The sequence below is a fragment of the Spinacia oleracea genome, chromosome 3 (genome assembly GCF_020520425.1).
Source record: "Spinacia oleracea cultivar Varoflay chromosome 3, BTI_SOV_V1, whole genome shotgun sequence".
NCBI classification, from domain to species: domain Eukaryota; kingdom Viridiplantae; phylum Streptophyta; class Magnoliopsida; order Caryophyllales; family Amaranthaceae; genus Spinacia; species Spinacia oleracea.
In genome coordinates, this window is record NC_079489.1 from 89,131,526 (window position 1) to 89,275,704 (window position 144,179).

Sequence of the window (144,179 nt, forward strand, 5' to 3'; positions counted from 1 at the left end):
AGCCAAATCTTGACAGAGTTCAACATAGGAATGTCATTTCCGATAAGCAATATGTCGTCGACATATAATACTAGGAAAGCAATTTTGCTCCCACTGACCTTCTTGTATACACAAGATTCGTCCGCGTTCTTGATGAAACCAAAGTCACTGACTGCTTCATCAAAACGTATATTCCAGCTCCTGGATGCCTGCTTCAATCTGTAGATTGACTTCTTTAGCTTGCATACCTTTTTAGCATTCTTTGGATCCTCAAAACCTTCAGGCTGTGTCATAAACACAGTTTCTGTTAAAACGCCGTTTAAGAAAGCAGTTTTGACATCCATCTGCCATATTTCGTAATCGTAATATGCAGCGATTGCTAACATTATTCGAATAGACTTTAGCATTGCAACTGGTGAAAAGGTTTCATCGTAATCCACACCGTGGACTTGCCTGTAACCTTTCGCAACCAATCTAGCTTTGAAAACTTCAAGTTTCCCATCCTTGTCCTTTTTCAGTTTGAAAACCCATTTGCTTCCAATGGCTTGGTAGCCATCTGGCAAATCGACCAAATCCCATACTTGGTTTTCAGACATGGAGTCTAATTCAGATTGCATGGCTTCTTGCCATTGCTTGGAGCTAGGGCTCGTCATAGCTTGCTTGTAGGTCGCAGGTTCATCACTTTCAAGTAATAGAACGTCATAGCTCTCGTTCGTCAAAATACCTAAGTACCTTTCCGGTTGAGATCTATATCTTTGCGATCTACGCGGGGTAACATTTCTAGATTGACCATGATTCTCACCAGATTCTTCTAAAGGTCTCTGAGTTTCATCCTGAATGTCATCTTGAGCATTCTCTAGAGTTTGTTGTTCGACTCGAATTTCTTCGAGGTCTACTTTTCTCCCACTTGTCATTTTGGAAATGTGATCCTTCTCCAAAAAGACACCATCTCGAGCAACAAACACTTTGTTCTCAGATGTATTGTAGAAGTAATACCCCTTTGTTTCCTTTGGATAGCCCACAAGGATACATTTGTCAGATTTTGGATGAAGTTTGTCTGAAATTAATCGTTTGACGTAAACTTCACATCCCCAAATCTTAAGAAAAGACACATTTGGAGGCTTTCCAAACCATAATTCGTATGGAGTCTTTTCGACAGCTTTAGACGGAGCTCTATTTATAGTGAGTGCAGCTGTATTTAGTGCATGTCCCCAAAATTCTAATGGAAGTTCGGCCTGACCCATCATTGACCTGACCATGTCTAGCAAGGTTCTGTTCCTCCGTTCTGACACACCGTTCCATTGTGGTGTTCCAGGAGGAGTCAATTCTGATAGAATTCCACATTCTTTCAGATGGTCATCAAATTCATAGCTCAGATATTCACCGCCTCTATCAGACCGCAGTGCCTTGATCTTCTTGCCTAATTGATTCTCTACTTCACTCTGAAATTCCTTGAATTTGTCAAAGGATTCAGACTTATGCTTCATTAGGTAGACATAACCATACCTACTGAAGTCATCAGTGAAAGTGATAAAGTAGCTGAAACCACCTCTAGCATTTGTACTCATTGGTCCACATACATCTGTATGGATTAAACCCAATAGTTCATTTGCTCTTTCTCCAACTTTAGAGAAAGGTTGCTTTGTCATTTTGCCAAGTAAACATGATTCGCATTTACCATAATCCTCTAAGTCAAATGGTTCTAGAATTCCTTCCCTTTGAAGTCTTTCTAAGCGTTTCAAGTTTATATGGCCTAATCGACAATGCCACAGATAGGTGAGATCTGAATCATCCTTTTTGGCCCTTTTGGTATTTATGTTATATACTTGTTTGTCGTGATCTAATAAATAAAGTCCATTGACTAATCTAGCAGATCCATAAAACATCTCTTTAAAATAAAACGAACAACTATTGTCTTTTATTATAAAGGAAAATCCCTTAGCATCTAAGCAAGAAACTGAAATGATGTTTTTAGTAAGACTTGGAACATGGAAACATTCTTCCAGTTCCAAAACTAGCCCGGAGGGCAACGACAAATAGTATGTTCCTACAGCTAATGCAGCAATCCGTGCTCCATTTCCCACTCGTAGGTCGACTTCACCCTTGCTTAACTTTCTACTTCTTCTTAGTCCCTGTGGATTGGAACATAAGTGTGAGCCACAACCTGTATCTAATACCCAAGAAGTTGAATTAGCAAGTATACAGTCTATAACGAAAATACCTGAAGATGGAACGACTGTTCCGTTCTTCTGATCTTCCTTTAGCTTTGGACATTCTCTTTTGTAATGGCCTATTCCATCACAATAAAGACAGCTTGATGTGGACTTGTCCTGCTTTGATTTAGCATTGCCCTTGGACTTTCCACCTTTCTTGAATGGTCTCTTTCTAGCCTTGAGTAAATCCTTGGCTTCACAGTCCAGTACTATTTCAGCCTTTCTGACAAGGTGAATAAATTCTGCAACTGTTTCTTCTCTTGGTTCACTTAGGTATTGTTGCTTGAAGCGACCAAACCCACTGTGTAGTGAATTGAGCAAGACAGAGACTGCCATCCTTTCGCTTATTGGTGTTCCTAGTAGACTTAGGCGATCAAAATATGAACACATAAGATCCACATGGAACCTCAGTGGGACGCCTACCCTCTGTTTAGTGCGAAGGAGCTGAACATGTGTTTCTTGGACCTCCATCCTATAACACCTGTTGGGAGAACTAACCTTTAGTCCAGACATTGATTCAATCAACTCATGGACGTTCAGGTCCCTGTCCTCCGTACTTCCACGACAGATATCCCTCAGATTCTTGATGAGCGTAAAAGGTTCATAGGCTACAAACCTTCTAGCCCAATCATCAGGGATATTGTTCAGCATGAGACTCATAACCTTTTTGAGATCCGCATCCCAGGCGTAAAATCTCTCAGGGGTCATGTCTCTGGCATAGTAGCTTGGCATGGGATGTGATAGTACATACTCAAGTCCATTGAGTTTGACTATTTCAACTAGCTTAGCTTCCCATTCAAGAAAATTTGTCAGGTTCAGCTTGACCATAAGCTCAGAACCCATGATGATGTTTTGATTGTTGTTTGCCATATTAAAACTACAATTGAAAAGAATAAACAAATAAATAACCATTCACAGTTTCTCTTAATAAACTTAAATTCTAGCATACATGCATAATTCAATGTTTATTAAGCATTTTATTCAAGTTATGTGTTCCGGCAGGTGTGAATAAAATGATTCCAAGATCCTAAAATCATTGAAGAACTAAGCACAGTTTGTCGACTTAATCCTAGAACATCTTAGGTAAGCAAAAGCCTTTTGCTAATAGTCTAGAAACTATTCTTGGTTGATAGGTACGTCTAAGAACTTATTAGGTAAACCTATCGAATTTGCCACGACATAAAAGGACTCCTTACTTATATCGTTGAGTTTCACCAAAACTAACATGTACTCACAATTATTTGTGTACCTTGCCCCTTTAGGACCAATAAGTAACACCTCGCTGAGCGAAAACTATTACTAGATTGATGTAAAGGATATCCAAGCAAGTGTATATTTTGGCATGGCACCTTTTAACTCAATTTTTAAGTTTGGAACTTAAGGCTCTTACTATGTTGGTTAGATTTTAAGTGAACTAAAATCCTTAATCATGCAACATAATCAAGCTTTTGATCTCATGCATTTTAAGACATATTTAAAGCAATAAATAACTTAAAACATGCATAAGATATTTGTGATCTAGTATGGCCCGACTTCATCTTGAAGCTTTGACTTCAAAGTCCGTCTTGAAAATCTCCGTGGGAGGCACCATTTTCTTCAAATAGGATAAGTTATAACTAATTACAACTATTTGATGGTACGCAGACCATATTTGAATTAAAAAACAACTTTGGTACTTTAGACCAATTACATTCAAATTAATGGTACGCAGACCATATTTTCTATCCTATTTGGGCCATACTAGTCACTTCATAACCTGCAAAACAGTACATATACAATATATACCATTCACCCATTCATTATCATGAATGGCCCACATAGCTGGTTAGTAAAACACATTATGCATCACGTAAACATTTGCAGCAATTAATCAAGGTCACCAATAATCTACCAATTATTCAGTCCTTATTAATTCTAATCGAGTTGTTTTAACCTTAAGGATTTGTAGACCTAATCAAGAGTTTATGACTAAAAGCACTCCCACTCAAACCAATAAATTCATATGCTTTAATAATTTTAAACATAAAATTGTATTTCTAGTCTAACCGGAAACATACAAATTTAATTAAAATTTAAAGCTCATATAAATTTATAATTGAATCCAAAAATTTAATTTTAATTTCAGTCACATTTAAATTAATTTATGATTTTAATTTTAGTAAAATAATTAGAATAAATGCCATTTATTATAATTATAATATTCAAAATTAAAATCCAAGAAATTAATTCAAATTATTAATTTTAAAATCAATTAAAAATTACGTGAACTGAAATTTTCAAATTAAACATTCAAAACGATCTAATCGTAACGCAAACACCCTACGCGTTGCACGCCCATGGGCTGTACGCACACAGCCATTGCTGGCCATGTGCGCGCAGCCCATGCGCTCGTTGCATAGCTGTTGCTGTCCCATACGCAAGCCTCCGCACAGCGCCCACCGCACGCGAGCTATCGCTCGCAGCGCGCGCGCGTTACCGCGCTCGCTGGTGCGCGAGATCGCTCGCTGGTGCGCGCGAGCCATCGCTCGCTGGGGCGCTGCATCGCTCGCTGGCGCGCGAGATCGCGCGCTGGCGCGCGAGATCGCTCGCTGGTGCGCGCGAGCCATCGCTCGCTGGTGCGCGCGAGCCATCGCTCGCTGGGGCGTTGCATCGCTCGCTGGCGCGCGAGATTGCTCGCTGGTGCGCGCGAGTGATGCTGGGCGCAGCGCTCGTGGCACGCGAGCTTGCGCTCGCTGCGCACGAGGCTGCGCGCTGTTGTGCGAGGCAGCGCGCGCTGTGGCGCAGCTCGCTTGCTGCCCACACGCGACTGCCTTGGCTCGCCCCTCGCCCATGCCCATACGTTCATTGCTCGTGGCACACGACACAAGGCAGGGCTGCTGCCTTGCGCTCGTGCACTACGCCCTTGCTCATTGCATTCGTGCCGCACGGGCGACGAGCTCCCTTGCTCGTCGTCGCATGCCCGCATTATACAACACCCCTTAAGGGTAACACGAAGCGTCCATTGCTTCGTGCGTGCAAGTTATTTGAACGAATCGCATAAAAATTTAAAATTTATATTTAAAATTAATGACAAATTAATAAATATTATTAATTTCATAATTTTTAGGGCGAAAAATCGAAAATTTATTATCCAATTGATTTCCGATTTATATGGATTCAAGTCTAGGTCATAAAAATTTAAAATTTATCGTAAATTTACAATTTTTATGGTGGTTTTTAATCATAGGTTTCTAATTAAATTACAATTAATTATGAAAATCAAATTAATTCTAAATTATTCTAATTTTCAACAAATTAATCATAATTACAAATTAGATTGCATAATTAACAAGACTAGGCATTCAAACTTGTTAAACATATGCAATAGGTCAATCAAAAATTCAAGATTTATCAACAAGAATCGCAAATATTTAATTTAACATCTTAAATTTACGAAATTTTGCATTCGAAAAACTAAAACCTTCGAAAAGTCATAGTTAGGCTTCGAATTTGAGAATTCTGGGTTCGGCATAAAAATACTATTTTTGTCAAAATTTTAGAATGCCTTTTACATGCGGAATTGACACAAAAATCACTCAATTCGGATGAGTAATGAAGAAACTGCCGAAAAACTGCGTACGTATAATTAAATAAACGCAATTTGCAACTAATTAACAATTACGAAAATTAATCACCCCTTTTAATTCTTGCAAATTTGTAATATTTAACCATGTTCATGCAATTTAGATTATGAAAATAATAAGGGGCTCGTGATACCACTGTTAGGTTATGATACATATGACATTACATGGATCATGCGGAAACAACCATTAACCCAGGAAACATATTATTTACACATAATCATTTAGCATAGTTTAGATGCATACTCTTTGTTGCGTGCCTTCCCTAGCTGCGCCCGAACCGAACAAGAACAAGTCTTTTAGGACTCCAAGTGTCGTCCCTCCGTAGAAAGTCCACAGCACGTCCGGATCCTCCTTAAGATTGACCAACTAGAATCGCCCTTAAGGTACTCAGAAAATTCGGCACTTTTGGGGCAAGATGGGTGTTTGAATTTTCTCTCAAAAAACTCACTTTTGAATACTTTGAAACTTATGTATAAATTATGACCCCTAGGCCTTTATTTATAGAGTTATGGAAAAGGAATCGTAATCCTAGTAGGATGCGAATTAATTGGAATTAGAATTCTACATGAATTCTACTTAATCAATTTATCCAATAGGAATAGACATTTAATCATACACTGACTCTTGCAGATTCAGGAATCTCGCATGAGCTCAAACTCACACACACACGGCAGCCACAAGGGCTGCCCACGCATGCGAGCAGCAGCCCACGCAGCGCGGCCCACGCATGCGTGGCCTTGTGCGCGCTGGGCTGTGGCGTGCGTGCTTGCTGGGCGATGGCCTGGCTTCGTGCTGGGCCTTCGTCCGGCAGGCCTCGTCCGATGCTAATTCGTACGATACGCTTCCGATTAAATTTCCATTTCCGGAATCTATTTCCGATACGAACAATATTCAATATTTCCGATTCCGGAATTAATTTCCGTTTCGAACAAATATTTAATATTTCCGTTTCCGGAATTATTTTCCGATTCCGGTAATATTTCCGATTCTGACAATATTTCCGTTTCCGGCAATATTTCCGATTCTGGTAATATTTCCATTTCCAATAATATTTTCCGATACGTACCATGTTTCCGTTTCCGGCAACATCTACGACTTGGATAATATTCATATTTCCGATATGATCCATATTTCCGTTTCCGGCAATATCATCGTTTCCGGAGTATTCATTTCTTGCCTGTGACGATCTTAGCTCCCACTGAAACCAAGATCCGTCGGTTCCGAATATTCATAGATGGAGTATTTAATGCCATTAAATACTTGATCCGTTTACGTACTATTTGTGTGACCCTACGGGTTCAGTCAAGAGTAAGCTGTGGATTAATATCATTAATTCCACTTGAACTGAAGCGGCCTCTAGCTAGGCATTCAGCTCACTTGATCTCACTGAATTATTAACTTGTTAATTAATACTGAACCGCATTTATTAGACTTAACATAGAATGCATACTTGGACCAAGGGCATTATTTCCTTCACCTAGTAGACTTAGGCGATCAAAATATGAACACATAAGATCCACATGGAACCTCAGTGGGACGCCTACCCTCTGTTTAGTGCGAAGGAGCTGAACATGTGTTTCTTGGACCTCCATCCTATAACACCTGTTGGGAGAACTAACCTTTAGACCAGACATTGATTCAATCAACTCATGGACGTTCAGGTCCCTGTCCTCCGTACTTCCACGACAGATATCCCTCAAATTCTTGATGAGCGTAAAAGGTTCATAGGCTACAAACCTTTTAGCCCAATCATCAGGGATATTGTTCAGCATGAGACTCATAACCTTTTTGAGATCCGCATCCCAGGCGTAAAATCTCTCAGGGGTCATGTCTCTGGCATAGTAGCTTGGCATGGGATGTGACAGTACATACTCAAGTCCATTGAGTTTGACTATTTCAACTAGCTTAGCTTCCCATTCAAGAAAATTTGTCAGGTTTAGCTTGACCATAAGCTCAGAACCCATGATGATGTTTTGATTGTTGTTTGCCATATTAAAACTACAATTGAAAAGAATAAACAAATAAATAACCATTCACAGTTTCTCTTAATAAACTTAAATTCTAGCATACATGCATAATTCAATGTTTATTAAGCATTTTATTCAAGTTATGTGTTCCGGCAGGTGTGAATAAAATGATTCCAAGATCCTAAAATCATTGAAGAACTAAGCACAGTTTGTCGACTTAATCCTAGAACATCTTAGGTAAGCAAAAGCCTTTTGCTAATAGTCTAGAAACTATTCTTGGTTGATAGGTACGTCTAAGAACTTATTAGGTAAACCTATCGATTTTGCCACGACATAAAAGGACTCCTTACTTATATCGTTGAGTTTCACCAAAACTAACATGTACTCACAATTATTTGTGTACCTTGCCCCTTTAGGACCAATAAGTAACACCTCGCTGAGCGAAAACTATTACTAGATTGATGTAAAGGATATCCAAGCAAGTGTATATTTTGGCATGGCACCTTTTAACTCAATTTTTAAGTTTGGAACTTAAAGCTCTTACTATGTTGGTTAGATTTTAAGTGAACTAAAATCCTTAATCATGCAACATAATCAAGCTTTTGATCTCATGCATTTTAAGACATATTTAAAAGCAATAAATAACTTAAAACATGCATAAGATATTTGTGATCTAGTATGGCCCGACTTCATCTTGAAGCTTTAACTTCAAAGTCCGTCTTGAAAATCTCCGTGGGAGGCACCATTTTCTTCAAATAGGATAAGCTATAACTAATTACAACTATTTGATGGTACGCAGACCATATTTGAATTGAAAAATAACTTTGGTACTTCAGACCAATTACATTCAAATTAATGGCACGCAGACCATATTTTCTATCCTATTTGGGCCATACTAGTCACTTCATAACCTGCAAAACAGTACATATACAATATATACCATTCACCCATTCATTATCATGAATGGCCCACATAGCTGGTTAGTAAAACACATTATGCATCACGTAAACATTTGCAGCAATTAATCAAGGGCACCAATAATCTACCAATTATTCAGTCCTTATTAATTCTAATCAAGTTGTTTTAACCTTAAGGATTTGTAGACCTAATCAAGAGTTTATGACTAAAAAGCGCTCCCACTTAAACCAATAAATTCATATGCTTTACCAATTTTAAACATAAAAATGTATTTCTAGTCTAACCGGAAACATACAAATTTAATTAAAATTTAAAGCTCATATAAATTTATAATTGAATCCAAAAAGTTTAATTTAATTTCAGTCGTTATTTAAATTAATTCATGATTTTAATTTTAGTAAAATAATTAGAATAAATAACATTTATTATAATTACAATATTCAAAATTAAAATCCAAGAAAATAATTTAAATTATTAATTTTAAAATTAATTAAAATTACGTGAACTGAAATTTTCAAATTAAACATTCAAAACGATCTAATCGTAACGCAAACACCCTACGCATTGCACGCCCATGGGCCGCTCGCACACAGCCATCGCTGGCCATGTGCGCGCAGCCCATGCGCTCGTCGCATAGCTGCTGCATTTCCATCGCAAGCCATCGCACGCTGCGCGCGCGCCAGCGCTCGTCGCACGCGAGCCATCGCTCGCAGTGCGCGCGAGCCATCGCTCGCTGTGCGCGCGACATCGCTCGCTGTGCGTGCGAGCCATCGCTCGCTGGGCGCGCGACATCGCTCGCTGGGCGCGCGACATCGCTCGCTGTGCGTGCGAGCCATCGCTCGCTGGGCGCGCGACATAGCTCGCTGGGCGCGCGACATAGCTCGCTGGGCGCGCGACATCGCTCGCTGTGCGCGCGAGCAATGCTGGGCGCAGCGCTCGTGGCACGCGAGCTTGCGCTCGCTGCGCGCGAGGCTGCGCGCTCTTGCGCGAGGCAGTGCGCGTTGTGGCGCAGCTCGCTTGCTGCCCACACGCGACTGCCTTGGCTCGCCCTTCGCCCATGCCCATTCGTCCATTGCTCGTGGCCCACGACATAAGGCAGGGCTGCTGCCTTGTGCACGTGCACCATGCCTTGCTCATTGCATTCGTGCCGCACGGGCGACGAGCTCCCTTGCTCGTCGTCGCATGCCCGCACTATACAACACCCCTTAAGGGTAACACGAAGCGTCCATTGCTTTGTGCGTGCAAGTTATATGAACGAATCGCATAAAAAATTTAAAATTTATAAAATTAATGACAAATTAATAAATATTATTAATTTCATAATTTTAGGGCGAAAAATCGAAAATTTATTATCCAATTGATTTCCGATTGTTATGGATTCAAGTCTAGGTCATAAAAATTTAAAATTTATCATAAATTTACAATTTTTATGGTGGTTTTTAATCATAGGTTTCTAATTAAATTATAATTAATTATGAAAATCAAATTAATTCTAAATTATTCTAATTTTCAACAAATTAATCATAATTACAAATTAGATTGCATAATTAACAAGGCTAGGCATTCAAACTTGTTAAACATATACAGTAGGTCAATCAAAAATTCAAGATTTATCAACAAGAATCGCAAATATTTAATTAAACATCTTAAATTTACGAAATTTTGCATTCGAAAAACTAAAACCTTCGAAAAGTCATAGTTAGGCTTCGAATTTGAGAATTCTGGGTTCGGCAGAAAAATACTGTTTTTGTCAAAATTTTAGAATGCCTTTTACATGCGAAATTGACACAAAAATCACTCGATTTGGATGAGTAACGAAGAAACTGCCGAAAAACTGCGTACGTATAATTAAATAAACGCAATTTGCAATTAATTAACAATTACGAAAATTAATCACCCCTTTTAATTCTTGCAAATTTGTAATATTTAACCATGTTCATGCAATTTTAGATTATGAAAATAATAAGGGGCTCGTGATACCACTGTTAGGTTATGATACATATGATATTACATAAATCATGCGGAAACAACCATTAACCCAGGATTACATATTATTTACACATAATCATATAGCATAATTTAGATGCATACTCTTTGTTGCGTGCCCTCCCTAGCTGCGCCCGAACCGAGCAAGAACAAGTCTTTAGGACTCCAAGTGTCGTCCCTCCGTAGATAGTCCACAGCACGTCCGGATCCGCCTTAAGATTGACCAACTAGAATCGCCCTTAAGGTACTAGAATTTTCGGCACTTTTGAGCAAGATGTGTGGCTGAATTTTTCTCTCAAAAACTCACTTTGAATACTTAAAAACTCGTTATAAATTGTGAACCCAGGCCACATATTTATAGGGGTATGGAAAGGGAATTGGAATCCTATTCAGATACAAATTAATTAAACCTAGAATCCTACAAGAACTCTAATTTAATTAATTTATCAAATAGAATTAGGAATTTAATCATTAACCGAACTCTGCACGTTTTAGGAAACGTGCACGAACACAAACACTTACGCACACACACACGGCAGCCTCGATGGGCCGCCCATGCGTGCGTGCGAGCAGCAGCCCACGCAGCGAGGCCTGCGCGAGCCACAAGCCCACGCAAGCACCCGCGCGCGCTGCGCGCGCTGTGCGCGCTGCCACGGCCTGCTGGGCCTGGCGTGGCTGTTTGTGTGGCGCGCTTGGCTTGCTGGGCGATGGCCTGGCTTCGTGCTGGGCCCTCGTCCGGCAGGCCTCGTCCGATGCTTATTCGTACGATACGCTTCCGATTAAATTTCCGATTCCGGAATTCATTTCCGATACGAACAATATTTAACATTTCCGATTCCGGAATTAATTTCCGTTTCGAACAAATATTTAATATTTCCGTTTCCGGAATTATTTTCCGATTCCGGTAATATTTCCGATTCTGACAATATTTCCGTTTCCGGCAATATTTCCGATTCTGGTAATATTTCCATTTCCGATAATATTTTCCGATACGTACCATGTTTCTGTTTCCGGCAACATCTACGACTTGGATAATATTTATATTTCCGATACGATCCATATTTCCGTTTCCGGCAATATCATCGTTTCCGGAGTATTCATTTCTTGCCTGTGACGATCTCAGCTCCCACTGAAACCAAGATCCGTCGATTCCGAATATCCATAGATAGAGTATTTAATGCCATTAAATACTTGATCCGTTTACGTACTATTTGTGTGACCCTACGGGTTCAGTCAAGAGTAAGCTGTGGATTAATATCATTAATTCCACTTGAACTGAAGCGGCCTCTAGCTAGGCATTCAGCTCACTTGATCTCACTGAATTATTAACTTGTTAATTAATACTGAACCGCATTTATTAGACTTATCATAGAATGCATACTTGGACCAAGGGCATTATTTCCTTCACAAAGGACATGTGTTGGAAGCCAACCACACAACAAAGTAATAACCAATTGTCGGGCCATACTGACGAATTTCCAGCGCGTAAAAAGAATGAAACAACGTCTTGTATCATTCATAGGAGTACAAGTTTTCCGGCAAGACTCCCCCCATGTTCATACTCGAGGTATATACGCTCCAAGAGATTTGAAACTTGTTCGGGTTGCACTTTACGTTTATTAATATTTTGTTCACAAAGCCGACTCAAGACATAGTCAAGCAAGGCATTTAATGAACGGACAACCAAACAAGACTCCCTTTTTAATTCATTAGGACTTGTGATCAATCATTCAAGACGCAAGTGAATTTACTCCCATTGTTCCTTCTCAACACTTGTTGAGTATCCACGGCACTAGTAGAAAAAACCCTTATTGCAGCGGGCTTTTAGACCCCTGTTGCAGCGTACATCGTATGCTGCAACTGGGGGGCCTGCAACAAGTCTGAACTTGTTGCAGCGTACAAGTTCGCTGCAAAAAGTGATTTGTTGCAGCGGGCTTTTATATGTACGCTGCAACAAGTGCCAAAAAATTGGCAAAATTTTGGACTTGTTGCAGCGTACATATAAAAGCCCGCTGCAACAGACTCAACTTTTTGCAGCGTACATTTATTTGTACGCTGCAACAAGTCTGAATTTTTGCGAAATTTTTTTCCCTTGTTGCAGCGTACAACATATATGTACGCTGCAAAAAAGCACTTTTGGGGGGAAAATTCTAATTTTGTTTAGGGATACGTAGAGTGCCTTGCACCAAATATAGAAACCTGTCAAAACAATAATAGAATAACGCAACCTGTAAAACAAATATAAAAACAACAACTGGAGTTTTGTATACTATATATCCCAAAACCAAAGTGCACATATTACATTTAAATATATGTTCCAATTTCAACATAAACATACATTTTAATATAAAATTTATTCTATAACAACTAAACCAACTCGATCAAGCGCGCTAAAGCCAATAATAAATACTTGTTGGTAAAAAACTTAGCCCATTGCTCACGAACCACATCAAATTCCTCGCATAAGGCGCAATCCTCGGAGTGTAGACCTTTACAAAAACAGAAATTTAAATTAAACATTAGATTAAATACAAATTAAATATCACATTTTAACATTCAAGAAACTAATGACAATGTCCTAATAGTCTAAAATGAGTCCTTAGGTTCTTTAGTTCAAAGTTAGGAGCGAAAATGTCATTTTAGCCTAAATATGACCTATAACGACCCAATGAGCCTATAGGTGCATAAATAGATTGGAACGAGTCTTAGATCGTTAAAATTATGCATATTAAACATGTAATAAGTTTTAAATGAGTCCTTAGGTTCTTTATTTTAAAGTTGGGAGCGAAAATGCCTTATTTTAGCCTAGATATGACCTATAACGATCAAACAAGCATTAAATGGGTATAAGTAGATTAGAATAAGTCCTAGAAACTCAAAACTAAGCTTATTAATCATATAATAATTTAAAAATGAGTCCTTAGGTTCTTAAGTTCAAAGTTGGGAGCGAAAATGTCATTTTAGCCTAAATATGACCTAAAACGACACAATAAGCCTTAAATATGCATAAATGGATTGGAACTTGTCGTATAAAGTTAAAATTATGCATATTAAACATGTATTAAGTTTAAAATGCGTGCTTAGGTTCTTTATTTTAAAGTTAGGAGCGAAAATGCCTCATTTTAGCCTAAATATGACCTATAACTATCAAACAAGCATTAAATGTGCATAAACAGATTAGAATAAGTCTTAGAAACTTAAACTAAGCATATTTATCATATAATAAGTTTAAAATGAGTCATTAGGTTCTTAAGTTCAAAGTTGGGAGCGAAAATGTCATTTTAGCCTAAATATGACCTATAACGACACAATGAGCCTTAAATGTGCATAAATGGATTGGAATAAGTCCTAGAAAGTTAAAACTAGAATATAAAACATTTAGTAGGTTTAAAATGAGTCCTTAGGTTCTTTAGTTCATAGTTGGGAGCGAAAATGTCATTTTAGCCTAAATATGACCTACAACGACCTAATGAGCCTTAAAGGTGCATAAATAGATTGGAACGAGTCTTATAAAGTTAAAATTATGCATATTAAACATGTATTAAGTTTAAAATGAGTGCTTAGGTTCTTTATTTTAAAGTTAGGAGCGAAAATGCCTCATTTTAGCCTAAATATGACCTATAACTATCAAACAAGCATTAAATGGGTATAAGTAGATTAGAATAAGTCTTAGAAACTTAAAACTAAGCATATTTATCATATAATAAGTTTAAAATGAGTCATTAGGTTCTTAAGTTCAAAGTTGGGAGCGAAAATGTCATTTTAGCCTAAATATGACCTATAACGACACAATGAGCCTTAAATGTGCATAAATGGATTGGAATGAGTCCTAGAAAGTTAAAAATAAGCATATAAAACATTTAGTAAGTTTAAAATGAGTCCTTAGGTTCTTTGGTTCATAGTTGGGAGCGAAAATGTCATTTTAGCCTAAATATGACCTATAACGACACAATGAGCCTTAAATGTGCATAAATGGATTGGAATGAGTCCTAGAAAGTTAAAAATAAGCATATAAAACATTTAGTAAGTTTAAAATGAGTCCTTAGGTTCTTTGGTTCATAGTTGGGAGCGAAAATGTCATTTTAGCCTAAATATGTCCTATAACGACCAAACAAGCCTTAAATGTGTATAAGTAGTTAGATTAAGTCTTAGAAACTTAAAACTAAGCATATTAATCATGTAATATGTTTAAAATAAGTCCTTAGGTTCTTTATTTTAAAGTTGGGATCGAAAATGCCTTATTTTATCCTAAATATGACCTATAACGATAAAACAAGCATTAAATGTGCATAAATAGATTATAATAAGTCTTAGAAACTTAAAACTAAGCATATTTATCATATAATAAGTTTAAAATGAGTCATTAGGTTCTTAAGTTCAAAGTTGGGAGCGAAAATGTCATTTTAGCCTAAATATGACCTATAACGACACAATGAGCCTTAAATGTGCATAAATGGATTGGAATGAGTCCTAGAAAGTTAAAAATAATCATATGAATCATGTAATAAGTTTGAAATTAGTTTTTAAGTTCGTTAGATCAAAGTTGGGAGCGAAAATGTCATTTTAGCCTAAATATGACCTATAACGGCCAAAGAAGTCATGAATGTGCATAAATAGATTGGATTAAGTCTTGTAAAGTTAAAACTAATCATATAAAACATTTAATATGTTTAAAATGAGTCCTAAGGTTCTTTATTTTATATTTGGGAGCAAAAAAGCCTCATTTTAGCCTAATATGACCTATAACGACCAAACAAGCCTTAAATTTGCATAAGTAGATTGGAATGAGTGTTAGAAAGTTAAAACTATTCATATTAAACATGTAATAAGTATAAAATGAGTCCTTAGGTTCTTTAGTTCAAAGTTGGGAGGGAAAATGCTTCATTTTAGCCTTAATATGACCTATAACGACCCAATAAGCCTTAAATGTGAATAAATAGATTGAAATGAGTATAAAGATGTCCAGTTTGTCGTTCCTGCAGTACCCAAAAGTAAACAAAATCACAAGTGTATCAGAAATGTATATCCAGTATCCAGCTTTCAAATGATACACTCAACAACAGCCAAAGGTGAAAGATTAGAACATTATTAAGTAGTTTTCGACAAGCAGAATCCAAATTTATTTCTAGGATACACGCATATAGAGATAATATGAATTACCAATATGAAAATTGTTAAATGAGAATAGGAGTGATTCTCTTTCTTTAATTTCTGAACAGCAATTAAATGTTGCACATGGATATACCAAAGTGATAATCTGCTGATTAGTATAACAAAAACTACTTACACATTCACAGATGCAATGAGATCATCATTAGTAAAGCTCAGCCCAGCATTGCATTTGGTGAAGTTTCCAGAAGCAGTGTCAAATGAGAGGTCAGTACCCAAAGCAAGAGTACTGTTTCCAAAAACACCAGAAAAGTTGACAATGGGGTTTGCTGTCAAACCAAGGCTTGTGCTGATGCCAGCATACTCATGCAAATACTGAAGCTCAACCTGTTAACATAATTTATACTCCACAAATTAGAACCATTATCCCGTAGTATTTTGAACCATGCCTCTTTAGGTAAGAAAATACTAGAAAGATAATTGTATGGTACCTTGCCAGATCTCTGATCAGGAACACGGAAACTAAAAATAGCCTTCAAGCCAGGGGCAGGTTCATCAACGTAATGGTGGTGAAAAGCTAGGAGCGGAAGACGGAAACAGCAAAGAAGTTGGAATCAGATTACAATAGATTCCAATTATGTAAAACAAGATGTTCATAGAAAGCAATGCTATCTGTCACCAAATTTTACACAATTACCAATTATAAAAACCTATAAACCAATGAAACCGTAATGTATCATAGAATCAATTCGTAGTAATACAAATAAACAAACTCACATTGGAGTTGGTATCAACTTTCACATCGGTGGTAATATTCTTGTTTGTCAACTTAGTGCTGACATCAGCCAAAAACAACTCGCCCTTCTTTGTCCCAGTAGAAGTGATAGCCTGCAAGAAAACAAGTTTACATTAACTTTAGAAAATTAATCATGCCATACATGTCTGATTGACTTATTCTCTACATATAAATTAAGAAGTCAACAACAACCTTTAATGCAAACATACATCTTAACTTAATTTCTTTAATCGTGACTCACAACCCTAAATCTTCAGGACACAATGCAGTTGCTAATCAAATTACATTGTTATCTCGACTAAACCCACGGAATACAGGGTATTAATTATTTCAGGCTCGATTGTGTTACAAAAATAATTGTCAGCACATCAACCAGGGTACTCATAATTGGATATCCCATAATAACCAAAGTAGAAAATAACTGAGGAAGAAGAGGATTGAGGGAGACGAGTAATACCTGATTAAGCTTAGAATAGCAACAAGAAACATTGTAACTAGCCACTGAAGCTTCATTTGGAGTAGGCCTAGAACCTAGAACAGATTCAAACTTTTCTCGTGCTTCCTCGTATTTTCCGCTCCTTTGATGTTATAAAAAACAAGAAAATTAAAGAAGATGAAATAACATAATTAAACAGCTGAGTAACAGCAAACAGAAGAATGGATTGATAAATACTTGTAAAGTTGGAGGCCTTCCCGGAGGTCCTTTTCCCTACTTTCTTTAGTCTCCATCTTTCTCTGGTAATTTTGGCGCTGCAAAGAAATAAAAACTGTAATATAAGTTTACAGATGAATAGATGATATAGGTACTAAGTAGTGTGGTGAGAGGTTGGGTTGGCTTACTTGAATCTCTCTGACACGGTCACTGATAAAACCAGAATTCCTTTCAGCGCGAATAATATCCTTCTCAGACAACTCACCAGCATAATCAAGGTTTCCAAAGCGCTTCTGCATTTTCATGAAGAGAGGACCAATCCTCTGACGGATGGTATACATGGTTCTACCATACTCAGCAGCCGGCCAGATTTCTGTGCCAAACACTGCACTGGTTGCTATGACTTTATCCCCATAAACATCATTTGAACAAACCCTAAGAAACCCATAAATCATCGAACTCAAAACTATGTGATTTTGTCAATCATAAACCTAAAATTGAACCCTAATCTGAAAACGAAAATCAAAAACTAAAATTGAACCCTAATCTGAAAACGAAAATAAAAAACGAAAATAGAAATTGAACACACCATACAGAAACCACCGGAACCACGACGCCGAGCAACCACCGGAACCACGACGCGACGGGGAGATGCTGAAACCCCGGCCGACCAAGAATATATCTTTCAGTGACAGGCTGCGCGAGAATTGAACGGGATGGGGGAGATGAGGCGAGAACACCACACACCGGCGAAGACAGCGACGCAGGGCTGAGCAACGCTTGGGTTCGACGGCGACGCAGGGCTGAGTTCGACGGCGACGCAGGGCTGAGTTCGACGGCTTCTTGGATATTTGTTTAAGGGAAAAAGCTTGGAGCTATAAGAGAAGGAACAACGTACGTTTGAGCCCGCTCGTTTGAGCGCGGTTTGTTGCAACCTAGGAAAGTAAAAAATTTTGAAACGCGGACTTGTTGCAGCGGGCAATAACATGTACGCTGCAATAAAGTCGGGTTGTTGCTGCGGGCTTTTATTTTGTACGCTGCAACAAACACATTTGCTGCGAACAACTAAAATGTACGCTGCGATAACCCTTTAAAGGGTTTGACCCGCGTTGACCGACTGGTTGTTGAAGCGTATTTATACATGTACGCTGCAACAAGGGGGCTGCAACAGGGGTTTTTTCTACTAGTGCGGCATGCACATTAACATGCTGGTTGTGCACTAGGCACGAAAGAACCCTAATACAATTGACTCGAAAGTCTACCCTACATATGCGGTGGCTAACGAGAGATTACCCTTTATATGTGGTAAATAACAATAGTGCAACTAGGCATGAAAACTTGGCTCAAAACATACTAGACATTACGTACAATAGCATAAACCATTCCTTGCATGTGAATAAATCATACATGCATAATCATACTTGGATAACATGATTGTTATGTAAATTCAACAAACATAACCAATCATAACATGCTTGTTTACTTCAATTCAACAAACATAAACAATCATAACATGCTTGTTTACTTCAATTCAACAAACATAAACCATATCCATAACATGCTTGTTCACACAATCAAACATGAATCCATACATAGTCCAAATACATGAATCTTCATGGAAACAAGTTGGTCACCCTAGACGTGCACGTACCTTGAAGTTCTAAGAACGGGGGCCACTTTGTGATTCAAGCTACTACTCTAGAAATCTCCTCATATCATTAAAATAATGAAATTTAGTTATTATCCATGTTCATCAAACTTCCAGCAACTTTATTAGGTTTAAAATGCTTGAATTAATTAGAAATTAATCTTTAATCGGTAAAATAATAGTTCCAATTAATCCCTTGAAACCTTAAGCATGAAATTTGACTAATTTCATGCTCAAACCCATTAAAAATCCACACTTTATGTCTCAACACGAATCTGAAAATTATAATTGATTACTTCAATTAAAATTGTCATCTAATTATGCTAATCAATTATCCATAAGATTTAGGGTAAAACCCTAACTTTAACTCATCATTCAAAATCATTAACATCCATAAAGATTGAAACTTTATCTCATAAACAAATCTGAAAATTACTACTCTTCAATCAAAAATAATCCTCAACATTCTAATCATCAAAATCTTCAACTTTGGTGTTCATAACCAATCCCAAACACAATAATAATAATAATCAATATCCATCATCAAAACATAATAAAAATCTAAGCTTTAAATAGAAATGGTTAGGAAGAAGAGAAATATACCAAACCGGCCTATAGCATGGCACGATTACTAATTTGAGGTAATCGAGCGCAAATGGGAAAGCGAAACGGAAGCTTGGACGCACGAGCACGGGCAGCGACGAGCTGTGTGCTTGCGAAAACAGCTGGGCACGAGGAGAGGGACTTGTGCGCGCAGCGCTGGGAGAGTGAGATAGAGGTCCGTGCGCGGGGACGAGAAACAACGCCCACAGCGTGCGCGGGGAAGCGAGGCAGCAACCACAAGCTGGAGAGCTCGACTGGGCACACACGCACAAAGGGAGAGAGGAGAAGGAATGAGAAGAATGAAAGAAAGAAGAAAAAGAGAAAGCTTGGAGAGGAAGAAAATAATTTTAGGAAAGAGAAATTGAGCTCTCAAAAGTTGTGGGAAAATGTGGGGAAAGCAAGGGTATTTATAGAGTGAGAACCCTTGAGGATTGGGGTTAAGGATCTTCCTAGAAGTTTCATTTAACCAAGTTGGGTTTCCTTAATCTAGGGTGAGGTGTCCTTGGAATTTCCTACACTTTGAGTTGGGTTTTTGGATTGGGCTTTGAGTTGAGTTTTAATACGCTACTTGAATTCTTGAAATATTTGAATTTCAAAACCCAAATAAATACTCAACTTGAAAACTAAATTCTCTTTATAATTAATTAAAATAATAATACGTTTAATTAATTAAATACATTTAAATAACTTATTTAAATTCTCAAAATCCCAAAATGCTTTATAAATATAATAAAATATATTTATAATTACTTCAAAAATACGAGGTATTACAGCAACGCTCCAACTAGCTATTCCAATCACTTGATCTTACTGGATTAATTATTCGTCATTAATCTGAACCTTGGTATTAAACTAATGCACATTGGGTGAATGACACATTTCCTTCAGGCACTTCCTTTTTTGGGTAAGTCTTTTGTATTAAAGATTATTGCATGTTCTTCTATGTTACCGGTTACCTGGTTCACCAAGGAATCTGGTGAGATGTCTGTGGGAACCGAAATGTGATCCAGGGAGCGAATTAGCTTTCCGAGATACACTTTCGATGTACACATCAAGTCCCAAATGGTGATTTCTTCTTTGGTCCTTTTGAGTTGCTTCAAGAGCGGGTTTTCTATAGCTTTGGCCACGGTGGTGGACCGTGCGTTTTCAGAAGTTTGCCGAACAAGGACACCATTTGCGGGAGGCAGATGGATGTCCGATTGGTATACTCTTCTGGACCGAGTTAAGTTAGCAACTTCAGTTTCTTCCGGGGTAGGATCGAAAGGAGATGTCGTGAGCCAGGTCTCAGTGAAGTAGTCTTGGCCGTGGTTTGAGACAAGTAAACTTCTTCGGCATCGTCATCCCATATACCGCATATTTCACCGGTAGAGCCTAATGTGGGTAACTTGGTGAGAGGCTCACCTTGAGGCGTTATGTAGATCGTAGGATCAAATGTGGCATTCTCAGAGTGGTCTAAAGAAATGTGAGAAGAGCCTAGTGGACTTTTGTTGTTGCTAGGTTTGATAACGTTAGGTAGAGAGATTATTTCATCCTCTATGATATCTTGGATGGTGTTCTTTAAATGCCAACAATCTTCGGTATCTTGACCATTTCCCCTGTGATATTTGCAGTAGGTGACGTCAACCCAGAATGTGTTTTTGACCGCGGGGTCACATGTTGGTCCGATTGGAGCCAATTTACCTTGAAACACTAGTCTTTCATAGGCTTGAGTAAGAGTTGGCCCGAGTGGGGTGAACTTTCTATCTTTGGTCCATCTTTTGACCTTTTGAGGAGGATTTTTGTAACACCCTAATAATTCCTTGCTTTTATAAAACTATTTTCCAACTTAAAATAAGAATTACCAAAGTATTACCGCCACCGTAATAACGGCTAAGGCTAGTACCAAAATTACGCAGCGGAATCGACTAACTTTAAAACATTAATTAATAGTTAATGGTCTTCATACAAGTTGGAACCATAACGGCCCAAACCAAAATACTTTAAAACATAATCCATTAACTAATTGAAAACATTATATTCTAGACTAAATAGTATAAATAGAGTTTAAAACAATGCAAGTGAAAATTAACTCGCTCAACCAATCCCATTGCTAGATAACTTCACTTGCAAGTCATCTCTACAAACCTGTTATTAAGATTCTACTCCCCAACAATGCAAGTGCAAATGATGGATCATCATATTAAGGCAAAGGCCATGTCCAAAACACAAAGCACGTAATCAACGAAAGTTAAGTACATAAAAGCTAGAATGAAATCCTAAAACTAACATGCTTCATTCCAATAATAATAATAAATTCAAACCACATGCAAAAGCCAACTAATAAACATTTACTCATGAAGATAAGACTCGACTCAATACACGACTTTTAACTCATAGATTAGTTAGAATAAGCATTCGAACGGGTCCAAAAGAAAATATCCATTACGGAAGGTTGTTGGGAGCCAACCAAACACCAAAAGAATAAAAGTAACCATGTCGGACCATACCGACGGATTTCCAGCGCATTAAGAAGTGAAACAACGTAACGTCTTGTATCATACATAGGAGTACAAGCCCCTTGGAAAGGCACTCCCCCCATAGTTCATACTCAAAGTATATACGTTCAAAGAGTTTTGAAGCTTTTTCATATTGCACTTTACGTTTATTAATATTTTATTCACAAAGTTGACTCAAGACACAACCAAGTAAGGCATTTAATGAACGTACAATAAACACTGATTCTTTTAAAATCATTAGGACTTGTGATCAATACAATACTCAAATGAAATTACCCCAGGGTTCCCTCTCAACAAAATGTTGAGTCCCCGACATGCCAATTACCATGCGGGTTGTGCACTAGGCACAAAAATTTCTAATGCAATTCACCTTGACTCTTTCTACATATGCGGTGGCTAACGTGAGCGTACCCTTAATATGTGACTTACTAAACACGACTCAAAAGTATACCCTACATATACGATGGCTAACGTGAGAAGACCCTTCATATGTGGTTACTGAAATAGTGCAACATGGCACGAAATAAACTTGGCTCATAATATGCTAGACATTACGTACAATAGGATAAATATTTCTTGCATGCGAATAAACCATACATGCATCAACATACTTGGACAACATGCTTGTTATTTAAATTCAACAAACATAAAACAACAACCATAACATGCTTGTTCACATATTCAAACATGAATCCATAATAATCTAAGTAACATGAATCACAACATTTAGACATACATGTATTCACATGAATTTAAGTTGGTCACCCTAGACTTGTACGTACCGTGAATACCTAAGTACGGGGGCCACTTTGTGATTCACTCCACTAATTAGAAATCTCCTCCTATCATTAAATAATGAAACTTAATTATTATCCATGTTCATTAAATTTCCAAAAACTTTATTTAGTTTTAAAACGCTTGAATTAATTAAACATTAATCGTTCATCATTAATAATAATTCTTATTAATTGTTTAAAACCCTAGCATGAAATTTAATTAAAACCATTAAAAATTGGCACTTTAAGACTTTAAATGAATCTGTAAATTATTATTGATTACCATAATTAAAATTGACATCTAATTTTGTTAATAAATCAATCATATGAGTTTAATCAAAATCCCTACCCTAATTCAACATTAAAATCATTTAAACCCATAAAAATTGAAGCTTTATTCAATAAACCAAATCTAAAAATTCATGTCCTTCAAATAAAAAATTTCCTCAACAATCTAATTATCAAAACCCTCAACTTTGGTGTTCATAACCAATTCCAGCATAATAATTAATCAAAATCCAATAATAATCATAATTTAAAAACATAATTTAAAATAGAGAAGATTAAAAAGAAGAAGAATTATACCAAGCCGGCCTATAGCAACACACGATCACGAATGAGTATGACCGGGCACAAAAGAGCAAGGAAACGGAGGGGGTGCATTCACAGCAGCGTTGACGCGGCTGTTGATGTGTTGTGCGGTGCGTGTTGCGTGCGGGCACATGAAGGCAGCAGGGCAGCGCTGTGTGGGACATAGGAGGAGGCAGCAGCAGGACAGACGAGCACGATGTGCTGCGAGGCAAGGCAACGGAGGAGCGCACACAATGTGGTTGTGCTGCTATGTGCTGCTCGACGAGGAGAAGAAAAGAGAGAGGGGGAAGGGTGCCGTGAAGAGGAAGAAAAGAAAAGAGAGGAGAGGAGAGAGAATTTGAGGGTTTTGTGAGGTTTAGTGAAAGTGGGGATTTAATGAGGAGTGGGGTGTATTTACAGTTTTTCATATCTTAGGTGGGCTAGGATTAGGAATATTAAAATTGGATTTGAACAATGATTGGGCTAGAATAAAATAAGGTTATTGAATTATTCGTTTGGGCTCCTTATAAAAATTGGATCGGGGTTTAGAATAATTCAAATCGTTTTAATTTCAAAACCCAATTAATTCCCAACTTTAGAATTTAAATTCATTTCATAACTAATTAAAAATACTAAATATTTTTAATTATAAAATACATTTAATTAACTATTTAAATGCGACTTTTAATTCATAAAATAATAAAAATTCTTTATAAATATAATTAAATGTATTTATAATTACTTAAAAAAATACGAGGTATTACAATTTTACTCAAGGGCATGAACTTCCTGTGCTTGGGAAGATTCACCCTCTTTGTACGCATTATTTCTAGGCGCTTAAGTAGGCTTATCAGAGTTAGCTTGGGCGCTCTTTAAGAGGTCGTCCTCTATTTTGATGCATACGTCAGAGATTCTTTTGAAGGAATCCAAACCCAAGTATCTAACATGTTGTTTGTATGATGGGTCCAAGTTGTCAGTGAACTTTTGGACTAATTGGCCTCAAGGGGCCTTTGAATTAGCTGGGCCGCTTGGTCTCTCCATCTAGCAAAGTAGGTTAATTATGAAACATTCGTTCTTCTTTTAAGAAAGAACTTCAAGCTCGTGCATGGTTACTTGAAAGTCCATGTTAGACGAGTATTGTTGGATGAAGATGTTAACAAAATCTTCCCAAGTGGGGAAGGTTTTTGGGGTACTGGTGATAAAACTACTAAAGTGGAGTTGGTTCCAAGGACATAGGGAAGGTGGGTAGGTACATTGACTTGTCCACACCTTTGAGGATCATGGCATTAACAAAGCATAAGAGGTGGTTACGGGGGTTATCCGTCACCTTAAACTTAGGTAAGTCCGATGAATTGAACTTTTCTAGTACTTTGCCAGTGATGGGTTTTTGATCGAGCGAGAAGTACTTACTTCCCATGGTCTGTTAAAGGACCATTTTCTCGATTTTCTTTTCTTATCGAGCTCATTTTAGACTTGTTGGGCAACTAATGTAATACCCTGAATTTTTGGGTATTTTATAATAACTATTTTGGTAATTTAAAATAATTTTACAATCTAAAATTAATGTTTTAATGATTTTAAATAAGTTTTGTCAGTTTTATTTAATAAATTTTCTAAAATTAACTCCCCTAATTAAACCCTAATACCCTAAGTTATATATACCATCAAGTCTCACAAAAATATCACGTAATAAAAGAAAGCCTTACTCTCACACATCTCGGCCGTCACAACCACTGTATCATCATCATCATCAACCTCTCCTCGGCAGGTAATGAACATCACCGTCAAGCTTTGAGCTTTTATAAAATATATGACTTAAAGTTTTGGACTTTTCCTCTTGTTTTTCTCTGTAAATAAATTCGTAAGGGGTAGTGTAGTATACTTGCAGTGATTTATTGAAATGAAAGCATCTTTACTCCTTCCTTATTCATCGGCTTATTTCTGATCAATTAGCAACCAAAACACCATTAGACTAATTTTGTTTATGTATATTATTTCTTGCTTTATAAACAAAAATATATAATGATTTCAAATCAAAACTTGGACTTTGTTTCATTGATCTTACGTTGCAATAATAATTAGGAATACGCATTTGATTGTTTTCATGATGATCAGTTATTTTGGTTTTAAAGAATTTCAGTATCTAAAGCGATACAAACTTAGTTTATAAGATACTTTAATTACTCCTTATTGTTGGGTTAGGAGTTAGGAAAAATTCTCGGTGGGGCTTTCTTGAAATACAGAGTCGCGAGTACTAATTTGATTGTATTTCTATCAATGTGTCTAATATACGCTAATTTAGGCTCGTTAATTTTGTGTAATCGTAGACGGAGGCTACTTAGGAGATATGCGAGGAGACCACTAGTTCGAAATACGCGCGTGTTTAAGGTAATTTTCAATGTTCATCATCTTTAGGTCCCGTTAGTAAAATAAATAGTTGGATATGTTTATGTGTTATTATATGATAAGGAACTTTATTATTGTGTATATGCGAGCTTTACAATGTGAAATTATAGACATTTATACTAGTAATATTATTATGCGTATTAATTTTCATTACTACGTATATTTTTACGAAACAAGTACCTGGTTTTATGTTCACGAAGTGAAGACATAGTGTGAACACAAGTTGGGTTGGATATATTAATAGTGGCGTGAACAGCATGAGCACTTATATACTCTTGTTATGTGAGTTGCAATAAGGGGTTAAATTAATGTAATCAATTTTGGATATCATGCGTAATTGTGTGGTGATTTTAGGTTGCTGGACTAATTGTACTATATGCTTTAACCTTATTAAAATATTAATGAATTAAAGTGTAATCTTCGAGGGAAAAGCCCGTAAGGGTTAGGAACAGGTTTCCCTTCTAGATGTTGTTCTATCGGTGCACTTTAGTGGAGACCCGGTAGGTTTCTAGTAGGTTTCTATTATTTTGTATTCAAATTTCTGCTTAGTCTTCCTCCTAATTCTATCGGTGCGCGGTCGCGGAGACCCATAGTCAATTAGTGAGGGGTGTGCACACTAGAGACATTCTGTCTGACTTTGGCCATTTTCAAGGGTTACGCGCGACCCTTAGCGTTCTTTTTCCCTCACTTAATTAATATTGTTCTTATGTGATAATTTTAATGATGGAATTATTAAATTGATATTTGTTGTTTACTTATTTATTTTATATACTCAAAACGTTTTCAAACTAAAATTATTTATTTTACGGGATGGAGTTGGAATTACTCAGTTTATCTGATTTTTGGGAGTTTGTCTCTCTTGTCTCTTTTCTATTTATTATTGCAGGTTAGTAAATGTACTTGGCTACGAGTGAGGAGACGCTTAGAATAACCACCTAGTCAAGAGACAATTTCTATTTCAGTTTTAAGTTGGATTTTGTTATTTATTTTATAGGAATTGGTTGTAATATTTTATGGGCCACCTTTTAGACCACTTAGTTAATTTTGACTTTAATGGTTTTAAATTGTTTTGTTGCTTTGCATTTATTTTCTATGTATAATAAATGTAGCAGTGACACTCCCAAGGTTTAGACTATGGTTTTTATAAAATAAAAACAGGGTTTTTGATTATATAAAAGGTCCAAATTTTGGGGGTGTTACAACTAAGGACTGATTTTCCAAGCACAACTATTCCATAGTGGCAGCCATTTTTTCTAGTTGCGTTTGCATATCTTCGAACGACATGATTCCAGTCAGTGCAGGGTCAAATTGAGGTTTGAAGACATGAGATCCTGGAAAAGGGGAACGATTAACTGAGATGGGTGTTACTGGCTCTTGCATTGGGGTGGAAGATTCAAGACGCGTTAGTCGTTGGATTGTAGAACGATGCCTGCAGTAGAACTAGCCCTATGTATAAGACAAACTATATTTAGGATTTCAAGTTTTATTTGGACGGAGCTTAGTCTAGACTCGGACTTATTTCTTTTTGGAGAATGGTTTTCGAAAAATTTTCTTTGTGAACGTTAAAATTATTTTATTAGCATGAGCGGTCTTAGGCCGACCATTAATGTCATTAGGAAGCTAATAACAACTTACGAATCGATTTTAGTTGTTTGTGTGTTCTAAGAAGTCAATTGCACAAAAAGAGCCTTAGGGCGTGATAATTTTCTTGCGCACAGGGGAATGCGCTAGAATTTTGTTGCGCGGGCCTGTGGGCGTGACAAAACTCTTGCGCATGTAGGCTTAATTTTTGCTTATTCTCGTAGTTATTTTCTGATCATTCTAACTTTCTGTAGTTTATTTTTCCTGAATTAGGCCCTTTGATTGAGCGTGCATGCACTCAAACATTCAACATTTTGGCATAAAAGTATGATTTATGCGCGTACTGACCTTTGGGATAATTTGTAAACACTACCTCGATTATTCTCATTACTCATTCGATTAACGTAATTCTATAAAAGTACCTTCGGCGCAATTATGAATTTTCTCCTTTTAAAGTGGGCATTTTTAACTAGACCAACTTATCATTTTAAATACGAATGCGTTTTGGTCGTTTGAATTAGTTGCACGAACATTATTATTACTATTTTTTTTATTTCGAAAACATACTGCATTTTTTTGGAAAATTTTCAAGTGGACACTAATATATTCTCGTGCACATAATTGTGCACAGGAAATCAATTGCGCCGGGTCTTGGGAGCGAGTAAGTTCTTGCGTGCAGGGCCAGTTTTCACTTGTCTATATAAGCGTGCGCTGGAAATCTTACGCCTGAGTTCGTGCGCTGGAAATCTTTCGCTCCAACTGGTGTGCGTTGCTTTATTCTTGCGCACAACCTAGTTCGCACATACGTACAATTTACTTTTATTCGATTAGTAGCTAATTAATTATTTTTCAACGTTTTTAGCATTTTTATTAACTTTTACAATATCGTTGACTTTAAACTTAGCTTCTGGTTAGTTCATTTCGCACAAAGCACATAATTTGTACACGAAACTAACAATTGGCATGATTCCTAAGCTCAAATATGTACTTAGTTTATGTAAGTCTCTGTGGTATTATGGGTGTCAAAAGGTACCAAACCTATCGCCAATTCCCGACAGGCCTTGGTCGAAGTATCCAGGTTCATGAACGAATTTTATCAAGGCCTATCCGGTAAACGCTGAAGTGGCGCGTACCGAGAATGGACCTATGAGATAAGAGATTTGATTTGGGTGGATGTCCTACGATGCGAACGTGCCGAGTGGACAACATCCGACGCGCCTCCACCCCCCGAGTTAATAGGTGTCCTCAGTCCCAACTTCCGAGACGAATCATGCCAAGGAAGCCAGAATTACGTGCGACTCTGTCCGGTCAAACGATTAAATTGAATATTTCAGGTCGTCCCAGCTTAATAAGGAAATAAAAGCGGGGTAGCGTTATATTTTTACCTTGGGCTAGGTCCATTTACTACTTGCACGAAAATTTTCAATATACTCCCCGGTCGAGTCACCATTGTGAGGTGGTAGGAAAAAGACGGGTTTAGGGCCTCTTTCGCTCTCTTTCCTCGCGGATGTGTGGCAAGCAATATTAAGGAAAACGAGACTAATTGTGGGCATTAGCCTCTTTTTACTAGTCTTAATAGTCGCCATTCAGTTTTCAACAACAATGAGGAAAACTCACAAAACTCGATTATTGTGATACGGAAGTAAAAGCTGAAAGCCCAGGCTCACGTATGTGACCACAATGGCCGTATGTTCCCTTGTGATCCCTGGTGTGGAGATCGCTTAACATGAATGAAAAAATGCCCTTGGTCCAAGTATGCATTTAATGTTAAGTCTAATAAATGCGGTTCAGTATTAATTAACAAGTTAATGATTCAGTGAGATCAAGTGAGCTGAATGCCTAGCTAGAGGCCGCTTCAGTTCAAGTGGAATTAATGATATTAATCCATAGCTTACTCTTCACTAAACCCGTAGGGTCACACAAATAGTACGTAAACGGATCAAGTATTTAATGGCATTAAATACTCCATCTATGGATAGTCGGAATCGACGGATCTAGGTTTCAGTGGGAGCTAAGATCGTCAAAGGCAAGTAAATGAATACTTCTGAAACGATGATATTGCCAGAAACGGAAATATGGATCGTATCGGAAATATAAATATTATCCAAGTCGAAGATGTTGCCGGAAACGGAAACATGGTATGTATCGGAAAATATTATCGGAAATGGAAATACTGCCGGAATCGGAAATATTTCCGGAAACAGAAATATTGTCAGAATCGGAAATATTATCGGAATCGGAAAATAATTCCGGAAACGGAAATATTAAATATTTGTTCGAAACGGAAATTAATTCCGGAATCGGAAATATTAAATATTGTTCGTATCGGAAATGAATTCCAGAATCGGGAATTTAATCGGAAGCGCGTCGTACGAATTAGCATCGGACGAGACTTGCTAGACGAAGGCCTAGCACGAAGCCAGGCCCACGCCCAGCAAGCCAAGCGCCCAACACACACGCCAAAGCCTCGCCAGGCCCAGCGCAAGGCCAGGCCCAGCAAGGCATGGCGCGCGCGCGAGCTATGTGGGCTGCGAGCAAATGGGCTGCGAGCTGTGCAGCTCGCGTGGGCCGCGAGGCTTGCGTGGGCTGTGCGGTGCTCGTGCTCGTGTGCGGTTGTGTGCGATACGAATCCTAAAGCTATTGGAATTCGTTCTATGATTAAATCCTAATCCTAGTAGATAGAATTTATTTAATAGATTCCTAAAGGGATTCTAATTAAACTAATTGGTATTCTAATAGGATTCTAAATCCTTTTCCGTACTCTATAAATATGTGCCTAGGGTCACAAATTTACACACGAGTTTTCAAGTATTCAAAGCTAGGATTTTTAAGCAGAAAAATCAGTCATAACTCTTGCCCATTTAGCCGAAAATAAGTAGTACCTTAAGGGCGATTCTAGTTGGTCAATCTTAAGGCGGATCCGGACGTGCTGTGGACTTTCTACAGAGGGACGACACTTGGAGTCCTAAAGACTTATTCTTGTTCGGTTCGGGCGCAGCTAGGGAGGGCACGCTACAAAGTGTATGCATCCTAGACTAATTATATGATTATGTGCAATTAATATGTATCCTGGCATTAAGTTTTTTCCGCATGATTTATGTTGTTCATATGTATCATAACCTAACAGTGGTATCACGAGCCTATTATTATTTGCATAATTTATAAATTGCTTAACATGGTTAAATTTTACAAATATGCAAAGAATTAAAAGGGGTGTTTAATTTTCGTAATTGTTAATTAATTGCAAATTGCATTTATTTAATTATATGTACGCAGTTTTTCGGCAGTTTATTCGTTACTCAACCAAATCGAGTGATTTTTGTGTCAATTCCGCATGTAAAAGGCATTCTAAAATTTTGACAAAATTATTATTTTTCGGCCGAACCCAGAATTCCCAAATTCGAAGCCTAACTATGACTTTTCGGAGGTTTTAGTTTTTCGAACGCAAAAGTTTGTAATTTTAAGATGTTAAATTGAATATTTGCGATTCTTGTTGATAAATCTTGAATTTTTTATTGACCTACTGTATATGTTTAACAATTTTGAATGCCTAAGCTTGTTAATTATACAACCTAATTTGTAATTGTAATTAATTTGTTGAAATTCGAATAATTTAGAATTGATTTGATTTTCATAATTAATTGACAATTTAATTAGGTATCCATGATTAAAAACCACCATAAAAATTGTTAATTTATGATAAATTTTAAATTTTTATGACCTAGATTTGAATCCATGTTAATCGGAAATTAATTGATTAATAAATTTTCGATTTTTTGCCCTAAAATTATGAAATTAATATGATTTATAAATTTGTCATTAATTTTTAATTAAAAATTTTAAATTTTTATGAAATACGCTCATAAATGTTGCACAAACAAAGCAATGGAAGCTACGTGTTACCCTTCAGGGGTGTTGTATAGTGCGGGCACGCGACGACGAGCAAGGGAGCTCGTTGCCCGTGCGGTACGAATGCAGCGAGCAACAAGCTAGGCGGCACGCAAGGCTCGAAGCCTAAGCATGCATGCTGGGCGATGGGCGAGGGCAATGGGAAAGCACATGCGACGAGCAAGATGCGTGTGGGGAGCGATGTGCTGCGCCACGACGCACCAGGCCCGCCGAGAGGTAGGCAGCCACGACACAGCACAAGGCTGCGCGCAGCGTAGCCAGCATGGCTGCGTGTGTGCGTGGCATATGGCTGTGTGGGCGGTGTGGCTGTGCAAGCCGTGTGCAACGATCAATGGCACGGGGCATGGGGGCCTCGTAGCTCGATGGGGCTTGGGCGCAAGCCCAAGTGCCTCGTCTTGCGACAATTGATACGTTTTGTTTTAATTTTAGATTTTCAGTTCGGAAATAATTTTAATTAATTTTAAAATTAATAATTTAAATTGTTTTCTCGGATTTTAATTTTGAATATTATAATTATTATAAATTTTAATTTATACTAATTATTTTACTAAAATTAAAACCTTGAATTAATTTAAATTCATTTAATTCAACTTAAAATAAATCAAATAAATGGATTCGGTTATAATTTTATATGAGCTTTAAATTTTAATTAAACTTGTATGTTTCCGGTTAGACTAGAAATACATTTTTATGTTTAAAATTAGTAAAGCATATAAAGTTATTGGTTTAAGTGGGAGCATTTTTAGTCATAAACTCTTGATTAGGTCTACAATCCTTTAAGGTTAAAACAACTTGATTAGAATTAATAAGGACTGAGTAATTGGTAGATTATTGGTGCCCTTGATTAATTGCTGCAAATATTTATGTGATGCATTACAATGTGTTTTACTAACCAGCTATGTGGGCCATTCATGATAATGATTGGATGAATGGTATATATTGTATATGTACTGTTTTGCAGGTTAATGAAAGTGACTAGTATGACCCAAATAGGATAGAAAATATGGTCTGCGCACCATTAATTTGAATGTAATATTGGTCTAAAGTATCAAATTTTATTGCTTTTAAATATGGTCTGCGTACCATCAAATAGTTGTAATTAGTTTAATTATAGCTGATCCTATTTGAAGAAAATGGCGCCTCCCATGGGGAAATTTAAGACGGAGTTTCCAATCCATTTTCAAGACGGACTTTGAAGTTGAAGCTTCAAGATGAAGTCGGGCCATACTAGATCACATTTATCTTATGCATGCTTTAAGTTATTTATTGCTTTTAAATATGTCTTAAATATGCATGAGATTCTGGCTTGATTATGTTGCATGATTAAGGATTTTAGTTCACTTAAAATCTAACCAACATAGTAAGAGCCTTAAGTTCCAAACTTAAAAATTGAGTTAAAAGGTGCCATGCCAAAATAACACTTACTTGGATAACCTTTACATCAATCTTAGTAATAGTTTTCCGCCATAGCGAGGTGTTACTTATTGATCCTAAAGGGGTAAGGTACACAAATAATTGTGAGTACATGTTAGTTTTGGTGAAACTCAACGATATAAGTAAGGAGTCCTTTTATGTCGTGGCAAATTCGATAGGTTTACCTAATAAGTTCTTAGACGTACCTATCAACCAAGAGTAGTTTCTAGACTATTAGAAAAAGGCTTTTGCTTACCTAAAATATTTTAGAATTGAGACAAAATACATAATGTGCTTAATTCTTCAATGGTTTTAGGGTCTTGGAATCATTTTATTCACACCTGTCGTAACAATAAATTCGAATAAAATGCCAATAACTTGTTTAAATTGCATGATTGCTTTAATTTTCAAGTTATTACTCATGATAAATGTTTAGACTTTGCGTGCTTCAATGTATGTTTTAATTATTATAATTAAATATCTTGCACTGCAGTAAATCCTTTTAGAAAGGTAACAGCAAATTTCCTTGATTGGTAGTGAATCCAAGAACGATTCACGGAAATGAGAGAAAATGAGCAATTTAAAATGTACGTTTCTTTTAGCGAGTTTTATGGTTGTTTTCGAGTATCAAAGTCGAATGGCAAACCGATTGGTGCTTGTGGATTCAAAATACAATGTAGTTTTGAGATCATAAAGCATTGATTTTAAACGCTCAGCTTTACCAATGGTTAACAACCTAATATCTTTGTACATTTAATTCTCGAATGAGTCTAGTCCCTAGACATTCGAATAGATCGATGCTTAGAGAACTTTAGAAGCTTCTGGTAAGAGCATCTAAGTTGAACCAGAATATTCAACATAAATTAAATGGTAGTAACTTTGATAGAGTGACATTGGACATGTCTAACAAAGTATAAAAGTCAATACTACAGAAGTGAATTCTTAAGACTATAAGAAAGGGTACAAGAAATAGGAAAACAAGGAACAAATGAAAGAAATTTTACAATTTCGTTTCTACCTATAAGTTTATGTTTAAAGAAAAGTAACCTAGCAGTCAAACTTCCTTGGTATCATATATCGCTTGAGGTTCTTACTTCGGTAATAACTCAAACAATGGAAGCTATGCTACACTAATGGCCTACAAGTGGGAAATGAAGCATGGCAATGCTACATTAGTTGTAGGGTCATCTAGTTTGTTTTAAGTACTTTCAAAGGCTGGAACTTAATGGCTATTTTGTTCCACAATCAGCATACCTAAATTTCTATTTTCAAAACAGAAAGACTCACATTCAGAAGAACAAAAACAATGTTTGTTTGTTTATTTGAATGAAATGGTCATTTACGGTTGAGTCAATATGCTTGATTAGAACAAACAACTCTTTAACAATAAAAACTTTACTAGGTTCAAATCAACCCCTTGATTTGAGTTCCACTAATCTTTGGCATTGTTGCTTAGACCATATCAACAAGTTAACATTCATAAGCTCTATTTTGATGGACTTTTGAAAGTTGATTGATTTCTAGATCAATTCAAGACAAACTAGTCCTACTTGTTGAAAGTAACAAAAGATATGAACTGTTGTTAGAACGCCTAGACGATAGAGTTCAAAGCTAAAGAAAGAGATTTATGACTTTATTATTTGACCTAGATTTGAGTGAATATTGGTTTATTTACTCAAAGTGATATAAGTTTGAATCTGTTTGGCTAGTTCAAAGATTCAGAAGTATAAATCCCACTTGGCAAGAAATCATAAAGATTTAGGTTAGATCATGTTGATGATTACTTAAGTCAAGAATGATCATCAATGATTGTGTGTAGTAAATTCACAATCTAGCTCCATAAGATATGGCATATCTAAGTTGGAATGATCGAAGTCAATTAGTACTTGATTCGATCAATGATGAATCATAAAGAATTTTCCTATAATTTCTTAACAAAATGCTCAACTACCACCAAACTAAACCAAATTCGTCAAAGCTATTGAAAAGTAATTTCAGAATATCTTTTCATAATATATCTAAAGAGTTCCTAAACTCAGTGGGAGCTTAGTATTTGTTATTTAACAAACTAAGGCCCAAGTATAGATATATGTTTCATTATGATTTATTCAAATGAGACACAAGGGTATTATTTCTACCACGAATTTTTGAGAACATAATGTTTGTTTTCTCGAAATAATGTCCTTTTGGAGATTCGTTTCCAAAATGACAAGTGGGAGAAAATAGACCTCGAAAGTCTTCGAGGCAAAAAAAAAACATAAACGGACATTCCGGAGGCTTTTCGAAGTTCTTCAGAAAATCCGAACACATATTTTTAAGGACTTTATAAGTGGCTTTAAAGAATAGACATCTCTTAGAAGACTTTACAAGTGCTTCAAGGAGAATAGAATATTCAAAGGACTTTCAAAGTGTCTGTTGATATTCTATTTGTTTGATGTTCTATACCCAAGTAGGCATAGAGTTCAAGTCACTGAAACTATGAGATTCTTCTATTAGATAGTAAAGAAACATGGAGTTCAGGTCACTGAAACTATGCGATTCTTCTATTAGATAGCGAAGAAACCTACAACTTACAGTCAAACTATTATCATGTAGATTAATGAGTTTGTGATTTGTAAGAAAGCTATGACGAAATATAGATTCCCTAAAATGGTTAGAGGCCATGTATAGACTCAATGTTTTAGACGGTTAAAGGCCATAAAACATAACCAATGTTTTGATGACAAAATTGAAATTTTGTTTATTTGCAAGAATAGATTAAAGACTTATTGGTTGCAAATTGGTTTTAAGGATAAAAACCATCAAACATTGAATTGTGTTCACACACAAAGCTAGATTAGTCGCTAAAGGTCACAAGCAAATTCATGGTATGGATTGTGTTGAAACCTCATGCATAATCGTAATGCTCAAGTCTATAATTCAAGCAATGATTGCATATTGGTACATATGGAAATTGGATGACAAAACATCTTCCTCAATCAAATGTTGGAAGAAACTATGTACATGGCATGTCATAGGATTTGTGGATCCAAATAAATACTTGAAAACAAAAGCTAGCTTATAAAATCTAAGTACAGATTTAAGCAAGCAATTGGGAATTGGAACTGTATTTTTAGTGAATCTAATAAGTATTTTAGTTTCATAAAATCTACATAATTCTTATAGATATATAAGAAGTTTAGTGGGAGTACGTAAAACTTAATTGGTCCTATGTATATCACACACATATCTCTCTATTATGAAATAACATTCAAATGCTAATGACTTAGGTTTGAAATTATTCATCAATGATGGACCAAGGCGAAACTTAGTACATACTGGGTATTAAGATCTATTTACAAAGATCTTATAATATTGTTTTGGATTAAGTAATGGCATTTATTAAATCAAACACGAAATACTCCATTGGAAATATTCGACCCATGTGAATAAATCTAAGTAAAGAATGTTTGAACTATGTATAAGAATTTACTAAGTTAAACATCAAAGAATCTAATGAGATTCTTCACCTATATTATATGCCAAAGAATTTAGCTGGATTTAGTATCTACTGAAACTAGATGAGCTAAAGTTACATGAATAGAATTCAATTGGGAATTATTCTGCAAAAGAATTTATCATGTATGATATAATATGAGGATCGCCAAAAACGTATCATATGAATTCAGGCATGACGAACATAAACCAATCTCTATTGATCTAAGTGAAGATCAACTAGATTGAGATCAAGAAAAACTTATGGTACTTGAAAAGGTACATAAGAGTAGTTCTTGATTCAAGGAAATAAAGATATGCTAAATATTGATGCTACACGCATAAACACTGGCAAAGGTTCAAGCAAGGTTCCTTTGGAGTTAACCATTGACAAGGACGAGCTAAAGAGCATCGTGTTTTGAAATGGCAACATGGATTGGAGAACATGAGTCGTTGCGTGGGAAATTAAATATTAATTTCTATGTTCTAAGATACAGCTGGAAAGTCTTCCACATATCTGTGAACTGCTTGGATAAGTAAATCCAACCAAAGCATCAGTAGCAACCTATACAGTTGAAGTAAAAGTACTTATTGCCTAAGAAGCAATAAAACAGGGTTGTTTATGTTAAAGAGTTCTTCACTGAACTTGGGTAGATCACATGTCTGTTGACTTAATGGTTCTTCATTGCAAAATGCGTAGAACCACTAATGTAGCAAGAAAGACTAGGTCACAAAATAAACATACTCAAAAGATCTTATCATCATATCTCGAAGAACATTCGATGAAAAGGATATTAAGATTGGCAAAGCATGATAACTAAACCTATGCAACAAGTGAGAAGCAACACTCACATTGTAGCACTAGAAATCAAGCATGGCTTTGAATTCCATGAACTGTTTTGAAGATGGGTTTGAGGCCCATGGTTGTAAAACATTAGGGTTGATCATTTATCATATATGAAATGTATTTTCATATTCCATTTAATCTTGGTTTAGTATTAAATGATTAGTCCCTTCAATTTGATGATATATTCAAGATAGACTGTCAGGACCAGTCCTGTGTCTAAGAAATGTCTATCAAGTGAACTTGAATGTCAAAAGTTGAAAATGGTCCCTGGTCGGAGTTTTCTATAAAGATGGACGCATAGAAAACGCTAGACGACTAGAATGCAAGATGACTAGTAGTTATGTTTCTTGAACTATGTGGACATGGCAATGTCGTAATCATTTGCATAGATACTTACTTTGGGAAGACTAGTATCGGACAGACCTATGAAACTTTACTGTAAGAGATGAAAATCTCTCATAAGTAAATTTCATTAAAATTATTAGACACTAATCCTCAATACCTGAGTGATTTGAGATTACTTGTTTGAGAACTGCTTACTTTGACGTTGTCAACCGTCGCACCGTAAAAGGAGGCTATAAAGGCAACGGTCAGGTAATCACCTATCAAACGAAGTCTAATCTCAAGATCGCAAGATTTGAATTGTCCTCCCATAAATCGGGATGAGATGTTGAAAGTTGTACAAGGCCACTCGGAGAGCTAGAAACTATAAAATGCATGGCCGTGCTCAGATGAATCATAGGCTATGATTATCTGTTTATTTGATCAGTTGAACTCTGAAACCGAAAAATACCTCTGGACATAATAAGGATGACAACTCTTACCTTATGTTCAAGAGCAAGCATCGAGCGACAAAGGAATTAGGAAATGCACACTTGTCCCTAAGGACAAGTGGGAGACTGAAGGAAATAATTCCCTTGGTCCAAGTATGCATTTAATGTTAAGTCTAATAAATGCGGTTCAGTATTAATTAACAAGTTAATGATTCAGTGAGATCAAGTGAGCTGAATGCCTAGCTAGAGGCCGCTTCAGTTCAAGTGGAATTAATGATATTAATCCACAGCTTACTCTTGACTGAACCCGTAGGGTCACACAAATAGTACGTAAACGGATCAAGTATTTAATGGCATTAAACACTCCATCTGTGGATATTCGGAATCGGCGGATCTTGGTTTCAGTGGGAGCTAAGATCGTCAAAGGCAAGTAAATGAATACTCCTGAAACGATGATATTGCCGGAAACGAAAATATGGATCGTATCAGAAATATAAATATCATCCAAGTCGTAGATGTTGCCGGAAACGGAAACATGGTACGTATCGGAAAATATTATCGGAAATGGAAATATTGCCGGAATCGGAAATATTGCCGGAAACAGAAATATTGTCAGAATCAGAAATATTATCGGAATCGAAAAATAATTCCGGAAACGGAAATATTAAATATTTGTTCGAAACAGAAATTAATTCCGGAATCGGAAATATTAAATATTGTTCGTATCGAAAATGAATTCCGGAATCGGGAATTTAATCGGAAGCGCGTCGTACGAATTAGCATCGGACGAGACTTGCTAGTCGAAGGCCCAGCACGAAGCCAGGCTCGCGCCCAGCAAGCCAAGCGCCCAACACACACGCCAAAGCCTCGCCAGGCCCAGCACAAGGCCAGGCCCAGCAAGGCATGGCGCGCGCGCGAGCTATGTGGGCTGTGAGCAAATGGGCTGTGAGCTGTGCAACTCGCGTGGGCCGTGAGGCTTGCGCGGGCTGTGCGGTGCTCGTGCTCGTGTGCGGTTATGTGCGATACGAATCCTAAAGCTATTGGAATTCGTTCTATGATTAAATCCTAATCATAGTAGATAGAATTTATTTAATAGAGTCCTAAAGGGATTCTAATTAAACTAATTGGTATTCTAATAGGATTCTAAATCCTTTTCCATACTCTTTAAATATGTGCCTAGGGTCACAAATTTACACACGAGTTTTCAAGTACTCAAAGCTAGGATTTTTAAGTAGAAAAATCAGCCATAACTCTTGCCCATTTAGCCGAAAATAAGTAGTACCTTAAGGGCGATTCTAGTTGGTCAATCTTAAGGCGGATCCGGACGTGCTGTGGACTTTCTACGGAGGGACAACACTTGGAGTCCTAAAGACTTGTTCTTGTTCGGTTCGGGCGCAGCTAGGGAGGGCACGCTACAAAGTGTATGCATCCTAAACTAATTATATGATTATGTGCAATTAATATGTATCCTGGCATTAAGGTTTTTCCGCATGATTTATGTTGTTCATATGTATCATAACCTAACATAACATACATCCAGCGGAGTAGAGATTGAGGGCTCGGGGGAATAATACGGGGACTGCCCAGTATTAGCCATTGAAGCGGTCCTTACTAGTTCAATGTAACGAAGACGGGACATGCGGTATACTACATTACTAACTGAATTACTTTTAATGCATAGATAATTACCTAAACAACGTCAAGATGTGATTTAGATTGATTTGAGGTACCTAGCAATAATCTGGATTATCCAATAATATCCTTTTAGGCGTTATAAATAATCAGATTAAGTTTGACAGATTTATAATATTGATTAAAGCAATTAAACAGATTACGACACTTTACAATATAGTTTAGGCTATATTGCGGTTCTCAGAAAACCAACCACTTTTCTTTACTCATTTTCCTTTTACGTAACGTACTTTCCTTGACTTGACTAGAATCTTGGGCAGGATCCAGGCTTAGTTCAAGTGTTTATACGGGCAGAGTCCGCTTAACAAAAGTTAATACGACGGAATTACGGAATATACGGAGTATACGGAAGGCTTAGGCTTAGGCTTAGGCTTAACTTGTGTATAGTATGAGAATAATATTTGGTGCCTTTTACTCGGCTGATCGAGGGTCTTATTTATAGTAAAAGCGTGTCGTGAAAGATAAAAATTGTATGCAGTTTGAGAACTGTTGAAAAGCTTTGGTGCGCGAGAAAATTCTCGCGCACAACTTCAGGCGTTAGAATTTCTTCGCGCACGTGCTCGTGCGCCAGATCTACTTCAGAGTTTGTAGTTTAGTTGAATTGAAACGGATACGTGAGATAGTTCTTGCGCATGGATGATGGCGCGAACATTTTGATGCGTTGGGCCTGTGCGCAAGAATATTCTTGCGCATGTTTTATTTCCACACGTTTTATCCAGCTTTAATTTAGTTTAATCCCTTATTTCTAGTTCTTCTCAACTAAAACTCTATTTTTCAATCCTTTAATTGGAATGCAACTAAAACTCCTTTTATTGCTTTTCTATCTCTTTTAGGAGTTTGATTGGAATGCAACTAAAATTCTCCTTTTTCAATCTCTTTTAGGGGTTCAGTTGGAGTACAACTCTGCCCGTAAATTTATCTTGGATGATTTACTATTTTTAGCAGATACTTAGAATAGAAGCTACTATAAATAACAGTTACTATAAATAGAAATGTGGGTTAGGGTAATGAGTCAGTACGTCAGTCTTAGAACGTTCGATGTTTGATTAGGAATACGTTTGATAAGTGGATGTTTTGTTTCATCACTGAACTTATCGCTTCTAGCCTGAGGCGAAATGTAGGTGTCTACAAGCCCCAACTCATTTAATGCTTAGAACTTGTAGATTTTAGAAAGTTTGGATGTTTTTGAAGAGAATTGTAGAGTGGAGAATTATTTGTGCATTATGATTGAAGGAAATGTGGCCTTCACCCAAGGTGCATTAATCTAATACCAAGGTTCAGATTAATTACGAACAATTAATTCAGTGAGATCAAGTGATCGGAACAGCTAGCTGGAGTAATGCTTCCGATCAGTGAGTTCTAATCTATATTAGATTCACAGCTGGAGTAATGCTTCCGATCAGTGAGTTCTAGTCACACCATTGGCATGTAACAGATCATATGATTAAATGAATCGGATATTCATTTAATAGCTTTTCGGGAATTAGTTCGGAAAAACATAATATACGACATGACGTTAGATCGAAATCGTATATTGTATCGTGAATATTCGTAAGATAGGCGAAACGAGTAATCGTATCGTACGACGGTGATTCGTCGTATACGATACGATAAATAATATATTTGGCAATTATCATTTGTTGGACTTTAAAATTAATATTTGCATTAAAATGGCTAACGGGGATAATTAATTAATTATTTTATTTGACTTGGGCCGGGCCGTGAGTTTAATTAAATATTTAATATTAAATTATCCGAAATAAAATATTGGTTTGAGTGGGAGCCGCTTAATGAAATTAAAATGAAATAGTTATTTTAATTATTTTCGTAGGGAGCTTTATTTTAATTAAATTAAATTTTGATCAGAATAAATTCTGAGGATTAATAATTCGGAATTGATTAATCTTTTAGACGCGTTTATGTGAACGTGATTTTAAATAAATCACGTAAATACTTGCATAATTTAATTGGGCCATTCGTTTTAGGAGACGAATGGATGAATGCATAGAATGTATATTTTATGTAATGCAGGTACTCCAAGTGACTAGTATGGTCAATCTAGGATAGTTAAATATGGTCTGCGAACCGTTTTATCTTTGAATGTAAAGTTTTAAATATGGTATGCGCACCATTGAAATTTTGATGTAATTTTTAATTATTTCAAGTATTTCTAGTTTAGAACTTTAAGTTAGCATTGAATGGAGTTCAAGACGATGCCAAGCTAACAAGGTGGTGAAGAAGATTGGATGCTTCAAGACAAAAGTTTTGGGCCATACTAGTTCACCAAAGTTTATTTATGCACTATATATATTGTGAATGAATGTTATGCTAAGTAGATGTTGTCTGATTGTTACTGTTCTAAGTCTGTGCATATGTTGTTGTTCTAAGTTGTTGCGTCTGCTGCGTTGCTCATATTCTTTACTTATATTATTAAAATGGTAATGGAATTGTTATTGGATCCAGCGACCATTGGATGCTCCTTGCACGTTAAAAATTGCACCATCTATCACTTCGATTCCGTTCGCTTGAGTTTAGGTCGAAAAGTGAAGATGAAGACAATAGTGAGACAGTAAGTCCGTTTAGTTTTTTTGTTATGTAATTATGTTTTTATCAAGTATTCTTTTTAAGGATATAACCAAGCAATAACTCAAGATTAATTGGGAATTTCTAGTTTTTTTACAAGGTATAAGATGTGTGGCAACCGTGTTAACAGGAAAGAGCCTTTATGGAAATATGTGGAGGTAACTGTCCACGTAAAAATGATTTGATATTTATAATTTGTATGGATTCCATTTTTACTTAATCTAAATCTTACCCTTATTTATAGTGCGCTCAACAAAATGGAGGCCTTGAGTGTAGATTTTACGTAATGCGGTACATGTTTGATTTAGTCTCCTGCTGCAATGATGTTTCAGATTTAGAGAAGGTAAGGGTGTTATCCTTGTTATATAGTTTAATTTATTTCTGGAATTTAGTTTCGCCTAGAATCCTAGATGATTTTATGAAGTTTGGTCCTCTGAGAACCTAAATAATGGATCAAAAACGACTATAAAAGTCAAAAAATGACCTATAACGATCAATAAAGCCTTAAATGTGCATAACTTGACCAAATTAGATGAGAATGAGTCTTATCAGCCTACTATTAAGTATATTAAACATTTAAAGGGTTTAGAATACAAATTTAAGTTTACGGGTTAGAGTTGGGAGCAGAAATGACTATAATAGTCAAAATATGACCTATAATGGTCAATAAAGCCTTAAACGCGCATAACTTGACTAAAGTAGATGGTAATGAGTCTAAGTAACCTAATATTAAGTATATTAAACATTTAAAGGGCTTAGAATACAAATATAAGTTCACGGGTTAGAGTTGGGAGAAAAAACGACTATAACAGTCAAAATATGACCTATAATGATCAATAAAGCCTTAAACGCGCATAACTTGACCAAAGTAGATGATAATGAGTCTAAGTAACCTAATATTAAGTATATTAAACATTTAAAGGGCTTAGAATACAAATATAAGTTCATGGGTTAGAGTTGGGAGCAAAAACGACTATAACAGTCAAAATATGACATATAATGATCAATAAAGCCTGAAACGCGCATAACTTGACCAAAGTAGATGATAATGAGTCTAAGTAACCTAATACTAAGTATATTAAACATTTAAAGGGTTTAGAATACCAATCTAAGTTCACGGGTTAGAGTTGGGAGCAAAAACGACTATAACAGTCAAAATATGACCTTTATTGTCATGAATATGACTATAACAGTCAAAATATGACCTTTATTGTTTCACTGGACTAAGTTTTATTGATGGAAAGACACACGATTTTTGGTTCCTTTATTGTCATGAATAATGTTGTTGTCATGTTGTCAAGGTTCTTGATTCTAAGGGCTTCGCCCTTCCATGCTTAGCCATGGTTCGAGTACCTCGGAGACAACAACTTTTTAGATCATCTAACCGAAGATAACTAATTTTATGATATATATATTATTTTGTTAGGTTTGCACATCACTGAGTGGAGATCCTTTCACCGATGAGCAAATTGATGAAATACGAGACAAATGGGAATCATACTTCACCGAACATTGTGTGTAATTAACGCTTCATAGATCTCCTTTTGTGGATGTTTCATGCTATTAAAATCATATATAATTGCCTTATTATATTTTTGGTGCAATTTTGTAACGTATGAAGTGTAAAAGATATAGTTATTATAGACTTGAAATATTTAGGTGGTTTATTTTGTAAACATATGATGGTTAACTTATATGTAAAAATTAAAGTTTCTTGGAAGTTATCGGTGGTTGATGACACTTTTGAACGTTGTATAAATGTGGTGTGAGTACAGGTTCTATATTTTTGGGATTTTTAAATATACAAAAAATATATTATTTATTAAAAAAATTACACATTATTGGCGGCGTTTAAACTTCCGCAATTTTACCAAAGTGTGAGGCGTTCAGGTAGAAACGCCGCCATACAATACAATTCATTTGAGGCGTTTTTCCTATATTACGCCGAAAATGAATGATTGATTTGAGGCGTTTTTTAACGCCGCAAATCAATACCATTCATTTGTTGCCACTCTATTTGTTGCTACGCCTAAAACGCCGCTAATAAATGTAAAAGTGACGCCTCAAATGAATGTTTTTCTACTAGTGAATGTTATTTGTATGCTCGATTAGATTTAGTTCACTAAATAATCGAACCAACATAGAAACAACTAGGTCCAAAGTAATATTGAGTTTAAAATTACGGATTTTTCATGAAATGCCCCTGAGGTTTATCTTAATGCACCAAATACCCTTAAACTTTCCAGAATGCACCAAATACCCCCGAGGTTTAGTATAAATACACAAAATACCCAAAATGACTATTTTCCGTTAACTCCGTTAACTTATCCGTTAACTTTAACTTTAATTTAATTTACGGATTTTTCATGAAATGCCCCTGAGGTTTGCCTTAATGCACCAAATACCCCTAAACTTTCCAGAATGCACCAAATACCCTTGAGGTTTTAAAAAATAACACAAAATGCCCTTAATGAGCATTTTCCGTCAATTCCGTTAAGTCCCCGTTAGTATGAATTTACTTGTTTGCCCTTACTCACCATTTTCTCTACTAATCCTAATATTAATACTTAATTAAAATAATTAAACCCCTAAAAAACTAATTAACTATTATCTAAAAAAATTAAGCCCCTAAAATAATCTAATTAGCTATTAAAAAAACAAAAAAAATTGACCCCAAAATGTGAATCTGCTATTCTGCTTGCTTGCTTCTTCATTTGTCTTCATCTTCACCTTTGTAATTTTGATACGACATCTTCATCATCATCATCTTCTTTCTCATCTCAAACCACCATGGAAGCAATGACCATCACCATCCTATCCCTAATTAACCGTCTCTCCTCCAATTCGCAAAACCCGCCCCTTTTTCTTTCTCACTCTCGCCCAATTTCTCTCTCCTGTTCTTCACCATCACCATCACCATCATCATCACAAAACCCAACCATCAAAACCAAACAAAATCAGCCATTATATATAAGCACCCGGAAAAATTATTCACGAAATCTTCAATAAAACATACCCCATCTCCAACCTACACGGGCGACGACGGTGGTGGAGCCTGCAATGTGATTGGGGGAGACTACCATGGCTGCTCACAATGAACTCTTCCTCTTATTTTCTTCCAAACCCAAAAAATCAACCCAAAATATCGACCCAAAAAATCACCCAAAATTGAGAAATATTATCTACAAAAATCGAAGAGAAACACCCCTTAATTTGCAGATGATTCACAACAAAAAAAACACTCATAATTAGCAGAAAATTCGCAACCAAAAAACCCTTAATTCGCAACCATGGAGGAGGAGAGAGAAAACCCATTTTTTTTAATTTTTTGTTCGAATTTAAGGATCCATGGAAAGAAGGGGAAGGAAGCAGAATAAAGGAAAAGGGAAAAAAAAAAGAAAAAAAAAATAAGGAAAAAAAATTTGATTTGCAGACTCCCTGAGATTTTGGGAAGGAGAAGGAGAAAGAACAAAGGAACATGAAAGAGAAAAGAGAAAGAAAAACAGAAAAATTTTAAAAATTTAATGTTAACGGAGACTTAAATGAATTGACGGAAAATGCTCATTAAGGGTACTTTGTGTTATTTTTTAAAACCTCAAGGGTATTTGGTGCATTCTGGAAAGTTTAGGGGTATTTGGTGCATTAACGCAAACCTCAGGGGCATTTCATGAAAAATCCGTTTAATTTAATTTTTATTTTTTCTCTTTCCCTTTTAATTTCTTATTTTTTATTTTTTGTTTTTTTCTCTCTCCCCTTCCTTCTTCCCTGTCTTCCATGGCAGCCCTTCTCTTCATCACCACCACCACACACACCACCCTGCTAACCCCTTCTCTTCCTCACCACCACCCCACACCGCCACCGACACCAGCCTGCTCCACGGCAGATAAGCACATCGATTTTCCTCTCTCCTCAAAATCCAGATCCCAAAAAAATTGATCCCCAAATCAGCAATCTAGTCGCAATTATCGTAACGGAGGGGGAAGTGGGGGGTGGGCAACGACGCCGGTGAGGAAGGGAGAGTGGGGTTTGGTGGCGGCGGTAGTGGGGAGCAATGAGGAAGGTGGGGGAAGTGCAGGGAAGGGAAACACGGGTTTGGTGGTGGCGGCGGCAGTGGGGAGCAATGAGGAAGATGGGGGAAGTGCGGGGGAGGGAAACGTCATCGGTGAGGAAGGGGGAGTGGGGTTTGGTGGTGGCGGCATGGCGGCGGTGGGGTTTGGTGGTGGTGGCGTTCTCTCTCCTCTAATTCGTTGGTGCTGCGAGGATGAAGGTCATGTGGTTGCTTAACTCCTCAAATTCGATCAGTGTGGAGGGTGAGGGAAGGAGAGAGATTAGGCATGGAGGTGGAACTTGGAAGCAGGAGTTATGGTTGGTATTGATAATGGAGAGAGGGTTGACATGGTGGTGGTGGGAATTGAGGAGACAGACCAAAGGAAACAACAGGGTGGCAATGGAGAATCCAAAAAAATTTGGGGGTAATTGGTTTTTTTAGATAATAATTAATTAATTTAATTAAGGGTTAATTAATTTAATTAAGGATTAGTTAATGTAATTAAGGGTTAATTAATTTAATTAAGGATTAGTTAATGTAATTAAGAGTTGATTAATATAATTAAGGGGTTAATGTTAGGATAAGTAGAGAAAACGGTTTATTAAGGGCATAAAGGTAAACATACGCTAACGGGTACTTAACGTCCGTTAGCCTTGTGGGCATTTTGTGTATTTATACTAAACCTCAGGGGTATTTGGTGCATTCTGGAAAGTTTAGGGGTATTTGGTGCATTAAGATAAACCTCAGGGGCATTTCATGAAAAATCCGTTAAAATTACCTTCCAAATAAGCACTTACAAAAATCTAAGGATCTAAGGTAGTAGGGTGTCCGCCAAAGCGAGGTGCTATTTTAGTTGACTTAGATGGTAAGGCATCCCAAAAGAGCACGTTGATTGTGGTTGCAACTCAAACAAAAATGACATATGTTGTGGAAAAGGGATAAATTATGGTATTAATTTATTAACCAAGAGTAATTTGGAGATTACTAGCAATGGATTTTTCTTACCCAGAATCTTAAAAGACGTAAGACACGCCAAAGCTGCTTAAGGATTTAGGACTTTTAGGAACTTGGAATCGTTTCATTCATTATGGACCATGTTTTATTTTTGCATGAATGAAATGTTTAATAGCTTTGATGATTGCGTGAATACTTTTATTTCAAGTTATTAAAGTATGATAAATGTTTTCTTTGATAGTTCATTTTGTAGAATCGTAAATCTTCAACTTTATTGCGTTCGGATAATAGAACTGCAATATTTCAATTCCTCGATCGATTGGTAACTAATTTTGAGAGAGATTCTCAAAGAAAAGGAGAATGAGAGTGTATCTTGAATGTTATTTTCTTATAGTGATCTTCATGGCGGAAAACTATTACTAAGATTGATGTAAAGGTTATCCAAGTAAGTGTTATTTTGGCATAGCACCTTTTAACTAAATTTTTAAAGTTTGGAACTTAAGGCTCTTACTATGTTGGTTAGATTTTAAGTGAACTAAAATCCTTAATCATGCAACATAATCAAGCCAAAATCTCATGCATAATTAAGACATATTTAAAGCAATAAATAACTTAAAGCATGCATAAGATATAAATATGATCTAGTATGGTCCGACTTCATCTTGAAGCTTAAACTTCAAACTCCGTCTTTGAAAATGGATTGGAAACTCCGTCTTGAATTTCAACATGGGAGGCGCCATTTTCTTCAAATAGGATATGCTATAATTGAAACTAATTACAACTATTTGATGGTACGCATACCATATTTAAAATTAAAAACTTTGGTGCATTAGACCAATTTTACATTCAAATTAATGGTACGCAGACCATATTTTCTATCCTATTTGGGTCATACTAGTCACTTTCCATAACCTGCAAAACAGTACATTTACAATATATCATAAGTAGTATGAGAGAGAGAAAGAGAAAAAAGAAAAAAAAAAGACCTATGAGATACCCAAGCCCAAAAAGAACCCTAGCCTATTCCTCGTTTCATCCGCCTCCCTCACTACCCATTCGTCTCCATTGTTGTTTCTTGATTTTGTTCGATCCTCTCTGCAAATCCAAAACTATGCAAGTAAAGCTATCTCTCAGTGTAATTATTACCCTATATCCTACATTAATTCCTTATTAATTGCGATTAATAGTGGGATTTATTCGGCTTTTCACTCTCAACCTTTGGATCTTGATTCAAAGGCCCTGATCTGTTCTTAGGAATTTTGTCTTGGGTTCTCCATCCGTAATTATGAAGGAAATCCACTTTTAGTGGATTTATTTTTATTTGGAAATTCTTGCTGCTTCATTTTGGCCAATAAGATGCGTGGTTGTTCTTGGTGGACGAGATCGGCGGACTTTGCTTGCTGGAGTAGCTCTACCTCTTCGATTCTCTCAGGGAAGTACTTAACTTCAACTAATTATTATTATTGCATTGGAATTTGTCATATTCGTTTTATCTCTTATGATCTGGTGTTCTTCTACCCTATTCGTGTTCTACAAGATATTCATGATGATATTTCTTGGCCTAGATTGTGTTAGATTCCTGACCTTGATGCCCAAATTTCTTTTAATTCGACATTAACCCACTTTTTTAAACCTAGATCTGCTGCTAATTGGTATTTAATGGTTCATTCGGATAATTAATTAGCCCTGTCATCAACTGTGTTTTCTTTTTTAGTATTGACTTATCTCTTAATTATCAGTTAAGTATGTTGCTTACTATGTCCTTCTATATACCTTAATTAATATTCGGTTTACGTCACCCCGCCCTTTTTTGAATGTTGGTCACTATAAATACGATCATTATGTGCACTGTAGTATTCACACAACCACCCTTCCTCTCTTCACCTCTCTGAATCATCACTATCATCACAATCATTTGAAATTTTTATTCATGTCTGATATTCCTCCAACCACCAACTATGCCTCACCTTTCAAGACAAACAATTCTTCAATTCCCGCTCAATCTCAATCTGCCTATGCTTTTGGTAGTTCAGTTAATACCATCCCCATCCCCATCTCCCACTCAGATGCATAATCTGTGGGAAGTCACAATTTTATTGATGCTCCCAATTCCCCACCTTCGCACACTTCACACACTGTCCCTACAGAGGTTCATAGTGAATCTCTCGATGTGATATCTCTAAATGCCCCTACTCTGTCTGATGATGAAATCTCTTTGATTGAAAAATCTTGCTTTTATGGGAGGGCTTTGGGTGAGTTCATTCCTCAGGCTGCAATCATTGCTAGACTCAATAAAGAGTGGAACAACACTAAGGGTAAGATCAGGTTCAGGTATTTAGGTAATGGTTGGTTCTTAATTCAATTTGATAGCCCTCTCACTAAGTTAGATGTCTGGAATAGTAGGCCCTGGTTTGTTCAAGGTCTGAATTTTGTGTTGGTTCCTTGGTATCCTGGGTTTAGGGCTCAATTCTGTCGCATTACTAGTGTGGACCAGTGGATTAAGATCCCCTTTTTGCGGAATATTGGGCTTGGAGTCACCTTAACCAGATTGTGTTTTGTGTTGGTCACCCTATTAGACTTGATCGTTTTACCCAACAAAATGTCGAAAAAGGTCAGTTTGCTAGAGTCTGTGTTAATCTTAATATCACTAAGCCGGTCCCGAGATCCATTACTCTTAACTTTGGGAACCAAGCTCATGAGTATTTCCTATCCTATGAAGGAGTGTGGGAGGTGTGTCCCCTTTGTGGGGATCCAAAGCATACCATGAATTCTTGCCCTAACAAGCCCCCTCCTTGCCTTGAGTTGGTTGTTGCTAAGTTCGATTCTGCTTCCTTAACTGCTCCCACCCACCCTGAAAAAGCCACTTCTTCAGATTGGTGTAATGTCCTTCCCAAAAGAAGGGCCAAACCTTGTATTTTTGTCAAGGGTAATCGTTCTAGGTTTCACCCTTATGTTCCCCCTATGACTACAAAACCCCCAACTGCTGATAAGAACCTTGTTGTTGCTGGTGAACCGATTCCTGTTAAAAACCCTTTTTCGAAGCTAGCTGAATTTCAAGTTACTACTGGAGAGACGATCACTCTCAAACCCCCCGGGCTTGATCATGATCACCAAGGTATTGTTAATAATATTGACAACCACACTTCCTCGGGAAAGGTTATTTCGAACTCTGGTACTGTGTTCCCTGAAATTGAGCTGCCTTCGGGGGATATTTGCCTTGCTCCTGAGAGACATGATGTTCCTTTCAACATGATTGATGATGATGACTTGGATAATTGAAAGGATCTTGATGATTTTCTCAATACCGAAACGCCTCCAAGGCTGCTGGACCTACAAAAGAGGAGGAAGAGAGACTCATCTAGTCTTCCCCCCCCCCCTCCTCTCCTATGACTTAAGTTATGTTTAACCTACATTGGTTTTTTGGTTCGACTGCTGGCTTCTAGTTCTCTTGCCCAGACTTTTGTGGTTGCCTGTCTATCATTCCTATCAATCATCAGCTCCTGGATCTTTCTTCTGTGGTGACTGTAGCATTACAGCCTTCTTGCTTAGCTCGTTTTAGGGTTTATCCTACTAGTTGTACTCTTGTTTTCCTGTCCTCTTGTTGTTGTATCTTTTTTTGCTTCGACTCTTTAGTTTCCTGGCTTATTATGGCACTTATCTCAATCATGTATTACGTCTCTGGGCACCAATGCAGGGGGTTTAATGAATATGTAGTTTGTTACGTTATGTCTCCTTTATATCAATTTTATGCATTTTGGTTGCCTTGTGTTTATTATACAGGTTACCCAACCTACTTAGCTTCTGCTTTTCAGTTTGTTGCCTTTTATTTACTTGATGCTACTCCAGCTTCGTACAGTGCCCCTGTTGCCTTTCTGTGGTATGCTTATTCAGCAGGTTTTGGGTTCCAAACTGGGCTCCCTTGCGAGTTGAGGTACCCATTTTCTGGGAAGCTCCTTGCAAGGTTGAAGCTTAGTTGCGCGTCTCCATTCTCTAATAAGCCCATGTTCGATGATGCTACTAAGAATGCCATTCATTCTTGACCTGAGAACAATCTAACTTTCTCCTCTCCTCCTTCTCTTAAGATCAATGTGTCTTCCGGGAAATTCTGGATTGCCCTTTCCTGGTTATTGGCTTTTTCTAACCCGGATTCTTGCCTTTGTTTTTTTGCAGACTCGTCATACCTTGATATTGGCCTTAAGTTAGTTCTGTTATGGCATTTTCCATTCCGGTCTCCAATTCGTGCTTGGAGGATTATTAACACTTATGCTACTATTTGTATTCATTTTCAATTTTGGCTTTAAGTCCATGATTTATTTCCTCTTATGTATACGGCCTCTAAACCCTTAAGGGTACTTCTCATTTTGAATGTGTTTTTCAATCTTGTGAATCGGAGTTTAAACTCCGCTACTGACTCGCCTAAGGAGCTTGCTCCTTATCAGAACCGGATTTTTAAATCCGCTTTGTTATGTGTTATGTTTCTCATCCTTGTATGTGGATTTAAGTATCTTTTGGGTATTGCTTTGTCACTACCGTATGCATTACAGAATCATGTACCTTCTCTTAGAAAGGTCGTCTGGAAACGTTTAAACCTGAACACCTTTAATATTTAATCAATGAAAGTTTGTGCTTGGGATATTCGTGGTGGTAAAAGAGATCATGCAATAGCTGAACTTATGAACCTTAAACAACAGGAAAAACCAGATGTTTGTTTTATATTAGAAACACTAACTAATAATACTAATAGTCAAGCAATCGTTAAAGCAACCCGATTCCAAAATCATCTTATTATAGACCCCATTAACCACTTTGGAGGTTTCCATCCTATGGAATAACGATAATATTAAAATCCTTAGTTCAACCCTCACAGAGAGATGTGCTCACCTCACTATCCTTTTTAAACCGACAAACACCACCATTTTTGCCCAGCAAAAGAGGAGGATAAGTCCCTTTTTTGGGATGACCTCTTAACCTTCTATGCTAATATTTCACTTCCTTAGCTCCTTATCGGAGATTTTAATGAACTCCTTTCTCCGGACGATAAACTCAGGGGAAATCCTATCCAATCTCATCAGTGTAAACGATTACCATCATTCCTTACCAGCACAAATGCCTTGGATATTCCTTGTCTTCAAAGGGCTTACTCTTGGAAGTCAAATCAAGACAACTTTCTCTTAGAACGCATTGATCGAGCCGTTTCAGATTCACAGTTCTCTAGTCTATTTCCCAAAAGCATTGTCAAATATGGAATCTTCTCTGTCTTGGACCATGCTCCTGTAATTTTTGACTCGAATTATGGCACTTCGAACTCAAACCACCTTTTTCGGTTCAACAATATGTGGACCCTTGACCAGGACTCCCATAAAATCGTTCTCAAAGAATGGAATAAACGTAGAGAAGGATCTCGGTTTTTCAGAATCCGTGATAAACTTTCTGCTATCAAAATTAGCCTATGGGAGTGGGCAAAAGTCAAATATGGGAACAATATTTCTAAGCTACAAAAGAATAATGAAAAAATACTGGATATTCAAACCCGCCTAATATCCCAGCCTTACAACCAAATTCTGCATAATCACTTATTAAGAATGATTAAGCAAAGAGAAAAACTTCTAGTTTTCGGTCAATCAGCCTGGAAATCCTTCAATTGGAAAAAATGGCTCATTCAAGGTGACAGGAACTCTAGGTTCTTTCACCAGAAAATTAGATCCCAATCTGCAAGGAACACAATATTTCGATTGCAAAATGACTTGGGACAATGGGAATCTAACCCCTCCTCTATCAAAGACATTCTTCTGCACTCCTTCAAACATCGCTTCTTGTCCTCTTCTGATCCCAATAGGCACCTTGATCTCTCCTTTCTGCCTAACTGGCTCTCACAGGATCAACAGACTGAATTACTAAAACCTTTTTTAGATATTGAGATTAAAGAACCTTTTTTTACTCCCTTAAATCGCCAGGCTCGGACGGCTTTGGCCCCCAATTCTTTAAAGCATATTGGCCTATAATTGACAATGAGGTAACTACGGCCGTTCAAAGCTTTTTCTTTCATGGTAAAATTCCCAAAGCTCTAAATCACACCATAATCTCTCTCATTCCGAAAAATGACAATCCTGAGAACCCCAATCATTTTAGACCTATTAGCCTCTGCAACACTATGTATAAAGCAATCTCTAAACTATTGGTCGGTAGACTGAGCCCAATTCTACAACATCATATAAGCCCCTTCCAAAACGCATTTACAGCAGAACGATCCATTCATGATATCCTCTTGATTGCCCATGAAATCTTAAACACTTTCCAAAAATCAACCTCTAAAGTAGGTTGGTGCGCCCTCAAACAGGACATGGAAAAGGCCTATGACAGAATTTAATGGGATTTCCTTTGGGCCACTCTTTCATCCTTCGGATTTCCAAACCAATGGATTCAATGGGTCAAAGCTTGTGTTACTACAGTATCTTACTCTCTCAAAATTAATGGTTCCACCACGGACCATTTCACTCCCTCAAGAGGTATTCGGCAAGGAGATCCTGTCCCCTTATCTCTTCCTTATTTGCATGGAAGTTTTTACCATTATGCTCACGAAAAGTAGTACTCTTCCACGCACTAGCATTGGAATTCGCATCGCACCGATTACTCCTAAAATTCCTTGTGTCCTTTTTGCGGACGACAACCTCCTTTTCGTTAAAGCGACATCCTCATCTACAAACCATCTAAAAACGTTAATTAATAGCTTTTGCAATATGTCAGGACAATTAGTAAATTTTCATAAATCATCAATTATTTTCTCCAAAAAGATTATAATGCTCGTCGTAATATTCTTGCCGGAAATTTCTCGATGACCAAATCCTCTTCTTTGGGAAGATATCTCGGTGCTCATTTCTCTTCCTTCAAACCAACAAAAGCAGACTACTCGTCCCTCCTCCAAAAGAATATCACGCGTTTCAATTTATGGCATGATAATTTTCTTTCAAAAGCAGGTAGAGCCATTCTAATTCAAAGTAATCTTGAGGCTCTTCCAGCTTATGTCTGTTCATCCTTCCTCCTTCCTCAAAAGACCTGCTCTAACCTAGATTCTATCCATCGTAATTTCTTCTGGAAACAATCACCCACTTCGACTCATACTCCTCTTATTTCATGGAATAAAATATGCCAACCTAAAAGTATGGGGGGTCTGGGCCTTCGAAGAACGAGACCTCTTAACCAAGCCTTTTTAGCTAAACTTGGATGGAAGATCCTCCAAAATGATCAAAGTCTTTGGGTCTCCCTGATTAAGAAAAAGTATCTTGCAAACACAACCTTTTTTGAGTATGTTCCTAAACCAAAAGACTCCTCTATCTGGAAACATATCCTTAATCAAAGAGAAATTCTTCGCAAAGGAATTCCTTGGAAATCGGGAATGGCTCTTCAATCAATTTCTGGTTAGACGAGTGGGCAATGCAGGATAACCTTCTCAATTACCTAAATTTGAATATTAATGATGTAAATACTTCTCTCCTTGTTTCTGATTTTATCCTTCCCAATCATGAATGGGATCGTTCTAAGCTAGCAATTATGGTCCCCCCTTCCTTAGTCTTGAAAATCCAAGGTCTCCCTATTCCAATTTTCAATCTAGATGATACCCCAATCTGGGGGGCTACCTCCTCCGGGGACTTTTCTGTTAAGTCTGCTTCTTGGTTAGCTGATGGGTTGGCTCCCCTTCCTCAAAAATGGAATCACACCTGGATCTGGAAATTAGACATCCCACCTAAGATAGCCATCTTCCTATGGCAAATATGCCACAATAGTATTCCAGTTCGAGACACGCTGCATCAAAGGAATATTCTTCCCTTCGATGTGTGTCCTCTGTGTGAAACTTACATTGAAACCATCAATCATCTATTTATGCAATTCCCTTCGGCCAAACTTTTGTGGAACCTTCCTTTAACAAAGCACTGGCTCGATTACTACTCGGTCTCGCATGATTTACTTAACAACATGAAATCCCTAAAAATTACTCTTCTTCCGTATGCAAATTCTCCTTCCTCATATGGTCTCTATGGAAAGAAAGGAATAATTGCATTTTCAAAAATGCTTCCTTTAACCCCTATAGAGTTTTCCACAAAGCCAGCTCGGCTTACCACGAATGGCAGTCTCGTCTTCTTCTAGATCATCACCAGCTCAAGGGCACCCCCTTCACCCCTCACTCCTCCACTTCTCACTCTCCACCTCCCCCCCCCCCCCTATCTTGGTTCGATGGCACCCTCCTCCAACCGGTTACTTCAAACTCAACTTTGACGGCTCCAGTAAAACTACTTCAGCATCAGCAGGAATTATCATCCGCAACAGTACAGGCAACCCAGTCTCGGCCTGTACTTTTAACCTTGGTCACACTCAGGCGTTCATGGCTGAATCTATTGCCCTCCACAAAGGTCTCCAAGAAGCTCGACGTCTCAACATTTCTCACATTCATATCGATGGTGATAATATTCTTGTCATCAATTCTATTAAAGGAAAGTACACTCCTCCGTGGAAAATTCATAACATCATTCAGGACATTAAGCATCTCCTCGACTTTTTCGACACTTGGGAAATTAATCATGTCTTCAGAGAAGCCAACTCAGCAGCAGATTGGATAGAAAATGTTGGTCACATCATTGTAGGAAAAATGTATTTAGATCCTAAATCTAGTCCTCGTTTGTCTTCCATTATTTGTAATGACTACTCAGGAGTGACTCTCCTGCGGAGAGGCTCCTAAGTAAATTCTCCTTATCTTTAAAAAAAAAAATACAATATACCATTCACCCATTCATTTATCAATGAAGGGCCCACATAGCAAGTTAGTAGAACATATTATGCATCACATAAATATTTGCAACAATTAATCAAGGGTTCCAATAATCTACAAATTATTCAATCCTTATTAATTATAATCGAGTTGTTTTAACCTTAAAGGAATGTAGCCCTAATCAAGAGTTTAATGACTGAAGGCTCCCACTAAAACCAAGAAATTCATATGCTTTACAAATTTTAAACATAAAATTGTATTTCCTAGTCCAACCGAAAACTTACAAATTTAATTAAAATTTAAAGCTCATATAAAACAATATTTCAAATCCTTAAATTTTATTTTCAGTTGATTAAAATTAATTAATTTAAATTTTATCAAGGTTTTAATTTTAGTAAAATAATTAGTATAAATAAACTTATAATAATTAAATTAATCAAAATTAAATTCCGAGAAAAAAAAATTAAATTACGAAATTAAAATTAATTAAAATTGTTTTCAATCGAAAATTAAAACGAACCAACGGGCTAAGACAAATCCACAGGCTTGCGCTCATGCCTCGTCGAAGCCTTGTAGTAGCAGCGCCCATGGGCCGCGTGCACGAGTGCAGCGCCCATGGCCTGCCACTGCGATGGTCGTAGCACAAGCACCGAGCAGGCCACGCATAGCACGCAGCAAGCTGAGCAAGCCACGCATTACGCAGCAAGCATCCCTCGCTGAGGCGAGGCATCGCTCGCTGGGCGAGCCAGCGCTCGCTGCCCGCGCGCGCGGCCTCGGAGGCTTGTTGTCTTCGTCTCGCCTCTCGCTCACATGCACACAACACACACCGCACAGGAGAATAGCCCCTCGCGCGTGTCCGTGCCTTCGTCGCTGCATAGTACCGCATGGACGACGAGCTCCCTTGCTCGTCGTCGCATGCCCGCACCATTGCAACACCCCTTAAGGGTAACACTTAGCTTCCATCGCTTCGTGCGTGCAAGATTCGTGAGAGATTTTCATAAAAATCAAAACTTTTATAATTTAAATTTATTGACAAATTAATAGCTCATATTAATTTCATAAATTTAGGCGAAAAATCGAAAATTTATTATTCAAATTATTTTCCGATTATAATTATTTTCATGGATTCAAATCTAGGTCATAAAATTTTAAAACTTTTTCAATTTTAACAAATTTTATGGTGGTTTTTAATCATAGGATCCTAATTATTGCTAATTAATTATTAAAATTAAAACAAATTCTAAATTATTCGAATTTCAACAAATTAATTACAATTACAAATTAGGTTGTATAATTAACAAGATTAGGCTTTAAAGTTATTAAACATATACAGTAGGTCAATCATAGATTCAAGATTTACATACAAGATTCTCAAATATTTAATTTAACATCATAAAAATTATAAATTTTGCGTTCGAAAAACTAAAACCTCCGAAAAGTCATAGTTAGGCTTCGAATTTGCGAATTCTGGGCGACAAATCTTTGATTTTTGTCAAAATTTTAAAACGTCGTTTACATGCGAAATTCACTATAAAATTATACGATTCCGACCATTATTGACAAAACTGCCGAAAAATCCTGCGAACATATAATCAAATAATCGCACGAATTTGCAATTAATTACATATAACGAAATTAATCACCCCTTTAATTCATTGCACATTTATAAAATTTAACCATGTTAACTATAATTGATTATGGAATTAATTAGAGGCTCGTGAGACCACTATAAGGTTATGACAAATATAAAACATATATTTCATGCGGAAAAACCATAAAGCCAGGATTCCAAATTAATTGACACATAGTCAATTAGCATAATTTATGATACATACGTGTGATGCGTGCCTTCCCTATCTGCTCCCGTACCGAACAAAAACAAGTTTAGGACTCCAAATGTAACACCACAAAATTTGGACCTTTTATATAATCAAAAACCCTGTTTTTATTTTATAAAAACCATCGTCCAAACCTTAGGAGTGTCACTGCTACATTTATTATCCATAGAAAATAAATGCAAAGCAACAAAACAATTTAAAACCATTAAAGTCAAAATTAACTAAGTGGTCTAAAAGGTGGCCCATAAAAATAATGCAACCAATTCTCAATAATAAATAACAAAGTTCAACTTAAACTGACATAAAAATTGTCTCTTGACTAGGTGGTTATTCTAAGCGTCTCCTCACTCATAGCCATGTACCTTTACCAACCTGCAAAAATAAATAGAAAAGAGACAAGAGAGACAAACTCCCAAAAATCAGATAAACTGAGTAATTCCAACTCCATCCCGTAAAATAAATAATTTTAGTTTGAAAAACGTTTTGAGTACGTAAAGTAAATAATTAAACAAGTATCAATTTAATAATTCCATTATTAAACTTATCACATAAGATCAATATTAATTAAGTGAGGGAAAGAGAACGCTAAGGGTCGCGCGTAACCCTTGAGAATGGCCAAAGTAGGATGAGTACAGAATGTCCCTAGTTTGCACACCCCTCACTAATTAACTATGGGTCTCCGCGACCGCGCACCAACAGAATTAGGAGGAAGACTAAGCAGAAAGTTTATTGCAGAATAATAGAAACCTACTAGAAGTCTATCGGGTCTCCACTAAAGTGCACCGATAGAACAACATCTAGAAGGGAAACCTGTTCCTAACCCTTACGGGCTTTTTCCTCTAAAATTACACTTTACCTAATTAATATTATAATAATGTTGAAGCGCATACAGTAGTCATACAAACCCCAAAATATCAAATTACGCAACCTTAGTTCGTTATTATCCCAAATGACATCAGGTTACTCCAATGATGCAACTCGAAATTTCATAGTTTAATGCATTGTGCTCACGTAGTCATTAACACTTAATAATCACAATCCAATTCAATACTAGTTCCCAACTCTATCCAATACATACTCCACTTCGTAAATTATAAACAAAAGTAGTTGTTTCATAAAAATAATGGTAGTACTATAAATAAGATTTGCATAATATTACTAACTTTATACATGCCCATAAACTCAAATCACGTAGTTCACATACAAAACACTTAATCTCTCTATCTCATAATAACACATAGATATGTCCAAAAATATTTTTGCTAGCGGGACCTAAAGATGATGGACATTGAAAGTTACCTTGAACGCGCGCGTACTCAAACTAGTAGTCTCATTGCATGTCTCCTAAGTAGCCTCCGTCTATTATTACGCAAAATAAATAAACCTAAGTTAGTCTACTGTAGTCGCATAATTAGAGTAAGTATAACGTTAGTGCGTAAACGGCCTTAAGTTAATGCCGACGAAGGAGTATTAATCTGCATATCCTATACTACTACTCTTCTACTGTTCATAATCATGTAGGAAAATTCCAAAACGTTTACTTGATTTTCTTTGGAAACAAAACATAAATTTAATATTTTTAAGCAATGATGACCTAGTATACAATGATTAAGATCCTAAAATTATATACAGGTGTCAACAATTATCAAGGACTTAGAATCAGGTGGCTCGTACATGGCAAACAAGATTTGTTTCTTTTCCTTTTTAAATTCTACAATCAACCGTACAAATCGAGTGAAGGGAATAAAATGAATTAACTTACAAGAACTGGATATGATGAGGGTGAGGCAGTGATGGCGGCAGGCAAGGTTTGAGGGAGATGGAGATTAGTTTTTTTTTTCTTCGAGAGTACAGCAACACGGGAGGTTTTAAGGGTTTGAGATTATATATAACTTAGGGTATTAGGGTTTGACTTGGAGACTTAATTTTAGTATATTTATAAATAAAATAAATCTGAAAATATATTTGTAGTTACAACTCATTAAAACTTTATTTTTAATTGTAAAATTATCTTAATTTATCAAAATAATTTATTATAAAATACCCGAAAATACGGGGTATTACACCAAATGTCGCCCCTCCGTAGATAGTCCACAGCACGTTCGAATCCGCCTTAGATTCAACCAACTAGGATATTCTCTAAGGTATTATGTTTATTCGAAAGCTTAGTTATATATTTTTAGGCAATTTATTAAATTCGCACTTGAACTTAACTATATGAATACTTATTGAATTGTTGTATGTAAATTGTGATTATGAACCACGTATTTATAGGTTGGAATTAACGGACTTAGAGTTCTACTGGCTAAGATTCAAATAACTAAATATATTAGGATTCTAGTTAAATTAATCAACTAGAATTTAATGTTTAATCAACCACAAAAACATTTAATTCGTGTAGAACTAGGAAAACGATTTAATCAAGCAATCCTAAACAACCAAGGAATTGGTCGTACGTAGCATTGCACACACATGCAGCCCACATGGTCGTTGGTGCGCGACCTATCGTGGGCGCTGCTGCTGGGCCTTGCCTTGCTCGCTTGCTGCGCGCTGGGCTTTGCCTTGCTCGCTGCTCGCGGGCTTCACTGGCCTTGCTGCTCGCTGCGCGCGGGCTTCGCTAGGCGCGGGCCTGGCTTCGTGCTGGGCCTTGCGTCTAGCAAGCTCGTCCGACGATCGTTTCGTACGTCGCGCTTCCGATTCGTTTTCCGATTCCGGAATTCATTTCCGATTCGAACAATATTTAATATTTCCGATTCCGGAATTTATTTCCTATTCGAACAAATATTTAATATTTTCGATTCCGAAAATATTTCCGATTCCAGTAATATTTCCGATTCTGGTAATATTTTCGTTTTCGGCAATATTTTCGATTCCGACAATATTTCTATTTTCGATAATATTTTCCAACACGTACCATGTTTTCGTTTTCGACAACATCTACGACTTGGATAATATTTATATTTCCGTTATGATCCATATTTCCGTTTCTGGCAATATCATCAATTCTGGAGTAATCATATTTTGCCTTTTGACGATTTCAGCTCCCACTGGAACCGAGATCCGTCTATTCCGAATATTCATAAATGGAGTATTTAATTTACTTAAATACTTGATCCGTTAACGTACTATTTGTGTGACCCTACAAGTTCAGTCAAAAGTAAACTGTGGATTAATATTATTAATTCCACTTGAACTGAAGCGGCCTCTAGCTAGGCATTCAGCTCACTTGATCTCACTGAATTATTAACTTTTTTAATTAATTAATACTGAACCGCATTTATTAGACTTAGCATTGAATGCATTCTTGGACTAAGGGCAGTATTTCCTTCAGGTTAAGGCCTTGTGCCTTGGCCGGTTACACACAATATAACCTAAGGTTATATTCCACACTCCAACTAATGTTTTTCCTAACCCTAAACCTAATTCTGAAAATTACGTACGTTCAGTTTTGCTCTCTACACAAAACTGTTCTTCCCAAAAGCAAACACTCTTGAGCATTGTCTAAGCTACGAATCTCAAGACGGATCTGAACGTATCGGTGAACCAAATAGAGGAACGACGATTGGAGTTCTTTGTTCGTGTTCGTGAATCATTAACTCGGGAAAACACGCTTCGAATGTAAGTTTGCGTAATCTGTGCTTTATACATGTTTCCTGGCTTTGGGGATTGTTCCGCACATGTTATATGTATTTAACTGTATTCCCCTACAATGATGTTGTATTTTCTGTGCTTATTTTCTCCCCTTGTGTAAAAATGGGGGGTTTATATAGGAAAAGTGACTGGAAAACGCTTGGGTGACCTGCGCCTGGTCCAAGGACCTGTTGCGCCTGGTGCAAGGGCCTGTTGCGCCTGGCCTTATGTCTGGCGCGACACTAGCTAACAAAGGAAGGACGATGACGGTCGTCCTTTAGGCGCGTTGGCACCTAAAGGACAATCGTCCTTTTGGATTGTAGTAAAAGTTGATGTACCTTACGTGGGGAAAAAGACTTGAATTTATGACTTGAATGTGTCACTTTTGAGGTTTTTGTACAGTTTGAGCTCGGTAATAAGGGCCCGCGCCCGGGATGCTCGGTTTTGTGGGTCGGAGCCCGATTTTGGATTACTTAATGGTATTTCGATTGGAAATATGCTTCGGAGACCAATGGTGGCATCCGCTTTTTCGAGAGATGTGCTTAGATTTTGAATTTGTATTTTGGAATTTGAATTTTTGACAAGTTCCAAGACGGGAACAAACTTGGGAATTGGATTTTCGATAATTGGACTTGGAACAAGTTCATTGCTTCTTAGAAATTGGGGTTTCCACTCGGAGTTGCACCATCCTTGAAGCTAGGCTAATGGTTTCATCGTCGGCCCTAAGGGGAGACACAAATTAGGTGCCTACAATTAGACATGCGTTTCTTTTAAAAAGAAATGGCGTCATTTCATTTTTTTTTGAAAATATAATTACTTCATTAATAAAAAGTCATACCACATCTACAAAAGAGATATGAATCTATGAAATATATAACAAATCGAATCAAATAAAATTCTTTTTCTGCAAAACTAAGATCATTGCACGTCGAACATCCTGTATACACTCTAACACACCGTTGTTTGATGCAATCTTCAACGAGGGAGTCTTTTAATCTGTTGTAGTTTTGATATTGAACTGAATCAGATGCAATTGATTGTAAACGTATACCTGACATTTTCTGCGACACCACACAAATATTCATCGATAAATCAATTTCCCCTTCAAAATTAAATAATATTTTTCCCTCGCACGCCTGATATTTAGGATCCTTTAACCTAAGAAAGTCTCCCTAAAATTAAAAGAAAAACATTGTCTTTCGAGGGAGAAAAGATCCCGCACAAGAAAAAATATTATTAAACCCTAAAAAACAAGCGAAATAAAAAAAAGACCAACAAAATAAAAGTGTTGGGGATTTCCACCGATAAAAATCGATGGAAGCCCCTTTAAAATTTGCTAATGGAGGCTAGGGTTTGAGCGAAGGAGAGGAGGGAGAGAGTTCTGGCTGTACTTTCTTATCCGGCACCGTTTTATCTAGTATATGCATCTAGAGCTGTGTGGATAGATATCTAGCCTTTACTAAAACTTAGACACTAAAAGCCTGCCAATGTCTGACCCGTGGTATAAACCCGCCCAATTAACAAAGTGGACAGGGTCTGGCCCATTTAATTCCAGGGCGGGTTAGGGCCTTTAATGGCGGCCCCATTGCACAGGCGGCTACTCGTACTTTCCAGTTTCCACCAACCATGGAAAACATTGTACCAACAAATATACTGATTCTGTTTTCTCGATGGAAACTATTACAAACTCTCCTCTATTTTTCTTCCCCATCAACTTCCAAGCTCTTCATCAATGGCATCAACCTAGAAAACGCTGCTTCAATTTCAATATTCCGATCAGGTGCCCCTTTTGCTTTCACTCTCTTCTTACTTCCTGTTCTCATTTTCTTTTTTGGATTTGTTTTACTTCATTTGTTTTTGTTTTTGTTAATGTTAATGTTGTTGTATATTGTCAAGATTCATAGTTATTTTCAATATTTTTGGTACTTGTGAATTGTGATCAGTTGAATTCACATGGAATCTTGATCGATAACTTGTAGTATGCATAATTTGGGCATTGCAAAATTTGCATTCAGTGGATTGTCAGTCGTATTCGTATTTTGCTTCTATAATTCGTTTTACTGACATACAGTGTTGGAGAATATTTCCGTTTATATAGCCTCATTGAACAATTCAGCTAATTCAGTATAGTGTCTGATTGAATATGTATATATTAATTTAGTCAAATCTTTGTATAATTAGATTCCTGTAGTGTGGGGATTCTCATCATATGATCGCCGCGTAGATTTGCCCATAAAAGAAGGTTCGGTGTAGAGAGAGCCACAAAGGAGAAATGATGAATACCCTCTTCATGACTTTATCCGACTAAGTTAGTTGGTATCCACACACATACTACATAGAATATTAGGTAGGCAGTAGAAGCCAAGGGATTTCATAATTAAATGCACTACTTCCTACTATGTTAAGCCTTTTCTTTTCCAATTTTTATTAATGGAGGAGGGTAAGCTAGTTGGTCAGACCCGCCGGAGCAGTCTATATTCTGTAAAGAGAAGTTCAGGTGAATCCGACAATTCATTTAGCTACAATGATCATTAGCAAGGAGTAGTATATTTGCTACATTGTCGTGTTGCAATGTGTATCATAACTATTTAGTTTTCAAAATTATTGTCTTATAAGGTTGACTCTATATTGACCCTGTCTAATAAAGGCTCTCACTATCTTATAAAAACCTTATTAATTGGACCCTCACCTTATGCTCATTGAGTTACGCTGTCCAATAACCAGGTTTACTTAAGGCTCATAATCATTTTTGTTTTCTGCTTCAATTTTGTTGTAATATTTGAGATGAATGTTATTCCTTCAGTGTTATTCCAAACGACACCCTCTTTGAGTTATTGAGTGTAAGATTATAAAGTAACTGAACACATTGGAATGAATACAGCAAATTAATTTATCCAGTATAGGAAAAAAAAAAAGTTAATCATGTTCAACCAAAAATGTAGTACTCCGCATGAAATTAGTCGTGATTATTTTGAAAACTGGTAATGTTAGATTTTTTGTTGGTTAGTCCATGTTCTTGTGACATTTGATCCCCCCCTCCAAGGCACCATAATGTTTTTACTTGCCATAAGGCTCATAACAAAGACTACTACTAAATTGGTTAGGCTAATCAGCAAATACACTAACACAAGTTTGTTGATATACTTAGTTATACTTCCTCCATTTCTTTTTATTTGCAACATTTTGCTTTTTGCACTATTTATATATATTTTACTTTGTTTATCTTTGATGATCCATGCTAAAAGGAAAAACATATTCATGTGTGAACTTGTTAAATTTTTCTTAATGTGTATTTTCTGAATGTCAACTTTTTATGATTACTTATTGATAATTAAAGATATTCGAGGTATGATTTGCCAAACTTGAAAGTCATAATGTTGCAACTAAATTGTTTATCTTTGATGATCCATGCTAAAAGGAAAAACATATTCATGTGTGAACTTGTTAGATTCTTCTTAATGTGTATTTTCTGAATATCAACTTTTTATGATTACTTATTGATAATTAAAGATATTCAAGGTATGATTTGCCAAACGTGAAAGTCATAATGTTGCAACTAAAAAGAAAAGAGGAAGTATATATTACTTCTTCATAGTGAATGTTATGAAAGTTGGTATTTTGAAAATAATACATAAAAACAAATCTAACACCATATTACATAAAACATAATCTAAACCATATTACATTATAACATATACCACCTCCGTTTTTGTTCTATTCACAGGCCGTTTATGGTTAATTTTGTCAACTGACTTTACTTTATTCCATTTTTAGCATACTTGCTTTTACCATCTTACCCCATAATATTACACCTTTTCATACTCTCTTAATTTTTCAATAAATTAACAAAATGTGTGGTCAAAGTCAGAATGAGCATAGTGCAATAGGCTAAGTGTTTTCTTGAAAAGAAAACAAAAAACAAAGTAGTGCAATTAGTTTGAAAATGATGAAACGCGTGTGAGTGACTTTTTGGTTGAATAGGAAGTAATATTAATTTGAAAAGGTTGAAGTAGTTCGTAAAAGTCCATGGACCTCATTCATTATCATCATTATCATTGCCTCGAATAGGCTTCCGCAAGAAGCGGGGTAAGGGGGGTCGGGTGTACGCAACCTTACTTCTACAATTGTAGACAGGTTGTTACCAATTGACCTAAAAACGATAACGGGACGACAATGGGACGACCATCTTCCACTTAATGGAAAGGAAGCGAAGAGGTTTTAAGAGCCATTTTAATTTAGTCCACTACATCCTACAACCAAAAGAATGAATCTTTGGCTCCATCGAAAATGGACAAAAAATTGATGAATAAACATCGATTATGTTTACTCTATAAAAGTGTTAAATAACACACCAACTTTAGTGAACTGCGTCCTCGCCATAAGTTTCTTCCTCACTAACATCCCTCCCTCTTGAATTTCTCCCTTTCTCCCCATTTCTCAGTTCTCATTTCAACTAATTTCTCCATTCTATGCATTTTCTTGCTTTAATTACAATATTTCAATCGGTATGCTCGTACTATTTGTTTACCAAATTATTAACTAATTTATTCTATGATATTATGATGTTTGAAAAAGAATATTACATGAATTCAAACACTAGATTAGCAAAACATTTAATGGGTATAGTTTATACTTATTGTTAAAAGCAAATACTTACATTCACAAGGGTCAAATGTTTACATTGCATGCATTTCCAATTAATGTATGGGTTAATTTTTCTTGTCTCCTACTCTATGTAGCTACCTAATAGCTTGACAATGAATAGTGGTATTACCGCTATAAATACACATGTAATTATGAGCATTTGGTACAACTGAAAATAGATAGCAACTATCTGCATTGTATTCATATATCAAATATAAACTTTGCGTTTCTTTCTAATACGCAAAGTTAATATCTGATATATGAATCAATGCAGATAGTTACTATCTATTTTCAGTTGTAGCATATGCTCGGAATGACATGGGTATTTATATTGGTAATACCACTATTTGTTGTCAAGCTACTAGGTAGCTACTCCCTCCGTCCCGGAATACTCGACCCGGTTTGACCGGCACAGAGTTTAAGGGACTTGAATTGACTTATTTAGTTTAATAGGTAGTAGTTGATAGTGGGGTATTATTTTAATGTAGTTAGTGGGAAATGTGTAAAGAGGTGAGGTTGGGGGAGAGTAGGGGTTGAATTTTTAATTATTTTTTGGGGTAGGTGGGTTAATAGGGGTGGAGTGAGAAATAATATAATATTGTTAGAATATTTCCATTTTTAGAAACAGGTCAAGTATTAAGGGACGGCCCGATAAGGAAAACCGGTCAAGTATTCCGGGACGGAGGGAGTACATAGAGTGGGGGGCAAGAAAAATTTACCCATGCATTAAATATATTGTTGGACATTCACCTCATACAGTGTAAATATTTGACCCTTGTGAGTGCAAATGTTTAACTCTTAAAACTCCCCCTTAAATGTCCATCTTGAAATAGAGTATTGGTTTTATTAAGATGGACATTCAAGGGGGAGTACTAAAAGTTAAATATTTACACTCACAAGGGTCAATTTTTCATGCCTCCTACTCTATGTAGCTACCTATTAGCTTGATAATGAATTGTGGTATTACCACTATAAACAGTTAAACACCCATATAATTCCATGCATTTGCTACAACTGAAAATAGATAGCAACTATCTGCATTGTATTCATATATCAGGTACCCCCGACATATTTTAAAAAGAGAAACATTTTCCTTAAACGGCTGTATTTTAAAAAGAGATACACTTTCCTTTTTTGACATGTTTTGGTCTCCACTTCTATTATATTAATATTTCTCTCTTTATTGTGGTCCCTACACTTACTCACATCATCTTTTTACTATAATAAATAATTCACTCACTATCCCACTTTCATCTTATTTTAATAAATTCAACTCACTCTCTTAAAACTATATGTCGGTCAAAATGTATCTCTTTTTAAAATACTGAGGGAGTATTAACTTTGCCTTTCTTTCTTATTATCTCACAACACTTATTTATTTATTTGATGCAGGGTTAGTCGGTATTGAACTGGGTAATTGTCCAATTTAATAATATTTGAAATCTTGTCATTTTTGTTTAAGGGTGATCAATTTGCGATTAGGGTAGTCAAATTTTTGATACTAGAGGGATGGAGGCTAAACTTCTCCAAAGCATTCAACCTTGCAAATGGGCGGATACCGAAAATTCTAGGGTCCGGATGATGTTCATGAATGCACAATCAAATAAGAGAGTTTTGGCTCTTCCTAAACGGTATCGACCGAAGGTTTTCAGTTGCTTGAAGAACTCCCCGGGTAAGATTTATAATTTTTGTCACTAAGTGTTCGATGAAATTGTCTGGAAAATGAAGTTTAAGGAGCCTGCATTAATTACATCATGTTTTGTACGAAGTATGGTATTGGTATATTGTCATCTCAATTCTATGAAGAATGATTCGATTCTTGTATTCTCTTATAATGCAAGATTGAGATCATATGATCGATAACATTGTATTCGTGATTATTTAGGATGCACCTGAAAGAAATACCCTCTTTTAATTCAGGTGTAATTTGAGAATTAGTGACCCATCACCCTATATATAAGTCCAAGTTTAATTAGGATCGGGCCAAAAAGATATGTTCTTCTTTCTTGATTTCAGGAATAAGATTGAGAATTCAGTGACCTCTGCTTTTAATTTCATGAGTTAGATTGTGAATTTAGTGACACTTAACCTTTTAATTTAGTTAGGCTTGCGCCTGAAGAGTTTATCCCTCTCTTTTAATTTTAGGAGTTAGTTTGAGAATTCAGTGACTCTTCACCCTATGCATTAGCAAACTCTTTTTAACTTTTAAGTAATTTTGGATCTGAAGTACTTTGGCACAAGTCATCTCTCTTATAGTCATCTATCATGGTTATATCACCTTAATTTTTTTCAAGGTTTGAATTTGTGTGCCTATTCAGGTTCTGTGTTGGAGTCTGGTGGCTTTCCTGCTTCAGAGTCCTTGGTTTTGAAGGTAAGTATGGTTACTTTTTCTATCATCAAATGTCTTTTTTCAGACTGTGAAGACTTTTTCTTCAGCTTGCTTGTAAAATCTTTTAGAACTTTGAAGATAAGTTTTGATAGATGGGCCTCGATTGAATACTCATCTTACCCAATAAATATTTTATCTCAGAGGAATTAAATATTTATTGCAGAAAAAGTCAGCAGAGATAGAGAATTATCTGAATGGACGCTGCATTTTCCTTGTTGGTTAGTTCCTAACTGGCATCCCATTTTTAGTTAAGTAAAATTTAGCTTTCTCTAGATATATTCACTAAATTTACATGCAGGTATGATGGGCTCTGGAAAAACAACTATTGGCAGGACTTTGTCTGAAGCACTTGATTATTCATTTTCTGATAGGTCTGTCCTTCATCATTTAATAGATGATTTAGATGTCGTAGTTTAATTAGAATTTCTATTAGGCTACCGGTATATTCTATGTTTCACTTGGTAGTTATAGATTTGTATCCTCAAGTACGAGTTAAATTATTTGGACTCAATCAAACATGAACCCTATAGTTTAGAATATATTAATTATTTTGCTTGTATGATAATAATGATGGTGGTTCTTTGCTGTTCTATAATTGTTGTTTGCTTTATTGTTCTTCATGCTTCAGTGACTTATTGGTGGAGCAGAAAGTGGGGGGAACGTCTGTTGCTGAAATCTTCAAGCAACACGGGGAAGGCTTTTTTAGAGACAAAGAGGTGAGTAAAAGCTTCTCTCTCTGCCACTCTTCAAAGAATTTGTACCTTTTGGTTGACGACTAATTTTACTTTTAGGATATAATGTTGGTTAAATTTAAGATGTACTCCATAGTCCATACTACACATTAGATATTCATATCAGGCTGTTCCAACTTTCCTGTAGATTGGGGTCTTATTGAATACGGAGTATCATACTGAGTTGATTACTCATGGCATCAGTTAAGTGATAGTATAAGCCTGTTCATGTAGAATGAGATGAATCACAATACATTAGTATATATTTATTTATTTTGGTAATTAAGAAATTGCATTTGAACTAAGAAAGAATTTCCAAGATAAAGCAAAGCCTCCCTCCCAAATTACAAAGCTCAACAGCAGAGGCTACAAAATAATACTCCATAGCATAAAACAAGACACCAGAAAAAATAACAAAACCACCCTACTAGTCAAACGACCCTTTCCCTTCATTTAATTCAGCTATTGTCTCTTAAATTCAATTAATTTTCACCATATAGGCGAAGTTCGTTCTTGTTTGTTAGTCTCCCTATAGTGGAGTTAGTTTTAGTATGTTTGGTTTGTTGTTCACTCGTAGTTGATTTATGTAGAATTGATTTGTTGGTAAAGTTTTATGCGAGATTGCAACAAATATCAATTTTCCTAGTACATTCAGATGAATCAAGTGGAAATCATCATCGCGGCTACAACAAATCGTTAGACCCTCTCTCTGAAATGAAATGGCTGCATGTTCCAGCATTATACTTCGTATACAGGAGACGTTCTACATTGCAAGCTCTATTCAACGACCGTAGTTTTGATGAAGGAACCTTTAGTATTCAACGACCGTAGTTTTGATGAAGGAAACCTTTATTTGGTTCAATTTGTCATGTATTTGTTAGATCTATATTTCTCTTGTAGATGCCGTATGACTCTTTCTTAATGAATTAATTTTCCTTTCAAAAATAACAAAATTTCCAGTCAACCGCAGCACCTTAACCAAAGTTGACTTTGAAGACTTAACCTCTGACCAGGCCTGTAAGCAGCCTGCACGCACACAAGTTACTTCTCTTAAACCAGTCTTGCAATAACAGCAACATTAGGCCCTTCAACTCTGCTCATCTGAACAAGAGCAAGACTGCGGCAGCAGCAGCAAAAAAACCTTGGGCCTAACCGCAGCAGGTTAGATCACAAAAAGAAAAAAGAAACAACCAGATACTTTGTTATACTGGAGCACCCAGCACTGAACAAAGCCATCAACCAACACTGATGAGAATGTAATAGATCTGCAGACTCTCATAACCAGCTGCATCAAAGAACAGACCAACAAAGGAACTGAAATCCACTTTTCAACCCAAAAAAATAGAAACTCAAAATACATTAGGTGCCATCCATATTATTTTTAAGACCAGAAGCCCAAAATACATTAGGTGCCATCCATTTATCATTTATCAAAGCCTGAATCCTCCTATTGTCTTCATGTTTTACCTGAATAACCACCCAATATTGCGAATCCAAATAGGCATCAAGTTAATATTTTCAGCCTTAAAATCAAGACCAGGTACCCATATTTTCATTATGATGTTTTTTTATCGAACAAAACAGGCCCTGCATCAATCACCTTGTTCCTACCATTAGAATTTTTGAATCGTACCATAAAAACTCCATTTTTCATCATAGAAAATTTCTCGACCCCATACTCCCCTTCTCCCCCCCCCCCACACGCTTGGAAAAAGAATTGATAATATAAAATGGGAAAGTGTAACAAACAATTGCTGAATCGCAATATTCTACTTGTTTCACATCTTCCATCGAAATTTGAACAACATTTGGACTGGGAGCAGGCGAGTTTTGAATAACAATAGGAACTTCTCTAAATTCATACCTTCATCCTTAACATTCTGAAAAAGCATAGCACTCCAGTTCTTCCCCCTCGTTAAATTGCTGTGCCATCTGATTTACCGCCGGTGTCTCAAAACCCAATGCTGTTCTGGATATGAACTGGAGTAATTGCAGGAGTTGTATGTGAAGGTCTGCTAGTTGAGGCACCATTACTTACCCTCAACCATTGATTCAATCTGGCCCTCACACCTTCTCGTTTCTGCTGAGATATTCACAGTAACTGGTTTTGTTGGGGTTGCTTCATATGTTGAATCAGTTGTTCAACTCATTGAGGCCACATCCTGATTTTCGTCGCTACTCCACTCTTCCGTGGCCTTTTTTTTGCTGGGCTTTCTTCTTCTTTTGTGAGCTTGCATTTTTATTTTGTTTCTTCTTTGCACCCTTTGCCATGGCGACAAGCTTGAATTAGCTTGAAGGTACAAAAAAGGCACAAAATAACGGGAAATAATACTAGAGAGAAGGTGGTCTTTCTCTCCCTAAGAATTTTCGTTTTCCCTTAAAACAAGGCCCAATGTAACTTTGTTAAAAGTGCTTAGTTGTTCCTTTATTTCTAGGGGTACTGGAAACCTATGTTACTCCGACACTCCATCTGACGGTGGGTGTCGGTGTCGACACGACCCGACCCGTGACACGACACTCGACACGTGTCCGGGAAGGTGTCGACACCGGTGTCGAAAAAGTGTCCGATATGAAGTGTCGAAATCGGGAGGAGAAAGAAAAATTCGAAACCCTAGATCTAGAAATTGAAGGTGGGGGAAGCAAGAGAAGAACAATTATATTAGGGCTTTTGTTGTTGGAGAAAAAACGCCAAGATTGCACTCTTCAATTCTGATTTTCACCGGCATTTGACTGTTTGAGAGTCTTCCATGGCTGTCTTCGTTTCCTTCGGGTCATTTTTCGGTGATGGTGGACTGAGCTTTCTAACTTATTTTTTTTACCCTTTTTTTAAATATCCTAGGCCTACCACTATAATAAAAAATAAAAGAAAGGAAAAGGTGGGAAGTGGGGAACAAACCCACGTGCCCACTGAGTGACAGCTTTACAAAGTCAGCATTTTATTTTATTTTCATTTATTTCTTACTTTTAAATTCTTGTACTTTTAAACTCTTTTAAATAAATTTATCCTGCTTTGGAACTTTAACTTGATTAATATTTTTATTCTCACCTTTTTTTTTATATATAAAATTATATTATTTAACACTATTTTTGCAGTTTTTATTAAAAGTGTCGATTTTTTTCCGACACTTTGCAAACTAGTCGTGTCTAAAAAACAAGTCAAGACACTCCTTTGACCGTGTCGGAGTGTCTTCAAATATTTGGAACGGAGTGTCAGATACTCCGACACCCGTGTCGGACATGACACCGACACCCGTGTCTGAGTAACATAGCTGGAAACAATGCTGATTATAGTTGTTTGTTGCAGACTGAGGTGTTAAAGGACCTATCTATGATGCATCGGTTTGTTGTTTCCACTGGTGGAGGGGCTGTTATAAGGCCCATCAATTGGTATGTTTTGCATGTTTCATAATATAACTGTCATTCAGGGTTATGTTTTCCATTTCTACATGGTCTTTTAAGTTAATTTTATTATATGCTTTTTTTTATAGGAATATAAATATATTATTACTTACCAAGTAAACGATTACAACAACGAACCTACCAAACACCTAGGCTTTAAAGTGGTAATAACATCCCCCCGCCTTCTAGGAAGGGTGGAGAAACCTCACAAGCCACAACTTAACAACTGAAACCTCACCTCTGAGATGAACTGACTATTTTAGAGTAGAAAATTAATGGCATAGATTATATTAATTTGCTTGATGGATGAAGAACACAAAGAGGGGGATAAAATTAGTGACTTGAGGCCACCAATCTCTAGGTTTAGTGACTTGAGGTCACAACTCTCCAAAGCCTAAGCTTTACCAAATTCTCAACATGCTTTTCTCTTTCCTCTTCTCTTCTATTTATGCTGTGAAACCTACTGCCAGTACAATGCATTAATTGGTATTTCTTGTCTTCTTGTCGTGGCAACGTTTTGGTGCTCCATCCCCTTGTTACCTTTGTCTGCTGCTGTGCTAATCTCTAATTGTTGGCTCTGCTTGTCCTTGTTTGTGTCTCCTAGTGTACACAATGGGTTTAGGTGGCTGATTAGTGTGATTCATCACAACCTCTTCTTGGACATTGCTACATCAGAAACTAATAACAGTAGTACATCTAGAAGAAACTGAAACCTTTTTCCTGTTCTTTCCGTTCTTCTGGAGCCACAAGAGGAAACCTGACTGTGTAGCGCACCTGCAGAAAGCTGCAACCTACCTGAACTTGCCAGCCTCAGCTAAATAAAAACTCGTCTCATCTCCTCTGTGCATCTGACTGCCAACAGTGCTGCAATGGTCGAGGTTGTTGTTAAACACCTTGGCATTTCTCTGTAGCCACAAATTATAGACAGTTTCAGTGAATGCAATGTTTTTCACCTTGCTGTGTGCTTTGATGCTTCTGGTAGTCAGCAAACCCCATAGTTTCCCTTGCATCTCCTGTTTTCCTCGGAATAGTGCTCCAAATCCCCCAGAGTAGGGACAGTTAAAAATAAATGATGCAGATACTCAAGTACCCTGCTGACAGAGGCTGCAAATTCTATCACTTCATATTTTCCAGTTCATTAACCTATCTTTTGTGGATAGTCTTTTCTGAACAGCTAGCCAAATAATGAAAGTACTCTTAGGACTCGCTTTACTTTTGCAGACAAGTTCTTTCATTCCACCTGATTTCCTTCCTGCCGTAGAACTTCATACAAGTTCTAAATTTTAAATTTACCATTATATGTGAACTTATCAGTTCCCCCCATATCCTGTACTACGTCTCTGCACTGCCAGATCTTCCTCATGGACCAAGTAATTTATTATATGCTTTATTAATTGATCAGGAAACATATGCGAAGTGGTATTAGTGTTTGGTTAGATGTACCGTTGGAGTGCTTAGCACGGAGGATTTCAGCAGTTGGGACCGGCTCTCGTCCTCTGCTGCATGGAAAATCAGGGGATGCTTACTCTCAGGTTTGCTGTTTGCCTGCCTTAGTTGATGGCAAATTTAACACATATAATATATGAAAGCCTGTTATAATTATCGTTTGCCTCTCTGCAGGCTTTGACACGCTTGTCCTCACTACTAGAAGAGAGGGGTGAAGCATATTCTAATGCTAACACCCATGTTTCTTTGGAACGTATGGTCTCATCAATGCTTTTCTCTCTTCTCTTACATTTCCCCCTTTCCTCACTTGAGTATTGGATGGTCTAGATATCATAATATATTCTAGATGGAACTCTATATTGAATTTGATTAAAGTTTTCTCCTTGTCCAATCAACAAGCTATTTCCGCAGTGGCCTTATATCCTTCATTATAACCTCTATACTGATTTGTTTGCAGACATCGCATCGAAACTAGGGTATGTAAATGTAGACAATCTTAGTCCAACTGTTATTGCAATCGAGGTGGGTTCTTTTCTCTCTGCTATAGTTCAATTTGAAATACACGAGAGGGAAAATAGAAAAAGAAAGTTTTCTTACGAAGTTATACCTTTTTGTGGATCATGGTATATTTCGAAGTTGCCATATTTTTTTTCATTCACCTTTTAACACATCTAATTTGCAGGTGCTTGTTCAAATTGAGAGCTTTCTCAAAGGATGATGGCTTTGCCGTATATCACCTACATTTAAGTATGCAGTATGCTTCTGTACATGTTTTTTCAGTGTTGTATCTTTAGTTCATTGCATTAGTGAGTTTAGCAACGGCGTGCTTTAATATGTGGCATTTTGTTCGAGTGTAATACCATTTTTTGTTCCCGTGTAATGCACGATATGTTCGAGGTTTGGTCATGGATATTTAGTATAGGCTTACTGTATATTTTGTTCTACTATTAAGAGATTTGAACTGTTGTGAGCGCAACATAAGTTTCAGAATTGTGGCCTTGCAAGTCGATACGATATAACTGTGATTGTATGATGAATTCCTAAATTATTTATACTCTAGGAAATATATTAGAATATATTAGTTTCTACAGTTAATTCTTAGGGTTGCATGCATCATAACCGAAAGAGAATCTAAAAGAAAATATTTTAGACATATACTCCCTCCATTTCTAAATATTTGTCGCTTTAAGTGCCAAAAAAAGTAAAAAATTGTCGCTTTATATTATCTGCTGCTTTTGCAATAACTATATTTTGGTACTTTGAGCTAGAATATTAAGTAGTTGGAGATTATCATATTGTTATCTTGGAAGAGATAATACATGACATTAAATACTTTTGCAAATGTTAAATCGACAGTTATTAAAGAACACATGAAGTATATATCCCCAATTCTCTGCAACAAAGCATGATTTATAATAACTACAAATTTCCTACAAATACCAAAAAAGTTTGGCGTAATGGTTGTTAAGACCGAGTACATGTGTATGATAGGTCTTAGGTTCGAATCTTCTTTCCCCATTTGTAATTTGCATCTGTTATGGCTCATTTGCACAAAGAAAAAATGAATGTCTCACAACTCACTAGTCAAACAGTAACATTTTTCAAAGGACCTTTGAACCAACTTTTAGCACTAAAAACCCAATAAGAAACTGTAAGAATCAAAAGACCACCAACAGCAACAGGTGTATAATTGAGAGTTTCGGTGTTGATGGGATAAGCAACAGGCAGTGAGAATAGGATTGAGATAGTAATCACCCAAGTCACTGCAATCCAACCAATTACGACCCCGTATCGGCCTAGGTTGAAGGGCCCTGGCACGAAAGATTTTCGAGCTATAGTCACTCTGAAGAATATGGGCAATGCATATGATATATATAGCCCGATTGTGGCTATCGATACCATGGCTTCAAATGCCACCAAGCTTCCAAGAGACTGCAAAAACGGAGAGCTACAAAATTAGGAGGAACTTGTACGTATAGCCCGAATGAATCCAAATTGTCCCGAAATTGATTGAAATTTCATCATCCGAACTTGTAGTGCCAATGCAAGTAGTATAGGCACACATACCGTTAGCGCCATGCAAAAGGATATGAAGGCAGACATCCAAACTGCATTTATAGGTATTTCCTGTTTGTTCACCTTTTGCCAAACTGATGACATTGGCATGGCGCCGTCTCTTGAGAAAGCATAAGCCATCCTAATAATTCAGAAAATTCAGATCAGATCATAACAGACCAGACCAGAAAAAGCAAAACGCAATCAGACCAGAAACTAGAAAATCAGACCACACCAGGTGGAGAGAACAAGGCCTAAGTCAGATATCAGACAAATTCTAGTACTGAGGATTTTGAATAAGAAAAAAAAGCAAAGTTAAAGAATGACCTAGAGTTGCTGGTCATTGAACTCATGCCACAGAAAAATACAGCAACAGCAACAATGCACAAGCATAAGATACCGCCAATTCCAGTCCCATATCTAGTCTTGAATGCTAGGTAAAATACTTGAGCTATAGCATAACCACCAGCATCATTTTCACTACTCAGTAGATATGGAATATCGGTGACTGCAAACGTGATACCAACAATGTAACCCCATCCTACAATTATTGATATAACAATTGCGCTAATAATCCCTTTCGGTCCATTCTTGTCTGCATTCTTCGTTTCCTCTGTCTGTCATTGGAAGTTAACAAAACCAATTAAGGTTATGGTATATTAATTCGATCAGGAAAAAGGATATGAAATCTCTACTTACCATGTGAGCAGATGCATCATAACCTAGGATTGTATATTGGCTCATCAGAAGTCCAAGAACAAAGATGTAAACAATACTTTTGATCCCTTCACCATTATCAGTGTTGAAATGAGTGAAAACAAACTCGGCACTTGCCTTTTCCTTAGCAACGAGGGGTACGAGAATCATAAGCACAAAGACACCTAATATAAAGAACAACAATCAGATAATTAATAAAGGTTTGTTTAATAGTAGAGTAAAATTCAGAACTAATAGTAATAAAATGAAAAGTAACCTGCAACATTCCATGCTGCAGCAAACTGTCCAAAGAAGGATAGCCATGAAATATGGAGACTATTCAACATAGCATGCAAAAGAAGTAGGCCACCATGGAAACCCATAATCACATATTTGGATGCTTCATAACCACCACCATTCTTCCCACCTGTACTCAGTAGAATGATTACTTGTATCATTTGTGCCAGAGAGTAGTCTACACTGGTTGTAACAGCCCACTGCATGCCAATTTATACAAGTTTTTATCAGCTTCTTTAATTTGTAGTGAATACAGTAAACATATTTATTTAATTACATTACCTGACCAACTATATTGAACCTGCAAAAGTGAATTTAAAACATTGGTTACATTTGATCATGGGAAATGGAATATAATAGATGATGAAAAGATAGATTCATACATACCAGCCAGTAAGCCATGAAGCAAAAGGCCCCCAACGATTTCCACAAAGTTTGGCACTCCAAAAGTAAAGACCACCAGATGTTGGAAAGGCGGAGCAAATCTCGGCCATAGACAAACCAACCATCATAGTCATAATACCAACAATAGGCCATCCATACACCATAGTTACAGGTCCTCCATATGCTAATCCCATATTAAACATTGTTGTTAAACCTGTTAACACTGATATGATAGAGAACGTCACTGCAAAATTGGCTATTGCCCTGCATTACAAGATTAATTGAAAACACCATTTACATTAGCATATTGAAAACAACGACAATGTAAGAATAAGAATAGGAGTATGTATGTAGTAAGAAACATACGAGAGGCTACGATTGAGCTCTTGCTTGTATCCTAACTGTTGAAGCCGATTGTCATCGGAGATTGATGATCTTTCGGACCCCAAAAGGGGTTGCCGATCAACATCAATTGAATCCATTTTACTGCGACTGAACTATCTAAATCTTGACTTTCAGATTCTCTTTCACTCCCTCTCTCTCTCTCTCTCTCTCTCTCTGAAGAAGGGAGTTTGAAGGAAGAAGAACAATCTGTACTTGTTTGTTGTTTTGGCATTAAAAACAATGGATGGCTGCAACTTGCCTATTTTATCAGTTAATAATTAGAATTAGAACATGGGGGTTTTATTCAGTTGATACGCTACGAAAGATATGCTACATGGTACGAGGCTCTGCCTCTCCTTATGCACCAAAAAGGACCAAGAAATAAAATATGATATATGAATTACATCATCATTGTCATTTTCTACAAATTTTCATTAATACCGTCTACTATACTACAGTTACACTTTTATGATCAAATAATTATACTTTATACTTACAAAGTTATAATTCTTTGTCAAATACTAAATTCATTAACTGCTTCAAAAGCATTCGTATCAACACTTTGAAAATTTGTTAGTTTACAGCGCGTCTCCTGTGAGACTAGTCACACCATCAACTTGCAACTTGATGGTGTGACGAGCGCGAAACCTATGCGTACCTCCCCTAAAACTATATAAAAAAAGTAACAAATCTAAACTATAGAAGTAACATACCTAAATTAAAAAAGTACCTCCTCTAAAATTATATAAAAAAAAAGTAACATGTCTAAACTATAGAAGTAACATACCTAAACTAAAAATGTACCTCCCCTAAAACTATTCCGTATAAAAAAAAAAGTAACATGTCTAAACTATAGAAGTAACATACCTAAGCTAAAAAAGTACCTCATCTAAAATTATAAAAAAAAAGTAACATGTCTAAACTATAGAAGTAACATACCTAAACTAAAAAAAATACCTCCTCAAAAAAAGTAACATGTCTAAACTATAGAAGTAACATACCTGAACTAAGAAGGTATCTCCCCTAAAACTACTCCGTATAAAAAAAGTAACATCTATAAACTATAGAAGTAACACACCTAAACTAAAAAAAGTACTTCCTCTTAAATTATAAAAAAAAGTAACATGTCTAAACTATAGAAATAACATACCTAAAATAAGAAGGTATCTCCCCTAAAACTACTCCGTATAAAAAAAGTAACATATATAAACATAGAAGTAACATACCTAAACTAAAAAAAAGTACCTCCTCTAAAATTATAAAAAAAAGTAACATGTCTAAACTATAGAAGTAACATACCTAAATTCGCAAGTGTGAACTGGTCTCACCATCAGTTGATGGTGAGGACAGTCTCATATAAGAATTTGGGGTTAGTTTAAAGTTTAAACCATCTACTCCCGTTAAATTAGGATACAGTTTTAAAAGAATACTATCCTAAATTAATTTAATTTTCTTTAAAAAATGAAAACAGACTATAAGACTAATAAAACATGTGCTCTATTATTGAAATCCAAGCTGTGCATTGGTATTGCTAAAAAACAATAATGAAGACGAGTAATACAAATTTTAAAAAGTCGTGATTTTTCTTATGATTTCAAAAGTTGAGCAATTATTGGATACAAGTGGAGTTGGTAATCAAAATATCAAAAAAAATTGTGAAATTTATCTCCCTTAGCGTTTTTATATTTTGATAGATTTTTATTTCCAATATTACCCTTAATAGTTAATACCTCACACCAACCCCTTAAATTTATAATTTCTTTTGTTATAAAAGGAACACCAATTGTACTCAAGTGTCTATCAGTCTATCTGTTAAGTTATTTGCATTTTCATAACTTTATTATTATGTAGGATTATATTATTAACGTGTAAACATTTTATTATTATTATTATTATTATTATTATTATTATTATTACACAAATCTCGTTGATTCACTCTATACAAATTCGACCAACTTTTTCACTGACTTCCAGTTTATTTTAACGGAAAACACATTCACAAAAAATGATTTTGTCATTTACCTTTATTTGTTTTGTTAATGGTGGAAAACAATTTTACCAAAGGTTGAAAACAACTTTCTCTAAAAGAAAACCAACTTTTCCTTTAAAAAGAAAGAATGATACTACATTTTTCACTCTAATCCCTTACATTTCCTTCTCTCTCCTCTCATTCTCACTTCTATGTTCTTTTTCATTATAATTTTTCTTGCAAGGAAACAAAAAAAGAAAAGTATTTTACCTTAGATATTATTTTCCATGAAACTTCATTTTCCTTTGAAAATATTTTTCATTGAAACAAACAGAGCATTACTCTCGTAAATTTATGTGCTACAATACGAATCTGGGAAAACTGTGCCATTATACTTGGGACACTGCATTACAAAATTAAATTTGAAAAGTAAGCAAAAATCTATACATATCAATCTAAGATACATACTGATTAGTGATCTGCTGCTATTTACAGAAATTATGTGCTAACTATCCTTAGATCTTCAAGAGCAATGCTAATAAAATAAAATTAATTTTACATGCCGTGCGAGCGGCATACACTACATAGACGAGATGCAGCAAAAATGGTGTTATATACAGTGATTAAAATGCTTAATGATTTCCTGTATGTGAAACAAAAGGCACCAGCCTTTTGTGATCCTTCTTCCTTCCTAGTGCACAGTTATCCAGAACCCGTCCCATAATCAACCGCGTATTCTGTAAGGCAACTTCCTTAGGAGGCATTCCAGATTCAACCACTAATCCATGGGACATTAAAGCCGTTCCAAATCCTGACCCGAGAAGATATGGTAGTGGTCCACTACGAGCCTTAAATGAAGTCTGAGGTGCAAGCAACCTTTCTTCAACCCCAATATGGCCATTCTCATAACCACCAGGCTCATGCATATGGGATTGGGAACCACTCAAAGAACTGCAACTTTGCAATAAGGCTTCCAGTACGCTGAGTGCGTCACACCCCAAAGAGCTCTCCACCAACTGGGACACAATTGCATACATATGCGGATTTTGTGCAGCATCAACTGGAGTATGCTGAAGTAGTTCTTTCAACAAAAGCAAAATCACCCTTTGATACTCAACAGGCCCTCTCTCTAATAATCTTAGCAAATGTCCAAAAGCTAATGCTGAGTGTTTTGGAAACCACTCGTTGCATAATAAAGGAGCTATGCAAGCCAGTAAATTATTAATAGTCTTGAACTCACCTTGCGAGTATGCCAAAAATACTGTGGCCAACCCCTCAAGGGATTTTACTCTACACCAGTGAGCAATATTAGCAGCAACAGAGCAAGCTTTCTGATACTGTTGATGGAGAGGCGAGGCAAGACCAATAGGATCCTTGCTGAGCTGTAAACACAACCAGGGTAACAAGCCGGTAATATGCATGAGAAGCCTCGTTCCTGGATCCCCAAATATAGAATCACATGATGGGAATGTGATGCGTGAAAGGACCTCAATAGAAACACCATGGCTAACAGTTGACATGAGCCCTTTCAGAACAAGAGGCTGCACACCTTCAAAATCAGGAACCTTGCCACCAAGATCAACACCTGTCCTTGATTCCAAGTGTTGGAACTCCCCCACCTCAGATACACTAGTATCCAGCTCATCACGTGGCATGCTTGATAAAAGCACATTTTCTGTTGTTCTTTCCCGAAAGGACAAGCGATCTATAACACGCAAGAAAAGCTCAAGCACCTGGCAGTAAACATGAACAAAATCTGTGTGCATCATTGCAACACAGCCCCAGAAAAGCTGGGGGAAAAGTATGACTTTTTCAGGTTCCATGTTTTCTACCATCACTTGCAGTGTCAACAGGATCTCCATAATAAAGCCCAAAACTTCAGGTTGAGGATTAATTAAACACCTGTGCAAGCATCGGAGAAGTGAAACACAGGCGTCACTAGTTACCTTTGGCCTTAATGCCCGATATATCTGATGGGACCGACATGCAAGGTGCCTTGAAGTACACTCCATAGCCCATTTTAACGCTTCTGTTCCCCAAGTCTCCCGAAGGTCTCCTTGGAAAAATATAGCATCAACCATGCTTTGAACCAGAGCAGATAAAAGTGCTGAACTTGGGACATCAGGCCTTAGTACAGAGGGGTCCTCATTTTCCCACATCATGCTTCCACGCTTAGACTGCACATACTTGATTAAGCTGACAACTTGCTGCTTGTTCTCCCCGTCACTGTTTTCAACCTCATAAAGCTCCAAGTGCCTTCCAGCCAATGAATATAACAAATTAACTAGAAGGTGTTGACAGTGCTCAAGAACAATATCTTCCGAACTGTCCATTGAAACAAAGGTAACGTGGAACAGCAAAGGCAAGTGCTCCCTAAAATCTTCATCATTCTCATAGGCGATTTCAGCAAGTAGAATCAAAGCAATGTCTGCTTGAGTAAGTGAATGTTGTTGGTGACCCTGCAAAGCTGACTGAAGCTCTTTTGCATTGACACCATGCATTCCAACACTTGAATGCAACCCATCGTCGCCAGAGTTTGGAGTGTCAATGAAGTAATCTCCACTGTCCCTGGAAACATGACGACTGCGTATACTCCCAGTAGAACTTCGTACCCCCATCAAAGGCCCTGACATGTTTACCAAAGATGGAAGAAGCTGACCTGAACGGCCAGCAGGAGTCACAGGAACGACATTCATCTCTGGAGGCATAGGACTCAATGGGCCTGAGGCACTGCGACCACCAACACCAGCAGTGCGCCAGCTCAGGCTTCCACTGGTGTTCCTCAGTGGGACATCAAGAGAGCCTCGAACAAGCAAAGGCGACATGTGTGGCTGGCTGTCAACCATAGATATAACCTGTGGAGCTGCAGGGCCTTGAGAAAACTCCAAAATAACATTCCCATTGACATCAGCCTTACTAGTACTAGGCCTAAGAGGTTCAACACTATCCTCAAGCATCCGCTGCGCCAACTGATACACAAGATGATCTATTGTTCGCTGGGGACAAATCCTTGCTAGGTATAAGCTCACCCTTTTTGCAACTGAGAAATATGTAGCAAAAGCACCACTTATTTCAGCAGAAGCATTGGAATCACAGTCTTCAATACCTTTGGTGATTAAAAAGTCAAGAACTGGACTAATGTTCCTAGACTTGCTAGCAATTGTACTCCAAAGCTTTTCGATCTCATCAGGAAACTGATCACCGTGCCGCCAAGTGACATAATACAAACTCTTTAACAAGCGCTCTGTCCAGCCATCTTTCAGCTTCCAAAAATTAAGATTTTCAATCCAGGGTGCCATGCAAGTTAAGACTTGATGCTGAGCAATTATGTCAACAGCATCAAGCTGCCTCTGCATAATTTCCTCACAAAGAAGCTGGCTCAACTCAGGATGATCCTTGGCAAGTTTGCAGGAAAGCTTATATTGGAATTGTTGGTACGAATCAGGGAGATTGCCAACAACAGCAGCTCTATAGCTTCCTGAGCCCTCCATTCCATCTTCCGCCCACGTACGGACAGAAAGAGTCTCAAGCATCTGCAGGGCATCATCTCGAATTTGTCTAGATGGATCAACAACTTTGTATAAGATTAAGCTCAGCAATCTCTGAATTTCACATTTGGGTATCTCTTGGCGCATGTAGACTTCAGCCAGAACACTGAAGTAACCATCTGCTATGGCAGCATCTGAGTAATAGCACTGGAGTAAAACATAAAAAATAGGTATCAGTTAGGCTCTTGGGAAATCGACACTTTTCTAAGACTAAAATTGATTCTTGAAATTAATCACTCAGTCCAACACAAAAACTGCAAGAATACAGAAAGTAGTAGAGAAGCAACATTGCAGAGAGCTCTAGAAGGCCAAATGTTTTCACATCAACCATTATTATGACTAAAACATTGCAGTGTTTTCTCTTGCACGTTCCAAATTGTGAAGATGGATTTAGATAATGAATATTTTACAGCACCTCCCCTCACACCCCCCCCCCCCCCCCTCCCCTCATAAACACACATAGGCGCTGTTCTTTTTGGCTTAATTTCAGTTTCAGGACTTATTTGGTAGTTCAGTTCAGTTCAGGAGCAGTTCAGGAGCATTCATTTCAGTTCAGTTCAGTTCAGGAGCATTAAGTTCAGTTCAGTTTAATTCAGTTTTATTCAATTCAATTCAATTTAATTTAATTTAATTTAATAATAATAATAATAATAATATTATTATTATTATTATTATTAATATTACTTATATTATTATTTATATTATTGTATTACTTATTATTTATATTTATATTATTATTACTTATTACTTATTATTTATATTTATATTATTTTATTATTTTATTATTTATTATTATTATTTATTATTTATTATTTATTATTTATTATTTATTATTATTATTATTTATTATTTATTATTTATTATTTATTATTTATTATTTATTATTATTATTATTATTATTATTATTATTTATTATTTATTATTTATTATTTATTATTTATTATTTATTATTTATTATTTATTATTTATTATTTATTATTTATTATTTATTATTTATTATTTATTATTTATTATTTATTATTTATTATTTATTATTTATTATTTATTATTTATTATTTATTATTTATTATTTATTATTTATTATTTATTATTTATTTCGGTAATATATTCTGTTAAGTTAAGTTAAGTTCAGGAGCATTCAGTTCAGTTCAATTCAGTTCAGTTCTGTTCAGTTCAGTTCAATTCAGTTCAGCTCTAAAGAACAGGGCCATACACATCCACCCACCCAAACAAGAGTTGTGATCACACCCAATAACCTAGTGCTGAGATAAGAAATGATGTTAAAAATAAAGAGACCTGATCAATGCAGGCAGGAAAGAGATCCAGATTTGTCAGAAGCAGATTCTTCAATGCCAATTTCGCCAAGGAAACACGAAGATGGCCACCTTTGTGTCGATCACGGCCTGTACCTCTCCCACCATCACCAGTGTACTTAGAATAAGATGGAGTCCTTGGATCGGCAGGTGAATAACCAAAAGGAGCCCTAGGTGCAGGCTCAATAAATAAACTGTTAATCCAGGATATTACTCTGCCACTCATTTTCCTGGCATTGTCATCAAAGCAAGGTCCATACAAGAGTGAGGCCACAGCATTCATGGATGCCCATTGTATAGCCTCAACTTGTTCATTTAGTTCCTTATCAAACGAAAGTTTGTCCACAGAGTCCTTCGAGCGCCCGTGCTGAGAAGCTTTATACCTTTCCAGTTCTCGGCGGTAATCACTGATTCCATCTTGATTCCATGCACAACCCACGTCATCACTCCAAGAAAGAAGAAGTTCAAACAATCGTTTCCTTGTTCTAAGATCAAATTTTTCAGATTTTGATTCAACAAATTCTGGAGCAAGATATCTTAAGACAGTGGAAAGAGCAAAGCGAAGGGGTTGAATATCTTGAAAACTCTCCAGTGATGCAGTCAAAATATGTCGATGCGTCTCTTCAATGAACTTTAAGTAGTGAAGACGGAAAACTGGTTTCCGACTGAGCATACCAGGCCAAATTTTCTCTGCCACAGTTCGATAAATATTTGCTATGTAAATACGTAGCTCTTCACGGCGTGACTTTTGACTCTGCATACAAATGACAAATTCGTCATCTCCCTAATTATATTAATGACAATAAATAGATATTTTACAAGTAGATAATCCAGGAGGACACCACTCAATTAAGTTAAAGCCAGAATTCAGATGTAACAATCATATTCACGTTTTTGTTTTGGATAAAAAAGCATTCACATTCATGTTTGAACGGAGTCAAGATAGCAAGAACAAAGTTACTACGGCCTAACACCAAAATGGAATTAGTGATCACACAGGGCACAAAATTGAATTATAGAAAGCGGACACCATAATGAAATTTGTCAAAAGAACAATACAGTATTAAGAGGACCAGGAGTACCCAAGATCAACCAATGCAAAATAACGCATGCCAATCACGCTGAATATCATGTGAGCCTAATCAAGAAAACACACCCATTGAAAAACGCCACTCTTACCCACACAGGCTCCTTGAAACCCAGTCACTCCTTTCCATCCGCAAAAACCTGGGTACAGATAACCTTCCATAAAGATTTCCTACTTTTTATGCCTCCCAAAACTGAAACAATACACCTACAAATGCTCCGCAATAGACCTTTAATCCATCCCAATAACACCCAAATATTCCAAAACAGAACGCCAGCACACAATGCAAAAAGATATGGGTATAACTTTAGGGAGAGGTACCCATACTCTTATCCCTGAGTATGGGTATAACTTTAGGTAGAGGATATAAGAGTATGGGTATAACTTTATATGCTGCAGCTTCAAAGAATAAACAGCTAATTAGACAAAGAGAAGCTTAAATGTTACTTTACTAGATGGCACTACTCTCCATGTTAGTGATGCTTTACATGGTCTAAGTTTGTGAATAAAGAACAAAGTGCAACTTCATAACATTATCATAAGATTAGCATTGATATTTGTCCTCCCTTTGTTCCAACATAAACTTCGACATAACTATAGTGGGATGGTCACTAAAAACGAAATCCTCATTCCTTTGAAAGGATTGATCCTTTGACACCCAGTCAAAATAATTCCATTCACCTTTTTATCCCTCCAGCCACTTCCACATATGATTTACATATTTCCTCCATCCTCTTTTAACTGCAACGTTTTGTCTTTTGCACTATTCACAATTTCACATACCCTATTTTGACCATGTATTTTTACTAATATATAAAAAAATTGCAAATTTGTTAAACGTTACTCCCTTCACCCCTAAAAGATTACCCTAAACTACATTTTAACTTTATTAAGAGAAGGCAAAAGAAAAACAAGTGGGTTGGTAGTCTTGTCTTTTGCTAAATTAAATAAATAGTGTGTAAGGAGAGACATATGAGGACCACATAAATAGGGATAACACAAAAAGGAACATGAGGCAATCTGTGAGGAACTGAGGGATTTTTAGAGTATTCTTAATGTATACTTGTATGATTTCAAAGTATCAACTTTTAATAATTTTTATTAATATTAATTAAAAATATTGATAGTCAAAGTTGCGTACTAGCAAGCGTGAAAGTCAAAAAATTGCAATTTAAGAGATAAAGAAAGTACTTATTTCCAATTCAATACCATTTCTTAGAACTCATTCTATATCTTTTTCTCCCTTTTCTCTCTCTTTTCCTCATCTTCTAGGGTTTCAGTTTCTTAACTGTTTAGGACTAAAATGGTCTAATTTATTTGGAATTTGAAAACTATACTATTTCAGAACCTTTTTCTTGTTTTCTCTTCAGATATTGTCTTCTGTTTCTTTTCTATTGGTTTGTTCCCAATTTTCAAGGTCGTTCCCCATTTATTCTTGGGTTTTTCCTAGATATTTCTAGGCTCTTTATTCTCATCCGTGGATGAAAATTTGATTTGTAGGGTCTCAATAATTAGGTGATATGGATTCGTATGGGTTTAAGGTTTGTCATCAACTCGTCGATCAGAACAAGTCATGTGTAGACTGGAAATAACTCTACACAGAAAGATGTGAAGACATCGAAAACCACTGCTCGCGTCAAACTAGAAGCGGTGGAGTACGAGTTGCGCTTCAGGAGGCAGAATAATAATTGTTTTTATTATAACTATGTATTTTCTCTAAATCTGTGGTACACAAATCTATTTTATCAATGTACAGTTGTACACAAATCTATTTTAATGATATTGTTTTTCCCCCTCCAAAAAACAAAATGATATCCTATGTAGTACCCGAATCAGTTACCCTCCACTCCAATATAGACATACAGTTGACACTTCATTTTAAACCAAAGTTTTGAAGTTTATTACTCCTTCTGTCCAACTAAAAACTTCCTACCACGACTTTGACCATTAATAAATCTAATTAGTTATTAGCAAATATTATAAAAGTTGAAATATTGTAAATAGACAGTACATCAAGAATACAGACATTTTGATAATAATATTTGTTAATTATAAACTTAGTAAAAACGTGTACAAAATAATTACAAAAATAGAGTAAAAATCAAAGTGGCAAGATTTCCTTGGACGGAGGAAGTGTAAAATAGCCGTGTCGCGAATATCATGGATATGTTACCATATCTGACACAAGTATGCAAGTCTGGGTAATGTAGACGGCAGCATGAGATATCAGATTAAAAAAACAAAATGTAACTGGAGGCCAGAAATTTTCAGATACTTAGTAAAAACATCAACTGGGAACTAATTGCCGCCAACCCCTCACTTCCCCGTCAAAATCAAACACTATAAGTCTAAAACTATACCAAACTGAACTTCAAAACTATACCAAACTGAACTTCCATGCCAAGAAAACGTTTCAGCTAGGTCAAAAGTGTAAGCTTTTGCCCCTAAAGTACCCATACCTGTAACGAAATTCCTAAAGTTCAAATAAATATCAGATTGTGTTTCATCCTCAGCAATCTACTTCGAAAACCTGTGCCTAAAAGAAAACTAAGAAAATGCAGCATCTCACCACAACGCAGATTCATTTTATAGACTGACATCCACCATTTAACATGTTAAAGCATAAACTCCCATTCAAACACTAAAACAGTCTAGTCTGAACTAAAGGTTAGTTCATGTTTCAAATCATCAGAAATCATACCTTCCATTTTGGCTTTCCTTCTGTTTCGAGGGAAACCTCATCAATGAAAGATGCAAGCTCCCCAAACATAGTTTCGCATACTTCCAGATGAGAATGACCAAGAGCCATCGTAGCTGCATTCTGTAACATGTCAGGGAAATCTAGTCAATACTTCAGAGACAGAAATTAAATGAAAAAACAAAACACAATGGTAAATAGTACTCTCAATGTTTGGCTCACAAAAAACAGTAGCAGATCAATATAAGCTTAAAGTGCTGTAAATATTAGTTCCAAAAGCCTCCATCACAAGAAATACGTGAAAAGCTAGCAGAGGAAACTATTTTTCATTTCTATATCCTACCAAATCACTATTAATCTTTCATAAATTAAGTCATTGGCGATAAGTGTTTGAACATTTCCACTACTATCATACACCTTCATGATGGTCATAAGCTACTATGGTCATTGATGGGCAAGGTGATCTTTGTAAAAAGTAGCAATACAATTATGAAATAAAGGTGCCCAGATAGAAGCTAATCACCGTGAGAACTATACGCTGAGAACATTATTATATTAATGAAGCAAAAACCAACAACTTACTGCACAACAACTAATAGACCCAACTCTTTCTTTATTCCAGTGCAACAACTAGCCAGGCTTGTTAAGCACATGGGTTCGATTAGAAAAGGTAGAACATATCCCACCAGGTAAATCAACCGAAACCGACCTGCAGGCTTGCTAGTTAGACACAAGTTCACAACTTACCAACTCTGAACTCCACACCACTGTTACCTGATTCGCTAGTATGAGACTGGGTACGGGATCGCAGTTTGCTACTTACATTGCTAAGTTAGACCAAAATTTTACCATTTTCATGTTATAATTCACCTTTTCGGTTCGCGGTTTGTGGGGTGATTAGAGAATTAGGTAACACTGCTCGACACCATGAGAGACCACATAACTTGTTCCACCTACTCGGTCAATCACCCAACAGGCCAGCAGCCTATACTGGTCAGACTTATTGCTTTTTCCAACAGGATAAAAGAAAAATATGCAAAGAGACCAGCTTATCCGAGTACACCCAAACGGACCATCTGACATGCTTATTCACTTGGGATAAAAGAATTCAAATAGCATATCAAGATACATTAGTGTCAAGTGTTAAAGGCACAGTTGACTTCATCATTAAAGCTACATAATGTATACCAAAATATGGAGTGTTTCATTTTTTGTGGCTATACTATAGGCTTCAAAAGAAGCTTCATGGTTTAAACACTTACTACTTGAGCTTCAGATCCGGATTTTAGCGACGGAAAAATAAGTCTGAAAAGCTCTTTTGTTGCTCCAAAGCTTGCAGCCTCCCTAGCGTCAGGAGGACATGAACAAGCAAACATTGCATACATGAGCCATTGATCCAACTTGTTATCAGCATCTTGTGATTGGTTAGCCCTGCCACCTAACTCAATAGGTGTAATATATGCAAGACGTCGAATGACCTCAGACCTGTCATAACATATTATAATTTTTTTTCAGTAACTGGTTTGATTTGGCTTGAACATTAAGAATATCCATTCAGACAGAGTAAAACTTATGCATATTAAGAAGAGAATCATAACTGAGAGCATCCATAGAAAATAATCAAGTACCGCCAGATTATATTGATCATGACATTGAGAAGTACAATAATACGAGCAGGGAACTATTTATACTCTCATTGGAAGGATATTCCACCCAGATCTTACCAGGAGACAAAAGTTGCAGGAGTAATGGCTAATGGGTATTTTGTGAGTACTTCAATTTCTACTAATTCATCAAAATTAAGTTGATGTGTAAAGGATTATTAAATTGATCCTATGATCCATATTTACATAAGAAAATTTTATAAAAAAATCATTCTTTGTATACATAAAAACACAGTGGGCATTCGGTTTTCCTAATTCATTCAGATTCAGTTAACGAGTAAAGGAATGTTATACTGGTCTTATGGTCTATGCTAAACAAAAAAATTGAAATTGAAAGGTGCTTAGCTTTTAAACTGACCTTATGGTCTATATGTAAGGAATATTTAACTAATCTTATGGTTTATATGTAAGGCTGCATTCTTGCTTTAGCAGATTTTTTTTTATTATGTGCAACTTTTTGTGATTACAATATATAAAATTCAGATTTGTAAACCGTGTTTTGCACAGGTGTTGATCATCTTTTAGTAAAAAAGAACCAGTAATCCACATCAGCCAATCAAAATATTGCTTACTTTGCTTCTTGAACAGATCTGGGGCAAAGCTCAGAAGCGTATTTCACAAGTTCACTGAGACATCTAGCCCATCTATTCTTGTCAGGGCTCTCAAAAAGAATAGATTGAATGGTGACATCAAGCGGGACTGCATCACATTCACGTCTCATGTCAAATGGGCGCCCACAATCCCAGTAACAGCTCTGGACGATGTCATCCTGTTATTAAGTATATCAATTGTTAAGAACTGAGGAAGACTAATCCTCATGGAAGAAATAAATCGAGAGAGACAATAAAAAAAATTCACTAACCCCATTTTCCTCAAGGACATCAATTATGAATATGGGTTCTGCTTCATTCCCCAGACTGTGATCTGCTTTTTCATGAACTGCAAGATCACTTATGTCATTCCACAAGGCCCGGACACAGCGTAACAACTCAAGTGCAGTATGCCTGATCTGACTATCAACAGAACAAAGAAAGATAAGACCAACAGCATCAATCTCAGAAGCCCGAAAATCAATAGCTTCCCCTGAACGATGAACAGAAGGCCTCCTAAATGCACCAATTTCCTGGGCATGCTTTGTATCGTGTGCATCAAATTCCAGCCTTTCCTCATGTAGACGTAATCTCCAAAAGCGCATTAGTTCCAATAACCTTCCCAATGATGTTTGAATAAGAAGTGGAAACTCATCAGGAAGACGTAAAATAAAGTTTGCCATCCCTCTCATGACAGCAAATCGGCGGTGAGGCAGGGATTTCACAATTCGGTTAAGCACTTGCACAGCTTCTTCACGTACACCAGGATCAATACTTATGCCATGCTGAGGAATTATTTCAGTGATCTTATCATTTCGACCAACCTCTTCTATTAGGTCAGGTATACATTTTAAAACTGATCGGAAAAGATAGCCTTGGGATTTTTCCTTGGTAACAGAATCTGTAAAGATAAACAGAGGAGTATAACTAAATTAGGTGAAGGTCCAATGACAGACACATAATAGGAAACTCTTCATGTGGGTCGAGCCTATACAACTGAGCGGGCATTTTATTAATGTAAATCCATTCGGCAAAAGTTATAATACTTTGAGGGAACAACCCAGTACAAACACGCTCTGAACTACTACTTGTATCCCACCTTGCCACTAGATGAGCTACAGTATTACATGCCCGTTTAACATGAGAAATGTCATAAAAATCAAAGAATAAGCTATCTTTCTTAATGTCATCATAAACTAAGTTCCTGAATGTATTTCCAGATACAGGTCCCTACAGGCTGGTTTCATCAGTAAGACAGTATAAGCTTGTAGAGATAAAATTAGAAACAACTGGAAAACCAATAACAAAAGCTTAGTGAAGAAACCTCAATAAAGCTACTACTAACATAAGAATTAGAGATTGGTAACTACTATTGCCTCCGTCCCTCTTTGATTGCCTCATATTCCTCTTTGTGGTGTCCCTTTAATATTGTTTTCCCAGTTGCTTTCTCTCTATCTCTGTCCTCATGGCCCACTTCATCAACCCATGTGCACATTTTAAACCCAATTCTTAATAAAGTGAATTTTGGCTATGGGGCAATCAAAAAGTGGTCGAGGGTACATATTTTAGTGAAACCATTGGCCCTGGTGTAGGAAACAAAAGGCCTTTTGCTCAATAGTTTAGGTTTTTCCACACAACACCCACCAAGAACTACTAAAGTTTTAGTTATAAAAGGGATTGAATTTGACTATGCCTGTGGTTACCATTCAAAACACTGTTACCTTCAAGACATCACAATAGATCCATGTACAACTCAAACCAAATGAAAAAGGGAACTACTAATGGTTCAAGAAGGCAACATGGAAATGAAAATGCATCTGTTCCCTCTCGATTTCCTTCGGCAATTTGAATCTCATTTCGGACTGGGAGGAAAACCAGACTACTGAGAGTTTACAAGGACTACTTCTACGTAGACCAGACCCAGGGGTTTAATGACCACAAATGAAATCATACATGAAGAAAATATTTAATACGAGGTATAAGAATCTAAAATAGAGATTTAAGATGTTCTGTGACTTGTATCTCCATCTAAACCGTAACCCACAGACCTTAAAAGCTTAAACTACCACATCAATTTCTTTTAACGACCCTCTGCTTCGGAATCAGACGAGATATCATCATGCTAAATATATAACAGGGAACGATAGAATCATAAAGATCTATCCAGGTGGTATTTGCACAAGCAGAGGCAAAACAAAAGGCATATACATAACGGGACTTAGGTAGCATCATAGTCAGCAACAACGAAGGGAAAATAAACGAAAACGCTTGCTATGAACTGGGGAATACCTCATGAATAGACTCAATTACAGCTTAGTCAAAGCTGCTTTTTCCAAGTAAAGAAATCAGCACCAACAAAATTCTCAAGTTGCTATAAGAAACAAGCCAGTTCAATAGTTTTGACTTGTTTATTGTTGTAAAAGCTTAGTTAAATCTTGGAAAAAGCAGTAGTTACCTCACACAAAAAGAAATAAGTAGTAGGTTACACTGCCACCAGTAGCCTAGTATCATTTTGCAAAAAATAACTCAACAATTGGTACCTGTTGGGCACAACTTTTTCCATTCGCACTACTTCCATAGAGCCCTAACTCTTGGTACTTTCTTAGCCAACTTCCATGCTAAATTTTTTATAATATTAATAATACATTTTTTTGCAAAAACGTTTTGAGAGATACAATGAACTTTAACCCTCAAAATGAAAGAACATCAAATAAATAAAAAGAGAGGAAGAATATATGAGTTGTATATGCCAGTAGCCAATGGAAAACAAATGCAATACATTCTTATTTATCCTCCCACTTCCTGATTGCATCCAAGTTTTGAGAGATACGATGAGCTTCAACCCTCAAAAGGAAAGAACATAAAAAAAAAAAAGGAAGTATATATGAGTTGTTTATGCCAGTAGCCAATGGAAAATAAATGCAATAAGTTCCTATTTATCCTCCCATTTTCTGATTGCATCCAACTTTCAACGACAGGACTATATACCATGGTTGGCCCTGATACATCGTATATACTAATGTAGAAAAATGCTCTTAATTATCCAGTTAATACATCCCTAACTTTGGTATACCATCTTAAAATGCACCAGAACCGATACCAGATAAATACATTTAGTGAGCACTGCAGTGAACATAGACTAGCAGATAAATATCATTAGCATCTCTGTAAACGAGACTTACCAATGGCTGTCCTCGAAGAAGTAAGAAGTGCCTGACTGTAGGTTCGATGGCAAGATCTTATGATAAATTCAATCGCAGCCTTCACCTTTGGGATGTAGTGGCCAATGTCGTGACCTGCCATTTAGTTATTAGAATATGGAACTATTCAAATGTTGCTTCCTCTGTTTTTTTGTTCTACCATTTCTCTTTTGCTACTTTATTAAGGGTAGTTGTGAAATGATAAACCCACCCAGTGAGTAGATAAAGAAGGATAAAGACAATATTTTACTTTTAAATGACAAACCCATGTGGAGTACGGGACAGGATAGCGTTGCCATTTAAATTTTAACATATCAATAAAAGAAATGTTAGAGTTATATATAACATCCTTAAAAAGGATATGGTAGAACTATAAAAAATGGAGGAAGTAGAAAATTGATCAACATAACAGAATGAAAATGCAAAATGCATGTTGTAGTGTCTTCTCCACCAATAATCACCTTGAAAAATTTCCAATCCAACATATTCACTTGAAGGAGACACAACTATTCTGTGCAAAGCACGGAGACCAATAACTTTGGCTTCACTTGAACTATCTTGCCTTAGCAACTCCAAAATCATGTGGTTCATTGCAAAATCTAGGTTGTTCTCTGCTATAGTTACACAAAAGTCAACAAGCTTGTCATGTTGGACATCTTGCGTAAGCATTCCTTTCCTTAGTATTGTTAGCAGTTGCGAGGTGACACTATCCAGATAATCCCAAACACGATTTGGTGGTTGACCAGGAGCGTAAACACTTAAATAAAATCTCACAGCCCGATGGAGGCAGTCCAAGGCCATGAAGCGATGATTCTTGTCCTGCAGGAAAATGATGGCCATCAAGAAGTAGGACCAACAAGTGGAAGATAACATAGATAACCATTCAGATCCATATTTACCACAATCAGTCACATTGAACAGAGGAACGGAATAATTACCAGAGAAAGAAGAACTACAAGCATAATTTTAGAAATTACAAAGAACTTACGCGTAGAAGCTTGTACAGCTGCTCCATGTGTGGACCAAAATTAGTTTCAAAAGTTTGAGGCTCTCCAAGACAAAGAAAAAGAGTCACAAGAGGGTAACCTACCTGTTCCACAATGTATCAGTTCAGAAGCGGAAGGGAAACAATTAAGTTCACAGAGCTAATATAGTATGTCATTGGTATTAAAGAAAGAAGTTTGCATGATATATCAGAGGAACCGTTCTGGAAAGCTACATAGTTTCCAGACGAATAAAGTTATATTGGGCCGCTGTTCTCTTTACTAATGGAAACCATATACACCAAAATCAACTAGTAAACAAACTTGGCTGACACTGTGACTTAATGGAAGAGCATGGATGAGTTAAAAAGACAGAATAACTAACGATGGGGAAAAAAATTGAAAACAAAAAGGCTGCGACAATCAAAATTCTTCAGAAAACTAGGAAACGAACACATCACACTGAACCTATTTCAAAATAAAAATTACTTGTCCAGAGTAAAGCTATATTTTTTACATACCTAGATTTATCCATTGAAGCAAATAAGAAAACAATTGTTCTTAACTATCAATGACGAAGTGATGTGTAGAAACATTTATATGTATGATGTATCTTAAATCTTAATACCAAACTAAATGCACATGGGTGGGGGGGGGGGGGGGGGGGGGGGGGGGGAACTTGACTTAAGCTGGAACTAGATGATGAGCATTAAACTCTGAAAGAAATCAACTATGGAAACACCGATTCATAACAAAGAGCTTAAAGACATTACATACAGCTAGATGTTTGCTTTGTTTGTCCATCCAATGGATCAGCTGCCCTCTTATTCGTCCAACTGCTTCATACCAAAGATTCAGTGCAGGCTCCACACCTAAGGGGGGCCACTGATTCCTTCCACCATCTGCTAGTGGGGCCAATATATTTGTGAGCATGTTACATAGTGCATGGTGGAGTTCACTTTTCCGTTTATGTGGAGCTCGGTTCAGAGGGTTTGCTTTTGCTACAAAAGAGGCTGATGCATTCAGTCCACCCTCTGTCTTAACCTGAAAAACGCCATTGGTTATAGTGATAATCTCACATTGGTGTCAAGACAAAATCGACATACATACCCCAAGTTTCAAGTAACGCATGCCGCTGATGATATTCAACGTTTCACTCCGGGCAACACTAGTGTCAATTCGGCGAGTATTCAACTCCATAAAAAAACGCTCAGTTACAGAACTAAACCTATATCAGCAAGAAGGGGGGATATGTCAAAAATGAAAGTTTCAATATACAAACCAACATACACAGGCACCAATCAGATGTCCATGATATACTGCAAACATATCAACTTTTAACATTTTTAATGTTTGAAATGCCCATTGAAACAAAATAATGAAGGAAAAGGGCAAACAGCTACAAACTCCGACAGGGTTTAGCTATCCCGTTACTATTTCAAATCACACTATCAATGTGGCAATAGATTCCACTTGGCAGGACTGTATAAAATTGAAGCTTTATTATTTTCTTATGAGATATAAGAACTCTTGTACAGACCCTAAATATTACAATTCGTGATATTCTTATAACTTTCTATACATAGGAGATTTTACTAACTAACTGTCCATCAACCTATTTGTTTAACCACAACCGAACAAAATAAAGTTAGTTTTTCCTATACATATTCTGTGGAAAAAGACAAACAAAAATATAACTTTGAACACCCTGAAGCACTATTTCTCAGAATTGCTATATATTTGCCATTTCACATCAACCAAAAATCCCTTTACTCTTTTTCGTTGAATACTATGCCCAATAATTTTTTCCACTTAATAAAAAAAACAACTTTGTTTGGCTCGTAATATTACATTACAGATGCAACCAAAAAACCAATTATATTAAAGAACTTCAAGCCCCTTCGTCTTACCTAGAATGATGTAAGAGCCTACATAATGCCTCACTGGGTCCTTTCCTATCCTTCAACCTCTTATTAAGACTAAACAATGCTCTGGCATATTATACCTTTTAATTTTCTGATCGTTAATAAAATAAATTAAATCAGACACACAGTAAGAGGAGGCGCCCAAACTTGACTCAATTCAAAAGCTTAGAAAAAGGAACATGAAACCTTGTCCGGGTGAAGCTAAACTGCTAGTTCTCATCACCAAATTGTCCACCGAACCATCTTCCACATTTGATTAAGCCAAAATTTCTTTGTCTTCTTTTCCAAGCTACAGTATTATCTTGAACAAAACAAGGCTGAACCAAGATCACCCCAAACAAGTCTAAAGATATATGCCAAAGTGAAGGAATATAAGGACAAAAAAGTCGCAAATGACTAACAAGACTCTTCCTCCTTATGTCCTTAAGGTACAAAATACAATGGCTTGCAATGTAAAAGTTCCTTCTCTTTGTTTTGTACTGCTTCAGCTGATAAATATTGTCTCTTTCTTATCAAAATAAAATAAAAAAATGAAAACCCTTCAGTTAAGAACACCCTCAGTTGGAAATTCCCCTCCAAATAGACCTCTTGCTAATAGTGCCATAACATCTTTAACCTAAAAGTTTCCATCATAAAATGTTACCAAAATCTAATTCCGATATCCAAGTCCTAGCATCATAGCTTACCATTTACTATTTACCACTATGCAACGCTTTCCTAAACAGAAATGAAATCTCCATCCCCGATTGCTTGTCTGATATTATTTCCTAGACTACCCAAATATTTGCACATTTACCTTATGGGTAAGAATAGTTAAAGAATTTATTTTACACAGAGGACAAACTGGAAATTTACTGGGAATAGCTTATAAGTTTCCCAGAAATGGACAAGCAGATTGAAATGATAGGGAAGGGAGGCATTAAAAACTCCCAAAGACTAAAAACAAGAAAGATAGAATTAAGAGGCAGTTACTTAAGTGAAAGAAAAGGCAAGGAATGAAAGAAGGGAAAGGACGAAAAAGAACAGGAAACCCCCTTATATTGCCGCTACATTTTCTTAGGCAGGGGAATCATATGCCATTGTTTACAATTGGTTTAACGCACAAATAAACCTCGACCCTACTTCCATTGTGCCTCCTTCCTTTATTCATTGCTTCCCCTGTCTCCTTCCCTCTCTACCGATAATCTCAACAAAGAAGATGTATTTTCCCTTTTTTCCAAAAGACTAACACACCAAGTTACATAAACGTAGTTCATAGAAATACGACATCTATACCCCTTTACTAGTAATCTAATAAGCATAAAAATTAACACCAAAAATCTTTCAAATATATGATCTTATTCTACCATTATTTTTGTCTTTCTTTCTTTATGGTTGATCTTCATATCTACCACCCTTTTTAAAGTTAAAAGTAACTGACATAATGACATGTATCTAGATTAAGTAACAGCAAAATGTTTGAACTTCAAGTCAACACTCGGCAGTAATGTGATCTATTGTATAAAAGTATAATATCTACAACTTGTATTTCCGCATAATAGTGTTACCTTAGATATAAAAAGATAAATAACAAGCATGGAGACAAAAATATTGTGATAGTCCAACTACCAATCCACAGACAGGTCATAACCAAATACAACAGCAGTTAAAAACACCTTTTACCTTATACGAGATAACGCGCCTAAAAGTTGAGCAACATGATCCAACAGCAGCCCCCTCAAATCGACAAGGGATGGATATTCAACCTGGCTAACAACCCTGCCAACAAAATGATATTGATGAAGATCCCTTTTATGCAATATTACAGGTGATAATTATATAATTATCCTCCCCTTTCATATATGTAATTGACATGGTCAACAAAATAAATAAAAACCATTTAGAGTCACATTTACGTCTGGCAAATTCAAAAGCTAGGTATTCAACAAAATAAATTAAAACCGTTTAGAGTCACATTTACGTCTGGCAGATCCCTTTTATGCAACTCCATCACTTTTTCAAGATCCTAAAACAAAATCATGAAACTCAAAATATCATCAAATTAGCACATTTTAACTAGTCCTTCTGTTCTTGAATGTTAATCCTCTTTACGTGTTGAGTTGTTCTTTTTTATTACTCCCTTTTGGAATCTTTCTTTATTTGTCCAACATTTATCCCCATTATACCCTTATAAATGTCTAAATGGCTCACTTGTTTACTCCCAAATAAACTTTGATGTCCAGTAACCCCTTAATTGTTTATCTCTCCTACCCATATGGGTTAGATTCTATTGAGATTCATGTGGCAAGTGTACTTATGATGTACTCCCTCTGTCCCTAAATGTTTGCCCCATTTGACTTTTCACAATCTCCAAGACGCGAATTAAAAAGTAAATATCTCCGATTTCATACGTACAAAAATTATAAAAATTTGATATTCCAAAAAATATATATTGAACCGAGTATAACAAGATCTCACATGACCATGTTACTTTTTATAGGTTAGTGAGAATTAATGGTCAAACTTTATAAAGTTTGACCCCAAAAAATGCAATTGGGCAAACAATTAGGGATGAAGGAAGTATTGTCTTAGATTTCAAAAGTGACTAAAATTCAAGAAAGGAGGGAGTACATAAAAACATTAAAAACACAACAAGAAGGCTTAAAAGACACTTCGGAGCCGTCTGTATAATAGTTGAACGGAACACCCCCGTGAGGGGGTCGAAAAAGCGCGAGGCTAATGCGTGACCTTGTCCCTCGTGGGTGTGACGATTCTTTTTATTCAATCAAGTGTAATTGGATTTCCTGTGAGTATACACCCAATTGACTAGTAATATAGGAGTCGCCATTCAGTTTTTAACGACAATGAGAAAAACTGACAAAAATCCGGTTATCGTGACATAAAGGGAGTGCAATTATGTTTGACCACGACGGCCGTAGGTTCCCTTGTGATCCCTGGTGTGGGGATCTCTCAATATACACCCGCAAGGTAGAGATTGAGGGTTCGGGGGACTGTAACTACCGAGAGGAGTATTTCGCTCGTCGATAACTCCAGAGGCAGGATATCTTTACTAGCTCAGCATAAATAATTGAAGGGACATGCGTTAACTATTAAACTAATCTGAGTTGATTTTAGCAATATGCAACATATAACACTAATTCGATCGTGATTATCTGATTTAAGTAGCATTAAGGGACCTAGCATGATAATCCGATTTCCCAAAAATATTATATTTGTTAGGCGTGATAGAACAATCAGATTAGGTTAGTTTAACAGTTAATAAAAAGGGCGAGGAAAGCAGTTAAATCATCGAAAAGGGACACATTACGACGCACCCTTGAGAGGTGCGTCACGGTTCTCAGAAAACTAACCACTTTGACTTTGCTATTTCTCCTTTTTATTTAACGAATCTCAATTATGGGACAGGATACGTTCTGTTCGATTTATGGATCGATTGCGACAGAACGCGTGAACAATTTCGCAGCGAGAGGCTTGGGCTAAGGGTTAGAGTCAATACTCAGAATATAATTATGTGTTGTTGTGTCTTTTCACGTCGAACTTAGGGGTCTATTTATAGGAAAAAGTGGCGTAGAAAGATAGTTTTTTAGGAATTTGAATACGAAACGGATTAGGAAAAGAATCCGTCCCAGGTATTTTCGGCGCCCAGCTCTGGGCGCTGGAATTTTCGGCGCCCAGGGCTGGGCGTTGAAAATAGGGTCTGGCAGAATTCTTTGTCAGATTGGACTCTAGAGTACGGAGTTCATTAAGAGACTTAATCGAGTCTTTTAGCGCGTATCAATTTTATGACGGAATGCGTCTGGGCCCGTTACGAACTCTAGGCTCGTTAGGATTTTAATTAATACGTAACTCTTATTTCCGAATCATATTAGGAATAGGACTCTCGCAGTTTTCTATCTCATTTAGGATTTATGTTGGAATGTAACACCTAATTCTGACAGGTTTCTATCTTTTATGATTTGCCACTTTTAGAAGCTACATTTTACGGCAGTTACTATTTTTAGCATGTTTCCATAAATAGCAGGTTTCCATAAATAGCAGGTTTCGGGTGAAATGAAATGGGGAATCGAGATTCGTTTATTTTATAGGAGATGCGTTGTCAAGTGGAGATTTACGCTTTCATCATCGAACCTTTCCCTTGCAGGAACGGGGACAAAAGTAGGTGTCTACACCCCCCAAGAACATTGACAAATAAATACTTTCGAGAATACAAAGGATGATGATGAACAAGTGTTCCTCAGACTCTCGGAGGCATAGGTTAGTATATTATCCACAAAGATCTCACCTGTCAGCATTGATTAGCCAGTCAAACACAAAGTTCTCAAGCCCAGACCAAAGTTTCTCTGCACAAAGGGCAAGCTCCAATTACATCTCTAAGAAATGTTAAAAGGGCCCCAAATTCAAATCGAAGGGAAAATGTGTGAAGTTACCTGTAAGTCCTTCTGGAAGACAGCACTCCACAAAACGAATGCATGCTGAGCAAAATATGCATTCCACTGCAAGCTGAAAAAAATTTAGTGCTTAAGCAATACGTAGCTAACTGGTTAAAAGCCTAAAAAGACACACGATTATGTAACAAATGTGAACAAGGAACCTTGTTTGATTTTTATCATCCATTTTACTAGTACATTAAGCTGTCTGCTACTCTGCACTATAGAACATTCTTGATCCCAGAGGAAAAAAAGGAGCAAATGCTTAAGGGAAGTCAGCTATCACTATCCTTATTAAAAAATAAAAATAAGAAAGGCAACTACCACGACTATTATTAAAAAAAGAAAATTTAACAAAAAAAGATCATTCTACAAAACAGCGATCAAGGAATATCATAGTTATCATCCATCAGTCACAACACAAGTTATCTAGAATAACTAGGAACATAAAGTCATATACTACGATTACTACCTCTGTTTTATCCTATCTACTCGGCTATTGTAGAAACAAAGAGAACTCAAGAAAGGGGTCACTCATATGAATATTTTCACTTTTAACAGGAGAGAGAGTATGTAGATATTCATTAAAATAGGGTTCCACTAGGTGGAATAAGAGATGATACAAAAAAATTGAAAAAGTTTGCATAATGAGGATAAAGTATAAGTTTGGTAGAACTCATAAAATCTGATGGAAACGGAAAGTGGGTAGAATTCAGGAAAACAGACGCAATAGATGATAATAGGCGTGATTGCATCTCTATCCTTTCCGTCCATATTCCATAAACATATCCAGCAATAAGCTGAACTGTTGCACCTCCACACCCACAAAAAAAATTGGATTGCATCGCACAAAGAGCATATAGTTTCCAGACTTCTATAAAATCGAACCACAAGTTCCTCCAATGACACTTAAATGCTTCCTCTCAATTCTAGTGACCTAAAATATAGATAATAAGATCCAGTTCCGTTTCTCTTATGCTTGGTTTCGTATTTCTTGGATCAACACACTAGAATGACAAAAGCAGCGTTTGTTCTTATTTTCACTGTTGTTAGGTTGGGACAAGTTTTAATGTACTATTAACCTTACACCAGATTAAAGGAGACCAGAAGAGGTTCGTAAAATAAATTGTGGAAAAGAGGAAGAAGCAAAATAATAATGTCAAACCACGATACGGTGACAATCTCATCCCTCAATCATATGCTTATTCTAGAAAGGTTCTAGAACTTTTATATAGCACTCAACGCATACCAACAATTTTAGATAAATTAACGGTAACGGAATGGAAAAATGGGTGGTTTTACGATGGAATGTCTCGGGAAAACATTTAATATTCTATGAAGTGCAAAGGTAATGCGTACTAAGGTAAGTTACTTTTACCTGAAAACCCGTTATCCTGAACTTATTGGCCTCTATCTGAACTTTTTTTTTTATTGTAAACTAGTTGAACAACCGCGTCGCGGTAGTCAACTTGGTGTTTTATGAGAACAATATACTACGTATGTTTCTTCTATTTTTTAGTAAAAAAAAAAATTCATGTTCCTTAGAGTTGGTTGTACTTTCTTTTTTTCAATTTTTAGTGCTCTGTAGTAATAAAACTTGAATTATTTCTCGTCTCAATTTGAAGTTAAATTTTTTTTAAGGTTAAGGTTATTACATTTTATCAACGTATGTAAAAGTACTTTACTCTATTATCAAAATCAAGTATATACACACAAGAATATAATATTAACAATCAAAATATACTTCATATCACTAATAAAACAAATAACTAATCTGATAAAATAATTGTATATGAATATTTTTTAATGTACTTTTTTTCAAAAATATTGAGTAAATCTAGATTTATTTAATTAAAGTTGTTCTCATACTTATAACCTTAACTACATGCATAGTCTTGGAGGAAAGAGCCGAAAGACAACCCCCCATCCCTCCTCCCCTCCCCCGTCCAACTATATAGATGTGATGTAATTGTGAGTTTGATGATGATAACCTACAATATTATTAACTCATCTATAAAATTATGTCTACTTTGTGTTAGACCATTTACATTCTTGACCTTTGATCAAGTACATATAACTTCTCTTTCACATTTTTCCTTCTTCCACCTCTTCCATTGACTTGACATACATCTTAGTCGAACTCCTTTTTCTTCCATTGTCTTGCCTAATGGTCACAAAATCCCTCTCATTTACTTTATACATACTCCATTTTTAATTATCTCCCATACACAATACATAGTACTAATATTGCCTCCATTATGGGATTTATGCTTTTCGCATTTTATCGCTTACCAGGGATTTATGTTTTTCGGATTTTAGGGTATATGATGTTTGTTCTAACAATTTGGAACAAATAGTTAGTCAGTTGATAAATCCTACTGGTATTCTTAGTTTTGTAAGAAGTTTGAATGATAAGGGCAACCATTTCTACAAAAATAATGTTACTGGTTTGGCTATTTCAAAATACTATTTTGCTATCAAGATCTTGTCATTTGTATTGGTGAGTAATGATGAGGATAAGTCAGTTTTCTTGGGTCTTGTTGTGTCCCTTAATTTGAACTTCGGTGCTTGTTTTATCAAGGAGAAAGATAGACTTTGATAAAGTAGGTCAGTTAGCACAGAGGTATTGTGTTATGACCCTATTAATATGAAATCCTTCTTTAGGAGGGCGGTTGCAGCTATGGAGCTTAAAAACTCAAGTTAGCTTTCAAGGATCATGCACACGCACTCAAAATTGACCATCAAAATCGAGAATTTTAGCCAAAGCTTAACGAGGTGACTTCTTTATTGGATTGGTCTCCAGATTTTGTGGAAGACGCACTTGAAGTAGTTCAAGCGTAGGAGTTGTTTAAGGGTAGTGCCCAAAATGAGAAGAAGGGGGAAAGAAGAATAGAAGGAAAGAAGGGGACAAAAAAAGGAAGGAGGACATACTCATAAGTCACAAGTGTTCGGGTGTTAAGAAAAACACCAAGATGGAAAATAATGTTGTAAGCAAATATTTAGATGTGGAGGGTAAAATCAACCCTACCAACCAAGATCACACGTCAAACGTTATTGATAACAATTCAGTTCTGAAGTCAACTTCAGAAATGAAAAACGAAAATCAAATGACGTATTAGCCTTAAACTAATGAGAATTACCCTACTTAACAAAAAGAATATAAAAAATAAATCGTTAATCGCACTTAACTGTCATAGTTTACGAAACATTTTCAGGGACGGAAAACAAAATTCTAAACTTTCCCTAGGCAAAAGATGATAAAGATTTTGCTAACGAGAGAGCCCAAGAATAGTTTGATACTCTAAAACCTGATTTTGTCCCCCAATTCTCTTATGTAATGTGGTTTTTTCCTTCTTCAAAATAATACTCCTTCCATATTTTAATATGAATTACAATTACTATTATCGCTCGTACTTTAATATGGAGTAAGAGTAACGATAATATTTTTGTTATGATTTTACATTTAATAATATATTTCTCTCCTCTTATGGTGCCCATTATCTCCTCTCACGTCATTTTCTTTGAATAATTTAACAACCTCATTAACTTTTCTTACAATTGTTTATTATATTGCCAATATCCCCACTTGCATCTTACTTTAATAAAACCAACTCACGCTCCTAAAACCCCATACCGGTCACATTGTAACATAACTCATACTATTAAAATATAGGGGGAGTACTTCGTTTTTTAAAGGTTTGAATCAGTAATTCATTTGCTTTACAATACATATTAATTACACCATTTCTATTGTTGGTATAGGTTCTTACACTTTTTGTATGTATATCTATCTATACTATAGGTACTTTTAAACTAAAATTGGATACGAGTAGTGTCCTCCCGTCTAAAAAAAAAAAAAAAAAACTAAACACTACACGTCTTTATTCGGTGTCACAACATTTACATGATATAGTGGCCTCATGACTCATGACAAAGTATCTTATAAATAGTAATTCAAAACAGATTAATTAATGGTCTTAGTTTCTCCACTGTTTACCAAAGAAATTATCTCAATACTAATTCATTTGATGGTCAACTTATAGTTTATACAAATATTTGGACTTGATGACGTCGAATCGGGGAGTAATAAAAAATATGTACAAGTTTACATTAAACTAATATTTTTGTCATCATAAAAGCTTGAGGATTCTATATTTATTATTATTAAATCGTTCTAATTATTTAAATACTCTATCGGTTCTCGAATATTAGTTATTTTTTGAATCTTGCCACTATTCACAATTGAAGAAAATCTTCTAATTTTTTTCAAATACGTATTTCAAAATATATTCATGTGAGATCTTATTTTGTTCGTCTCAATGCGTACTTTAACAATATCAATTTTTTTTAACATTTTTAACGTACTTATTTGGAGATATTTACATTTAAATATTAGTTGAAACGGGTGAAAAAAAATCAAAAGGAGACTAATATTTTAAAAAAGGAGTAAAAGATTATTTGAAATTATAATAAAGTTTATTATTAAAAAGATGGGATCATGAAAAGGGGTATAATATTTTTGACAGATGGCCATAATATTGCCAAACGATGTTGGCCTGCAGTTGCAAAATACGGAGTAACCGGGTAAGAAGGGAGTAGAAAAAAGGGGATATTGAAAGCATTTATAGAAAAGACAGCACTGTAGCAATGACCTTTTCACTCAAACCTTCAATTCTCTTTTATATATAGTGTATGATAAACACAGTAAGTAGCCCTAATCTGATATTGATTTTTCTTAAATTTTGTTAAAGGTGAAATAGAACAAGGCCTGCATATCTAACAAAAAAAATCCATTTCATCACAACATGCTTCGAATTTGGCATTGTTCACCAAGTCAGACTCCACCAACTTGGAGAAAATGATTTCTTGGCCTTTTATAATTCATGTGCCAAAGGAACAGTAACAGCAACAGCAACATTATTCAAATAAGATGAATTCATAATCGACAATTCGCTTTATAATGTATATCAGAACCAACACTTTAGGATTATGCATGTTGCAGAACCTACGAGACACTGGCATTGAGGATTTCAATTTGTTAATTAGATGGGCTGCACATTACATCTACTTCATGAAATTGGTAACTTCAATTAGTTTTACTGAAATGAAAGTAGCAGACCTTTCTTTGAAATGTAGAGGCATCATTCGCACCCTTTGGGGATTCACTGCACAATGTGTAGGAAACATATTACATCAGTAACAGCTAGAAATCCGCCAGGGGGAAATCATTATTTCACAAAAAGATAGTCAAAAGATGGCACTATTACACCCACAGATGATAACTTCATGTTCTAGACACTAATTATCAAAACAAAACAAAACAAAAAAATCTTCTCAACCTACATTTCAAAGTCGTTTTATAAAGATGCAAGTGGAGTAACAATTTATACATATAGTTGGATGTGATTGGATCTGCATGCATGGAAGTTACCTAAGAAGCAGCCAAAATTCAAGAAAATTGTTTTGAAGTGATAATAACTTAACAGGTTAAATTACCAGATTTCAAATATGGTTATTTGCAGTGTGTCATGCCAGTTGGAAAAAGGAACTAACAAGGGGGGAAAAGATAGAAAAAGATATCTAAACAAATTCAAGTTTAAAGACAAGATAACGGGCCTAACAGGGTGAACCCTAAGAATGTTAAGAGTGTCTTCCAACCACAATGTTTTAAGCCCGTTTAGACTGCAAAGCCATTTGCTAAGTGAGATGAACAAAAGCACTTGAAATTACAATGTATCAACTCCATGACGAACAAAATTGTAGTCAACAACTTATGATAAAAACTAACCTCTCTCTCCACCTAAGAAGAGCTTCCAAAAGAGGTACTGGTGTATGTCGAGCAACCATAGCAAGGGAATCCAGTACTTGGTCATAGGCTGGATCAGATGGACTAAGGTACTGTCCATCCTACAAAATTTACCAAAAACTATCAGTTATTAGTAGCAAATAACTTCTCGGTGTTCTCACAGCCTCTATTTCAAAATAATAGGGCATATTCTGATTATTGAATAACTTAAGAACATTAATTTGAACAAGACCGTATCGATCTATACGATTAACAAAAGGTTCTTACAGCCTGTTTGGTAGGCAATACTGAATGGTTGTAATGGGATTCATGGGAATGAATTTGTATTGTAAACTTGTGAGAAAAGTCATATATCAATGCCCATGGCAATGCTGATTCATCTCAAGTATCTCATTTTCTCCATAAATCTCCATCACCACTTAGAGAGTTAGAGATCCTATAGGGTGGGCATGAAAATTTATGAAGAAAATACAAGTTTGGAATGAGATTGCATTATCATGGACATTATCATATTACTTTCCTTAACAAATTACATTTAGATTCATTCACATTCCTGCCATTTATTACCGGCTACCAATGGGCCGTTAGAATCATCCTTTCTATATTTTTCATAAAAACAATTTTGAAAACTTAACGCATTCAAAGGGGTTATAAGTAAATGGTCAGATTTTTTTCCTGAAATTGACAGAGCAGTAAATACTTGAAGCGAACTCAGTAGAAGCAAGAAAACAACATCTAGAGATGTACAATTGCAACATTACAAAACAAATAAAATAGAATCCACTGGCAACTCTCAAGAAACCCCATTATACAATATAATCAGCATCATGTTTAGAAAAATGTGTTGTTAAACCCCCCTTGCCCATAGGGTTACGAGTACTTTTCATGCTTTTGGGGTATTTTGTAGCTTATATAAATAGGAATTGAAAATTTCTGATATTCCAGACAGGAATTGAAAATTTCTCATATCCAATAAAATGGATTTCCTCCCTAATCTTCTCCAGCTCTCGAGGAGTTCAACAAAGCTACACTACGTTCAAGCCCATCACTTCACAGTAAATATCAGTATCGTAATCAAAATCATAACAAAACATGTAATAACTTAATACTCCGTACAGAATCCGCCAATAACCAGATTATAACCCTGAATACAACTAAATGAACTATCTAATTAAGCAAATAGGTATAAATATTAATTACAGTCATAGAAGTTTATTGCAAAACAATTTTAGTTTGAGCATGAAAAATGGAACAAAAAAATGGGATGAAAATAAAACCTGAGCTTGAGCAGTTTCAATTCGACGCCGCGCAAGCGGAAGAAAACGTTGGAGCAGGGCATCCACAATCAATTTTGCTGCACTGCCCGACTTCATTTTTGTTGAATTGCAACTTACATTCACTTTTCAATAAGTATAAAATTGAAATTTATCCAATTTTTGTGTCATAAAGATTTCTACTGGAATTGAAATTCCGACGAAATCATCAAAAATCGAGAATTTCGAACAATTAAAAGCGGTATTTTATTGTAGAAACTAACTTAGATGTATTGCCAGATCAGGAGGCCATAAGAATGGAGGAAAGAGAGGGTTGTGGAAACGGAAGCTTCGTGATTGCAGCGGCAGCGGCAGCGGCGGAGGCGGAGGCGGAGGAAACGGTGGCAGGGGAGGTGGAGAGAGAAAGAGAAACGGGGAGTGTCGAGTTGGCCGGGGGGTGGATCTAGTTGTAAAATAAGGTTAGATAGGCCGAAACATGGTGGTGGAAGTGTCTCTCGGGAATCAGGTTTCGGTCGACGTTGATGACACCACCACCGTTTTTTTTTTTTTTTTTTTTTTTTGGAAAGGCACCGTCTTTTTTAATTTTGTTTTTTTAAAAGAAAAGGAAAGTTAATTTTAAAAATATAACATTTGGGTGGTCGGTTTTAGAGCAAGTTCAATGGTAAGTTACAAGCTGGTGTAGTTATGTTTGTCATATCAAATTTCAAGTTACTATTGATTTAAGCTAAAAAGTTTCATATTGGTTGACTATAATTAGGGGTGTGCACGGGCCGGTTCGGACTGTAAATTGGACCGGAATCGGTCCGAAATTGGACCGGACCAATAGATTCCGGTCCAGCCCTCGGTCCTCGAAAATATACGATTTTCGTTTTCTGGTCCGATAAACCCATAATTTTTCGGTCCGGACCAGTGACTCGGAATATGATTTTAAAAATATTAAATTTAAGGTAGAAGAGCCCAACTTGTAGCCCACTATATTAATCTACCCACACTAAAAAAAACACTTTGGATGTTTTTTGTATGTCATTGCCCTTTATCCCCTATAAATTAAGCTTATGATGTGATGTATGACATACTTAAAGAGAAATATAGGTTGTAAAAACATAAAATTGTAAAAACAAATTGAGTTTAAGATTGTAAATCGCAAAAATTAAAAGAAACAGGTCCAAGCCGATCCAAAACCGGACCGGACCTAAATTTTCCGGTCCGTTCCTCGATCCGTGAATTCTGAAAATTCCTGTCCACCGGTCCAACCGATTCCGGTCCGGTCCGGTTTTGGACTTGACCCCTAACTACAATAAGTTGTAACTTCCCATAATATTTAATTTGAACAATTTGTTTTATTTGATCCAAAATAAATTATTCAATATCCAACATAAATATATTTTAATCATAACGTATTTTCGGATAAATTGTTCCCAATATTATGTTGGACTCCACTCATTTCACGGATATATTAGTTGAGTATTACTGTAACTCTATTAAAAGTATAGCACTCTGTTTTTTATGCAAATATTAGTGTACTCTGTTTTATTCCGCAAGAAATGGATGGACCACATTTTAAAAAGGAAAAAAACAGAAACAGCGCTTGAGTTTCACGTACCAATATATTTTTGTGTTGTGTTTCACGTGTGAGTCCGGGTGATTCGTCTTTTCTCCCTTTCTTTTTTCAGCTAGCTGCCCAAAATAACTACAAGGTTTAACAGTTGCTTATGTCATTTGTGTACCAATTGTTAACTACCTGCTCACATGTTTTTTTGGGAGCAGGTCCCTTTTTAAACCACGTACTGGAGTTGCTCTTAGAACAGTCTCACAGTTTGACTAACTACGAAAAATCATACCAGCTTTAAAAAGTATCTTATTGAAATGACCTTTAACCATTACAAGTTAACATGACACGTGTTTTTATATAAATAGTCAAAGTGTGTTTTAAAAAAATAGCAACACCCTTATTCTTTTCTTCCCACGCCCCCTTCCATGTCGATCATCCCCTCTTTCTTTCTTCTCTCCTTCTTCTCTTCCTATATCCTCTCCGGCCTTTACTGTTTCGACCCCTTTATCTTTCTTCTTCCTCGAAATCAATGCAGAGAGAGGTTGGAAAGACAACTTTGACAACCATTTATTCCATTTCGATTAGTTAAGCTAGGGGTTTCTAAACGGAACCCATGTCCCTTATCAAAATCTTAATTTTCGACGCCATTTTCATGTCCTTGTTATTATTCCAAGAATCGTTGCTCTATTTTTTTTAGCTATTCAACGGAGGGATCCACAATTCTAGCTAGTGGTTCACCTTCGATTACCACATTTCTAACAAAGGAAGCATCTTTTGGATTGTTTGATCATCCAGTGGTTAATTCGGGCACCTGCTGATTTGGATGACATGATTAGCCAATAGACTAGAAATTAAGTCTATGGTCTGAAGTTTATCTCCAACATTTGGTTGGATTGTAGTTTTTTGTTTACTTTATGTTGTGGTACTGGTGGTAAAATGTTGCTACTTCTTTCAAACTTAGCTCAAATTGTTGAGGATCCTAAATAACTGAAACTATTGTGTTACTCCCTTGTAAACTTGAAAGTTGAGACATGAGTTTTGGTTCTACTACGAGAAGTTTCCACCGCCTTCAGTGAGTGGACTAATCTCACGCGGGAGTTTGCATGGTGTTGTTCCTGATTTTGGTTGATGACACACACATTGCAAACTTCCTAATTAAAGTTGTTGATTAATTGTAACACCCCGACAATTATCTCTTTTCTAAAATAACCTTTTAAATATAAAACGTAGAGAATTATCAAGGCATTATCGCCCGTGTGAAAACGTAACGGCTTATTCAGAATTTTGCAGCGGAAAACATAAAACTAACTTTTAGGTTCATAAATAATGATTACATATTGAGTCCAAAACCAATTAACGGAAATAAGGAAATACGAATAGTACGTCAAATTTCAAATCCAAGTTAACAAACCAAATCACTTAATAAAACAAATATAACTACAATCTCTCTAATCCCGATCCCAATGATGCATCATCTTCAAACCCCTGTAGATGGGCAACGCTTATTGATCCTTAGAGACTGCTCACCAAAGATGGGTCATCACAGGATCAATAAGGCATAGCCATGATCAACACACACAAACAAAGCACGTAATCAGCAAAGCTGAGTACTACATACTAAAACAATAATAAGCCTAACATGATACTATTAAACGAACAACCCTAACATGATACTAATGAACATAAACAAGGGCAGACAAAACATGGTAGTTTGACGACCATACTTGACCAGACTAGACTAGGCTAGACTTTTAGCAATAATATTATTTTAGTTGAAATAGACAATGGACCGAGTTGTCCGTCCGGCAGTCTTCACTAAGGAAGACGAGGTACGGGCGCGACTCCGTAACCTCAGAGACCTGCGATATCGAGGAACATTTGAATAAAAATAGGACACGGTGATCAATCCGGTCCGAGATAAAGGCCATGGGCTACCACCATGAACCCCAACTCCTGTTTGTCCGTCACTTTAGACGTGCACAGTCTAAAGCTATTGCTACTCGGTTTCACTTTACACGATTTACAAATTGAAACCCTGTTATGACTCAACAATCACATAAGGCATACAATCCACATTTATTCACAACTGTTTTTATCTTGGAATTAAGTAAGTGATCACAAAGGTATCAAACAAGACTCATTCCAATTAAATCTAACCTTTCCTTTGATACTGATCAACCCCTCTATATGGGTATAAGGTTTCAACTTACTAAACAAGGTCCTCGGCCCTCATAAAGTAGTGAAAAGCTAAAAGGGAACAACAATCAACCGATCTGAATCAATATATACAAAGTAATCTAGTGTTCCCAACCAAACATGTTTGCATCAATCATCCATACTATTATAATTCTCATAATTCAATAGGTTCAATATGTCCGTCCAACAGTATTAAACATGCAATTTCAACATAACCAAGTTCAACAACAATCTCAACACAACCAAGTTCACCAACAAATTCCACATGGTTTCAACAATTAGCACACATTCCAAGCACACAGGTATGTACGTACCTTGTGTAAACAAACTGATAGGCCACTTTAACGAATTCAAAAGTCGCCTACAAAGAATTCTCCGCCTAAAAACAACCAATAAAATTCCCCAATCAATTTCTAATAATTTACAGAAACACTAACGTACTCTAAAAACATCCTAAACATATTTAGAACGTTCCCCAATGACAACACTTAGCTACTAAACCTCCTAGCATAGTGATTACTACACTAATGATCACCAATTATCATAAACTCCAATAAAGCATCCCTTTTTAAAATTCCAGCAATATAAAATAGTTTAAAACTTCGCCAAACCATAATTAATATGCTTAAAATCATAAAAACAATAACCTTAATAATTCATAAACATCATACCATGATTTTAAAACTATTAAAACCTTAAAAAATCATGCTTTAATAATTAAAAATCATTATTTCAATGCAATCGCATAATCCGGAAATTAAATTTATTATTTAAACATAATATATAATCTGAAAATATAATTAAATCATAATAACTTATAATTTAAATTCAATAAACATGAATTAAATCACTAAACTAATTTAAACCCTAACTTATATATTAATCAACCAAAACTGAAAATAATTAATTTATAATATCAATACCAAATCTGAAAATTATAATTTAACTATAAAGATTAATAATTTAATCCAAGAAAGATAAACAAAAATCAATAAACTTAATTAAAACATTTAAATAACTTAGGGTTTAAGAAATAACCAAAAGGAGAGGAGGAGAGAGACTGCCGGCGAGCAGGGGCACGGCAGCGGCGGCGAAGGCTGGGCGGCGGCGCGGGGGCTGCGCGAGCAAGGTGGTGGTGAGAGCTGGTGGTCAGCGACGTGGCTGTTGGCTCGGGAAACAAAACAACGAGTGATAAAGAGAGTCACGCAAAAGGAGAACGAAAGAGAAAGAAAGAAGGAGAAGAGGATGAAGCGGTGGCTTACCGGCGAGGTGGTCCGGCGGCCTTGGTGGCGTGCTCGTGGTGGTCGGCGACTGGGCAAAGAGCAGTGAAGGCGGGAGAGAGAAACGGCTGAGGGTGTACGTGAAGTTGAAGGAGGATGGGTTTGCTTTTTTTTTCTTTTTTTTTTCTCTTCTCTTTGGTTTCACGTGAATTGGAAAAGGGGAGGGAGTATTTGTTTTGGGTTTTATTGGTTTGGGCTTTATCCAATTGGGCTAGGAGTAGGATTTGGGTTGTTGATTCCAAAATGGTTGGATTGTTTTCTAATTTCAATCGAACGTGATTTCAAAATCCGAATTCGTTTTAACGTAAAATTAAAAAATAAATTTTGATTTCATAAATCATTAAAATATTCAAAATGTAATAAAATAATTATATTTTAATTACATATTCATTTCTAAATTTCGTAAATTACATTTAAATATATTAAATGTACGTTAAAATATATAAATAAAATATAATAAAATTACGGGGGATTACATTAATGTTGACAGTTAAGTAGTTGAGTGTAAGGTTATGATACATATGACAATTCATAAATCATGCGGAAAAAAACCATTAAGCCAGGAATACATATTATTTACACATAATCATTTAGCATAGTTTAGATGCATACTCTTTGTTGCGTGCCTTCCCTAGCTGCGCCCGAACCGAACAAGAACAAGTCTTTAGGACTCCAAGTGTCGTCCCTCCGTAGATAGTCCACAGCACGTCCGGATCCGCCTTAAGATTGACCAACTAGAATCGCCCTTAAGGTACTCTGAATTTTCGGCATTATAGGCAATTGTATGACTGAATTTTGCTCTCAAAAACTCACTTTGAATACTTGAATGCTCGATGTAAATATGTGACCCTAGGCACCTATTTATAGAGTTATGGAAAAGGATTTGGAATCTTATTAGGATACTAATTTATTTAATTATAATCCTACTAGGACTCTAATTAAATAAACTAAATCTTTTAGGATTAGATTTAATCATATGACAAATCCCGGTAGCTTTAGGATTCGAGTAGCACACAAACACACACGCACGCACAGCAGCCCACGAGGGGCGCCATGCGCGCGCGCGCAGCCCGCGAGCTCGCAGCCCACTGCCGCAAGCCCACACGCTGCCGTAGCCTTGGCGCGCGCTGGGCCTGCCTTGCGGTGGGCCTGGCGCAGCCTTGGCTGGTGCGTTTGTGGCGCGCTGGCTTGCTGGGCGATGGCCCGGCTTCGTGCTGGGCCTTCGTCTGGCAGGCCTCGTCCGATGCTAATTCGTACGATACGCTTCCGATTAATTTCCCGATTCCGGAATTCATTTCCGATACGAACAATATTCAACATTTCCGATTCCGGAATCAATTTCCGTTTCGAACAAATATTTAATATTTCCGTTTCCGGAATTATTTTCCGATTCCGATAATATTTCCGATTCTGACAATATTTCCGTTTCCGGCAATATTTCCGATTCCGACAATATTTCCATTTCCGATAATATTTTCCGGTACGTACCATGTTTCCGTTTCCGGCAACATCTACGACTTGGATAATATTTATATTTCCGATACGATCCATATTTCCGTTTCCGGCAATATCATCGTTTCCGGAGTATTCATTTCTTGCCTGTGACGATCTTAGCTCCCACTGAAACCAAGATCCGTCGGTTCCGAATATTCATAGATGGAGTATTTAATGCCATTAAATACTTGATCCGTTTACGTACTATTTGTGTGACCCTACGGGTTCAGTCAAGAGTAAGCTGTGGATTAATATCATTAATTCCACTTGAACTGAAGCGGCCTCTAGCTAGGCATTCAGCTCACTTGATCTCACTGAATTTATTAACTTGTTAATTAATACTGAACCGCATTTATTAGACTTAACATTGAATGCATACTTGGACCAAGGGCATTATTTCCTTCAGTTTCCCACTTGTCCTTAGGGACAAGTGTGCATTTCCTAATTCCTTTGTCGCTCGATGCTTGCTCTTGAATATAAGGTAAGAGTTGTCATCCTTATTATGTCTAGAGGTGTTCCTCGGTTTCAGAGTTCAACTGATCAAATAAACAGATAATCATAGCCTATGATTCATCCGAGCACGACCATGCATTTCACAGTTTCTAGCTCTCCGAGTGGCCTTGTACAACTTTTAAGCATCTCATCCCGATTTATGGGAGGACAATCCCAATCTTGCGATCTTGAGATTAGACTTCGTTTGATAGGTGATTACCTGAGCGTTGCCTTTATAGCCTCCTTTTACGGTGCGACGGTTGGTCAACGTCAAAGCAACCAGTTCTCAAACAAGTAATCTCAAACCACTCAGGTATTGAGGATTTAGTGTCTAATAATTTTAATGAAATTTACTTATGACAGATTTTCATCTCTTACAGTAAAGTTTCATAGGTCTTGTCCGATACTAGTCTTCCCAAAGTAAGTATCTATGCAAATGATTATGACATTGCCATGTCCACATAGTTCAAGAAACAGAACTACTAGTCATCTTGCATTCTAGTCGTCTAACATTTTCTATGCGTCCAATTTCATAGAAAACTCCGACTAGGGACCATTTTCAACCTTTGACATTCAAGTTCACTTGATAGACATTTCTTAGTCACAGGACTGGTCCTGACAGTCTATCTTGAATATATCGTCAAATTGAAGGGACTCATCATTTAATAAACCACAAATTAAATGGAAAAATGAATTCTTTTCATTTATTGTGAATGATTAACCAATAATGTTTTACAAAGATTTAAACTCTAAAACTTTAAAACATTAAACAGGGTCATCAAAGCCATTCTCCAATATGCTTGATTCCCATAGCTGTAGTGTGCGAGTTGTGCTTCGCCTGCGGCAGAGGTTTAGTCAATGGATCTGATATGTTGTCATCAGTTCCAATCTTGTTTATCTCGACTTCTTTTCTTTCAACGAACTCTCGTAGAAGGTGAAATCTACGAAGTACATGCTTGACTCTCTGGTGGTGTCTAGGCTCCTTTGCCTGTGCAATAGCTCCGTTATTATCACAATACAGGGCTATTGGTCCTTTAATGGAGGGGACTACACCAAGTTCACCTATGAACTTCCTTAGCCATATAGCTTCCTTTGCTGCTTCATGTGCAGCAATGTACTCCGCTTCAGTTGTAGAATCCGCAATGGTGCTTTGCTTAGCACTTTTCCAGCTTACTGCTCCTCCGTTGAGGCAGAAGACAAACCTAGACTGTGATCTGAAATCATCTTTGTCGGTTTGGAAACTTGCGTCCGTATAGCCTTTAACAATTAATTCATCATCTCCACCATAGACCAGGAAGTCATCTTTGTGCCTTTTCAGGTACTTCAGAATATTCTTGGCAGCAGTCCAATGCGCCTCTCCTGGGTCTGACTGGTATCTGCTCGTAGCACTGAGTGCGTACGCAACATCCGGGCGTGTACATATCATAGCATACATTATTGAACCAATCAATGATGCATATGGAATCCCATTCATTCGTCTACGCTCATCAAGTGTTTTTGGGCACTGATTCTTGCTTAGAGTCATTCCATGAGACATGGGTAGGTAGCCTCGCTTGGAGTCCGCCATCTTGAACCTATCAAGCACCTTATTGATATAAGTGCTTTGACTAAGTCCAATCATCCTTTTAGATCTATCTCTGTAAATCTTGATGCCCAATATGTACTGTGCTTCTCCTAGATCTTTCATCGAAAAACATTTCCCAAGCCAAATCTTGACAGAGTTCAACATAGGAATGTCATTTCCGATAAGTAATATGTCGTCGACATAGAATACTAGGAAAGCAATTTTGCTCCCACTGACTTTCTTGTATACACAAGATTCGTCTGCGTTCTTGATGAAACCAAAGTCACTGACTGCTTCATCAAAACGTATATTCCAGCTCCTGGATGCCTGCTTCAATCCGTAGATTGACTTCTTTAGCTTGCATACCTTTTTAGTATTCTTTGGATCCTCAAAACCTTCAGGCTGTGTCATAAACACAGTTTCTGTTAAAACGCCGTTTAAGAAAGCAGTTTTGACATCCATCTGCCATATTTCGTAATCGTAATATACAGCGATTGCTAACATTATCCGAATAGACTTTAGCATTGCAACTGGTGAAAAGGTTTCATCGTAATCCACACCGTGGACTTGCCTGTAACCTTTTGCAACCAATCTAGCTTTGAAAACTTCAAGTTTCCCATCCTTGTCCTTTTTCAGTTTGAAAACCCATTTGCTTCCAATGGCTTGGTAGCCATCTGGCAAATCGACCAAATCCCATACTTGGTTTTCAGACATGGAGTCTAATTCAGATTGCATGGCTTCTTGCCATTGCTTGGAGCTAGGGCTCGTCATAGCTTGTTTGTAAGTCGCAGGTTCATCACTTTCAAGTAATAGAACGTCATAGCTCTCGTTCGTCAAAATACCTAAGTACCTTTCCGGTTGAGATCTATATCTTTGCGATCTACGCGGGGTAACATTTCTAGTTTGACCATGATTCTCACCAGATTCTTCTAAAGATCTCTGAGTTTCATCCTGAATGTCATCTTGAGCATTCTCTAGAGTTTGTTGTTCGACTCGAATTTCTTCGAGGTCTACTTTTCTCCCACTTGTCATTTTGGAAATGTGATCTTTCTCCAAAAAGACACCATCTCGAGCAACAAACACTTTGTTCTCAGATGTATTGTAGAAGTAATACCCCTTTGTTTCCTTTGGATATCCCACAAGGATACATTTGTCATATTTTGGATGAAGTTTGTCTGAAATCAATCGTTTGACGTATACTTCACATCCCCAAATCTTCAGAAAAGACACATTTGGAGGCTTTCCAAACCATAATTCATATGGAGTCTTTTCGACAGCTTTAGACGGAGCTCTATTTATAGTGAGTGCAGCTGTATTTAGTGCATGTCCCCAAAATTCTAATGGAAGTTTGGCCTGACCCATCATTGACCTGACCATGTCTAGCAAGGTTCTGTTCCTCCGTTCCGACACACCGTTCCATTGTGGTGTTCCAGGAGGAGTCAATTCTGATAGAATTCCACATTCTTTCAGATGGTCATCAAATTCATAGCTCAGATATTCACCGCCTCTATCAGACCGCAGTGCCTTAATCTTCTTGCCTAATTGATTCTCTACTTCACTCTGAAATTCCTTGAATTTGTCAAAGGATTCAGACTTATGCTTCATTAGGTAGACATAACCATATCTACTGAAGTCATCAGTGAAAGTGATAAAGTAGCTGAAACCACCTCTAGCATTTGTACTCATTGGTCCACATACATCTGTATGGATTAAACCCAATAGTTCATTTGCTCTTTCTCCAACTTTAGAGAAAGGTTGCTTTGTCATTTTGCCAAGTAAACATGATTCGCATTTACCATAATCCTCTAAGTCAAATGGTTCTAGAATTCCTTCCTTTTGAAGTCTTTCTAAGCGTTTCAAGTTTATATGGCCTAATCGACAATGCCACAGATAGGTGAGATCTGAATCATCCTTTTTGGCCTTTTTGGTATTTATGTTATATACTTGTTTGTCGTGATCTAATAAATAAAGTCCATTGACTAATCTAGCAGATCCATAAAACATCTCTTTAAAATAAAACGAACAACTATTGTCTTTTATTAAAAAGGAAAATCCCTTAGCATCTAAGCAAGAAACTGAAATGATGTTTTTAGTAAGACTTGGAACATGGAAACATTCTTCCAGTTCCAAAACTAGCCCGGAGGGCAACGACAAATAATAAGTTCCTACAGCTAATGCAGCAATCCGTGCTCCATTTCCCACTCGTAGGTCGACTTCACCCTTGCTTAACTTTCTACTTCTTCTTAGTCCCTGTGGATTGGAACATAAGTGTGAGCCACAACCTGTATCTAATACCCAAGAAGTTGAATTAGCAAGTATACAGTCTATAACGAAAATACCTGAAGATGGAACGACTGTTCCGTTCTTCTGATCTTCCTTTAGCTTCAAGCAATCTCTCTTCCAATGCCCCTTCTTCTTGCAGTAGAAGCATTCGGATTCAGAAGTGGGTTGACTGACCTTCCTCTTTACAGATTTGGCGCCAGTTTGCTTAGTTGGGCTGGCCTTGTTGCCACCTTTCTTAGCATTCCTCTTCTTTCCAGATTTCTTGAACTTGCCCCCACGCACCATAAGCACATCCTGCTTATCACTTTTGAGCGTCTTTTCAGCGGTCTTCAGCATACCGTGAAGCTCAGTGAGCGTTTTGTCCAGACTATTCATACTGTAGTTCAGTTTGAACTGATCATACCCGCTATGAAGAGAATGGAGGATGGTGTCTATAGCCATTTCCTGAGAAAATTGCTGATCCAGCCGACTCATATTCTCAATGAGTCCAATCATTTTGAGAACATGTGGACTTACGGGCTCGCCTTTCTTAAGCTTGGTCTCAAGAATTTGCCTATGAGTCTCGAATCTTTCGACTCGAGCCAGATCTTGGAACATGTTCTTCAACTCACTGATGATTGTGAAAGCATCTGAGTTGATGAACGTTTTCTGCAGATCCGCACTCATGGTGGCGAGCATTAGACATTTCACATCCTTGTTGGCATCAATCCAACGATTGAAGGCTGCCTGAGCGACCCCGTCGCCTGCGGCTTCGGGCATCGCCTCTTCTAGGACATACTCCTTTTCTTCCTGCATAAGAACTATTTGCAAGTTCCTTTGCCAGTCAAGGAAGTTCTTCCCGTTCAACTTCTCCTTTTCGAGAATTGATCGAATGTTGAATGAATTGTTGTTTGCCATATTTAAAAACTACAATCGAAAAGAATAAACAAATAAATAACCATTCACAGTTTCTCTTAATAAACTTAAATTCTATCATACATGCATAATTCAATGTTTATTAAGCATTTTATTCAAGTTATGTGTTCCGGCAGGTGTGAATAAAATGATTCCAAGATCCTAAAATCATTGAAGAACTAAGCACAGTTTGTCGACTTAATCCTAAAACATCTTAGGTAAGAAAAAGCCTTTTGCTAATAGTCTAGAAACTATTCTTGGTTGATAGGTACGTCTAAGAACTTATTAGGTAAACCTATCGATTTTGCCACGACATAAAAGGACTCCTTACTTATATCGTTGAGTTTCACCAAAACTAACATGTACTCACAATTATTTGTGTACCTTGCCCCTTTAGGACCAATAAGTAACACCTCGCTGAGCGAAAACTATTACTAGATTGATGTAAAGGATATCCAAGCAAGTGTATATTTTGGCATGGCACCTTTTAACTCAATTTTTAAGTTTGGAACTTAAGGCTCTTACTATGTTGGTTAGATTTTAAGTGAACTAAAATCCTTAATCATGCAACATAATCAAGCTTTTGATCTCATGCATTTTAAGACATATTTAAAAGCAATAAATAACTTAAAACATGCATAAGATAAATGTGATCTAGTATGGCCCGACTTCATCTTGAAGCTTTAACTTCAAAGTCCGTCTTGAAAATCTCCGTGGGAGGCACCATTTTCTTCAAATAGGATAAGCTATAATTAAAACTAATTACAACTATTTGATGGTACGCAGACCATATTTGAATTGAAAAACAACTTTGGTACTTTAGACCAATTACATTCAAATTAATGGTACGCAGACCATATTTTCTATCCTATTTGGGCCATACTAGTCACTTCATAACCTGCAAAACAGTACATATACAATATATACCATTCACCCATTCATTATCATGAATGGCCCACATAGCTGGTTAGTCAAACACATTATGCATCACGTAAACATTTGCAGCAATTAATCAAGGGCACCAATAATCTACCAATTATTCAGTCCTTATTAATTCTAATCAAGTTGTTTTAACCTTAAGGATTTGTAGACCTAATCAAGAGTTTATGACTAAAAGGGCTCCCACTTAAACCAATAAATTCATATGCTTTACTAATTTTAAACATAAAAATGTATTTCTAGTCTAACCGGAAACATACAAATTTAATTAAAATTTAAAGCTCATATAAATTTATAATTGAATCCAAAAAGTTTAATTTAATTTCAGTCGTATTTAAATTAATTCATGATTTTAATTTTAGTAAAATAATTAGAATAAATAAAATTTATTATAATTACAATATTCAAAATTAAAATCCAAGAAAATAATTTAAATTATTAATTTTAAAATTAATTAAAATTACGTAAACTGAAAATTTCAAATTAAAATTTCAAAACGATCTAATCGCAACGCAACAACCCTACGCAACGTACGCCCATGGGCCACACGCACACAGCCATCGTTGGCCATGTGCGCGCAGCCCATGCGCTGCGTCGCATCGCTGCTGCTGCTTTCCTTCGCAAGGCATCACGCGAGCTGGTGCTCGCTGCGTGCGCCAGCATTAGATGCACGCGAGCCATCGCTCGCTGCGCTCGCTCGCCAGCGCTCGCTTCATGCGAGCCAGCGCTCGCTGCGTGCGCTCGCTAGCGCTCGCTTTATGCGGGCCATTGCTCGCTGCGCGCGCTTGCCAGCGCTCGATCCTGCGAGCCATCGCTCGCTGCGCGAGGCATCGACGCTGGGCGTAGCACTCGTGGCACGCGAGCTTGCGCTCGCTGCGCGCGAGGCTCCGCACGCTTGCGCGAGGCAGTGCGCGCTGTGGCGCAGCTCGCTTGCTGCCCACACGCGACTGCTGTGCCTTGCTTTCGCCCTCGCCCATTCGTTCATTGCACACAACCCACGACACAAGGCAGGGCTGCTGCCTTGTGCTCGTGCACCATGGCCTTGCTCATTGCATTCGTGCCGCATGGGCGACGAGCTCCCTTGCTTGTCGTCACATGCCCGCACTATACAACACCCCTTAAGGGTAACACGTAGCGTCCATTGCTTTGTGCGTGCAAGTTATATGAGCGAATCGCATAAAATTTAAAAATTTATATTTAAAATTAATGACAAATTAATAAATAATATTAATTTCATAATTTTAGGGCGAAAAATCGAAAATTTATTATTCAATTGATTTCCGATTAACATGGATTCAAGTCTAGGTCATAAAAATTTAAAATTTAACATAAATTTACAATTTTTATGGTGGTTTTTAATCATAGGTATCTAATTAAATTATAATTAATTATGAAAATCAAATTACTTCTAAATTATTCTAATTTTCAACAAATTAATCATAATTACAAATTAGATTGCATAATTAACAAGGCAAGACATTCAAACTTGTTAAACATATACAGTAGGTCAATCAAAAATTCAAGATTTATCAACAAGAATCGCAAATATTTAATTTAACATCTTAAATTTACGAAATTTTGCATTCGAAAAACTAAAACCTCCGAAAAGTCATAGTTAGGCTTCGAATTTGAGAATTCTGGGTTCGGCAGAAAAAGACTATTTTTGTCAAAATTTTAGAATGCCTTTTACATGCGGAATTGACACAAAAATCACTCGATTTGGATGAGTAACGAAGAAACTGCCGAAAACCTGCGTACGTATAATTAAATAAACGCAATTTGCAATTAATTAACAATTACGAAAATTAATCACCCCTTTTAATTCTTGCAAATTTGTAATATTTAACCATGTTCATGCAATTTAGATTATAAAAATAATAAGAGGCTCTGATACCACTGTAAGGTTATGATACATATGACAATTTATAAATCATGCGGAAAAAAAACCATTAAGCCAGGAATACATATTATTTACACATAATCATTTAGCATAGTTTAGATGCATACTCTTTGTTGCGTGCCTTCCCTAGCTGCGCCCGAACCGAACAAGAACAAGTCTTTAGGACTCCAAGTGTCGTCCCTCCGTAGATAGTCCACAGCACGTCCGGATCCGCCTTAAGATTGACCAACTAGAATCGCCCTTAAGGTACTCTGAATTTTCGGCACTTTATAGGCAATTGTATGACTGAATTTTGCTCTCAAAAACTCACTTTGAATACTTGAATGCTCGATGTAAATATGTGACCCTAGGCACCTATTTATAGAGTTATGGAAAAGGATTTGGAATCTTATTAGGATACTAATTTATTTAATTATAATCCTACTAGGACTCTAATTAAATAAACTAAATCTTTTAGGATTAGATTTAATCATATGACAAATCCCGGTAGCTTTAGGATTCGAGTAGCACACAAACACACACGCACGCACAGCAGCCCACGAGGGGCGCCATGCGCGCGCGCGCAGCCCGCGAGCTCGCAGCCCACTGCCGCAAGCCCACACGCTGCCGTAGCCTTGGCGCGCGCTGGGCCTGCCTTGCGGTGGGCCTGGCGCAGCCTTGGCTGGTGCGTTTTTGGCGCGCTGGCTTGCTGGGCGATGGCCCGGCTTCGTGCTGGGCCTTCGTCTGGCAGGCCTCGTCCGATGCTAATTCGTACGATACGCTTCCGATTAATTTCCCGATTCCGGAATTCATTTCCGATACGAACAATATTCAACATTTCCGATTCCGGAATCAATTTCCGTTTCGAACAAATATTTAATATTTCCGTTTCCGGAATTATTTTCCGATTCCGATAATATTTCCGATTCTGACAATATTTCCGTTTCCGGCAATATTTCCAATTCCGACAATATTTCCATTTCCGATAATATTTTCCGGTACGTACCATGTTTCCGTTTCCGGCAACATCTACGACTTGGATAATATTTATATTTCCGATACGATCCATATTTCCGTTTCCGGCAATATCATCGTTTCCGGAGTATTCATTTCTTGCCTGTGACGATCTCAGCTCCCACTGAAACCAAGATCCGTCGATTCCGAATATCCATAGATGGAGTATTTAATGCCATTAAATACTTGATCCGTTTACGTACTATTTGTGTGACCCTACGGGTTCAGTCAAGAGTAAGCTGTGGATTAATATCATTAATTCCACTTGAACTGAAGCGGCCTCTAGCTAGGCATTCAGCTCACTTGATCTCACTGAATTTATTAACTTGTTAATTAATACTGAACCGCATCTATTAGACTTAACATTGAATGCATACTTGGACCAAGGGCATTATTTCCTTCATTGAGTTCTTGTGGGGAACTAAGGATGGCTACAAGAGTTCCTGATATTGAATGCAGTAGATTCAGTAAAGGCTAAAACAACAAAGGTCAACAAAATACGATCCACAACACCTACAATCAAGAGGTCCTCAACTATGCAAAGAAAGATGCAGTTCCTGAGTCAGAGTTCCTCCATTGATACAAGAGGAACTCACCACTGTTCCAGAGCAGGAACGTCTGAAGCTTCTGAGTTGCAAATTCCAGATAAAGGGAAGACATAAAAGTCTAGGTAGTTTACTGTACTTAGAATTTTATGTAAAATAATAATTGTGCTAATGGTATATAAGGTACTCAAGGAACTTAGGAATTAATTAGGATATTTATTAAATTTACTGGAAGCAAATCTTATGGAAAGCATTTAATTAAATGAAAATAAGTTTTACATATTTAATATAAAATAGATTTACGTTTTTATTTTATTTTCTAAAGTAAAACTTATTTTCCTAAAAACTCTCCTAAGTTTCTGTAGACAAATAAAACTGTTTAAGGAAAATCTTTTTGAAGTTGATTTGGTCAAGAACACTAACAACACTTCTGTTTTACATGGGAAGTGGTCTTCCCCTTGTTCCTCAAGACAAGGGACGTGGAGACCAAGACTGCTGTACGTTGGCAGTTGAGTTTTGAAGGGAACTAACCCTAGGGAAAAACTCTATAAAGGCCAAATGTTCTATGGAATAGACACACAAACATTCTAAGAGCTTTTGCAATCCTAAAACGTTTTACTAAAGATTTTCTAAACAAGTTTGTGTCTAGTTAATTCAAAGTTCCTAAATTCCTTATATACAAAAGCATTATTAATATCTAGGGTTCTCAAAACACGAATTGTATTTCAGATCAGAAAGGATAGAGTTATCCTGTAAAGACTTAGAGTTTAAGTCTGAGAGAAAGAGAAGAAAAGAGAGTTGTAATCTGAGTAGGTTACTGTGAGGAACTCGAGTTTGAGTGGAACTCGAGTTGGAGAGTTATTGTAATCGAGGTATTACCATAATATAAAGGAATTCTCTTATTGATTAGTGTCAAGAAGTTTTCTAAAATTGTCACTTTTGTTTCTCTTGTTCTCAGTTCCTTTATTATTTCTAAGATCCGTAAGAAACTTATACAAAGTTCCAATTACAATTCACCTCCCCCCTCTTGTGTGTGTTCCTACTAGAATATCAATTGGTATCAGAGCCAGTACTCACAAAAAACACAGAAAACCCTGTTTGAGTCCAGTTCCTGAAAGTATGAACTCACAAGAGAAACTTGAAGAAGGCTACTCCATGCAAAGGCCACCAATGTTCAATGGAAAATTCTATTCCTACTGGAAGAATAGAATGGAAATATTCATCAAAGCTGAAAACTACCAAGTCTGGCGTGTGATAGAAGTTGGAGATTTCGAGGTAACAACCACCAATGCAGAAAACAAGGTAGTTCCTAAATCAATGTGTGAATTTGCAAAAAAGATTTTGAAAAATATGAGATTAATGCTATGGCTGTAAAAATCTTGCATTGTGGCCTTGGACCACATGAACACAATAGAGTCATGGGGTGCAAGAACGCAAAGCAGTTCTGGGATTTACTACAAGTAATCCACGAAGGAACTAATGAAGTTAAGCGTTCCAAAATTGATCTTTTGATGTCCAAATATGAAATATTTGAAATGCTCCCTAAAGAAACTATTCAAGAAATGTTTACTAGATTTACTAACATAACTAACGAATTGGTTTCTCTTGGAAGAACTATACCTACTGATGAACAGGTGAGAAAGATACTAAGGAGCATGCCACAAGATGATCGTTGGAGAACCAAGGTCACTGCACTATTCGAAACCAAGGACTTCACAAAGTTCAACATTGAACAACTTGCTGGTTCCTTGATGACACATGAACTTCATCTTGGAGCTGCTGTTCCTGAGAGCTCCAGAAACCGAGGGCTTGCACTAAACACTGAGGAACTCGATGAATCAGAACTAGACGAAGAGGAAGCTGCCATGTTGGTCAGAAGGATGAGAAAGCTCTAAAGAAACTTCAAGTCAGGAAACCAGAAAGGAAGGAACTTTGTGAGGAAAAATGCAAGTTCCAAAGCTGAACAAGGCTGTTTCAAATGTGGAGAAACTGATCACCAAATTCGTGAATGCCCTATGTGGGATAATGACAAAGCCAAAGGAAAAGGGAAGGAACAATCCAAGGAGCGCTACAACAAGTCCACCTTTAACAAGACAAACTTCAAAAAGGCCATGATAGCTGCGTGGGGTGAAGCAACAAACTCAGAAGATGATGAGGAACAACCAAGTGAAGAAACTGCCAATCTTTGCCTCATGGCAAGAACAGATGGAACTGGACGAGTTCCATTAGATGAAGTAAGTTCCTCCACTCTTCAGTGTCTTTCAAAGTCAATTAATTGAACTGTTGCTAGAAACTCTAGATGATTACAAAAAGCTAAGTATATTAAAAGAGCAAAGTGATAAGGAACTAGAACTCAGTAAAGACCATATGAACTACCTTAACAATGTTAGATCTGATGTCCAAGGTAGGTTCTTTGAATTGCTAAATAGAAATATCTCCATCACTGAGTCATTCAAAAAAATTAGGAATGAAAATATTCTTCTACAAGTGGAAGTCAATCAATATAAAATGTTCAATCTAAGTCTAGACCCTACAAAATCTTTGGAGATTAACATGGGAGTTTTTAATGTCGACCTAGAAAGATTAAACAAAGACCTGATCACCACAAAGGAACATAAAAAGAAACTGGAAAGAGAACTAGCCATGGCCAGGGCCCAGAAACAACCACCTAAGGTTCCTCCCAAGTGGAATGAAAATGCTCAATCTAAGAGAACAGAAGGTTTAGGCTTTAGCCATAAAATTAGTCACAAGAAAAAGTATGTGGAACTCCCAAGTGTGAAAGTTTGTTTCTCATGTGGAAGTGGTAATCATGTCAGTACTGAATGTTCCAAGAAGAAGGAACAGGATCAAAGAAATTCAAACTATGTAAGACAAAAATGGGTTAAGAAGTCAAATATTGTAGTTGTAGACACCTACTTTTGTCCCCATTCCCGAAAGGGAAGGTTCGATGATGAAAACATAAATCTCCACTTGACAACGCATCTCCTATAAAATAACGAATCTCAATTCCCCTTTTCATTTCACCCGAAACCTGCTATTTATGGAAACCTGCTAAAAATAGTAACTGCCGTAAAGGGTAGCTTCTAAAAGTGGCAAGTCATAAAAGATAGAAACCTGTCAGAATTAGGTGTTGCACTCCAACATAAATCCTAAATGAGATAGAACACTGCGAGAATCCTATTCCTAATATGATTCGTAAATAAGAGTTACGTATTAATTAAAATCCTAACGAGCCTAGAGTTCGTAACGGGCCCAGACGCATTCCGTCATGAAATTGATACGCACCAAAAGACTCGATTAAGTCTCAAACACTACGGATTTCAGGAATCCGAATCTGACTAAGAAAACAGCCCAGACTCTATTTTCAACGCCTGGCCCTGGGCGCCGAAATCTTCGGCGCCCAGGCCTGGGCGCTGGAATTACCTGGGTACGTGTTTTTTCCTAATTCTTTGTGGATTAGGGCTCTGCAATTCTATCTTTCCACAAACTCTTTTCTATAAATATAGCCCAAATTCGACGTGAAAACACAACACACAATTCATATTCTGAGTATTGACTCCAACCCCTAGCCTAAGCCTCACGTTGTGAAATTGTTCACGCGTTCTGTCGCAATCGATCCATAAATCGAACATAACGTATCCTGTCCCATAATTTGAGATTTGTTAAATAAAAAGTAGAAATAGCAAAGTCAAAGTGGTTAGTTTTCTGAGAACCGTGACGCACCTCTCAAGGGTGCGTCGTAATGTGTCCCTTTTCTATGATTTAATTGCTTTCCTCGCCCTTTTTATGAACTGTTAAACTAACTAAATCTGATTGTTCTACCACGCCTAACAAATATAATATTTTTGGGAAATTGGATTATCATGCTAGGTCCCTTAATGCTATTTAAATCTAATCGCGATCGATCTAGTATTATATGTTGCATATCGCTAAAATCAACTCAGATTAGTTTAATAGTTAACGCATGTCCCTTCAATTATTTATGCTGAGCTAGTAAGGATATCCTGCCTCTGGAGTTATCGACGAGCGAGTACTCCTCTCGGTAGTTACAGTCCCCCGAACCCTCAATCTCTACCTTACGGGTGTATGTTGAGAGATCCCACACCAGGGATCACAAGGGAACCTACGGCCGTCGTGGTCAAACATAATTGCACTCCCTTTATGTCACGATAACCGGGTTTTGTCAGTTTTTCTCATTGTCGTTAAAAAATGAATGGCGACTCCTATATTACTAGTCAATTGGGTGTAAACTCACAGGAAATCCAATTACACTTGATTGAATAAAAAGAATCGTCACACCCACGAGGGACGAGGTCACGCATTAGCCTCGTGCTTTTTCGACCCCCTCACAGTGGCGACTCCACTGGGGATAGTGAAGGAAATACTCGTGCTTGTAGGTAATCAAAATAGCCGAAGGGTGAAACGATCCTACCCCGCGTTTATTTCCCCATCAAGTTGGGACGACCTGAAAATCAGCATATTAATGTGAACCGGTAGAACCGCATAATGAATCTCGGCTCCCTCGGGAGTTGGGACTAAGGATACCTTTTTTCGCCAATAGGGGGGTGCATACGCCGCGCATGTTGCCCACTCGGTACTTGTGCAGGTAGTACACCTATCCCGAACCCAATCGCTCGCTCATTAGGTCCCTCTCGCCTGCATGCCCCCTTGCACTTGCGGGTTGGCCTCTTGAGCCAAATTCGTCTGTTGAAGACACTACCTCGACCGGGGCATGTGTTGGATCTACGATAGAAGCGGTACCAAGCCAGGCGCAAATAACTATCCATAGAAGCCTATCATAAACTACATGACATGTTATTATCGCCTCATGATGAATGTTAGTTATGTGTAGCGAAATATGTGATTGTGTGTGACAAACTATCATAGAAAACCAACGACCTTATAAGTTGCCCAAACATTCATAGACTAATTTGCCAAAGAGTTATACCGAAATACGTGTTCCGCAAACCCGAATGATCGCCACAAAAACAAGCGACGCTCGGGATGGCCTATAACGAATCCCACAAACGCTGCACAATGCGTAAAGGACGTTATTAGGCAAGCACGCAAATCGAAGTCGCATAAACAGAATTAAACGCAAACAGAAAACGAGAACCAGCCAGGGACGCATTTTCAACGCCCCTGGCTGGGCGCCAGAATTTCTCACGCCCCTCGCTGGGCGCCGAAGTTGCTGCTTGGCCTTCTGGTCAGGCGCAGCAGCCTCGGTGCCCGCGCAAAAGGAAAATACGTAGCACAAAAAATGTTCGTAAAAAGAATTGCTACGAGGGCGTAAGAAAAGCACTCGATTTCAAAAGCGACTCGTAAAAAATTAATAACTCTTTGCGTCGTTGTTAGGCCTCCTACGACGACAATGCTCGGCACTAAAAATCGAACATGCAAATAATTATGAACGTCACACGGGCAAAGATTTTCGAAAATATAAAGAGTTCAAAGTGCACACATAGCAGTCCAAATATACTAGTCCGACTTAAGGGTAGTCATAGAATGTCTAAAAAAAACCGACTCACGAAACAAACTAATGTGTCTCCTACTCCACGACAATAATGCAGGGCCCCTGAATACCCGCCCGTGATAGCCATCAAGGAACGCGATGGAAGAAGCATATCCCGAACATCTATACCTAGAGGTCGCACAAACCCAAGAGATGCATGCTTTGGGACACGACCCTTTACGTTCTCAAAGGCCACTCGCCCCAAAGAATTGTGCTATGCCAAAAACGCTCCCCAACTCACATGCTTTCGGGCTATTGTTTGGGTTAGAAAAGAAAAGAGCGAAGAATGAAGCAGAAATTATGGCATTAGCTCTTCAAGATGAAGTGTTCGATCCTACTAACTTGATCGCTCCATCACCCTCAAAAGATGACCAAATCCAACGAGGGTGGCGCAAGACTTTCAAATGGACCAATGCTCGTGGGATGAAGTTCAAGATATCTGCGGGAGAGGGTCCGATGTACGAAGAATTAGAGTCTGAATCCGAGTCTGACTCCGAGTCCGAACCTAGCAAAATTGTAACCCCTCCCAAAAATGTTTTAGACCCGGAAATCTCTACTCCGGGAGATCTTTTTGATGTAATGCTTCATGACTTTAATAAGATAAACAAAACTTTTGAGTATATGCCGCTTAAAAATCCGAGTAATAATGCAAAATGTCTCGCCACTAATGAGCACGAAAAAGAGCCAGAAGAGGAATATACCGAACTAATAAAAGCTGTAAATGAGCAAGAACTCAAAACTCCTATTATTGAGGACACAGAATCGGTAAATATTGGAACAGAAGAAAATCCTAAAATCATTAAAATTGGCCTCACCTTAACTCCCACTGAAAAGGCCGATCTAATCTCCACTTTGTGGGAATTCGAGGGTGTCTTTGCTTGGTCCTACAAAGACATGCCAGGAATAGATCGAGAAATCGCTAAACATAAAATCCCGCTAGATCCCAAAATGACGCCAGTAAAACAAAAGCTACGGCGGCTCAAACCAGAGATAGCCTTGAAAATAAAAGAAGAAGTCACTAAACAATTAGACGCCGGCTTTATAAAAGTCTCCAACTACCCAGAATGGGTGGCTAATATTGTCCCCGTAGCTAAAAAAGATGGACGAGTGCGAATGTGCGTAGACTTTCGAGACCTCAACAAAGCCAGTCCCAAAGATGACTTCCCTCTACCTCACATTGACATACTAGTAGACAACACCGCAGAGCACGCGCTCCTCTCCTTTATGGACGGGTACGCCGGATATAACCAAATACTCATGGCAGAAGAAGACATGGAAAAACAACTTTCATTACCCCTTGGGGTACATATTGTTACACTGTAATGCCTTTTGGTTTAAAAAACGCGGGGGCCACCTATCAAAGAACAGCCACCACGTTACTCCATGACATGATACACAAAGAAATCGAGGTCTATGTGGACGACATGATCGTCAAATCTAAAGACCGGCACGGTCACCTCCCGGCACTTAAAAAGTTCTTCACCCGAATCTTGAAATATAACATGAGACTAAATCCACAAAAATGTGTGTTCGGGGTAACCTCTGGAAAATTGCTAGGATATGTTGTTAGTACGCGAGGAATCGAGATTGACCCATCCAAGATCAAAGCCATTACCGAAATGCCCCCACCAAAAACTGAAAAACAGATAAGGGGCTTCCTAGGAAAGCTGCAGTACATTAGTAGGTTCATTTCCAAGCTTACTATGACTTGTGAGCCAATATTCAAAAAATTAAGAAAAGAAGAAAAAGTCAAATGGGATGAACAATGCCAAACTGCCTTCGATAAAATCAAAGAATATCTAAGCAAACCACCCGTCCTCTCCCCGCCTTTTCCTGGAATCCCTTTACGCCTATACCTAACCGTCACGGATACTGCAGCGGGAGCTATGCTCTCACAGTGTGTACATGGATCCGAGCGAGCCATTTACTACTTGAGCAAGAAGTTCATACAGTACGAGACGAGATACACAGAACTTGAGAAAACCTGCCTCGCCCTCGTCTGGGCATCCAAAAAACTCAGACATTACCTATTGGCCCACACTGTTCATATAGTGTCACAACTAGACCCCTTAAAATACATGTTCGAAAAGCCCGCCCTAAATGGTCGCCTGTCCAGGTGGCTAGTCATGCTCTCAGAATTCGACCTAAAATTCATGCCAGAAAAAACAATCAAAGGAAGAGCGGTAGCCGAATTCCTGGCCGAGCATGCCACGAATGAGGAAACCACGGAAGCTTACCTCCTCCCTGACAAGGAACTTCTGATGATACGAGACGACTATTGGACACTATACTTCGATGGCGCGTCCAACCAGAAAGGATGCGGCGTCGGAGTTCTCCTAGTCAGTCCCGAAGGGGACCATATACCAATTTCCGTCAAACTTGACTTCGAGGCCACAAACAACGCCGCCGAATACGAGGCCTGCATAGTTGGGCTAGAGGCCGCAGTTAGCCTCGGAGTCAAACATCTACAAGTCTTCGGGGATTCTTCCCTAATAATCAACCATATATCCAAAAGATGGAAGGTCCGAAGCACTAGTCTCTCAAAATATCAAGCTCACTTAGACCAAATAGTCGAGCAATTTGAAAAAATCGAGTATACGTACTTACCAAGAGACGACAACCAATTTGCGGATGCACTAGCGAAGCTAGCTTCAATGCTCAACATCCCGAATGAATGGGACGGGATGACCCTTCGGGTCGAGCGAAGGAAAGAGCCGGCTTATTGCTGTGCCATAGACTCCGAACCTGAAAAAATCAAAGAAGAACCATGGTATACGGACATCCTTCGTTACAAAACAAGTGGGGAATTCCCCCCAAGCACCTCCCCGCGAGCACAAAAGGCCCTACGCCTCCTCGCTTCACAATATAGCATAATTCTGGGGGAACTGTACAAGTACACGCCGAATAAAATCAAGTTACTTTGTGTCCACCAAAACCAAGCCCAAAGACTAATGGAAGAATACCATAACGACGTGTGCGGACCCCATATGAACGGAAAAATGCTATCCCGAAAAATATCCCGCTCAGGGTACTATTGGACCACTATGGAAACCGATTGCCATCACTTTGTGAAAACTTGCCCAAAATGCCAAATCTTCAGTAACCTTAATCATTTGCCTCCCTCAGAACTATACACCTTCACTTCTCCATGGCCCTTTTCCACCTGGGGTATAGATATAATCGGCAAGGTAACACCAACAGGTGTAGGGGGACACGAGTACGTTTTAGTCGCAATTGATTACTTCACTAAATGGGTAGAGGCAGTCTCCTATGCAAAATTAACGGCCAAACATGTCGCTTGATTCCTAGAAAAGAACATATTCTGTCGATACGGGGTTCCACATGAAATCATAAGTGACCAAGGTTCCCACTTTAGGGCCGAAGTCCAAGACCTGCTCGAAAAATATCATGTCAAACACCATAAATCCTATCCCTACAGGCCGCAAATGAACGGCGCGGTAGAGGCGGCCAACAAAAATATTAAAGTCATAATCGAAAAAATGGCCGAAAATTATAAGGATTGGCCCAACAAATTACACTTCGCATTATGGGGCTATCGAACCTCAATCCGCACCTCCATTGGAGTAACACCCTAATCCTTGGTATACGGAATGGAAGCAGTTCAACCGATCGAGTTGGAAATTCCTCCCTCCGGATCGTCCTAGAAAGCAAGCTACCCGAGGCTGATTGGGTTCAAGCTAGGTACGACGAGTTCGTCCTTTTAGACGAACGGAGGTTGAGAGCTTTACATCACGTGCAAGTGTATCAAAAGCGCATCGTGTGAGGGGGTCGAAAAAGCACGAGGCTAATGCGTGACCTCGTCCCTCGTGGGTGTGACGATTCTTTTATTCAATCAAGTGTAATTGGATTTCCTGTGAGTATACACCCAATTGACTAGTAATATAGGAGTCGCCATTCAGTTTTTAACGACAATGAGAAAAACTGACAAAACCCGATTATCGTGACATAAAGGGAGTGCAATTATGTTTGACCACGACGGCCGTAGGTTCCCTTGTGATCCCTGGTGTGGGGATCTCTCAACATACACCCGCAAGGTAGAGATTGAGGGTTCGGGGGACTGTAACTACCGAGAGGAGTACTTCGCTCGTCGATAACTCCAGAGGCAGGATATCCTTACTAGCTCAGCATAAATAATTGAAGGGACATGCGTTAACTATTAAACTAATCTGAGTTGATTTTAGCAATATGCAACATATAATACTAGATCGATCGTGATTACCTGATTTAAGTAGTATTAAGGGATCTAGCATGATAATCCAATTTCCCGAAAATATTATATTTGTTAGGCGTGATAGAACAATCAGATTTAGTTAGTTTAACAGTTCATAAAAAGGGCGAGGAAAGCAATTAAATCATCGAAAAGGGACACATTACGACGCACCCTTGAGAGGTGCGTCATAGTTCTCAGAAAATTAACCACTTTGACTTTGCTATTTCTCCTTTTTATTTAACGAATCTTAATTATGGGACAGGATACGTTGTGTTCGATTTATGGATCGATTGCGACAGAACGCGTGAACAGTTTCGCAGCGTGAGGCTTAGGCTAAGGGTTGTAGTCAATACTCAGAATATAATTGCGTGTTGTGTGTTGTTTCACGTCGAAACTAGGGGCCTATTTATAGGGAAGAGTTCGTGGAAAGATAGAATTGCAGAGTTCTAATCCACAAAAAATTAGGAAAAGAGACGTACCTAGGTATTTTCAGCGCCCAGGCCTGGGCGCCGAAGATTTCGGCGCCCAGAGCCAGGCGTTGAAAATAGGGTCTGGGCAGTTTTGTTTAGTCAGATTCGGATTCCTAAAATTCGTAGAGTTTGAGATTAATTCGAGTCTTTTAGCGCGTATCAATTTTATGACGGAATGCGTCTAGGCCCGTTACGAACTCTAGGTTCGTTAGGATTTTAATTAATACGTAACTCCTATTTCCGAATCCTATTAGAAATAGGATTCTCGCGGTTTTCTATCTCATTTAGGATTTATGTTGGAGTGCAACACCTAATTCTGACAGGTTTCTATCTTTTATGATTTGCCACTTTTAGACGCTACCTTTTACGGCAGTTACTATCTTTAGCAGGCTTCCATAAATAGCAAGTTTCGGGTGAAATGAAATGGGAAATCGAGATTCGTTTATTTTATAGGAGATGCGTTGTCAAGTGGAGTTTTTATGCTTTCATCATCGAACCTTTCCCTTGCGGGAATGGGGACAAAAGTAGGTGTCTACAGTTAGCCCCCACTTTGACTGAGTCTTGGAGTAAGACGATGGTCAAAGTATTAGACGGAGTGCGTCACACAAGCCATGGTGTATGTGACCTGTTTTGCGAGGGTCTCACGAGCCCCCGAGTGATAACATTTGACTTAAGGGTCATCACTTGAAGTGTCGACATATCCCTCACGTGTCATTGGGATTTGTCAACTGATAGTATAGAAACTTCCTCACTTTGTCATTGGAAGAATCTAAAGGTGCGTAGAAACTCCCTCACTTTGTCATTGGGAGTAGCTACAGATGTTTTCGAAATCAAAGCTGTAAAGTGTAATTGGGCCTGGCCAAGCCCAATCACGAGGTAAAACGTTTTTAAAGATTCTCATTTTCAGGGCTAGCTAAACGAGAAAACCCCCTTGTTTTTATAGGACGTAAAACGAAGGAAAATCCAGTACATCGTTCTTTTTTGGAAAAACAGAAAACCAATCCTTTAATTTTTGGAAAAAGGGAAAACCAATCCTTTAATTTTTGGAAAAAGGGAAAACCAATCCTTTAATTTTTGGAAAAAGGGAAAACCGAAAAAGTTATCGCTGCAGCGACTAAGGACCTGCGCGGTTAGTGACGCAGACCCCGCCCGCTGAAGGTGGGCGAGCCTGTCCGCTGAGGGTGGACGCCCCGTCCGATAGAAGTGGACGAATCTGTTTTGATGTTTTGAAAATAAGGACCTACGCGGTTTGTGACGTAGACCCCGCCGGCTGAAGATGGCGAACCTGTCCGCTGAGGGTGGACGCCCCGTCCGATAGAAGTGGACGAATCTGTTTTGAAATTTATTTTGCTTTTTTGAAAATAAGGACCTACGTGGTTTGCGCCGTAGACCCCGCCGGCTGAAGATGGCGAGCCTATTTTAAATTTGAAGATTTTATTTCTTTCGAAAACTGAGGACCTGCGCGGCTTAGTGACGCAGACCCCGCCCGCTGAGGGTGTGCGAGCCCATTTTGAATTTCTTATTTTGCCTATGTAGAAGGGCTTTTGTGATTACAACCTGTTGGTGGGTCGTAATATTTCCTGATTAAATGTGTCCTATAAGTGGGTCCACACTGTGTATGTTTTTGTTTAACAATATTTTTTTTTGAGATATCCAATCATGATATGGTGTGTGGCGCAGTCTGGGAATGTGATTTTGATTGCGCGCCCCTCGTTGGAGTTTATTTTTTCGCGAGCCCCCAAGCGTTGGGGCTCGTCGGTTGTTTTTTGCATCTTGTAATCATGTTTGGGGTCACGCTCGTATGTGCGAGCGACCTCCTATAGTAGTGTGCTATTTTAGCGAATCCGTGGAGTGCGACTTCAGTTTTCAGGCGACATCCGGTTTTGGCTTGGCCCGGATTAATCCTTTGACAGACAAACATTTTTTATTTGGAAAACCAACGACTTAACGATACATATTTTTGGTGTTTCGAAGAATGACCATGATATTTAGCTTGTTTTTTGAAAAGTGTACATAAGCATTTCCTGAGACGAGTCTAAGTTTCGACTAAGTTTTTAATGTTTATTATTTTTTGCTTATTTGGGAGCTAAAGGTGCTTTGGGCTTGATCTTACTTGCAATAGGGCCTCGTGTTTTAGTAACACGGTCTTAAGTCCTTTCCTATTCCGTGTTTTGTGAAATCTGGGCCTTGGGCTGCATTTTCAGCGCCCAAGCTCAGGCGTTAAACATTTCGGCGCCCAGGGGTGGGCGCTGAAAGTTCTTTCCTGGTAATATTTGATTTTCGGATTTCTAAACACGTTTCCGAATGGGATCAGGATGTTATTGGGTGCGTTCAGCCATATATAGGGGCTGGATACGTCCTTATTTTCCATCACTCTCAAATTCTTTCTCTCTTTTTGCTGTGCTCTAATTATTTACTGCTTTTGCCATGTCGATCCCTACTTTCTCACTCCAACGAACTGTTAGGCGTTGGCTACGGGCCCTTACTCCCACAGAAAAAACTTTGTTAAAAGAATACCACTTAGAGGCACTTTTAGGCTTACAACAAATTAATATTGATTATAATTTTCTGCATGCTGCCCTAGACTTTTGGGACTCCGATCATCATGTTTTTGCCTTTCGGGGCAATGAAATATGTCCTTTGCCTGATGAATTTGCTGCGATCCTTGGTTATCCTACTAATGCTACTCCTGTTACCCCTGGCACTGTTGAAGAGGGTAAAACAACCATAAGGGCTTTTCTAGGGCTAGATGATAACATGTTTGCTGAGATTGTTGTAGATGATAAGGTTAATTTGGCAAAACTTGTAAAACATCACTTTAGGCCTAGTAAAAATATGACCGAACAAAAATTGAACATTCGAGCCCTTGTATTTTGCTTGTTGAATCATTACTTGCTGTCGAATAATAATGGTGAGTTCGGTGACATAAGGTTGATCCCCTTGATTAGCCAGATGGAAAGTTGCTATTCTATTATGCCGTTGGTTGTTGCTGAGACTTTGCTGAGTGCGGATGAACTGAAGAAGGGTGCCAAATCTGAATATTTTAAGGGGAGCCCCCTATTGCTGCAGGTAATCGATCTTTTCCTTGCGCACATGTATTTTTTTGCACATATTTCTTTCTGCCTGGGGCTGAGTTTCAGCGCTCAGGGCTGGGCGCTGGAATATTTGGCGCCTGGTCCTGGGCGTTGAAACTGCGCCCCAGGAACCTTTTTTTTCTTTCTTTTCATTCTTTTGATTTGATCGTACCTGTTTTTACAGATTTGGCTTGCGGAACGGCTTAGACTTTTGGAAGCTCCTGCCGATCCTAAACATTATCGCCCTATAGCTTTGGGTAACCGAAAATACTTGCACCAAGGCCAGGACGAGGCCGAATGGACCTCCTTTTTTACTCATGGCATTTGTTCTATTAAGTGGGTGGTACCATGGTGGGGTTTGACTACTATGACAGGGGGGTCTGATGTATCGGTTTATGTTTCTTTGTTGGGGCTATCTCGTCCCATTTATATTTTCCCTTACCGAGTCATGCGTCAATATGGTTTAAGGCAGACTATCCCCTTTTCTGATACGGTACCACCTAAGGTAGCGACCTTAGCACAAACACGGGTCCTAGCGTGGGCCAAGTATTATGATGGTCTCCCGCGTTGGGCCGTAGCTACAAATGGCTTCGTGGGTCTTTCTGAAAACTACAAGTTGTGGATGAGCTCCGATGACAAAGATGTGAGGACCGAGGCTCGAAATAGGGAGCCAGCTGAGCTTTTGATACCTCGTATTCGTGTTAAGTATGAGGGTCCTGATTCTGCCAGACCTCGTACCTATAGTTTTAAGACTGTGAAAGCTCGTCCTGATCGAAAGCGAAAGGAAGTTCCTCCCTGTTCCAGTTTCAGGCCTAAAAATATGCCTAACATGAAGGGGCCTGCTGTTGTTAAAAGAAATGCAAGCTCTCGCGGAGATCGTCGCCGGAACAATGTATGGGTTAGAAAGTCTCAGCCGCCTGTAGAAACAGTGGCTAGTCTAGTTGATGGTAATAACCCTTCTCCCACCATTGCCTGTGCCTTCGAGGTTGAGCGGACTATAATTGAGAATGTTTCTGAAGCCTTGACATCTTTGGAAGTTAGTGTCCAGGAGCCGGTTCTTATGGAGATTGATATTGGGGCAGCGCAGAAGACTATGGGGGTGGATCCTGCGAACATTGCTCTCTACAAGACTTTATTTGATGATCCGGAAGAACTAGAGTAGTGTAGTTCTTTGCTAGGGTGTAGGTGCCCTTTATTTATTTCAGTTGTGTTTTTTTTTGTATTCCCAGCACTTTGTTTTCCTTCTTATTATATTTTAATAAAGGCGTATGTTTAGTTTTTATTTATTTTCGTTTCTCCTCTTTTTTATGTATTTTTAACACTTATTGCAAAGAATATTTTTTTATTTGGACCGAATCCTTGGTAAGGATTGCCTACGTATCTTGTCAGAATCAGGTCGCGCGTAGTTCTAGCTTTAGAATAAGTTCTAGTATGCCGGATTTCGGTAGATATGTCCTGAAGTGGAAACATATTACTTAATTCGTCAAATGAGTGAAGTATTTGCCATTATTTTCATCTGCCGTTTTTTTCATAGGTTGCGTAAAATTCGACCAATTTGTATAGCTGTATTCTTGGTAAACCTATTTGGATACGTATTGTACCCCCCAAGTGTTCGTTATTTTTCCGTTGTGTGCGGATAAAATGACGGGCACTTTCGAAAAAGAAAACTTTTGGCAGGCAGAGAGTTTCAACGCCCAGGCTGGGGCGTCAGAAATTTCGGCGCCCAGCCCTGGGCGCTGAAAATGACTTGGGCGGTCAATTTTAACGCTTTGCTTCACATGTTCTTGCGTTTATTTCTACTCCCCCTTTTTTTTTTTGTGCCTTGATATTTTGCTTCGTAGTTTTAAGTTAATTTTGAGGCTATTTTGGAGGCTTTTTGACTGTTAGCGTGAAACGCATTTTTGCTCAGATTGATTTTTTCTATTGGTGACTCAAAACAATTTTGAAAATGGAGTCAGGGTGCGGAATTTATGAAGATCTTTGTGTAGGCTTTGGAGGTAGGTTGGTAGTGAAGGGTATGATGGAATCTATGTTTTATGAATCTGTTTTTTTGGTAACATTTGCATTGTTTTAAATTTTTGATTTCCTTTGCTTTTAGGTTGCATGGATTGGTTCTGACACTGGTTGGCTTTTTAGGTTTTGGGGATATGAATGGGATAGTGTGGTTTATTTTATGGGTTTCGGGAATTGATTCTCATGGCACTATTTCAAAACCGAGTGGGCTTTGTTTGTTGGGCCTATAGTGGGCCGCTTCTTTATTTTGCAAGTACATTTGGTGTTTATTTAGTGTTAGAATAAAATTTTCAGGAGAAATATTACGCCTTTATTGATTAGGAAAGTAAGGAAAACACACTGAAATAAAACTGACCCATATTCTAAAGGGCCTTAGGACCATCTAAAGTCTCTATTATTTTTTCTATCAATCTAAAGAACTACTAGGCGCTTTTACTAATGGTGCTCTATGTGGCTCAAGCCTGGGGTTTAGTCTCATAAAACTTCGGTCCTTCACCGGTACTCATCTTGAATTCCATTCCTTTTGCGTTGACCCACTGATATGTCTTCACCCATCCGTTCTCGACCTCTTCTAGTGTTGATGCAGGAGAGATTAACCGGGTTGGATCGAAACCTTCATCTTGTAAAGCTAGGGTAGTCATCACAGTCTCGTCCTCCATAGGCCTCGATTCGTTAAACAATGTCCACAGAGCCTGGTTGTCCAATATTTCAGCTGTTTTAGTCTTGGTGAGGTGGGGTGCCTCATCCAAGGTGTGGCAGTCATGGAAAATTTCAAATCCGGGTTTTAGCAAGCCATCCTGAACGAAGGGTTCAGGGAAATCACAGCATGGGTGTTCTTCTCCTTCCCGAATGAACATCCCGTTAAGGGTCCTTTGATACGGGAGAAGGAGGGTGGTTTGTTTGGTTTTGTTAAGGCGTAGCCTAGATAGGCGGTCAGCAATATCTTCCTCCGTTGGTTCATAACCTAAGCCAAAGGGAGTAGATTTGTCGGGAAAAGGATGGAATGTGCATTCCTTCTTCCTTATGCCCAATGGGGCTCCTGGGAAATAGCCTTGAGCTAACAGCATTCTAGGGATGACTCGGGATGCATGCGGGTCTAGGAATGCTGGATCATAATCTTCGATGAACTGGATTGTTTCTTCCATTTGAAACCCATAAAGGTCGTCTGCAGTTTCGGCCGTTCCAACCATATTACAACTGACGTCGAGAGGAGGGGCGCGGATTTCTAGTATTACCCCGTTATGGTTAAGTTTAACCATTTGGTGCAAGGTAGAAGCCACACCTCCTAAGTCATGGAGCCAAGGTCGCCCCAAGAGGAGGTTGAAAGTGGGCTTGATGTCGATAATTTGAAACTCCGTGGTGCGTGCCACAGGCCCGGTTTGTATGGTAAGGTTGATTTTTCCCAATACAGACCTTCGGGAGTTATCATAAGCTCGTACCCCTTGCGTGGAGGTTTGGAAATCATCGTTTCCTAGCCCCAAGCAATGGGCGGTTCGCAATGGGCAGACATTAACCGTCGAGCCATTATCTACGAGCGCTAGGGGGATGTTTTGTCCTTTGCATCCAACCACTAGGTAAAGGGCTTTATTGTGAGCACCCCCCTCTTTGGGTAAGTCTTTATCAGTGAAAACTATGGCCTTTTCTCCGGCATCTCTCGTGACATGGCTAACCAATGAGTCAGGTGTGATATCTGTAGGTACTAAGATGAGGTCAAGTGAGCGAATAAGCTTTTCGCGATGTTCCTTTGAAGTACACATAAGATCCCAGATGGTAATCTCAGCCTTGGTTCTTTTTAGTTGTTTCAGGAGAGGGTTTTCAATGACTTCCGCGACGGTGGCGTGCCGCCCGTTCTCAGGAGTTTGCCTGACCGGGATGTCGTCCATAGGAGGTGGGTGAATATCCGGTTGGTATATCCTTCCGGATCGGGTGAGGTTGTCGACCTCGGGCTCCTGAGAGGTGGTGTCAATGAGAGCATACCCGGGCCAAGTTTCAGTGAAGAGGTCCTAGCCCGAGACTTGAGATAGGTAAATATCTTCAGCATTATCGTTCCACACACCGCACACTTCCCTCTCGATTCGATCCATAGGGACCACAGCGAGTGGTGCACCTTGAGGTGTAATATACACCGTGGGGTCGAGATTCTCTGGTTGGTCGAGAGAGATGTGACAAGAGCCGAGTGGGCTCTTGTTGTTGTTGGGTTTGCCAACGTTAGGGAGAGGTATTACTTCATCCTTTATCATGTCCTGGATTGTATGTTTTAGAGTCCAGCAGTTTTCAGTGTCATGCCCATTTCCTTGATGGAATTTGCAGTAAGTACCTTCGACCCAATATTTGTTTTTGACAGGAGGATCACGGGTGGGGCCTATAGGTCTCAACTTTCCTTGATTGGTTAGTCTTTCAAAGGCTTGTACCAAAGTTGACCCGAGTGGGGCAAACTTTCGGTCTCGGACCCATCTTACAGGGTTTCTTCGGGCGGGAGCCTCTTCTACAGCATGGACTTCTTGGGCTTGGGATGTGTTACCCCGATTATAGGTGTTGGTCTTATATGTGGGTTTGCTCTGTATGGTTTTGGCGAGTTCGTCCTCAATCTTTATTCCCACATCATAAACTCTTTTGAAAGTGTCGAGTCCCAGGTACCTAAGGTGTTGTCTGTAAGCCGGTTCCAGGTTATCAATGAATTTTTGGACCAATTCTGTTTCGGGAGGCCTATTGATTAGCTGGGCCGCCTGGTCCCTCCATCTAGCAAAGTAGGTTGTGAAACCCTCATTTTTCTTTTGGAAGAGAACTTCCAGCTCGCGCATGGTGACTTGGAAATCCATGTTCGACGAGTATTGCTTGATGAAGACATTGACAAAGTCTTCCCAAGTGGGGAAGAGCTTAGGGTCCTGGTGATAGTACCATTTGAGCGGCACAGGTTCCAAGGACAAAGGAAAGGCAGGTAAGTACATGGACTTGTCCACGCCTTTCAAGTTCATGGTATTCACAAAGCTCAGTAGATGATCACGGGGGTTGTCCGTGGCCTTGAACTTTGGTAAGTCAGATGAAATGAACTTTTCTGGTAATTTGCCAGGAAAAGGTTCAGGCTCGAGGGAGAAGTATTTGCTCCCCATGGTTTGCTGTAGGACCATTTTTTCAATCCTCTTCTCGTTTTCGAGGTCATTTTTGGCTTGCGCAGCCGCTAAGGCTTCGTTTTCCATTTTCAGTTAGCCCATAAGTTGAGTCATTTGGACCATCTGGTCTCGCAAATCTTCGATGGACATGTTTGGCGGTGCGAATCGAGGTTGGGGAAGCGGAGATCCTTGAAATGAGGGACGACGGACGAAGCTTGGAGTTACTAAACCTGGTGTTGGCGATGTATCTTCGAGACGCACTAGCCGTTGATTCCCTGATCGGCACCAAGTGGCAGGACCAGTCCTAGGCATAAGATAAGCTAAAGTTTAGGTTCCCAAAGTTTCAAGCATTACTTAGTCTAGACTTCGACTCTCTAAATTGGTTTTTTTTTTGTTCTTTCTTTTGTCGGTACACTTTTTTGGTTTTTTTTGATTTTGGTCATTCTTTGGATTTTCGAAACACCTGCCCGTGTGACATTCATAGTTGTTAGCATGTTCGGTTTTGGTGCCGAGCATTGCCGTCGTAGGAGGCCTAACAACGACACAAAGAGTTATTAATTTTTCGCGAGTCGCTTTTGAAATCGAGTGCTTTTCTTACGCCCTTGTAGCAATTCTTTTTTATGAACATTTTTTGCTACGTATTTTCCTTTCGCGCGGGCACCGAAGCTGCTGCGCCTGACCAGAAGGCCAAGCAGCAACTTCAGCGCCCAGCTAGGGGCGTGAGAAATTCTGGCGCCCAGCCAGGGGCGTTGAAAATGCGTCCCTGGCTGGTTCTCGTTTTCTGTCTTCCGTTTATGCGACTTTGACTTGCGTGCTTGCCTAATAACGTCCTTTACGCGTAACAGCGTTTGTGGGATTCGTTACAGGCCATCCCAAGCGTCGCTTATCTTGTGGCGATCATTCAGGTTTACGGAACACGTGTTTTGGTATAACTCTTTGGCAAATTAGTCTATGAATGTTTGGGCAGTTTTTTGAGGTCGTTGGTTTTCTAGGATAGTTTGTCACACAATCACATATTTCGCTACACATAACTACATTACAAACATGGATTTGGAAATTAAATATGCCACGTAGTTTATGATAGGCTTCTATGGGTAGTTTATTTGCGCCTGGCTCGGTACCGCTTCTATCGTAGATCCAACACATGCCCCGGTCGAGGTAGTGTCTTCAACAGACGAATTTCGCCCAAGAGGCCAACCCGCAAGTGCAAGCCAAGGGGGTATGCAGGCGAGAGGGACCTAATGGGCGAGCGATTGGGTTCGGGATAGGTGTAATACCTGCACAAGTACCGAGTGGGCAACATGCGCGGCGTATGCACCCCCCTATTGGCGAAAAAAAGTTATCCTTAGTCCCAACTCCCGAGGGAGTCGAGATTCGTTATGCGGTTCTGCCCGTTCACATTAATATGCTGATTTTCAGGTCGTCCCAACTTGATGGGGAAATAAACGCGGGGTAGGATCGTTTCACCCTTCGGCTATTTTGAT

General features: G+C 37.6%; 3 protein-coding genes, 2 long non-coding RNA genes and 1 pseudogene across 7 annotated transcripts; 2 read left to right on the forward strand and 4 right to left on the reverse strand.

Annotated features, from left to right (window-relative positions):
• Positions 1–12,960: 12,960 nt before the first annotated feature.
• LOC130470430 (mitochondrial outer membrane protein porin of 36 kDa-like) lies at positions 12,961–18,334 on the reverse strand (annotated as a pseudogene).
• Positions 18,335–25,010: 6,676 nt separating this feature from the next.
• LOC130469176 (uncharacterized) lies at positions 25,011–27,355 on the forward strand. Its single transcript, XR_008929545.1, has 3 exons — positions 25,011–25,103; positions 25,663–25,723; positions 26,628–27,355. It is a non-coding gene; the product is annotated as an uncharacterized lncRNA (long non-coding RNA).
• A 17,263-nt stretch (positions 27,356–44,618) lies between these two features.
• On the reverse strand, positions 44,619–46,019 carry LOC130469177 (uncharacterized). Its single transcript, XR_008929546.1, has 2 exons — positions 45,030–46,019; positions 44,619–44,912 (listed from the first exon to the last, which is right to left on the reverse strand). It is a non-coding gene; the product is annotated as an uncharacterized lncRNA (long non-coding RNA).
• A 16,851-nt stretch (positions 46,020–62,870) lies between these two features.
• On the forward strand, positions 62,871–74,939 carry LOC110791544 (shikimate kinase 1, chloroplastic-like). 2 transcript variants are annotated; one of them, XM_021996296.2, is made up of 11 exons: positions 62,871–63,024; positions 67,281–67,560; positions 68,207–68,259; positions 68,441–68,495; positions 68,576–68,648; positions 68,906–68,993; positions 72,313–72,395; positions 73,810–73,939; positions 74,028–74,106; positions 74,311–74,375; positions 74,536–74,939. In XM_021996296.2, the coding sequence occupies exons 2-11, from the start codon at positions 67,398–67,400 to the stop codon at positions 74,569–74,571; spliced, it is 825 nt and encodes a 274-aa protein (XP_021851988.1). In that variant the 5' UTR covers positions 62,871–63,024; positions 67,281–67,397; the 3' UTR covers positions 74,572–74,939. The 2 variants fall into 2 exon arrangements, with proteins under 2 accessions (XP_021851988.1, XP_021851987.1); XM_021996295.2 differs by having other exon boundaries at positions 67,351–67,560.
• A 209-nt stretch (positions 74,940–75,148) lies between these two features.
• LOC110791543 (amino-acid permease BAT1 homolog) lies at positions 75,149–77,993 on the reverse strand. Its single transcript, XM_021996294.2, has 8 exons — positions 77,652–77,993; positions 77,289–77,549; positions 77,184–77,202; positions 76,882–77,101; positions 76,608–76,789; positions 76,236–76,525; positions 75,921–76,050; positions 75,149–75,785 (listed from the first exon to the last, which is right to left on the reverse strand). The coding sequence occupies exons 1-8, from the start codon at positions 77,765–77,767 to the stop codon at positions 75,438–75,440; spliced, it is 1,566 nt and encodes a 521-aa protein (XP_021851986.2). The 5' UTR covers positions 77,768–77,993; the 3' UTR covers positions 75,149–75,437.
• Positions 77,994–79,936: 1,943 nt separating this feature from the next.
• On the reverse strand, positions 79,937–108,698 carry LOC110791542 (cell morphogenesis protein PAG1). Of its 2 annotated transcripts, XM_021996293.2 has the most exons (17): positions 108,157–108,698; positions 106,862–106,980; positions 106,193–106,238; positions 101,074–101,146; positions 100,929–100,986; positions 98,309–98,404; positions 95,832–95,949; positions 95,499–95,765; positions 94,727–94,828; positions 94,200–94,557; positions 93,721–93,834; positions 90,811–91,439; positions 90,521–90,717; positions 89,547–89,769; positions 88,288–88,407; positions 84,483–85,253; positions 79,937–83,333 (listed from the first exon to the last, which is right to left on the reverse strand). In XM_021996293.2, exons 1-17 carry the CDS (start codon positions 108,250–108,252, stop codon positions 80,271–80,273), a joined length of 6,450 nt encoding a protein of 2,149 aa, XP_021851985.1. In that variant the 5' UTR covers positions 108,253–108,698; the 3' UTR covers positions 79,937–80,270. The 2 variants fall into 2 exon arrangements, with proteins under 2 accessions (XP_021851985.1, XP_056696539.1); XM_056840561.1 differs by lacking the exons at positions 95,832–95,949; positions 98,309–98,404; positions 100,929–100,986; ... (2 more) ...; positions 106,862–106,980; positions 108,157–108,698 and having other exon boundaries at positions 95,495–95,633.
• Positions 108,699–144,179: the final 35,481 nt, after the last annotated feature.

What these genes read in the sequence shown, in the direction of transcription:
- LOC110791542 (XM_021996293.2), bottom strand. Translation starts at nt 108,252, where the DNA reads ATGAAGTCGGGCAGTGCAGCAAAATTGATTGTGGATGCCCTGCTCCAA. An exon ending in TTCTTCGAGGACAGCCATTG is followed by an intron (nt 91,440 to 93,720) that starts GTAAGTCTCGTT and finishes TTATCTTTACAG; the next exon opens with ATTCTGTTACCAAGGAAAAA. An exon ending in CCGGATCTGAAGCTCAAGTA is followed by an intron (nt 88,408 to 89,546) that starts GTAAGTGTTTAA and finishes GACATGTTACAG; the next exon opens with AATGCAGCTACGATGGCTCT.
- LOC110791544 (XM_021996296.2), top strand. Translation starts at nt 67,398, where the DNA reads ATGGAGGCTAAACTTCTCCAAAGCATTCAACCTTGCAAATGGGCGGAT. An exon ending in TTGCTTGAAGAACTCCCCGG is followed by an intron (nt 67,561 to 68,206) that starts GTAAGATTTATA and finishes GTGCCTATTCAG; the next exon opens with GTTCTGTGTTGGAGTCTGGT. An exon ending in GTTATAAGGCCCATCAATTG is followed by an intron (nt 72,396 to 73,809) that starts GTATGTTTTGCA and finishes TTAATTGATCAG; the next exon opens with GAAACATATGCGAAGTGGTA.
- LOC110791543 (XM_021996294.2), bottom strand. Translation starts at nt 77,767, where the DNA reads ATGGATTCAATTGATGTTGATCGGCAACCCCTTTTGGGGTCCGAAAGA. An exon ending in TGCAGCATGGAATGTTGCAG is followed by an intron (nt 76,790 to 76,881) that starts GTTACTTTTCAT and finishes TCTTTATATTAG; the next exon opens with GTGTCTTTGTGCTTATGATT. An exon ending in CCTTTTGCATGGCGCTAACG is followed by an intron (nt 75,786 to 75,920) that starts GTATGTGTGCCT and finishes CCGTTTTTGCAG; the next exon opens with TCTCTTGGAAGCTTGGTGGC.